The 106,654-nt window shown below is 40.9% G+C and overlaps 1 protein-coding gene and 2 long non-coding RNA genes across 6 annotated transcripts; 2 read left to right on the top strand and 1 right to left on the bottom strand.

Moving 5' to 3' along the window:
* The first annotated feature begins 1,565 nt into the window (after nucleotides 1-1,565).
* Nucleotides 1,566-14,570, top strand: LOC142050716 (uncharacterized). Its single transcript, XR_012658114.1, has 3 exons — nucleotides 1,566-1,707; nucleotides 1,887-2,025; nucleotides 14,491-14,570. It is a non-coding gene; the product is annotated as an uncharacterized LOC142050716 (long non-coding RNA).
* SLC44A1 (solute carrier family 44 member 1) lies at nucleotides 11,364-79,921 on the bottom strand. Of its 3 annotated transcripts, none has more exons than XM_075079754.1 (16): nucleotides 79,741-79,921; nucleotides 60,524-60,613; nucleotides 57,609-57,751; nucleotides 49,404-49,540; nucleotides 37,549-37,642; nucleotides 33,010-33,179; nucleotides 31,042-31,131; nucleotides 28,860-28,987; nucleotides 27,765-27,951; nucleotides 25,407-25,572; nucleotides 22,079-22,235; nucleotides 21,735-21,818; nucleotides 20,520-20,657; nucleotides 18,959-19,195; nucleotides 17,537-17,617; nucleotides 11,364-15,284 (listed from the first exon to the last, which is right to left on the bottom strand). In XM_075079754.1, exons 1-16 carry the CDS (start codon nucleotides 79,765-79,767, stop codon nucleotides 15,261-15,263), a joined length of 1,953 nt encoding a protein of 650 aa, XP_074935855.1. In that variant the 5' UTR covers nucleotides 79,768-79,921; the 3' UTR covers nucleotides 11,364-15,260. The 3 variants fall into 3 exon arrangements, with proteins under 3 accessions (XP_074935855.1, XP_074935853.1, XP_074935852.1); XM_075079752.1 differs by lacking the exon at nucleotides 11,364-15,284 and adding an exon at nucleotides 16,543-16,876; XM_075079751.1 differs by lacking the exon at nucleotides 11,364-15,284 and having other exon boundaries at nucleotides 16,883-17,617.
* LOC142050715 (uncharacterized) lies at nucleotides 79,423-81,655 on the top strand. Of its 2 annotated transcripts, none has more exons than XR_012658112.1 (3): nucleotides 79,423-79,598; nucleotides 80,887-81,049; nucleotides 81,500-81,655. It is a non-coding gene; the product is annotated as an uncharacterized LOC142050715 (long non-coding RNA). The 2 variants fall into 2 exon arrangements; XR_012658113.1 differs by having other exon boundaries at nucleotides 80,873-81,049.
* Nucleotides 81,656-106,654: the final 24,999 nt, after the last annotated feature.

Below are 106,654 nucleotides of genomic sequence, written 5' to 3'. Positions count from 1 at the left end.
TTACACATGCCAGGAACCTCCTAGTCTGTTTTCTCTCTGCTGTGTTGTTTTTCCAGCAGACTTCTGGTAAGTTGAAGTCCCCCATGAGAACTAGGGCTAGTGATTGGAAGACTTCTGCTGGCTGCTTGTAGAATGCTTCATCTACCTCTTCATCCTGGTTTGGTGGTCTATAACAGACAGACAGCATCCTTACCCATAAGCATTCAACCTTTTCATCACAATCACTAAGCTCTGTACAATCAAAACACTCCCTAACATACAGACCCACCCCACTGTCTCTCCTTCCTTGCCTATCTCTTCTGACGAGCTTTTAGCCATCCATTGCAGCACTCCTGTCATGAGAGTCATCCCACTGTGTCTCTGTGATGGCAACTAAGTTGTAGATATTCCACTGCACAATGGCTTCCAGCTCCTGTTTGTTGCCCAATGCTGCATGCATTGATGTAGGTGCACTTCAGCTGGGCTATCGATTTCACCCCTTTCAGCACTTCCTTCTGTCTTCTCAAAAGGAACACTTCAAATAAATTATAGTATTTAAATTATAGTATTTATATTTATATAATTTAGATGCTATAAAAAACAGTATTAAATTATAACTCGACCCAAGGCAAAACGCACTCTAAAACAAAGTTTTAGGATTGTTTAGATCTGAGTCTAGGCTCTCTCTCTGAACGAAATATAGATAGATCGCTGCTTGTATTTATGGCTGTGTTGCCATGCACAGAGTGCTGTGCCAATGAGGGACTCTGCATCTAGCACTTTCACTTAAATGCTACTTGAAGAATGAAGTTGAAAACCACCACGCAGAAGGCCTTTGGGTCCTTGTTCAAAACATTTTAGGGTGAGATGTTTAAAAGCACTTGAAAGTGCATTTCTGTTCTTCAGTCTGCTTGCAGTGCAGAGGCAGGACAGAGCCAAGTGCAATTGAAATTCTACCAGTAACATTTTGTATTGGAATGGGACCCCTGGTTTACCAAGCACTACACAATGGCCCACCTACACAGAGACAGTAACTGTAGCATGGATGTGCAAGGAGGTAGGAACACATCCGTGTTCTCTGTTCCAGCATTTAACTACAAAGCAAGGAGAGTAAAGCTTAAAATAGCAGTAGAACTGCATGTTTATCAACTGATCTTATAAAAGGCAGCGCAGAGATTTGAAGCTGTTGTCCATCTGCCTACCTTCACTGAAGCTGTCGGGGCAAGCCAAAGTTGCAAAGCAGAGACAGCTTCCATTTTCTTTCCCTGTGGGATGTTTAAACTGTAAGACAGACTAATTTGATATCTAGCTTGACAAAAGACAGATAGCAGGGGAAAGATGAGGAACATTGCCTCAGATTGCAGGAGTGAGAGTCAGGGTGAGCAGCCATGGCATTGTGACACCTCAGGTCTGAGCTGGAAGAGCAGAGAGGTGTTGTGGAAGGAAGATCTGGGTGGGAAAGATGTGGGGATCACACATGGTGTTCAAGGCTGGGACCAGGGGCTTGGTCTGGGAAAACCACAGACAGCAGCAGAGAATCAGAGGGAGGCACAACCAGGGCAATGTTTGGGTGAGAGTGTGGGGGAAGAGAAGGGGTGTAAGGCAGGTGAGGAAAAGGAAAGCGGCTGAGCATATGGATAGCAGAAGCACAGACTGAGATTCTACCTGTGGCATGAAGATCTCCTGCCTGTTCAAACAAAAGAAAAAAATAGGACTGCAGTGATTGAGGTGAGGTAAAAAAGGTGATTCAGGGGATTCGCGCCTCAAGGACAAGCAGAGAATTATAAGAAGGTTGAAAGTTATACTTCTGCACCCCTGTGAAGGCAGTGTTGTGTAAGTTTGTGTGGCCCCTTAGGAAAGCAGCAATGGATGATGGATCTGACCCCTTAACTTTCCGTTTCTTGCAGGGAAGCCTGGCTGCACAGCAAAACAAGATCGGCAGCAGGGAAAAACCACAGTATGGTTGGGCACGATGAGCCTTAACTCTCAGCACAAGAAGCTGGGGAAGAGTGAAACGAGTGTTCTAACCCTGTCCTACATTTACAGGTAACTGAAACATAAAGGGAGCAGATCACCTTTGCCCTGAAGGCTGATTTCCTGGTACCTTTTGTAGAGCAATAACCTCTCGTGCAGCACCCTGGGTCGCACTCTGATAAGCTAGCTGGAGGAGGCGAGGTCAGGCACCCACAATGCCAGTGCCTTGTGGACCATCTCCTGACTCTGGGCTGGGCCAGTCAAGAGGCAACATTCTTATCTGTCCGCGCTCCCCGTCGCACTCATAGGCTGGCTGCTTCCAGCACAGAAATCAGGCCAGGTGCCTGGACCACAGGCTGCAGGGGGACAAACGCTGACATAGGTCAGCCCCACCTTGGAGGATGAGGGAGGTGAGGGGTGGCACACCATTAACATCTGTCAAAAGGTCACTGAGCTGGCAACAGTCCTTCAGTTAAGAGGGTAGAAACAGGCAACAGGCACAGCAGTCCTGGCACAGCAGTGAGCCCACCCTCGGGGCAGGCTCAGAAGGCAGAGGGGGCACTGAGATAGCAGGTCACAGGAAGGGTGGTTTGAAGCCATGCCACTGAGCTGCAGCACCGCAGCTCATTTCAGAACAGGGCTGTCCTGAACTGGAGCTGGTCCAGGAGGTGCCTTTGAAGATTGGAAGGTTCATTGCACCAGGATTATTTTAGTGGTGAAAGATTTCATGCCATGGGCTCTCAGGAGACAAACTGCCCTTTGCTGTTTTGTTAGGGGCATAGAATAGATATAAAAAGAGCAGTTTGTTCTTACAGGAGAAACTAGAGGAGAAAAAAAAATGTTGCAATTTCCTTTCAGAGAGCCATGCTCAGTCTCCAGTTGGGCCAGTGGAAGCACCATTGCTGGGGGGCTTCCAAACCCAGGGAGCACCATGCATCCATGCACGCTGTGGGAAGCGGTTGCACATTGCCAGGGCATTAAATTAGATTCCCTAATGAGCTCTGAGCTGCTAGTGAGACCTGGCAGCCCCAGCAAACTCCGTTTTCTTCAAGCTCACTGAAATAGCCTGCAATGAAATAAGCATGGCTGTTTTGTGATTTGGTTTCCTGATCTTCACGCACAGGGGAAAGAGCAGGCCTACAGTGCCCCGGAGGAATAAATACGGCTCAACGCATGCCGGGTTCAACCGAACGGAGTTATTTTCGGAGGATATTGCAGAGCCGAGCCTGCAGGCGGGCGGCCGCGGCGCCTCCCCCGGCTGAGGTCCGTGAGGGGGAGCTGTGGGCAGCCTAAAACCTTCGCAGCTAGCGTTTGTAACCATGCACTCCTGGCTGTGCTTGGGGTAAGGGTACGACACAGAAAATTTGCTGGTCAGCACAGGTCGGAGCACAGCGTTCGGCAGAGAAATTCCTGCCGGTGACAGCCCGTGATAAAAATCACTTGCCGGCTTCTTTGTGACACAGCTTAATTGAACACACAAAGAGTTTCAGGGAATATGCGTTTCCTACGATGCTATTTTGGCGTCAAAATTACTCTATCATCAGCCTGTTTAAAATGGGGTTGTGATGAAACACCGATCTTATTAGCTAATTGTGCTTGCTAGTCTATGGGTGTTTATTTCATGGCCAAATTACAATGGTTGGCTGATGGGCTTTGCAGCCAGAACACTTTGAATTCCCCCTGGATTTCATTACTGTGACTGCAAAGGAAGGAAAAGAATAGCAGATGAAGCTGTTACTGTTTCAGCTCATGATCCTGCGGATGCCTTGTACTGAGCTGTGCCCTTAGGCTGAGCAAATTGGCAGGGCTCATCTACAAGAGTGAAAACACAAATTTTGTATTTTTTTAGTTTTTTTTTTTAAATAAATTTTAAAAGAAATTAATACTTTGGCTCAGGAGCAGCTGCTCTTTTTTTTCTAAAGAGTAGCCTGTACTTGAGTGTGAAGTGCTTATCATTTATAATAATTTCTACTAGGTAATCTACCACAAGCACACCACAGGTATAGCTGCATATATGAGACATGCTCAGTACCACTTGCCTGCTGTGTTACCACTTTCACAGCAAGATGCTGTGTCGCTGTGTGTCCTGGCCTGCACTGGTGCATCATTTCTTACCAGACCTTCTTAACAGTTTTTCCATCAAAACAGACAGGACAGCTTTGCCCCCCTGCAAAAGTAAGACACTCAAGGAAGGGCCTCTCCAGAAGCCGTTCTGCTGCAAATCCAATGATCCTCAGACTACAGGGGCTCATCTGTCTTCATATAGGTTTCCCAGGCACCTCCATGCAAATGCTTAATCCTAGCCAAAGAAGGCCTAATTCATTTTAATTGCCAGCAGCAGCAGTTGTATTCACGCAGGGTAGCTGTAATTGGTAGAGGCAAGCACAAATACCTACCCTGCAAAGAGATGCACTGCTTCCATCTCTACAGTAAGTGAGGCAGACATAATGGTCTTTGATACCCTCTGAGCTTTTCTGCAGCCCACTTCTGAGGAGAGTCTCTGTATTCTGGCGGCTCATTTACTGCTCACTGCCTTTACCATATTTTTTGCTTTTTCCATTGCGTTTTCCTTGCGTTGTGCCTTTCTAGCCTGATCCCTCCAGACAGGTTAGCTGGAAAACATCAGCAAGAGCTCAGTGGGGGAGGGCGTAGCTACAAGGTCCTATAAATACAAGGTGCTCCGCAGCCTGGACACTGAGCAAAGCTTTGACCTTGCTGGGATTTAACCCCTATTGACTTCCTCCCTCTGGCTTGGTGGGTCATCAGTCCATTCCCTCCTTCCTCCCACTCCCTTCACCGTGTCATGGCTGGGTCTCTTCTGGAGCCCAAGCACAGTTTGTGGCCACACACCAAATATTTGACTTGCTCTGAACAAGAGTTTCCTCACTCCCATGCCTCAGAAACTTGATGGACACTTTTTACTTGTTATGTGCTATTCTTAAAGTAAGTCCTAATTATGATTATGGGAAGGCTGGGGACCCTGGTCTATAAACACAATGACGTGAACATAACCATCAGGTTTGTGCGTAGTTCTCCTGCATCCTTCATTCAAGCTTTGCTCCATTATTATTTCTTTCTGAAGCTTAACAGCTTTGCAAGCAGCGCATCTTCTGCACGCTCTTGTGCTGGTTTTTTTTTGGGGAGCAAATTCTATTTTGATAAAGCTCTCAAGCTTCCTTTTCATCATAGACAGCATGAACTTCAGATGCTCTTCTGGCAGGCTGGTTTCCTGTTGTGATGCAATACAGGCCCTTCTGAGGTTTCTTGCCCTCATGAATGGATGCAACACCAGAGAGCTTTCAAAAGCAAGCTGAGGTACTTCTTGCTTGAAGGCAGCAGGACCTCAGTGCTCATAGGAATGAGGCAGTCCTCTGCAATCCTCCTACCAGGCTTTATGAAACAGGCAGCAAACTCGCGCTTTGAAATCACTTTACTTTCTCTAGCAATGTTCCAGTGTTAGGTATTCAAGTCAAGTTTTGTGTTGCCATTAGGGGTAGTGCAATTTGGAGAGGTTTGGAAGGGACCCAGCAGTGCCTTCCAGTGAGCAAATCTTTTGCAGGCTCTTGCTGTGGTGTTCCTGGCCTGGGATTTGAGACATCTTGTTTCAGTCCAGTTCTGCAACAGAGTGTTTGGTGCATGGTTTGTTTTCAGTTATCAGATGCTTAAAAACCAAAATAGACCCCTTGTTGTCTCAAGATATTATTCTGAGCCCTGCCCCCCCTTCCCTGGGATTGACATTGTTACTGTTTGTGCGGCTCCATCCTTCTGTTGATGAAAATTCAGGGCAATATCTCCCAACGCAGAAAAAGGGGATATTTAATCACATCCTGTGCCAGGAAAGCTTTCACTGAAACCAGAAGTGTTGGAAACAAGTCAGTAGAAAGGAAGTCAGGATGACTTCATGTATCTAATGACCTACCATGCTGCTACAGGACTGGAGAGGGTTTGCTAGTGGAGGATTAAGTGTTTAGATATTTAAGCATCAGAAGAGGGATGAAACTCAGGTGTTCATACCTGTATCATTTTCCTGATCTATGATAACCTGCTGGTTTCCCTCCTGCAGAGGTGCAGATCCCCCAAATTCCCTGTTCAGAACCATGTTCAAGCTTTGCAACTTCCACCTAATTTCAGTGCCCCTTGCAGCTGCAGAGAGGCGTTTTCACACCCCAACTTCTCTCACAGGCTTACCTGCTCCTATTTCACCCACTTGTCCCTCCTCCTGCAACACCTGAGTGCCTACTGACCCTTAATGTACTCACCTTCACAGCATCCCCATCCTTGAGGAAAGGGAGGCACAAAGACAGCAAGTGATATGCCCCAGGCTACAGAAGAGGTCTGTGGTGGAGCAGCACTGTGTTGGCTGCAGGCAGGTCTCCACACCTTTGAGCTGCCCCTTTCTCACCTGGAGGGAAGGTGGCCCCTGGAGCAAAGATGGGGGGATGTGGCAGGTCCCGCAATCAGGAGAGGCAGCCAGACCACCCTGCTCTGTCTGACATTTCAGATGCCTACTGAATGTTTTTTGCCCAAGGTTTTTGTATTCCTCCAGGACTTAATATTTAAAACTAGAATACAGCTGAGAGCTGTCAGAAAAGTAATTAAAATCAAGGGATGTCTTATCAGTATTTCTGGGATTGTGGCAGACACTTTTGTTTTGGTGGGCAGGGCACAGGGTTCAGGCCTGTGATTTCGTCTTCAAAACACTGCAGTGTGAAATACCTGCTCACACATTTATTTGTCTCCCACTTGATTACCGTCAGCTGAAGTGGCTAGATAAAACAATTCAGTAGCTTCTGTCACAGGCATTATTTCTAGCTTTGCTCTAGCAAGGGCCTCAGAAAATCCACCCTGGCACTGGATTTTCTTCCACTTGATTTTTCGTGTACCCAAGTTAATCAGGGACTGAGCATTAGATGGAGAGTATGGCAATAGATGTCAGAAAAAGAAAACCAGCTTTTTTAGGTGTTCTGTGAGCGGGAGTGCAAACTCCATCCATTTCACACATTCATAATTTAAATAGTAATTAGAATTTCTAAATTATCTCTCCCTGGGCACTACCTAATCTTCATTAAGCATCTAAATACCAGTGACTAAAACTGGGTCAGCTCCTCAGTGACCCCTCATGGGAGGAAGGAGGTTGCGCCAGACTTCAGCAGCACAGGATCTGGCCTCGCTGGCTGGGAGACGGTTTGCTGTACGCTAAGGGTTGCACCCAGAGGGCCCCATCCTCTGTGCAAAGCAGGAGAGCTCCTTCGACAGCCAGGGAGCTGAGCTGTCCTGCAAGCAAGGAGACTGGCCTTCCAGCTGTGGTGGGGTGCAGGGCGGCTCGGGGAGCAGGGAGCCGAGCCTAGCATTCACAGGTCCGTGCTCACTCCTGCAGAGCGTCTGGGCAGTGGGAACTGCTGCGTGGCCAAAGGACGAATCCCACTCTTGCAGCTCTAGTCCTCTGTCTCCAGGTCCCTGCTCTCCTGCCCGCTAATATCTTCCTGGATTTTCTTGCCCACTCTACCCCAGTGCCCTCAAGTTTTCCTTCCACTTCCAACTCCCATGTCCCATCCTGTTCTCCCAGCACATGCTTCTCACGAGCCCTCCCCTGCTCATCGTTAGCCCCTTCCTTTTTTTATGTCTTTTCCCTGGAAGCCACAAACAGATTTCAGAGCTGCGGGCATCATCATTGCTCTCCCCAGCCAATGCTTCAGTCCCTCACCACTGGCAAGGCTGAAGAGCCAAAGAGGTCCTGTTCTGCAGTTCTGACAGGGAAAACCCAGTGGAAACCAGATGGGGTTTTCATGACCTGTATGTGACGTGCCTTCTGTCCCTTACACCTCTACTGACGAAGGGCATCTCTGTAGTCTCTTTTGCTCCGTGCAGCTAAACCCACCTCGCCAAGCAGCTTCACCCTTAATAAACCATGAAAAAGATGCTCACAGTCATGGGGACACACCTTCAGAGGATGCAGTCAAAAATTTGCTGTGCCCATTGGAGGGAGAGAAGGGAAGGAATCTTGGGTTGCACGTGCCTCTGCCAGTAAGAGCATATAGGCGCTGTTATCAATGGCTTCTATTAACCACCCATCTTCAGCTACACAGGCTTTCTAGAACACCTCTGCAGAACAGGGCTCCTGCTTTGGGAGTAGGGAACCCGTACAGAGGAGCATGTACCAGGGGACCTTGCAAGAACAAGGAGGGGGCCCCACAAGAGGTGCTCTGCTGGGATGTGCAGTTTGCATAGTGCTCACAATGCAGTGAGATTTCCTTCACCCCCACCTACTCTGCATTCTCCCTAAGCTGTCCGTATAAGCGACCTTTGGACTGCAAAACCCCACTCACCCCACCCAGCCGAACAAAGCATCAGCATCATAACACTTTTTTTGTCACCAGCACAGTGGGAGCGCCAAGAAGGCATGGCCAGCACCACTGCAGCTACCCAGCTAAAGGGCAGGCACTACTGAAGCTTAAGCAAAGATATTGATGGGCTCTGCTTGCTCTCAGGGCTGTGAGACAGTATTACTAAGAGGACAAGCAGGGCTTAGCACCCCATACGGAAGACACAGGAACATCTTTCTTACTTAAAAAGAAAACTTTATTTTGATACATTAAAAAATCTATACATTTCTTAGACTAAAATACAGTTTTGCATCAGTATTCTGGCACAATGTCAGTTTACACAGAAAATCTAAGATTAGATCAGCAGTGTTAATTTCCCTTCTCTTCCTGCATTCACAGCTTGCAGTATAAAACGTTTCAAGTTCTCAGACAACAATAAACAGTGTCACATTTACTTTTCCCATTCCCAAAGGAGGTGGCATTCCACTGGAAAAAGGAGCACTTGTGAGTTGATCTTGATTCAATGTAAATCACTACACCAGTTCAGGGGTTTGACTGCCCTGTTAGAAGTATGAGTGAGAGAGGATGAAAAATTTGTTTCCAGATGAAGCTTTGATGGACAATGATAACATGAGTACTGTCAAACCTTTAAAATCTGTTCAGAAGATTTTCCTTTTTCCTTACAGCGGCTGCCATAATCAGCAACACAATCCACCATACAGAAATAATTCTTTTCTATAGGTATAGGATTCCACCTTCTTTCTTGCTCTGAATAACTCCAGAGCAAAATAAAAGCAGGGCACAGGGGATGTTGCTGTGAGATGTCTGTGAATTGGAATGTGAATTTTATTAACTACTGTGAAGATCCTGCGGAATATTTTCTACGTGTGAAATCCTGCTCTCTGTGGCTCCACCTAACTAACCTCTGGCAGCTGCTTTCTGGCCTGCATCAGGGACAAAACAACCTTCCTGTTTTCTCCTCCCTCGCTCCCCTAGGAGACACTACCTCACTGACTGCAGCACTGTTTTTCTAATGAAGAGATATTCTCCCTTTTCAGTTTGCCGCCGGGAGGGAGCCAACCAATACTAACACTGGAGCACACCTACTATTTATCTGAGAGTTAAAAAACATGACTTCAGTGGGAACTCCAGTCAGTGCCCAACTTCTGATGGGGTTCTAGAGCTATCAGCTTCCTAATCTCACAAATCCTTTCTGACATACTCCCTAGCCGCCCCTATTTCACTCAAGCCAGAGGAGAGTGGTGGTGCACTTGAGGAACAGTAGCCAGCTATGCTACCAGAACCTTCCATCACACACTTAGAGAAGCCAGAGCTGTTTTTAAAGTTACTGAAATTAGGCTAGTTCTGCTAAAGTCAGATGGTACTTTTGCTCCGAATTCTTGCAACTTTGGTTGTAAGGGGAGTCCCACGTTTCCACAGAAAAGTACCAAATGCTTAAACCACCAAATTCTGCTTGTCATATTCACACATCACTTGACCACTTCAGTGAGCAGGGGAATAGAATCTGATGGTGTTTGCTGGTTTTCTGCTAGTTCTGTTTTAACTCATCTCTGTCAAATGAATGCCAGGTAGTTTAGCCTCCAAATGGGTATTTTTAGATGGATTCATGCTACCTATTGTCCCTAGAAATATTTTCATATTCCTAATGTCTCTGAAGAGCTTTGCCTTGATTGCATCAGCTCGCAAACACTGCAAGACACATCACAGCTCCATCCCAGATCAGAAATTCTGCCTTTTATACATGACCCATATCACAAGAGACAAGTTTCATCTCTTCTCTCATTTCTCTAAATATAAAAGAAAAAAATACCTTGAGAACAGTATTCGCTACAGAACACAAGAAATACAAATTTACTAGTCTCCATAATCTCTTGTTATGTGATGGAAATAACAGCAGAGATTATATAGTTGAAAGAGCATTTTAAAATGAAATATTTAGAGTAAACTTCCATCATCCCAACAAACAAGCTGAGTGCAAGAAATGCTTCAAATAAGTCTGTTGCGTTTTGTTTTGGGAAACACGAGGGTTTTTTCCACAATGATGAACCAGGATTTCTGTGGTGATGTGACACACAAACTGTTCAAGAAACAATGGACTCGTGAGGTTTAGATTTAGTAAACAGTATCTGCACAGGCAAAGCCATGATTTAAAAAACAGGGATGCTCTTAGATATCTACTTGTAAATCTTAAGAGTGTTTCTTAAAATGACAGTGCCATGTTCAATACAGCATGTAATACGCACTCAGAACGAAATGTTCACTGGATGGTGATGATGAGTATATGTCTGCTACATGCATTTTATTTTGACTCTATAACATACATTCATAGAATACATCATAACCGCTCAGAGCAAACCCCTAAAGTACATGCTCTGAGGGCACATTAAGTATGTTGTCTCCAACACTGGCTGCTCAGTTGCCAGAACACTGATACAGAAAGGGCTCATTTCTGCTTTATATCCCCATTTTGTGCTGAAAGAGTAAGAGCTAGCATCCCCTGCTCCCTCCATGAAAGGGAGCACTGTGGAGCAGGCTAATTACCTGCTGCTGAAAAAGCCCTTTCAGAAAGAAGTAACCACCCTGAGAAGGTGCTGTACAGAAACGCAGGGAGTGAGTCTTGGAATAACTCTTGGGTAAGTGGACCTGTGCACTGGGTTAGGCTGGGATGGAGTTGATTTTCTTTCACAGCAGCCTGTATGGTGCTGCATTCTAGATTTGCAACCAAAACAGTGTTGATAACACAACAGTGTTTTTACCTGTTGCTGAGTAGTGCTTGCACAGGGTCAAGGCCTTCTCTGTTTCTCACTCTGCTGCCCCAGCAGAGTGGGCTGGGATTGGGCAAGAGGGGGGAGGGCACACAGCCAGGACGGCTGACCTGAACAGACTGAAGAAATAGTCCATACCACATAATGTCATGCTTAGCAATAAAATTGGAAGCAGGAAGGGAGTGAGGGAAGAAGGGAGGGACGAGGGTGAAGTTTCCCAAAGTAGCCATTGCTCGGAGACTGGCTGGGCATTGGCCTGCTGGTGGGAGGTGGTGAGTGATTGCCTTTGCACCACTTGGGGTTTTCTTTTTTTTTTTTTCTTTCTTTCCTTTATTTAATGAACTGCCTTTACCTTGACACATGAGTTTTCTTACTTTTGCCTTTCCAAAGCTTTCTCCCATCCTACTGGGGAAAGTGAGTAAGCAATAGAGTAGGGGATTACCTGCCAGTCAGGGTCAACCCACCACAACCTGTAACTGGGTTTTCCACTTTAAGTTCTCCCTTCTTGAACATGCTTTCCTAATGCAGAAAGTCCTTGGGTTACCATGTCAAGCTAAGGCCACATGTAAAACCCAATCCTGCTTTTGGCAGCAAGCTGAAGATGGAATTCTAAGCTAGCTATACCATATATTTACTCTAGCCGTGGAGCAGCACTGAAACTGTAGAAATGATGGGCTGCACTCCTAACCACAGCAAGCACAGTGATGGAGTGGTATCATACAGAAAAACCCACCTCAGAACTCCAGCTCAGCACCTACTCCCCCTCCCATTCAGTCCAGGTGATATCCTGAATCATTGCCTCAGGAAGGTGAGAAGGCATGTGCTAAGATCAGTGGGACAAAGGGGAGCTGACACTCTGCCACCTGGCACTCCTTTGCTGAAAAAGCAATACAGAAATGAGAGCTAAAATAACAAAAAAACATTCTCTAGGGCTGGAAGAAGCAAAAAAAAGATGACACACTGCTGCTCAGCCTCCAAACAGAACAGAGTAAAATGAAAAAAAAATTAACAATCTGAAGTATGGCATGCTTCTTTTTCCTTTGAAACCTAGCTGATCAGAGGCTATGATACAGACTGTCTGCAGAAACGAAATGCTGGGAACCAGTAACCCCACTGGCTTGGTTTTTAAACCCCAACTGTCCAGCCTGAACCTCCAGTCCTCAAGAACTGCTTGGTTCAGTGATTTCCAAGGATATGACTTCTCTAACTCAGCTGTCTCACCTGTTCCTCATGCAGTGTTATTTCTAGTGCATTATCACTCTCTAGTATAGTCTAGACTGCTTCCCACAAAGCAGTCTATATAGTGGCTTTAATAACCAGCTGGCAAAAAAAAAATAATTATCCCATCCCAACTGGCAGACCCCAGCACCTCTGCTGCCAACTGGGGATTTACATGGGAAGTGTTCTCCTTCTCCACTATCCCTACTAGGGAAGGAAAGCAGAGTCTAAATTTGCCCTGAAAAGTTGTATCTTCAGACGTCAGCCTTCTGCTTATCTCCTTGCACAAGACAGAGCTGGAAGAGGGCAGCTTGTAGTTTGGTTGCAAATGAAGTTCAAAGGACGTTCAAAACAGCCACTGGAAGCCTGTGTGTGGATGGAATGCCTCTTCGGCATGACTGAAAAGCTCTACATGCCAGATATACACTCAAGAATGGTGCACACAATTTTATTAAGAACTTTATAATTATATAGATTTGTCACTTAAACATTACAACTACCCATAGAAAAGTGTGGCATGTATCTTTCAAACACCATGTAATAAAACAAATTTATTTTTAAAACAGGATAAACTGCTATAAAAATGGTGCACAGTCAAGCCATACAAAAATACAAAATTTGTTTGCAACTGCAGTCCTAGTTGCAACTGCAGAGAAAAGCCCCCACTCAGGACTTCCAGTGAGCAGAGAACACACACTTGTGGAATTGGTCATGGCAGAAATTTGTTGTCAAAATGTGCAGAATCCAAGGCTTCAATCAAAGCACCTCCAGTAACTTCCAGGCAGGATGGAATTTAATTTCTCTGGAAGCAACTATGTCCATGATAAGTGTCTCAGCCTTGGAATCCAGTTTCTAGCATTTATCTGAGCCAGTTTTTAGATTTCTGTTGCTAAACCCCACTGATCTACACAAATATGGGTGTTCAGTGCCACTGCTGTCTTAGCCACTGGTACAGCAGGAATGCCTCCTCTCCACACACTTAAGGCTGCTCCAATGATGCTTCTAGATAGTCTGACCTCTAACTTGCACTGGGAGGCCTCACCAGTGCTCCAGTTTGAATCCCTAGCTTGAAGCTCTAGTCCAGTTAGCACCTACACAGATGTGTAACTTACAACTTCCACACTCGGAGTGCCCTCCTGACGTCAGTGTAGCTATCCACATGGCTCACTTAAACGTGTGTCTAAGTGCTTGCAGGATTGGGTAATTCTGTGTTCCTTTCTCCCCAGCAGATATAACTTATAAATGTATTTTTATTTTCATATCTTTCATATAGTTTGGATTCTGTGATATGAAAAGAGTAAATCCTCTTAGCTGGCTTACCAAAAGAAAACTAAACAGATTTATTAAATTACTTCTGGAAGCAAAAGTGAAATATTTCGCTATTGCCAAAAGGTAAGAGCACTGGTTAGCTACATGATACTACACATTTTCTTAAAACTTTTGACAGTAATTTAAAAGCCTGACCCTCTGGAAGGAAGCACAGAGAACTGCTTACTTATTAAACCTTGATAACATGAGCTGTGCATGTCTCTACCTAGACATACCTCCCCACTCCATTAAAAGGCTTCTGTAGAAGGGCTTTTCTCTTTCAAAAGATTTTCTTGAATGGAGTGATCAAACCATTGAGGCATTATTTATTTGTACAGAGCTTATATTTAGTGCAATAAGTTTAAAAAGTCTGCTCTGAAATACTAACTTTACATTAACAAAAATAGTTTTCTTAAAAAAATTGTAACAAAAGGAGTATATAGCATAGACAGGTTATGTATCCTTAACAAATACACTTTTAAGCTTTTACCATTACAATATGCTGGAGAATTGAATATTAGCATTCATATCTGGTGAACTTCCAGACTGAAAAGAAAGGTAAATACCTAAGAATAATAATAAAAAAGCATGTTCTCTTGTCGTTATTTGATAACTGTAGATAACTATCCTGGCAGTTACACATCCAAAGAAATGTTTCTCTGCCCTTTCCTGTTTTAGCCACCCACTACATACATACAAATATGGATGGAACAACAGGCATGGTCCCTTCCACCTCCCAAAGCTCTCCGGCATTAAATGAAATGAAGCATACAGTACTTTTTGTACAGTAGTACAGTTCATTTCTCTTCCCATCCTCAGCATCGTTACATCTAGTCATGAATTAATCATGAGTATGGCTAAGACTGAGCTTTAACAATCTGTTATTTCAATTGCTTATACAGAGAATCCATACCCTTCGAAGGAGCACTGCTGAAGTGTGAAGGTGGCTACAGAACTCAAGGGCAGGATAGTGGACAACAGGTAAGAGGGGTAAGTAGGGTAAAACAGGAAGTTAATTGCATATAAAAATTATCTGTCCCCATTTTCTAGTTTCTGTTTAATAGGAGATGCAAGGGCTCCCACACACCTGAATACCTGAGGAGTTGGTTATTGTGATATCTGATATTGATAAACAAAACTGTGCCCCAGTAGGGCTATAAAGTAAAATGACTGCTTACAAACCCATTCATACTGAATGAACTCTCACTGAAACCACCTTTTGAAAAACTAAATTTGAGACTTTCCTTGATTTGAAGATTTTCCCTTACATGTGACTGTCCTGAATTTAATGCAAATTTAAGCAAACTAAACAAGTAAGACTCTCAGCAGATTAGCAGTGTCATGGGAAATCTGTCTAAACCCAGTCATCATTTCAGATTATCTTTACAATGATACCTCATCCAGACTGTAAAATATCAAGCAGATAAGAATCAACTTTTCCATGACCACAATGAATAATTAAAAAAAATGGAACAATGATAAAGCTGCTTGTAAAAGCCACCCGTATGAAAAGAGTACATGTTTCACAAAAATAATTGTTAAAAAAAGTATTAAATCCCTGTTCCTTTTCTCTGATTTTGGCTGTTTATTTATATATATATATATATGTATGTATATATGTATATATATACTGTTTTGGAATGTCAATGGGTTCCAATATGGCTGGCTAGTTTCAAGATGAACTTGCTCCAGAGGCCTAGAAAACAAAGTCATACAGCACAGTCTTAGACAAATGCCAAAAGACAAGGAGAAACTGAGTCAAAGGGGTCACTGGAAACCATAAAGAAAGATGTGTGAAAAGGTTTTTTTTTTCCCCTTGTGTCTTGATACAAGATCAGAAGGTCCTAAATGCTTCCTCATCTTTGCTATTAATACCTATTTAAAATACAACTGTACTTAAGGCATTTAACTTTTAGAACTAGTTGTCATGTCTAAGAAATACCTGCATTTCAAGGAGACTAAAACAAAACAGTAAAGACTATTTTTTTAAAAAAGAAGCAAAAAAAAAATATCTAACTTTCAAACACCCCATTTGGAGACTACAGAGGCTACTAGTACAGTATTCTATACCATAGAATAGACTTTTGAATGACCCTATTCCAGATGTAACTGAGGCCTTTATCAATCCTTTGGGGAAAGGTATCAGAAATTTCACAGAGGTAACTGCTGTCTCCCATCCTTGTCAGGAAGTGAGATCCTCCTGTTTCAGAACCTATTGAACTGCAGCTGAACACCCCAAAATGAAAGACCATTTGAGAAAACAAGGTCCAGTGAGTTCCAAACAAGACTATCGCATGAGCAGCAGAACTGGGAGTAATTCAGCAGGTGACACTCAGGCTGAGCATCAAGTGCTCAGCATCTTCTCCAGCAGTCCTAGGACCTTCAGCCACTGCCAGGCTCAAGTGCCTCGAGTCAAGTTCCAAGAAGAACAAGACCACCCTTGACTTGCAAGTACTTGGTTTGCCCTTATACAAGGTGGGGATGAATACAGGTTTTAACATCCAAGCTTTAGGCAGTCAAGTACAAAAGTCTGACTAGCAGTCTGTGCTAGCACTGATGAGAGCATAAGGGGAAAACCACTTAGAGTAAACCAGTTGTTTGAATTAGACATTAACATAAGACATTTTTGGACTGGCATTTTTTGTATGTGTGACTAGAGGGTTTAAAAACCCAATTCTCAATCATTTTAATGGCAGCTTTACATTTACAGTGTTTAGACCACTCTCAAAATTCCAACATTAGTGTCTGCCTGAACAGCTAGAGTTACTCCCAGAAGAAAACAGTAAATGAGCATAGAATTAGTTTTTTAGATGTATAAACACAGCAGCATTTAGGCATAAGCAGATCTAGAAACTGGTATGCTATAATGAAATAGCAAAACACGCAAAGCTACACATCTATCCAGTCTACAGCAGAAACCCATTCCAGCTAGGTCAAAAAGTGCTCATGCAACATGGCTTCACATACATCATTTTAAAAAAATTCTACTGTTAGCATACACTTATTTAGGTTCCATCAGGTTGAAAAATTGTCCCCATGGTAAGGAACTGCATCAGGCCCCAAATACTCTAGGAAAGTAATGATGGAAAAATATTTTATTTCACAAAGTCATATTGCACGATGACAAGTCATACCTTGCCCAGCCTGGGTCTCCATCATATGCTCTCAGTTCTCCACCTTCCAAACTCATCCTCCTATCTGTTATCTGTACCATGTATAGCTGTTCCTTATTCCAGGCTACTCAGACATGCAATGCCTTCCTAACAGGCACACCATAAGTAAAACAGGCTGCAGAAGCATAAATGATGCATTGTTCACTGTCTGTGTATCTGACAGTGTGAGATGGAAAGAGCACACAAGAGACAAGCAACATAAGTAGTTGGCAATAAAAACAAACAACTGGGAGAAATGTCATTTGAGCAGGTTGAAAGGAATCACTGTATCCAATTCCTTGGCACTGTATAAAATAATTTGGTGAGAGCTTTAAATGCCTGGTTCTACTTTGCAACAATGGATGTGCTCAGTAGTGTTCTTCAGGCTTTTACGGTGAACGTAAGATGAACAAAATTTTTCAGTTCAGGACTGAAAAGTGGTTTAAAATCAGAATAGCCCAATGAATTCCAGAGTCATCTTATTTTGAGAGTATTCAGCAGCTGGGGCTGTCAGTGTATACCACATAGCATGCGTACTAACCCTAATGAAATGATACTCCATTTGTTTCATGTAACACAGTTCCTTTCATCTTACTTTTACAGGAGATGGTCTCAGCTGTGACAAAAACTCTGCCATCCAGGTGATAGGCAAGCTCACAAACAGAAAAAGCAGAACATCTTGAGTGATACAGAGAACAAAAACTTCTCCTGAAGAAGTGCAGTCAGTAAAGACAAAGAGGGAGAAGAAGTAAAAGTGAAACTCTTGGAGGATCGCCACCTCCTCATCTGCACCTACCATTGGTTTTAGCTCTCTGCCCTCAGCTCCACCTCCCCGGCCCGCTTCTTTCATAGATTTCCTACTATTCTCCACAAACTCCTGAAAAATAGTAATAAAGTAAAAAGTGCTTTCTTAGAACAGACTCCAAACACCAAATCTCAGTAGAAAACTTCAAGATGTAACTGCTCAAAATGTCAACACAACTTGCTCCTCCCACTTCTCTTGGTCAGACTTGTCTACAAAGTACCAAAAGAGCCCACCAAATAGCCACAAGGGTTTCCCTCATTTAATTCTGGAAGCCTACAGGTATTTGCCTTGTGTACTGTTACAACTTTCACATTTACCACACAATGCTGTCCTTTACAGGGAAGGAAGGTAGGAGGATGGATGTCAAAAACCCCAGAGATCCTAGTTATTACACCCTATCCTGTGAACTGTTTGTATTCTGTAGCAAATTTCAGTAAACTTTAACTGCTAGGGTTTTCTGATACTGACTGTTCACTAAAGAAACATACAATGCTTTTATGGTTCATCTGTGCTGTCTTCTGAGACAGCATGCTACGTTTTACTCTTATTCTGTGCTAAAAATCAACTCATCAGCTACTGTTTTATTTATTTTATACTCTAGATTCTGTAGTGTTTTACCAAAAATATAATGGTAAATTCTTGACATGTTTTTCAAACAAGCGATCATAAAAGAAAAATTATGCTAAGAAGTCATGAGAGTCTTCCTCTATCCTACACATGTGGGTACGTTTTACAGGGACATATTTCATCGTTGCCACTTCAAAATATTATCAAGAAAATTAGCTACTCAACAACAAACTAAATGGCTTGAAGAGCATAATGTTTACCTTGGTCTTGGGAATAAGGTGAAACAAGCAAATAATTGAATTGTGCAAAGGGCCTTGACATAGCATCTAGGCTCCAGGACAGAACATAATATCTGTTGCTTCTGTGCATAACAGACTGAGAAGCAAATTCTGGTTCCTGTCTATCTGAAAGAAGAAAAACTCCAGTGTGGTCACTATCTGTGTGTGTGGTAGAATACTCTGATACCTTTTCTATTCAATGTCCCAAGAAAGGTCCTTCTTAGGAAAATACAAAAACCAAGCCTTTCCTCCTTGTTTTGCTTCTTTCCATTCTGCAGTGTAACATTTACAAGAAATGATACCCAGAGGTATGATTCTGCAAGACAACTGCTCATCTCACAGCCAGAGCATAAAAGCCAATACCTGTGATGTCAAGGGAGGGAAGCATCGTTACTAACGTGATGCTTGTCAGACCACACTATTTGCTGATCAAGCCATGAACAAGACAGGAAGGTAACCCAGGTAAAAAAAATTACAGTATCAAACTCAGCTAGTGAGTTCACTCTACTCTCCAAATACCCATTTTATGAACCATACTCTTAGCCTTAGAGAGCAAGGGGAAACTTACCATGAGAACTTTATCCATGTAGAATTCCCTCCCAGGGCTCCCATCATTGTATTTTGTATCGATGGCAAAACATAAGAAAAGGACATCAACAACCATTTCATAAATGGAAAGGAAGCAGTGAGCAACCAGGAACGCAAAGAGGCAGACAATGATGAGTGGCAGCACCCAGATGGTGTAATCTTGTTGGTAATTCAGTAACATAATCCCAGCCAAACCTGTACTGCAGACAATCAGGGCCTGAAGAAGAAAACAGAATACAACTCTAATGGCAGAAGCCTTCTGATTTTTTTTGCTTTGTTTTCAACCTATGTGCTTCTTGCTCTGCCAGTGCTAGAACTAGGAGTTACAGATGCTAGTGGTAATGATACTTTATGTCCTGGATTCCCCACATCCCTGAGTGTAAATGACAAGGGGAGAGGGAGGGAGGAAGGCAGGTCTTTGTGGGGGTACAGTATGTTTTTCGTTTTGCTGGCAGAAACAACTTCCAAGCTCGTCTTACCTCTGCCTCGTCTCCGAGCAGGGAAAGTCGATCAGAATTCATGTGACGCACTTTATTGAAAAGTCTCCACAGAACTACACTATGTGTGACGCCCTAACAAGATATTTCACTGGGTACCAGTTTGGTCTTTGGGAATGACAACAGGACTAAAACAATTGTCGTGACCACTCAACATTTTTGACATTTCTGAATCTATTATTACGAACACTGCAGCTAAACATGAAACTGTAATATAGGTCAGCTTTACTGTGTTATGAAAAAATCGGGTTCCACTGATAGAGGAGACAGGCTGGCAGCCTGGCATTGTTTTAGCTGATACTGTTTTTCATATGCTGCACCGTTCATTTTAACATTTCTGTCACCTGTGCATTTCTCTAATAATTTGAAAGACATCTTTTCAGGGAGATGTCCCTTTCAGACATCTCTATAAAACCACACTATGTAATTTCATGGTCTCCCAAGCACCTATATCTTCATTATGTGTTAATTTCTTCTCACAACTTATTGACTTAATTACTGGATTAAAAGTTCAGCCCACTGTACTCTGACTTAATAAAAGTAGAGCAATGTAATAAGGAAGACAGTTCAGTTCAAGCTGGAAGTTCCTCATAGCAGGCTCCTATACTACCTTCCAGTCCAATTTTGTCACAAACGGTGATCAGTAATGTGCCAATCTTCAGCATAAACCTGGAGAGCCCTTACTGAACAGAATTTAGAGGAAATGCTTCCTGTCCTTACCTTTCTAGATTTTAACCACAAAACCAATCAAAAACTCAGAAGTTCTAATAATCATTTTTCCCTGGACTCCCTAAAAATAAATTAAAGCAGAAGGTGTCATCATCTTCAGCTATTCCTTTCTGATCCGTTTTACTTAACGTAAGGGAGCCATCTGTTTATCCTCCCTATCCTGGACAGTCCCGTCCTGATACGATGCAGCTAGATGTGATAAAGTGCATGCTAAGAAACATGAATTTGAAGGCATTTGGTATCTGGGGTGCAAGACATTGCTAAGGAAAGCTTCCTACTATGTAGGTCAGTAACAACTGTAAACAGCAGACATACCTTTCCTAGAAACAGCATAAAATCCCCAACTGTGTTTATGGCAGCCACTCGCAAAGCATTTTCCACTAGAATAACAAAGGCATCCTTTGCTGAGGTGCAGAAGTTGGTGCTGTTGATAGCTGTGGCTGTATATGCATTCTGGGAAAAGCAGATTGAAGATTTACTCATGGGATGATCAGATATTTCAGAGGGAGTGGGGGAAGAAGGGGGAGAAGATACGGCTTCTGAGTAAGTCACCTAAGTCATATGATGTTCATGAACACAGATTCCCTTAAGAGTTGTTGACTCAAGCAGCATGTACCAGCTCACAAAAGACTATATGAGGCAGAGAATTACTATTCTTCTCCTCCCTTGCTCATCACTTATGCACTAACAAGTTTATTCCAAAAATGTAATTAAACAGAATTTGCAATTTCTCTGCAGGAGGAGGTGACCAGTGGCATAACTACAGCAATTAAGCAGTTAGAAAAAATATTCTGGAAGTATGAAAGGGTTTGAGAGTCATACGAGTCCACCAAGATAATTCCTAGATACTTCACTAGACTACACTCAAAGTTAGGCAGGGCAATTTTGAAGGATTATACTGGTTTTGATTTTGTTCTGTTTGTTTTTTTTTTTTTTAAATGCCACCTTCTGCTTTTATTTCTGTATTTTCACAAGCGAAAAAATTAACAACAGTGAAAGGGATGTTAGAGAGATATTAAGACATGCATTTAACAGAGATGGAACCACAGGCCAATAAAATATCTTTTACAAAGGGGTCTGACCAGACATTGTGTTGCAACTTGCAACTCTCTTTCCACTTTGTAGATGATGATGACAATTTTTATGTTAAATACAGTTTTTCAATTGTATGAACCTTAAATATTACACCTAGAAAAGCTTCGTTCTTTTTTCACAAACATATTTTGAAACTCAGATGTAGTTAGATAGAGTAGACATAAGGAGGAACACCTCCAACTACTAAACAAATTGTTATGAAGTTGAGATACCTTATTCACAGAGATGAATACCAGCTATTTTTCACCTTTACAAGGTAAACAAAGACTAATGTAGTGATTTGCAGTGTAATTTCAGTAATGGAGACAAGACTGAAGTACTTTCACTGAAGTTCAGTTCCAAAGTATGATACCTTATGTGTCAGCCTCAGACTGCATTCTGGGAATCATATATATTATCAGCCCTTACATAAAACTTGACTATTGAAATCCTTACCTGATTCAAGTAGGTCAGGCACTTTTCTAGACACCAAAGGCAGCAGATGCAGGCTTTGAGCATACAGCGAGCACAAGCATTTTCCTAGGAAATCACAGAATGTGGGAAAACAAAGATAAAGAGTAATAACAACAGATCTTAAGAAAACAATATTCCTTTGTGTTTCAGTAACTGATACTCAGCTTGGTAACTTAAGCAGTCCCTCCCAGTCCCATGGTCCTTTACCAAAAGGTAGACCAAAAATTCCAAAACAAGACTTCCAGCCCCACACAGATTAAATTAAATTAGGTGTAAACATATCAGGCGTTGAGTTTCAGTAAGAAAATGAAATCTATTTCTCTTACTTTTCCTTTGAGTTGTGTATGAATATACATAAGAATCATTCGTGGTATCTTCACTAGCGTGATAATGAAAGACCCCTTTGCCACCGTTCCTAGGTGGTAGCAAACAAGGCGATTAACAGATGCCAGAATAGGCATGAATGGCAGATTCCTTTTCTCCCTGTTGAAAAAGAATAAAGTAGAGTATCAATATGTATTTAGTGTCATCTAGAAATACTACAAATTCTCAGTAAACTAATGCGCAAAAGGAATGTATTATCCTCATACTAGCTTTCAGTGTTCATCAGTTCACACTGATGGTGTGGGCAAGTCACAGTTTCGGCTCTAATGCAATAATAGGAAGAGGATAAGGAATTGGTATGTCTTAAGGGCAGTCCTACTAGCAGTTGGCTGCATTACCACTATCACCAAGTAGCAGTTTCCACAAAATTACATTTATTGGTGTACAATTTAAAGCCTTCCAAAAAAGTGAGAAACAAAGCTAGAATTTTTTTTCAGTTGGACTACTGATAACTTGCCTTCCCCGTCTCTCCTGTTCTGTTGGAGGTCTTTGTGGAGACTTTGGAGAGGACATTACTATTGTTATTTATTAGGCAAATTCTTTTCTCAGATGTTTTGCATTTCTGATTTAGCTATTATATCCTCAAGGAACAAAGTATTAAGCCTTAAAACAAGCTATTTTATTGCAACACGGCTAGAAAATTTTTGTTCTATCAGATGAACAGTCACCTTCCCAGTTTTGAAGCAATTCCCTCAAAATCTGTATTTCCCACCAAGGAAGCCACTTCTATTTCTCTCTCAAAGAACAGCTTTATTCAACATTTAAAGAATGGCTCTTCCTCTTTATTAGAAATATGAACGTAATACTAAGCATATTAAAGGAACAAATGCTAACATTCCAAACATAAAATTTCTCTCCAGCTTGGGAGAAAGCTATTTTAATGGAAGCTTCATTCAAAAAGATACAAAAAGTAGAGTCTTCATTCCATGAAAATAACATCTGCTTAACTTAATCCTGCAATGTTAATGATTAAAATAGTTTTACCCTACATTTTCTTCCAATTAACTTTCAGAACGCAGGTGGAAGAAGCCAAATTCTACTCCCTAAATCACCTAAAAAGTCTGAGCCTTACATCCACGCAACCCAACCGCAACCCAACCACAACCCAACGACCTCCTGCTTTTGAGGTAAATGTCACTGAGGGCACAGAGTCTGTAACGCAGAACACCTTGAGGTCTGTTATTGCCTGAGTTGAAAGGAATCCATCTGGCTAAGGCAAATGAACAGTGAACATATATAAAACATTTCTCCATAGATAACTTCACCTCATTTGCTGTGGAAAGCTGTTAATATGCAAAATAATGGGGAAGTCCAAGTTAATGCTCTTTTCTTTCTTACTAAGTCACTTTTCAGATTAGAATTGTACCTTAAAATGCAGAAAAGATTAACAGTAGGGACAGATGGGTACTTACTAACCTAAAGTAAAATTCCTGTTATAGAAAGATAGGGTACAGTTAAAAGAAAAATCACTCATCCTCAGGTCACAGAAAATACATAAACTTAGAGATGAAGTGAACGCATTGCTAAGTGATCTATTTCAATACAAAGTTATCCTCTCTCCTCTGTATTTCCGTAGTTTGTTACTCAATCTAGTTTAATTATTCACAAGATTACATCCCTGTAACGTCTTGCAATAACTTCACAGATGCATTTCATTGGTATACTGGAGGGCTTAATAATTAATAAAATAACATAATTTCTGTCAGCACAGTAAATTAATCCCTTGCCTTTGATTTTGTTTTAGAGACTAAGGCAGATAAGGAGTCAAATGTGATTCAGATAACAGTCTCAATTAAAAAGACAAACCAATTAAACATTTGTGATTTGAATCATGTACTTGAAAAATTTCTGCATGCAGTATTTAAAAACCCATTTTCTAAAAAACGAGACTCTTAAAAGCACATGGCAAGAATAGAGTGTGGCTGCTGGATACCACTAGAAATTTTTATAAACCATATTCTTCTGATGAAAGGCTAAAAACACATGCCAAAACCAACTAGCTGAACTACACGTGTATTTAGGATACTTCTTGTGGATGGCATCACTCCAACATCTTAGCTTTCCTTTCTTAAGTAAACCACCTTTGCTAAGTATCTTATCAACATCCTTTACTCATGCTGCTCTTGAGGAGGAGTAGGAGTTGTATTTATATTGTTTGGAAAAGACTTTGAGAACATCTGAAATAAAACTACTCATCTAGTTCTTGAACAATGATGTGGCACTTTAGAGGGGCGGCAAGTTGAAGAAATGTATCATGAACTACTAGATCTAGGATGACATGTGGAGAAGCTTCATGAAACTCTACTTTTATAAAACAGATATCAGTGTACTTACTTCTTTTCCTTACCAAAAATACTGCCATAGTTCTGCTCTACATACCAAAATGTAATCCTTCAGATCACTGAAGTACTATTTACTCTCATGAAACACTAACAAAACACCTGATACCATTTTTTTTCCTGAAAAACCTGGGTTCTAAATGGCTAAACACAGAACTTTCACTTTCACCTATTCAAGGTAAATTTTAAGCAATTGTAATTTCAGAAAAGTTTTAAAATACTAGAGACTAAAACCCCAAAGCTAAGTTTGTAGTTCTGAAATCAGTTTCTTATCTCTGTGAAGCAAAATTCTTGTGCCTGAAGGTTGGTAAAACGATTTCTTAATAATTAGTATTGCCTTCTTGAATATCTAGCAGAAAAGCCGGCGTAAAGTATGCCCTGATACACAACTTGGTACACAAATATAGCAATGCAATATGGAACTTTAATGCACACATATTTTGTATCACCTTTTAGTTGAAAAAGATCTGGTCAGAATTTATATGTAAATGATTAATAACACCTGAAGGAATCTTATGTAAGAAAGATTAACGAAGCACTGTAATAAATAAAGGGTACTGTTTTGCAATTCAAATAAAAATCAATTGCTTTCAATATTTTTTTATCTCTACCATGCTCATCAGCATTAATTATTAGCATTACAGATGATCATCCGTGTGCATTCTGCTTTGTAAGCAACCATCTGTGTCCATACAATGAGCACAGGTTACAAGGCAAACAAGACTTCAAGTCCTAAGTATCAAGAATACCATCTATATTCAGCAAAACAGACTATTTTAGGACTTGACATGATTTATAAAGGAGTCATTAAAATCCAACTGCTCTCCAGCTTTCAGGGTGGAAGCAAGAATTCTTCCCAAAAGCTGTGTCCCTTATTATTTCTGCTAATTCCATTTCTAGGCTGCTCACAGTAGAGCTAAGTTGTTCTTACCTTGTAAAATAGTATGTCACAACAGCCCCTGCTACTGTCATCTGCTGACAGGCTAGGATAAACTCACTGATCCAGACCAGGCCCACTACATGGTACCACCACATATATTTCAAAGGGCCTACCATCCGAAATTCAACAAATCCTTCTTCATTTGGGACAGGACTACCTAGGAAAAAATGAAGATAAAAAGGAAATGGTGCTTACAGCAACTCAGAAAGAAGGAAGCGTATGGTGTTAGCAGTTCATAACTGTCTACAGCAGAGCCCCTCTAGCCTCTACTAATACCACTAAATATCATGTTTAAGAAGATTGTTCGTATGAAAGATATAGCTTTTGAGACAATCAGTATAACGGCATTTGAAAAAAGCACTAAAAATACTTGGAGTGTTCTCAAAATCCCGCAACACCTTTTTATTTTTAGCCACATGGTGAAAATTTCCTAAACTAACCACCACCAAGTAGCAAAACCCCTTAAAACTGAACATTATAGAAGCCTGCCTTAGTCATTCTTAATTTCAGGCTGCTGCTCTGTTGATGGTATTCATACAGTCAGAATCAATATTACACTTCACAGCTCCTTACAGCTGGATGGCAACATTAACGATGGCTTTTGTTTTCCTTACAGTAAGTCTTTGTCCATGTACTTCAACAATATTGTAGCTTTAAAGGTATTTACAGACATAAGGAGCAGCTTTAGAGATTCTAAGCGCACAATTTCATACATTCAGAAATCCATTGACTCTCTGTCTCATCTGAATAGTGATAGCATGTGTTGAGACTGACAGTACATATGAGAACCTTCTTAGGAAAAGTTCTATTTCAATGTGTTAACCCACATTGAGATGTTTCATCTTATACAACAGTTATGTGAATGGCTGATGAGATTCAGGAAAATACTGAAAGTTAACATCATGTGTGTAAAATGCTTACCTTGAAAACCATTGTTTAGACTTAGCACGGATACCACTTTATCCAGCTTCTTACCTATGCATTTACGCTTATATAAAAAATTAGTGTTCTCATGTGAATAAATTCAACTATTGAAATAATTTTGGTTTTGTTGAACAAGCTCTTCATAAAAGTAGGCTGCTTCTCATACGCAGATAGCATACCCTTTTTCAGTTCCCCTGGTTTGGATTGAAAAGATCTGGCCCTATTCGCTCTAAGATTTTGTTTAACTGGTATCAGTGAAGATACTTAGTGCATATAAAGCCAAAAGCATACATTTGTCTTTGCATAATCAAAGCAAATTGAAGAGTTCTGTCAGAAAAATATAATATTTACCTAAATTCTGCTACAAATCTAGTGTGCAGTGGTCTTTAACTCACAGAGTGAAGCATGGGGCTGAGACTTAACTCACTTTCAGAGGCAAACACTTTCTGCACACAGCACAGCATGTAACAAGAACTAAAAATTTCAGCCGTAATGAGAACAAGAACATGAGAATTCTATCACCTCCATCCCTTGCTCAGAATTCAGGCTATGAAATAAAAAAAATATTTATCTTGTGTTATCCTGAAATAGCTCTGTGACCTGAAACACTGATACTTTTGTATCAGCAGTAAACAATAAACTTCAAAATCCTAAGGTTCTAATAATGAATTATGGTCTCTATTGTCTTCAACTTTCTGCAAAACAACAGTCATCTCCCATTTTAAAAAGCAGTTGCTAGGTTTCTGTGCTGAAGTAACTAAGATTTGAACCCACAGGACTAGTTCTAGAAGCTCTTGTCAGATCCTGAACACAAAGCAAGCTCTTTTCTTCTACACGCTTCACAGCGGGCCCAAATTAAAAGTACATTGGCTGCTCTCAGAATATGGTGTACAAACAGGAGAAAATTCTCCCTAATAATCCTGGAAAAGGCTGAAATTAATACTAGACACCTATGTTATGAATAACTGAACACTGCTTTGAGTATATTTACATTTTGGGAGACAGCAAATGTGTGTGACAGCCCTTTCATTACTGTGTCTTCATCTGCGTGAGTACTGGCTACAGTACAATCCTTAGGAGATTAGCTGTAAGATTAGCTGATTTTGACCTGTATATGTAAAATTAGAGGGCATTATTTGAAAAATTGTTATAGCAGTCTTATTTATGGAATTTTGTGGTTTGCAACATGGCAACTTGCAATAAATATAAAAGCTGGATGAAGGCACAAAGTAACATACTGGGAATGCAGACTCAAATGCACAACTTTCTTGAAACAACTCTTTTGAAGTCACTGAAGCAGACAACAGACGCATAATATATGGGGTTTTTTTCCTAGCGGTTTTCACATGCTTTTTAACCAACTCTGCCTGAAATAATCAAAAAATGAAGTGGTATTTATTTAAAGTAAACCTAGTGGCTGCTTACCTGTAGTACCAAGGAAAAGCAGGACTGTGATCCAGTATGTCCAAAAGAGGATAAGCACAAAAAATGTCCAAAATGGCTGGAAGACTAGCAGTGGCAGGTGAATGAAGACCTTGCCGGCCACGTGGAACAAGGCAATGGTGAGAGCTACTCGTTTGCGCATAACTAACATTATCAAGAACAGGATAACCTAGAGGGAGAAGTTTCCAAATCACATTTTAGAGAACTGAAAAATAAGCAAGCTATCATTTTGCACAGCAAGGATATTTAAACACAGCAAATTAACACATGCTCTGTCTCTAAGAACACCAGATCAAAATGTAAAACTTCTATCAGCTTCTTCTGGTGATAAATTATTTTCCACATTATACTTTCAGGGAATTCCAATCTCAAAATTATGTATTTGGAATCATCATCAGCCTCAGGCTCATGAGATTAGACCAGATTCTATCCTCAGCTACGTTTTATAAACCAGTGAAATCGGCAAGATTTAACAAAGAATACAATTTAGCATCTATATTTGGGCATGGTGTGGAGAACTTGTCATCTAAGTTAGTTAAACATTGCTGATTTTTAGTAGTAAAGTCAGTAACTCTGGAACATCTGGAGAAAATGTATGGAGAAACATCTCCAAAAGGTCTGAAGAAGATAAATTGGTACAGTAATAATTTTTAGTATTTTAGTTCACAATGATCCTTCTGTAAGTGGAAGAAGTTTGGGAACAATCGATTTCAGAAGTAGGAACAGTCTAAGGACTTTCAAACAAACTGAAATGATGAAGTACCTCTGAACTGGGAACATAGCAAAAATCTTGTAAGTGAAACTGGATTGGGAGTCCAATATTTCACCAATTCATGGGATTCCCTGTGAACATTTTAAGTAGAGGAGAGCAGCTGCAGGGTCAGTAACTCTCTCCTGATTCAAAAACAGATATTATAGAACAATGCTTGGAAGAAAAAAAGAAAAAAGAAAAAAAACACAGCTTGCAGTAGAAATAAGCTCTTCAAACATGTGCGCAATATAAACCTTTCACCTGAATAAATAGAAACAACCGGGGTGGCAGAACAAGAAAATAACATAGTCATTAGCAAAGCATACCATGAGGACTGTAGCTGAAATGGCATAGATCAGAAGGGCCTGAAGATTGTCTTTGGCTATTTGAGTCTCAGCAGCACTGGCAGATATTCGTTGCTTGGCATACAGCCACCACAGGACTCCTGTACCACCTATGTTTTAGAGAAAACATAAAAGGATAACTGAAAGATGCTCCTTCTATGTGACACAGTTATATTACCGACTACCAAAGAAACTAAACAGTTTATTCTTTTAAGTCTAGTCTTGTACAGAATACTCAAGGGCACTGATGGCTAACCCATCAGAAACTTCTGAGGATGGAGAAGTGCCTTCTTCTCAAGTAGACATACTCTTTTCAGTCCTAACCACTATGACCACTTAAGAGTCCTGCAGCTCTTTGACTCTATTTTAGGGTAAAGTGCTTGAGAGGACTAGTGAATGGGGAGCCCTAAAAATGAAGATCACCACTCCTATTAGACAGACAACAGAGTAACATAAAGAAGCATAAAGAGTTATATGGAAGGACATATGTATATATATGTATAATATGGTAGGGAGTAAGAATTTAAGGTGGGGAACAGAGAGGGACCTTTGGATTAGGATACCAAATAACAAGGGGAACAAAAGTAGGAGCCTACAACTCCTGAGAAGACTAACTGAGAAGAGAAGAAACAGCCCTGATACTGAAAACACCACCTCAGGTTAATGACACATCACTACACCTGCAACAGAGGTCTTTCGGGCACTGGAAGAAATACCAGTGAAAAGCTCAGGAGGCCAATATAGTGTGAGGTACTTTCTTCTAAGCCCTGTTATGAAATCCTAGCCTCATGGCCAGAATTTATTCTCATATTCTAGCTACCTTTCCAAGGTAGAACTTTTCTTAAATACAAGACTCCAGCCCCTCAGAGAGGCTTCTGAGTATCTCTTTTGAGTACCCTTCTCTGTTCTGCTGTTATTTCTGCATCAGCTGCATAAGCTTATCTACAGATCACAAGTTTTTGCTGAAGGTACTCCACTCAGGTCTAAAATGGAGGATGCTCTTTTGGTGTCTCCTAAACAAACAGCGAATACTGAATACGCAGTATGTCTCAGAATGGCATGTTCTTATTCAGTCTGTGTAATGGATGTGATTTTTTAGGACATAATAACAGACGGCAATAAGTCATTTAACTCTTTCACTCAACATAGTTGCTCAGCTCCTAAAGAGAACATAAATGAAAAAAAAAATTTTTTTCCCTTTTCTGTGATCAGTGATCCTGTGAACAGCAAGCAGAAAACCCAAGTGATCCTGAAAAGACAGTGATGGTCTGCCTATTTTTTTTCCATCCCTTGCAGTCATGCATTGCAAGAATTAAATGGCTAGTGCTTCCTAATTATTCTATCTTAGTTCCTTCCCTATGTTCATCTGCCCATACATTTTGGCTTTGCTACTATCAGTAGTAGAAAACTTCAGTTTTACAAATTTAAAAGTTAATGTGATAAAACAAGGCTGTCTTCATGCAAGCTAAATAATTTTGGATGAGACAATCTTTGGCCATTCCCAAGATGGCATGGCTGGTTGCATTCCATACATGATGTAGGTCACGCAGGACTTTGAGTCATATGGAAATACAAGGATTTAATTAGAAATGCTAGAGAAGCACCTTTGCTTCCTCTCCTCAAGAACAGATCTTAGATACACCTACAGAGCTACTAGTAGGACTGAAGGGGTTGATGAACCGGTCAGGGTTGTATGGACACATCTGCATCCTAAGGGTCCCCTGAGGCTGCATAAACAATAGTTGCCCTTTGATTCCTTCACGCTTAAATACACCCAGCGTGTGGGTACACCATTAGACATAACCAGGCTAGCTGTCTTGCTCACATGTTTGGAAGGCCAGTTAAGAAGGAGGCAACGTTTAGGGCTGCGCTAAAAGCGCTGTGAGGAATATCCCATATTGCCTACGTGGGCTCTAATGAGATAGGCTGACAGGAAGCTTGCCAACCAAGCAGGGAGTGCACCACATCTCTAAGGAGCAACATACTCTCTGGAAGAGGACTGCAACTACAAGGTGGCATTTTTCACATTTGTCTTGCAAGGGGCTTAAAGGAAAGCTGAAGAGAAATGCATGGTCCAAGACCTGTGCAGGATGTAGCTGGCCTGAGGACATGGATCACAAAGATTAGAACCAGGCACTCAGAAACTGGGAGATGAACGACTTACCGAGTGATCCCAGAATGACAAGAATTGTTAAAATCCAGACAAGTACTCTTGAAATGTACCTGATTATAACCATCAAAATCATGGATAACACTGCAAAAGAAGACAAATAAAATAAGTAGAGCAATTATTTCAGGTAGAAATAGCCTTCCTAATTCTCCCACTGCACTAAGATAACAGCCTTCTAACAGAATTTTTAGACAGAGATTTGAGGCTTACAAACTCGCTGCACAGATAGTTAAGGAAATAGGCACCTCTACACCTTCTGCTTTGATACTGTTGATTAAAACAAAGAGAGCATAAATACATTTACATGGTGCAGTAAATACAAGACATAATGCATACACACAGACAGATGTATTTAGACAATGGCAAAACAGACAGCAAGACATGATTATACTCCGAGCCTGGTAATACGAGCACACCTCCTGACGACCAGAGCAGAATTTGCACTCAAACACACTTGTTTGACAGTGCAGATAATGTGACACCTGTGTATTCCAAAATGTCATGCCAGTAAAAAGTAAGAAAAATTACTCCTTTATTTTCAACATTCAAAATGAGTTCTTTAAAAAGCTTTGTTCATACAGTTCTACTGCCATTCAGAAACTGCATGTTAATGTCATCTACAATCTCAGCCAACTAATGTATAGCGAGCGGTGTGTATAAGTGCATGCACATATTTTTGCATATCCTTATGTGTGTACCCCAGTTACATGAAAACCACTGGAACCTGGCTTTCTGAATCACACAATCTCACCCACTGTTTAAAAATAAATACGTTCTTTTTAACTATGAAGGCATGAAAAGTATTTTTTAATTAACTGTATGTAAAACTCTGTACTAACTTCTGACTCTAACCCAGCAGTAGCACTGCTAATCAGCCACTAGCTTTCAGATTTGGAACAGTCTTTCTACTATGATTATCAAATACTGCAGCTGTCAAGATAGAAGAATAAACAGCTTTCCAGTTATAGTTGAAGAGATACTCAATGGTCTTTTGTGTTTGGTGGGTTTTGGTTTTTGTTTGTTGGTTTGGTTTTGGTTTTTTTTAATGGTATCTAGCATCCTCACTCCACCCCACACCCCCTTTTTGTTTTTTATAAACCACAAAGGCAGACTGAAAACAAAGGAATTTTTATCTGGTACAGCTTTGCAGTGTTTCTTTTTAAACCACATACTGCTTATACAGATGGATAGTGTTGGTAAGAGTAAAATATATTAATTGGGAAAGTAGTTTATGTGGTTGAGTAGCATTCCACCTTAATTCACAATAATTTGTAAAAAAGAGCACTTCAGCATAGTGCAGTGTGTCCCTCTATAGGCCAGAGGCACCTCACAACTGTAGAAACAATTCAGCACTTCTATACTGCTGGGAATTTCCAGGTCTTTAGACAATGCTGGGATCTGCAAAGGTCTGAAGTTTTAACTTTGCAGGAAGGTGAAGAAGGGAGTAACATACAATACAACAAATGGGCACCTAACTGTCTTGTTTTCCCTCTGAAAGTTCTCATATCCCTGCACAAGTATGTTAAATGCAACAAACTAAACCCCACACTTAGCACAGTGTGCTATCATGCACTTCTCACCTTGTCTTTTTCATTTGGAAAGGGTTTATTTGGATTTGAGTTAGCAGAAGATGAATATTAGAAGAGGGAAAGGTGAGTTTTATAACAAAAATGAGGATAATGGGGATGCTCTGTTAACTATACCAAAACTAATGTTGGCTAATCAACTGCCACTCATCTGTATCTCATAATCAGTGGAAGAGGAGAAAAAACAGGAATGCATATGCATATTGCTTCTGAATAAGTTATCTAGCTGTCAAATAACATTTTAAAAAAGCATTCTGAAGCATTTTCTAAGGGCTCATTGCTATCATACATTCTTTTGCTCATACTGTGGTTAGAGGGTGTTAACAATCTCCTAATGCAGTACTAAGAAATAGCTAGTAATGAGAAAAACAATTACCTAGTGATAACAAGCAAAGTCCCATTATAATCTCTTTGCTGGTCATAACTCCACTAATCAGCCTGTGTAAGACACTACTGTCACTGACAAAGGTGATCAGGGCCTCTGCAAACTTGGCATAGCAGGAAATGTTCACAGGAGCACAGCGATGGAAGAATGGAATAGGTGCACTGGTGACACAAGAAAAAAAAATCAGAAAAAAAAATTACTCCTACTTAATATAAATGCCACATCAACACACAAATGAAAGGTGAATAGATGCAACCACTCCACCCTCATAACATCATAACCAGAAACCATGTGTTGAATGCACAAGTGCTGCTGGAATGAGGATGATCATAATGGGAAGTGATGCAGTTCTTACAAGTAACTCTGTGAGGCTGGAGTGCACAGTCCAATAAGAAATTATTACCCTCCCACCCTTAAACAGCAAGGCTCAGAAAATACACATTCCTATTTCCATTTAATGACTCTCACTCAAGTGTCAGGTGGAGAACCAGCAGCTGAAACAACACCTTTCACTCATGTTAGAATGGAATACTGGCCCATATTTGCAGCAAAAGATATCCCATAATGACAATACTCTTCTTGCAAGCATACATGTTATGCTAAAAGACATCAGCACTTACAGCTGCTGCCAAGAAAAAACAATGTATTTATTCTCAGTCTTTCCCCATACTAAGCTTGTTCTCGTATTGAAGATTACAATCACAGTGTTTACTTTCATTAACTTTGTTAAAATTATGTACCACATTCTTTGTGAAACGTGCAAAGATGCCTCTATTGTTTCACTATTCATGAACAGTTTTGGAAGCATCCTCCACAAAAATACTGACACTATACATTAAACTTTGCAGAATGCTCAGCATAACCTGTTATCAAGTCCACCAGAGAAAGATACAAGAGGGGAAAAACTTAACTTTAAAAGTGGGTAATTTTGTTTTCCAAATGTTTCCCATGAAATAGCTGCCTTTCTTGATCATAAACTATGTCAGATCTCAAAGTGGCCTATTACATCTTTTGATCAATCTTCCCAATTACACCTCAGACACGTGTTCCGAAGCACATGTTCATTTCTGTAATTGTATCCAATGAAAGAAATGTCTTTCACATTGTCAGCTTTTCTTCTAACCTTTAAATTTGTTTCACCCTCCACAATCTTCCTTACTTAAAAGATTTCAGTGGACTGTAGCAGCAATGCACATAGCCTTTTGCAGTTTCCCCATTTCAGCAATGACCTATAAATGAGCAATTTTCTGTACTCAATAACTATTTGTTAAGCCCAAGCATTTCTAAAATTCTGTCATCTTAAACACACAGTGAGTAAACCAGCTGCCTTAGGCACATCCTTTCTATGCATTATTTTTTTGGAAAAAAAAAAAAAAAAAAATCAGATGCTGAAAACCATTAGTGTGTAATTATTCCATACAGAATTTAGGAGAAATTATGATCACGTGCCATACCTAGGTAATTAATAGGTCCTAGCTTTTTGTTTGAAGTGACTGACAATTGTAAATTACATGGTTTTAAACTTACTGTGCTCAGTAAGTAAATGCATTTGGAGATGCTCGTATTGATGGTCTACTTTTAGGTAGTGATGAAGACAGCAGTTAAGTACAGCAAAGTAATTGTGATTTAGTCACAGTTGTTAAAAACCAAACTAAACCCATAATGATGGCTGCCCTATTTAAAAGGCGGCCAATGTATCCTCTCAGGCTCTTACAACACAGCCTATTTTTGAATATGCAGCATACTGCAGCTCATTATATGCAGTCATACTGGGAAATACTGAGATTCGAGAAGTTTATTTAATTGTTAACTGCTCCAACTTTGCAGAAAGCCTAGAGCATTTAGAAGTTGTCAATATCAAAAACAAAGTGCAAATTCTGAGCTGGGAGTATGCAGAAGACTGTCATTCCTGCATCCAAATACAAAAATACCCATTTTGAAAAGGGAAGTTAATGGGATTAAAATACTGTTCCACAATACATCCCAACAGAAGAAAAAAATGGTTTTTGCATACCAGAGTTTATATTACCCATCCAATGTCCGTTAAGCTATAACAATTTCACTACACATTTGAAGTTACCTATTTTTGTGCGCAACAATTAATTTCTAACTTTGTTGTAATTAATAACAAAATAAAAAAAACAAACAAAAAAACCCCAAAAATGTTAGTGGTTCCTACAAGCTTTCTTGAGTATATAGGATTCCTGAGAATCTACCTTTTGAGATCTACTGCTATGTCAGTGGTTCTGACTGAATCAGTGGGTGAGGTAAGGTATGGCTTGTTTAATAAAAAATACAATAATTGATCTATTCTCAGTGACCTGTGCTATTTATAAGGCCTCTTGATTATAACTTGGTATATTACATACCAAAATGGATTTACACGTTTCCGTGAATAACAACACGATACTTAATCATGAACAAGAGCTAGTGAAGTTCAAGCCAACAGATGATGATGTTAAAAATTGTATTTTAAAGCAATATTCAAATGAAAAGATCCATCTGACTGTTCAGGTACCAGATTTGAGAAATGAGCTTCTTTCTCTCACTACTACACCTGGGCATATACAGCAACCTGTGTGTGGGGAGCCTGGCTGGAGTGCCACTGCTACCTGCTCCTTATAACCTCTACAGAGCAGGCCCTTGGTGCAGCTCAGCACAACTGTTTCATAAACACTGCAGAGGAAAGCTGGATTGGTTTTAGTCTAGGGTCCTCCACTTCAAAACTAAACAGCAAACTCATGCGCTACTGAGACTGAGATGTGCTCAGCACAGTTTATGGAAACATGTATCACTGGCTGCATTGCTAGACTGCACTGCTGTTGTCAAAGTTGGACATTTTGCCTTGAAGGCAGAGGATCAGAGTCCATTTGAGGTGGAGTCTCAACTGAAGGCTGTGAAGAAGCCTGGTCATCAAACCAGAAACATTAAGGGACAGTCCTTATAGCATACTCTATCTCCATCCCATGGACATAATGGGAGTCAGATGATGGTTCATACCTCTGACAGATCAAATCTGAAAACTGGAGTGTTAGGTAAGTTCTCCCTGGATGCCTCAGCCTACAGGGTGTTGGGTTTTCATTTGCTTGTTGCCACAGGATTCCACTTCCCCTCCAAACTACACTAATTTACTCAAATAATTTAACTAAGAAAATCTGAAAAACAGAGTGGTTTACAGATACAATATTGTCCTTTCATGCTTTAGGACATTAAGTTCAGACTTTTCAATCTCAGAAAATACTAAAACTTATTAAGCATTTTATTCATATCACATAAAAAACGGGAAACACTCCACCTACACAATAGCTTTTCAAAAATAACTCTTGAGGTAGTTTTTGTGAGGAATTTACATAGTGCCATTAGAGCTCTGACACACTGTTCTATCCTCCTGTTTTCTTATTAAGCTATATTCATGCAGACTGAATGACATGGGAACACACAGTGAAAAAAGTCAATATAATTCTGGCAAAAATAAAGACTGACAAGCCTTTTCAGTATGCAAGCTGGCACTGAAGTTTTCATTTGTTTTTGTATTACAGCTATAACAGCTGGTTACCTGCATGGAATATTAATCTGCTGTGGGGAAAAGTAAAAAAAAAAGTTAATAATCCAGCTGCTACTTACTGTCACTATAATATAAAAAAAATTATTCACTGGAGAGGCTACCAGGCAGACAAGAGAGATTTAAAATCAAAGTTTTTAGAACTAACAAAATTATAACATTTAATAAAATCGTAACAGAAAACCATGCATAGGGCAAGACTGCAGTCACAACCCACTACTGAATATGTTTGAGAAGCTAAACTTTAAAAAAACACAACACAATTCTTCTTAAGTGAGTGGAATTACTGACAGAAGGGTGTGCACAACAGCAAACAGATCACTTTTCTCAGCAATGCTCATCTCCACAGTTCAAACCAGCATAGCTAGCAGAGTTTCTGGAGCTACAAACTTTCCTCTACTTCACAAAAAGCAGTCTAGTAAAACATTTTAAACAATAAAATTCAAATCGATCTGTTTATAAAATACAGCCCTCTTTTTGGTACTCGACCATCCTAATATTGGTCATTTGGGGACTGAAAGAATAAAAAATGAAGCAATTTGCTAAATCTGACTGCCTGACATAAGGTGTAAGAACCAAACACTGCAGAGAGCTGTGTGTCAATATACCCTTTTCCTCCCAAATATCTGAAGTGCTCCATAAATGTCTCTGACCTTCACTGCTGACAAGCAGCTGGCTATAGAGTGAAAGGCAGTAAAACAGCTGATACTCAGCACTGTCAGTTACATGAGACAGAAGAGAACTTGAAGTTACCAGCTCAATACTCTCAGGAACACATATGTGGACAGTTTGGGTTTTTCTTTAAGAGCTGCTTTCAAAATGTCTTTTAAAAATATGTGGGAACAATACACTAAAATATCCACCTGTAAGAGAGAATAAATTTGTGCGGAATATTTTCTGAAGAACTGTCATGAACAAAACAAATCTCTGCTCCCTCCACCCCCAATCAGACAAGATGTTAATATTACCTCTCTGGAACAGGATATTTAGGACATAACTTGGTGGCCCTTGGGTCTGTAGTGTACTCTGATGGCTGTAGTTCATAGCTACATAGAGCAGATCCTGTTGAGAGGAAAAAAATAGATTTATGGGGGAAAAAATAAAAAATCCAATATTCCTATTCTTTACAAATGGTATTAAAACTGATAGAGGTCCTCATTCTGCAGCTCCTTATGTTACTACTGCAAAGTTATGCTAGAGTTCCTCCTGTAATGGAACAGTGAATCAAGCCCAACAACAGGCTTCAATGTAACAAAATGACACTCTTCATCTAGGCTTTGGGTCTTCCAACATCTCTGTAATTGACGCAAAAAGGCTAATTCACAATGCAGTGTAAAAGAGAAGGACAGAAAGCAGAAAGCACTTTGAAGTCACCCCTCTCCTGCTGTCCACCATACTTTTAATCATTTTTAGTGCATGAATATTGCATAAGACAATGTTCATTATAGGAAAAAAAAATTTAAGTTTTTTTTTTTTCTGTGGTTTTTTTTTTTTTAGTATTTGCTAAACACTAAAAAGTCTATAGGCTTCAGGGAGAGGAACAAAGGAACCAAACAGTGAGGCTGGAAAGTTGTCTCAAAAATAGCACCGCATTAGATGTCCAAAGCTTTTAATGAAGCTGAACTCTCCCTGTAAACAAATTAGTACAGCACAATAAAGATCAAGTTGCCTACAACCAAATTCAGCCATAACTTAGTATGTGACACTTGCCTAATGCAAGTACATTACTCAGACAGATCTCTTCCCATTTGTCTGCAATCAAGATACTGAACATCTGAGCCAACACTTCTAGAATGCAGCAACTGCCAAACTAGATTGGAGCAGCAGTGTCTCAGGAAATGGAGGAAGAGGTAAGAAAGCCTCCAATGGTATAAGCTGCCTATCCAAAGAGGCGTTTCTTCCCAAGCTTGTTTGCTAACAGATTGCTTACTCCCCCGTGCAAGGGCTCAGGATAGATAAGCCTTTAGTGTTCTTTTTTCCTACATAATAACCTAAGGACATCTTGCACATCTCTCTAATTATTCAATTCTTCCCATTATGAAAGCCTCCTCTCCAGAAATAATTTGTAGCCGAGTTCTACAAATTGGATCTGGATAATACATACACACTTTCACCCAAATTAAACCAAGACTTTTGACAAACAGCCTTATCTTGCCCTGTGTGACACCAAACAGAAATATTATTTGTAGAAATTGTATAATATTATTTGCAGAGATCTTGTTTACCATTGTCACATTGCTACATCTATGAAGGGACACCTTCTATTTACAGACTGAAAGAGAAGACAGAGAGCAGCTGAGCAGGCTATCCCATGCACTCTCTGTAACACTACTTAAATACCACTTCTACAAATTAGCTTTTGGGGGCAGGTCCAAAACACCAAATACACCACTGAATAAAGTTAGATTTCCTGCAAAGAGAAGGTATCAGGTAAAACATCTGAATTCCATCTTCAAATATACTGTCTATATGAATCCTTATGCCTCTACTTGCTTATGTGGAAAACATGGCATCAGATAAACAGACATCAGACAAAACTACCTTTTTAAACTCATAGTTGTAAACGTAGTATCTAAAAGTAATTCCTATTCCTTTAGGACAAAAGGCTCTATACTGCTGCAAAAATTTTTAATCTATTCTTGTAGATATGAAAACTTCAGATCAAGTGTGGTTACAGACAACTCCCAAATTTCACGGAGGAGCAGCAGTGGAGTAAGTCACATGTTTATCTTAAAAACAGAAGGAAAAAGAAGATTGCAGACATTTACATTTATTTTATTTTGCTCTAAATACAGGTCAAAAGCTAAGTCACAAAGATGACTGGAATCAAAAGTCCTGCAGGAAGAAGTGGAGGGGCTGTGTATGGACGACTGTATACAGATTCATGATACAAAATGTTTGGTACCAGCTTGGCAATATCGCCATTCAACACTACCAGTACTGAACTACAGTTTAAGTATCTTATACAGAGGGCCCCACACCTAAATAAGTCTAAGGGACATGGTTGACCCGTGGATGCCCATGCTTCCTTGTGACTTCAGCATTTCAGGCAGAAGGGAAAAAGAGCAGGATTTGCCACGGCCAGGGAGGGACGATCTAGGTTCTTTGCACAATTGTGTATCTGAAGTCCTTCTTTCTGTATCATAAATGTAAGCCAAGCAAAACCAAATGCCATTCAAGTATGACCTGTAGACCAGGGTAACCCAACAAACCCCTGTGGAGGAAACTGGAGGCACCTTGCAAGGTCCTTCTGGAACCTAGCAGCACACTTCCTCCTGTCATGCAATGGAGCAGTGGATGACTGGCTGCCACTTTAACCTCTTGCGTCTCCTTTGGATCCCTTCCCTTCAGCTGTCCACCTCACATAGCATGCTTCTTTAAACTCACAGCCAAGCAGAAAAATATTTTCATGGAACTTGTCAGACAAGGGACATGGCAGCAGATAAACAGACATCAGACAAAACTACCTTTCTTAAATCATAGTTGTAAAGGTAGTATCTAAAAGTAATTCCTATTCCTTTAGGACAAAAGGCTCTATACTGCTGCAAAATTTTTTAATCTATTTTTATAGATCTAAACTGCATCTAAACAAACTACCAGTCCAATAGCTGAAACAATGCCCACAAGATTTGTCCTCTTGTCCTATAAAATTAGGCAGAATAAATTTTTACTATTCCCATAAATATTTATTTCTTTATATTTTGAAAATCTTCTGAATTCTCTAATACATACCATGTTGGAGAGATCTACAACCCAAGTGTGCGCTTGAGTAATATATCACTTTACATCAATCTTAAAGTGATTTCTGAGTCCCTGTGCATCAATAAATAAAAGTTTGAATTTCGTAAGGTGGGAGTGGGAGGAATGGACTGCTTTGCCAAACCTTCCACCCCCATACTAGTAAAGACTCTTAGCACAGCCAGTCTTATTATTGCTGTTTGAGTTTGCAAGGCCTGCAAAAGCTTAGAAGAACTCAAATCACCTACCTTGCTGAGATAATTAGTTTACCAAAGACATTACTATTACTCTGAATTTATTATCACTCATGTATCAAAAACATTATGGGTAGAATTGAGAGAACAAACTAAAAAAAATCATTAAAGTAATATATTATTTGCTTCCTACAGCAGTGCACATATTTGTACTGGAGAAACCATTAGGTGAACAACATCAAACTGTCCTACAGGGATTGGATTTGAGATCCCAACGTGTTGTAACCTTAAAGAAAAATACTTCTAAACTATGAAGAGCAACAGTTGCCAGGCTATTGGTAAGCACACAGAGCTTACTGGTCCCACAGGCTGTAGTTGGTGCTTTCATCTATGAAGTGGTATTCTGGAGACACAACACGGCTTTTGTTCCATGGTTTCTTTTCCATGAATAGAGTTGCTCCAGCCATTAGAATATTTGGGGGCCACAACTGGAGCAAAATATAGTGAAAGACAAACCTTCCTTTCAACCTTAACCTAGCCTTAGGAGTGAAAGGCACCACTTTCTTTTTTGTTTTTTTTGTGCTTGGATTAGTAAGGAGCTGAACAGCTATTATCGTTCTTAAAAACAACTACAATTAGCACAAATTATGTAAAGATGCTGTAGAAAGCCAGGACAAAGATGGGGGACCAAACTCTTCTGTCAAAGATTCTTTCCACCTGAGAAAGTAAATTATTACAGGTCTTGTGCACTTAGAGGACACCACACACAGAATGACAAGACAGCAGTACAGTATATGGGAAGCTCCATACTAGCCTGAAGTAGTCAGATAAAACTACTTTTAGAGACCAGAGCTCCAGTACAGCTTTCCTTTCTGTATTTGCTGTGTTGCAAACAAACACACAAAACCTCTGCCACATCAGCGTCACTATCAATATAAAAATTTACAGCTTGAGAAATGGTTAAGACTTCCTAAATCATCTGCTAAGAGGACGAGCCCACAGAGGAAACCACTGACATTAATACTGACCAAATGATAGTGGTAGAAAGCACACCAGGGGCTCTGGATCCCGTTCTGAGCTGCTCAGCAGCACCTACCCATCTCTCAGTGTTAGCAGGAACTAAAACAAGGGCTTCCAGATCCAAAAACATGGACACACACTCAAAGTCTAAGACTGAAACAGAAACATACAGGACTATATAGAGATACCTGGGATAGATTCAGCACCAGGATTGGAACACCAGGTGTGCCTTCTGTTTAAGCTATGCACAACTCCAAGCAGCTCCACATACCCCTTTTCACAGGCACGTGGCAAAGCACAGCCTGAGAGACTAGGAACCACAGCTTTGGTAAGGTAATTTATATGATCTTCCATGTATGGTTTCACTGTTCTGAATCTCACTGACGGTACGCACGTATTGTGCATGTATGTGACTTAACTGACTTCTGAAAGACCATATAATGAAGCAGAGATTATAGTTAAAAAACTGAACATCTTATTCCATTTTAAGCATTCTCTCTCCTTCTTAAGCAACAAGCCAGTAGTCCATCAGTAACATAAGCCCTCTAACACAGGAATCTAACTCAAGGTTTGATTACTCTGTAATCACAGATACAGAAAGGTGCAGAAATGTTAGCAGGAGCAAGGCTGTTTAAATCACAACTATTGGCCTCTGTACTTTCAGCCCAGTACTAATTCTTCTTGGGTTCTGGGTGTTTTATGAGAAACTGCTAAAACATAGCTAGTGTGAATCCATGACTCAGCTGATTATGCTTGACCAACCCACACAATAAAAGCTAAGAGGTATTGACAACTGGATATTGACAGAGGTGGAATTCACTGGTATTCAGGAAGGACAAGGCTCCCAGACCCTCACAAGGATGAAATTCTTAATGCTTCTCTACTTTCCTCACTCCAGAGCTTGACTCACACCTACCTGTTGAACTCTATCAACTCTGAACTGTTAATCTGAACCACATTACGAGTCTGAACCTTCAGGCAATGAGACAGCCCGGTGCACTATAATAATCATAACTGCATATTCTCTTCCCATATTAAGGACCAGCATCATGGCATAGAAAAGTGGAAGCTTAAGACACTGGCCTGTGTACCAGTAGGGAATTCTGCTGCAAATTCCACAGCCAAAAAAACACAGAAGAGGTAGGATGCCAAGCACTACTTCCACAGAAGGTGGTAAGTTACTATCTGTTGCCGAGTTCTGCCTGTAACAGAGAGCAATGTTGCATGACCTCAGAAAAAGCATGCCTATGGGGAGGAGTAGTAACAAGCCCCTCTCTTCACGAACTACTGCCAAGGGGAAGAAGGTTCACGCCATCATAAAGGAAATACACCAATGCTGACCAGACTTTCTTCATTCATTGTCTGCTAGGTATGCAACTGTAATTATATCCTGTCTACAACTACAGGAAGTAATTCTACTCAGAACACAAGCACTACAGATACATGAAGTTTAGGCTTTTACAAATTTCCTATTTGCCTATCCATTTTTTGAACAACAAAAACATTCCAGAAGCAGACAAGTTCACATTTGATGCTCCATTTAGGAATGAAGTAGCATTTAGCTGTGCACAGATTAGCATCAGAGCTGGAAATGAGTGAGAAAACCAGAACTCCCACTTCTTAGCCATTGATTTGAATACAGCCTGAAGTAGGAGTTAATGTGGAAGCACCAGAGGACTGCAGAGACATACCTAAACATTGAAGCTACGCCTTTTGCAAATGGTGTGGGAATAGAAGCAGAAGGCCAAACAACGGTAGAGCTGAATTTTAACACCTAAACCTAATTTCTGGGCCCTACTGGAGCCTAGAAAAATAGTAATGCCTTGAGAAGAGCAAGACAGCATAGGACAGACCACTTTGCAGTCAGGTCTTCTCAGATTAATGTGACTGATTTGTTCTCAGTGAGGAAAGCAAGTTTCATTCTCTAGATCTATCCACTGGTGCCTTCAAGATGAGTGTGTGTTTTAAAGGATGAGAAGTAAGGGCTGTATACATTTAAATTTCTAGTTGTTGCATAGAGACATACCATCACTTCTTTAAAACAATGAGCAGAGGGCAGCTTGCCTTTATAAATAAATGTGGAATTGAAGTGAAAGTAAGTATTCTCCAGTGCCTGCAAGAATGTTCCAAGAAAAAAATCTAATACAAAACCCCTCTATGTAGATCTTTAAATGTCTCCAGAATTGAAGACCACAAAGAGAACTACTGAGATAGCTAAGCACAGTTGCTGTGACAACTAACTGTATGTAAAAAAAACCAAAACAAACAAACAAACAAAAATTTTAAAAAATCCTAGAGTCAGAATTCATATACACATATTTAGAATTGTAACTGAAAAGCCCAGGCTATCCCCTTTTCTATTCCCTATTCCTATGAACAGTGCAGCAAGTTGAAAACAAATATTAATTTACCCGTTCTTCCCCTCATATTTCTTCCAGTACTAAACGAAAACAGCTATTCTGAAACCAAATTAAAAATCCATTTAGTCCAGTAGCAGATGTTTTCCCTACTGTATCTTTAGCTCTCCACCACTTACAGCTCAAGAATATCCTTGAGTACTGACCTCCCATTAAATAGCCAAACGCTATTATTCTAACAGTATATCTGTTGCTATCTGAAATATCCTCATGGCAATAAGTTTTGTAAATTAACCATAACCTGTGTGGAAAAAAATCTGGCTTTTTGATAACCAGTAATTTCACTTTTGACCTCTAGTTTCATATTACTCAGGTTACAAGATTAAAGAATAATACTTTTTTAACCTTCTCTAAGCTATCGCTGCTTTTAATGACCTTATTCTTCCTGATAGTTTTCTTTTTCAGGCAGAAGAATTATTGGTCATTTCTTGTGATCTTCCTTGTTTGGCTGGACACATACTGAGAAATACACATATATGCGTAAGTTTTAAAAAAAGTTAAGAAAACACTTTGTCAAGGAAGGACCAGAAAACAGCCTTTATGATGCCAACAGAGCATGAGTTTACACAAAATACAGTCCTTATTTTTTTCCCCCTTCACAATTAATAAACGTTACACTTTACGACAATGCTGTGCCTCCACCTAATCCTCCTGCTATTCTCAGTAGCTTCACAATCTCACAATCTCCTTCCCAAGTAGCAATAACCATTTTAAAGTAAAATGCTAAATGTATAACAGTGGTTGTTCCCCACTGCTTTGTTCTGTAGGTATTCCTTTGCAATTGCCATTTTATTCCACTGCAATTGATATCAGATTTTTTCATGTAATTCTAAATAATTCACTAGCCGCAGCAAGATTTATTACCTCACTGTTCCTCCCCCTTTCCAAATGGTTTATTAATGTAATCAATAACACAACACAATATTACTGGAGGACTCTACGTGCGGCCACTTTCTGTTGTGAAAACTATTTCATTCTGACTAGAGGATCCATTTCCAGCACAAGACAACCTTGAAAGGCAGTTCTAGTAACAAGGTGGAACGGAAGTCTGGTAGCAGTGGAAGACTCTGTATCTCAAAATCAGCCATAGTGTACTTTTATTCCAGCCAGCCAAAAAATGACATTCAAAATTAACATACCCAGGTTCCCAAAGACCTAGTGGTACAGAACCTCTTTAACCATAAGATGCCTACAACTAATATGGTACAACAGGCTTCAGGAAAATCACAACCAAAGTATTAAGTTTTAACCAACACACTTCCACTAAAAACAGTGTATGCAAGGGAATGGCAGCAGAATTAAAATGTCAAAAGCTGGCCACAGCTGATGTAACTGCTATTTCTAAGGCAGGTACCAATGGTAACTGCAAAGACATACTTTGATTAGTACTCATGAAGATGTCATCACCTTCAGACAAATGAAAACTCCTTTTAGTTTTCCCTGTGGTTCCTTCCCATAGCTCAGAGAGATGACCTGCTCTGACTCAGCCAGACGGATTTCCTTTATTGATTTCTTTCAGGTCACTCTCTGTTGCAGGCTTAATGTAGCTTTACCTCTGGCTCTAAGTCCACCCGGACCTCAACTAGCCTGGCCTAGCTACAGATTTCTGACAAGATGCCTGGTAACACACTGTAAAATAGAAATTTCATTTCATGTTCCTAATCCGCATCCAGTAATTTACACAACAGATTGGAATATTAATTCCCACAATGACCAGTCAGTATGGTTATCACTGAATTAAACATGACAGAAATCATGGCCACCTGTTTAGTGTTTCTTTTTCATAATGACATTTCATTATCCATTTGGCACAGTCATATATGAATTATATCTTCAAGGATATTTCAAAATGCTTTGGCAAGTCCTTGAAAAAAGCACTGCAATGTTTCATGGACATTAAGATTTGAAGCATCAGTCAGCTTCCTGGGAAAAACAGCTTTCAGTCATTACTCAAAAGACATCATTCTTTAAGTACCGAGACCAATAAGAGCATTGAATCACAAGTACTCCCTGCCTCAGGTGTTCTGCCTGGTGAGAAAATCCTGGGGAGAACAGCAGCAGTCAGTTCACAATATACAACATTCTCAGTTGTGTCCAAACCACACCTCTACAAACTCAAGTATCTGCATGGCTGTGAGACAACAGCATTAGAATCTGCTCTCAGCCAACACTGGATCTTCCTGCACCACCTCCAGGAGTTGCCCCAGAGCATTCTTGTACTTTACAGCTTGCACCTTGGCACAAGCTGAAGATCTGAGCAGGCAACTTCCCAGCTTTCTCCTTCCCTTTTTCCTCCTCTTGTAAAATGTCCCAACCGGTTTCACTGTTCTGGGTGTCAATTATTCTGAACACTTTCTTGTTTTCCTAAAATCAGACAGGCTTTGTGAAGGATGGGTTTCTCCTCTGCTCAGATGACACGGTACCACAAATGCAGGACCCGACTGTGGGAGAGCAAGTGGGAAAGGGGTGGCAGTCAAGTTACTGTCCTGAAATGGTGCACCATTATTGACCAAATCACTTCCTTTTCCCAAATTACAACAGAATAACAAGTGCATCATTACTAATTCAGGAAGCCGAAAGGCTGCTTTGCCATGAAATGATCTTCATGCCTCAAGCAAGCATTTTCCCTGCCCTAAATGCTCATTTATAATCTTGCTTACACAAAAATACCAGCCGTACTGCACAGAAAGAAAGAGCTCTATCATAATTGCTCTGAACCTTAGGGGCTGGCAATTCTGTCACATGCCTGTCCCACTTTGGGAAAGATACCATAAATGCTAAGCTAGCTGGCAGATCGTACCTGGTATTGATAAAATCATTAATCAATATAAGCATGTTGTAGTATATTTTGTGTAGTTAAATCTTTTGATAAAGATGTTTAGAGTAAAAAACTTACCGTACCACATCTTGACAGGCTGAGGCCCAACAGGATTTCTTTGGGATGGAAGGGTTCTTAAACAGTGAAAGAATGAAAGAATTCCAAGGTGCATGGGCAAGTGAGGTGATTTCAGGGATGGCATGTGAGCCAGGTGAAAATGGCTAACTTCAAATGCACATGCAACAATCTACACAGAGCCTATCTCCAGCACAATTGCTATCTTCAGGTTGCAGGAAGGGTTAAAGCTTTTACAAAGGCTCAGCAGAGCAAAATAGAGAGCTGACTGAATTCTCTGCTGATATATTTAAAACATTAAGGTGTTTATTTTTTGTTGAGTGTTAGAAGTTGCAAACCTGGGAAAATACAGCATTGATTATCACAAGAAACCAAACAAACGTCTTGCCCTTCTTCTTCAGAATTTAGAGCTGAACTCTAAATTCTAACTAGATATCACAAACAGAAATTGCCATTAAGCTCTGTGCAGCCATGTTCAAAGTCCTCGGATTTCCTTATTATCCTTTTTACAGTGCAGTCTATGGTCACTTGAAACAGACTGCCAAACATAATCCTAGTATTAATTTAAACCCACTATCATAGTTATAAAGTAGCTCTCAGAAAAATTATTCTGCTTACTGAGTACTATAGTTTGGTATTAGTTCACTGTTCTTGCTCTATTGCAAGACTAAATCATGTTTGAACTTTCACTATACATGTGCAACATTTAAGCTGATCAATACTTAAGCTCTTCATTTGCTGCAAACCATCACTTTGTGGAACCTGCACAGGCTGGTGAACATTTAAGCAGAATCATATCCCTGAGAATGACAATATTTCTCTGAACTGTGTGATTCCAGTCTTGCACAGAGTTCATCTACAAAAGGAAAGCTCGGTTTAATTTAGTACCTGGTTTTGATAAACCCAGTATCATATAATGAAAATTAGGAATTGAACTTATTAATGATTCTGTTCTGCTTTAATACCAGGTTTCATACTTTTGACCAAGCTTCTGTAAACTGAAACAATTGGCTGTGATATTAATTGGAAAAAAAAATTGTTTCTCTTTAGGTTCTAAAATATAAAACATTAAGGGAGGTACGGTTAAAATGGAGAACCATGAGGACAAGGCATAGCATGTTTTGGGAAGGGTGAGTTTTGGTGTACTTTAAATGTTGGTTATACTGAACATATTTCAGGCACAGTCAATAAGAGACTTTACTTATAAACATAGAAACAATGTTTGTGGTAAAACAGCACGGCTGCATTTCATTATTTCAAGATGTACTTAAGAAACTCCACTATTAATGACCTTGACTTCACACCAACGAATAACTGGCCTGGCATTAGTTAAGAAAAAGACAGCATGCTCAAACCAGGGGTAAAGAGTAAAAGCGTAGATAATGGCTAGTTTCACTGTGGGCTTGTATTTGACAACAGTGCACAGACACATGAGAAGCTCCCGTTCTCAGACCATCAGCTGCACTGTGCTGGCACAGCTGTTTGTGGAGCTCCACACATGCTGTAATGCCACCTGGTAGTTCAGCTCCCTGATTCAGGCTGGCAGACACCCAGGCATGCGGCCACAACGCAGTGGGAGACCCAAGGACACTAACAGTGTCCCAGGGCCCCTTCAACTCACTCTGCTTTCAAACAAGAAGTACTTACACAACCTGTATGAGAACAGAAATCAACACTTCATTTCCTTCTATGAAACGTATTCAGTTTCACTGCTTTGAACTTGGTCACCCAGACTGACTCATCATAGCCAAGTATCTCGCAAAGGAATCTTATCACAGCATTTTAAAAGATTAAGTAGGAAAGTTTAGGACAAAACGTTCCCACTTGAATAGCTAAAATCCCCTGCATTTTCCTCACATTAAGTTTTTGTCTTCACTTTTTTCCTGAAGGTCCAAAAATTGGTTACCTCTCATACATTTTATTCCATACAGTGTTAAAATATGAATTGAGCTAGTAATATCAGTATTATAACTACAGAGGAAAAGTACTGCTCTTAGGGGAGATGGGATACGGTATTTAATTTGTTAATATAATTAGTTTCCTTTCAATTTCTTTAAAAAAAGTGTAAGAAAACAAAAAAACAAAACAAAACAAAACCAAACAAACAAAACAAAAAAAACCTGCCAGAAACTACACTGTAGTTCTGAATGAAAGCAGGAATATTTTTACATCCACAGCCATATTCTGTGCAGCAAGAGCTGTTCAATAGCAGCATTGCTCTCACTAACTTCATATACATGAGAACATCTCAACAGCATTACTGTTGAGCAGCAACGTCAGAACATTTCCCTAGGAGTTAAGCACGCATCCTACAGTCAGACATTCCCTCAGTTTCTTGTTATGCTTTGTATTCCTGTTTTAACAATGACCTTTCAAAACGTGACAGAAGCACAACACTGTAAGATTTAGTAAAATTTTAGCTTAACAAAAATATCACATTATTTCTATTGATATTTCTTAATACGCATTTAATTTTTAGTTCAGGTAATGCACAGGTTTTTTTGTTTCATCCTATGAAAATATCTGGTACATGAATAAAAACAGACATGCATTTTGCATACCATTAGTTTCTGCAAATTTCTGAATATCAGCCAGAGTTTTTAGTTCCTTCCTTGGGCAAGCTGATACACACAAAGCAAGAGATTTGATCCTCTGATGTACTAGATCAATGTTGCATGGATCCAAGAAGAACACATACCTAGGGAAGAAAAAAAGGCAAATTACTTCTTTTTTAAGTAACAGTTACACTGAACAAAATAAATTTTGTTTCAGTCTAAAGGATTCAGCCAAGGCTAACCTTCAGTCTACCCAGAAACACAGGAAATTCGATATTATCATAATTATGTGGGTCAAAAGAATTCATGTACTCAGCATATGCACCACAAATACATGGATACTTATATACTTCTGGATCACACAGAAAGGATGTTTAACTCTACCAGATTCAAGTCCATTCAAATGGATCAATGTTCATAAAAACAGCAACACTTCTTCTGTGCCTCTTCACAGATATAATTCTAAACATTCATAAAGCTTCACTCCAACCTTAGACATGACTTCAAGAATTCCAACTTTTTCCAAAAAGACCCAACAAACTTCATAAGGTTATGCTTATGCTGCAAAAAGGATAAAGTCCGTGGCGGGACGATTCCATTTTAATGACTACAAATAATACCAGTAATTAAGAACAGCTTTTTAGTTTAGACTGATTTTTCACACCACTGATCCATATAACTGAGCGGATTAGCATTTATTTTGAAATAAAAATTGTTCAGATATTTCAAGTAGAACTATCTAATGTTTAAGTGCAATATTTTAAAGAGATTCTATTTGCTAAATTTCCATGCTGAGTTGCTGCCATTTAAAAACCCAATGTGTGTAGTACATATTATAGCTTCCTAGCTCACATCTTCTCCTGGCTATACATATTTCGTCACAAATGATAACCCTACAGTATTGTCCACTCGCGGTATAATCCAGATGCTGAATGTTCTTCTATTCTGGAGTTGAACAAGTCTTTCAAATTCCTACAATTCTGGTGATATACTATGCGTGGAAATATTCTCGTCTTATTATCTATCATCATCATAGGAAAACACCACCAAACCACCATATAAAATGCCATTTCTATTTCCTCATGATCAGAATTAATTCTGAAATCAGTAAAAATCCCTTCTGCTCCTAGAAAGCACTTAGGTCCTGCCTGAACACTTTCAGTCTATATACCAATTGCTGCCTAGCTTTCCCCAACAGAAAGACTGTTCTGTTATCCAGTCTCAGTATACAAGACACATCAGTACAGTCTTACTTCCTGAAAGACCATCAAAACCCATGTCATCTGTATCAGCTGTAACGTGGTAATAGATTACTCACATTTTTAAAACATCCTCTTTCCTTGCCCACACCTCCATGAAAATTATCCAGTGCTATTTCTGGTTTTTTACTTAATACATACCACGCATCTCAGGACTCCATAGATAGGTCATGAAAGTCTAAGAAGCAAGTGCAAACATGAAAACTTCCACCCTGCAGACAAAGCCAAAGTAACTGCAGGTGAGCAATAAGCCACTAATTCGGCAGTTGTTCTTTATTTCGAAGAAAATTCTCTTGTAGTGATACCAAGACATACAATACTTGTGTTAACCGGACACTCCTGTTACAGCTTCCTCTTCATGACAGCAAGTTCCTGCAGTTGCTCTTCCATACCGTAAGGGCACATGGGAGGAGAATGTCTGCCCCTTTGAGGGTACCTGGTCAAAGGAGCTACAATCAAGAAACTACACAATCAAACCCGACTGACCTGTAGTAAGGAAGGTTCTGACAGGTACAAACCTGGTTATTTACACCAATTGGTAAGGATAGATGGAGTGTGAGAATTATTCTCTTTCAGTAAGATTAGCTGGCTAAGCACCTTGCCAAATTGTGATGGTAAGGAAAAGGAGGCAGACACTCAGGCATAAAACTTGACCAATTAGAGTTAATGAAAACAATAACCAGAGACAAACCCGCTCCATCACAAAAATTAATGTGCTATCAAGAAACTGCAGGCAGGGACTGGTAAGGATGCAAACCTAAAGGTGCAGAATGCTGGAGGGGTCAGGGGGACTGCACTAGCTGCTGACAGAATGTGCATGGGACAACAAAGGGGTGGGGGGCAGATAGAAAGGGGTGTGAAAGGGGACAGTTGCACGTAAACTAATGTTGGTCAGTACATCGGCTGACCGAGCCTGGCATCTGATCAGTGCAATCTGTCCTATCCTTTCACTAAATCCCTTCTTAACTCTGCATAATTCCAGTCTCTATCCCACGTGCACATATGCTGCAAGTGCTGCAAGGACTGCAAGGACTAAGTGCCAGCGACTGGGGGGATTGGCGTGATGGATTTGGTGCCAGCAACTGGAGTCAGACCAGGGGTTTGGGTGCCCCAGGCCTGCGGTGTCAGATACCAAAGCGAGTGGGGTCTCAGTGCCAGCAACTGGGGCAGGGAGGTGTCTTGTTGCCACTCCAGCAGCTGGTGGCCAATGTGTGTCCCAAAAATACTAGCTGCAGAGGTGAATGGCTCAGTGTAGGTGGCTGGAGCAAGACCGTGGGTCACAGTCTGTGTGGTGCTGGCTGTTGGCAGGGGCTGAGTATCTGTACCTTCCCCAAAGTGGGTGTGTGCATGTGTAACTAACTCACCAGCAGATGCCAAGCTGTACCAGCTGGTGAGTAGGAGGCTCTGGGCCCAGGCAGAGGTATCAGGTGGGCAGAGGGACTGTGCTGGTATCTGGGGGGACCTGGGAGTGTGGGGTGCCTGTGGGATAAGCACGTGAGTGTTTGCTAGTGAGCACTGAGCTGGACCAGCTGCTGAGTAGGGGAGACCCACGGGCAGATAAGGGGGCCTGGGATCAGGGCAGGGTGTGGGGTGGGCAGAGGGGCTGTGGTGGTACTTGGGAGATCTGTAAGTGTGTGTGTGCTTGTGTATCTGGAGAGTGTCGTGTGCGCCTGCCCTAGGGACCTTCCATCTCTGCCAGCCCATGAGGAAGGATGTGGCTGCCTGTGCATGTGTTTATTTGAGTCCTGCACTGTGGGTGCTGTTGAAGGCAGTGCCTTGTCAGTGTTAGTCTGTGTAACCAGCTGTGTCAGTGTCGCATGTGCGTCTGTCCATCCACGCCCCTCAGCCCAGGCAGAGACCCTGAGTCCCAGGATTCAGTGGCCAGACACGAGGCTTCTCCAAATGTCCCTTAACATGTATTACTTAAGGAAAGCAAGTCACGAATGTCAGCATTAACAAGCTAGAATCCAGCTCATTTGTAAAGCGATATAAACTCAAGGGCCAAGCTATGATTTTAATGGCCAGAAGACATTAGAATATTTTGTGAAATAATCCCTACAATTTTAACTCAAGTCTGGAAATTCAGAAATACAGTGAACTATAGTGTATATGCAGTTTTGACAGAAGTATGCTGTGTTGCCATACCCTTAAACAGACACATGTAATGCAAACACTGCATTGCACGGTTCAGAGACAGTTCTGACAGCAATAAGGCAGATACAAAGCAAACTCCAAGCTATCAAATCTGTGGCTTCAATCCACGGTCTAGGAAGACAGAAGTAAGTTTTTTAATTTCTAGCAGCTAAAACAAGAATCAAGATGCTATGCACCAGCATTACAGAGGAAAAGGTATTTTGGTTTTTGTTTTTAAAGCTCACTTATTGAAAGTGATTTTACTGCAGAAAATTCCATACTGTGTCACCCACAGAACAGGTTTTGTTTCTCACTAGAAGAATCTACTTATATGCTTTGTGCTGCAAGAATGTATTACCTGGTTTGTTCTGCAGTTCCAATTATTTAGTATCAACAGTAGTCTAATTTGTTGATAAGAAAGTAACTTAGATCAGCAATTCAAAGACTGAAGTAAACAAAGTAATCACATTGTCAGAAATGTTTCAACACTGCAAATGAAAATTTGTTTGCTATAGGAAATTCAGCATATCAGATTTACAACCTAGGATGCATCTTTAACTATCTTTATGAAGCATCAGCCCTTCAGAGAAGAACTTGAGGGTACTGGTGGATGAAAAACTGGACATGAGCTGGCAATGTGCATTCGCAGCCCAGAAAGCCAACCATACCCTGTGCTGCATCAAAAGAAGAGTGCCCAGCAGGTTGAGGGAGGTGATTCTGCCCCTCTACTCCACTCTGGTGAGACCCCACCTGGAGTGCGGTGTCCAGCTCTGGAGCCCTCAGCACAGGAAGGACATGGAGCTGTTCCAGCGGGTGCAGAGGAGGGACACAAAAATGATCCGAGGGCTGGAGCACCTCTCCTGTGAGGACAGGCTGAGAGAGTTGGGGTTGTTCAGCCTGGAGAAGAGAAGGCTGCGGAGAGACTTATTGTGGCCTTTCAGTACTTAAATGGGGCTTGTAAGAAAAATGCCGAGACGCTTTTTACAGGACAAGGGGTAACAGTTTTAAACTAGAAGAGGGCACATTAGGTATAAGAAGAAATTCTTTACTGTGAGGGTGGTGAGACACTCGAACAGGTTGCCCAGAGAAGCTGTGGATGCCCCGTCCCTGGAAGAGTTCGAGGTCAGGTTGGACGGGGTTTTGAGCAACCTGATCTAGGGAAAGAGGTCCCTGCCCACGGCAAGGGGGTTGGACTAGATCATCTTTAAAGGTCCCTTCCAACCTAAACCATTCTATGGTTTTACAATTCTTTGATCTTTACAATCCACTTTTCTGAAAAAGTTTGTTAAAAAGTTTTTAACAACTTGATGAAAAAGTTACTTGAGTAAAAGTAACTGCGTGAAATTTTTAGTATGTCTACTTCCTGTTGCTACAATAAAAATTAGAAATTTTATGCTCATCTTTAAATTTAAGCTGGTTCCTGTAAGTAAAGGAAAATAAGGAAAGAGTTTATTTAACTTTTCAAAAGCTATGGTGTCTGAAAATAAGGTCAAGTTGTCCATCCTGATGTATGTACTGAAGTTCATTTTGAATTACAACTTTTCAAAATGCATCATAACTTTTTTTTTAACAGATCTATAAGATAACCTTCATTTTGCCTTTATTGCTCATAAGTAAAAATACTATTTCAAAATTACCAGAGGTTAAAAAAAGAAAAAAAAATAAAGGCATCAATAATTTTGGCTTCTGACTGGCAGCTTACTAGACAAGTGCCTGTTACCTACTCATGCCCATAAGAAATACAGCAGTCTCCTCTTCCTTTGCAAAACCAGGAAGCCAAAGCATCATAATTTTGTACACTACACCTTGATTCTAGAAGCACTGTGGCAAATCATATGAACAAGCCTCTTACCTTAAGTATTTTGTACACTCTTACATTTGCCAGTGTCATTGATTTTCTGTCAGCCCTCAAGGCATCTCTTTATAGGCAAATGAGTACTTTACAGAACAGCCCTTTGCTGTGATCTACAAGCATCTTATCACAATAATGGAGAAGTGAATTAAGTGATCACACCCACTCTGAACAAATTATGGGTAGGACATACACACTTTCACTCAACCAAATTCTCTGTATGCATGCTGCAAACTCTCCCCGGGTTTTCCCACTACCTAAACCCCGAGCATTTTCCTGAGTCAAAGGCATTTATTAAGGTAGAATGCCACCCTAACTCTTCCCTATAGCGGCACACACACATCTTCTCTTACTTGAGTGAACAGCACAAACTAAACTCTGCCCATGCAGCAAAATATTGCTGATCAAAAAATCAGACTGAACTAGCGTTTCAGGGAGTTATATTGGGCTGCCATGGTCACCATTTATTTGCAAATAAAAGGCTGGGTTTTGTCCCCCTTATAACTGCCAGAACTTGAAAGGCAAGGAGCTTATTTGAAGCAGAAAGGTTTAATGAGAATTCACTGCCAGGGCTAAACTATAATCACATGTCTGACTCTAAAGCTCAGCCTCTTAAAGCTGTACTGTGTTTTCTTTGTGAAAATAAAAAGATGCTCGATTCACTCTTTACTGAGGAGACCAGGCTCTAAAATCCTTCTTCCCAACATTCACCTCACTGGCTTCAGCATATCTGATGCACACGGATCAAATGATATCCCTGTGAGGACTCTGCTTTTCACCCCTACCACCCAGATTTCCATATGCACACAGACTACATCTATTTCTCTTCCTCATTACAGTGCCTATGGGTTGCTGTCATTTACAAGGCAGAAAATGTTATTTTTACAGATGATTTAGCTTTTCTGCCTTGGACTGGGAAATAAAAACAAAATTACCCTGCAAGCAGAATGAAATTAGAATAACTTTATGTTTCCAGAACCACATTTGTAGAGCTTAAAGCCCTTTCTTTCTCCACACAAACTGAAATGTACAGGCAGGAAGAAGAGCTTATTTTTACAGTCTATCTGAAAAGTACTTTTATAGAAGAGCATGAAATACTCCCATGAACTGCACCTCAGACACTGCAGGAACTTCATCTGCTAGATACAGATGCAAAGCAGATAGTTTCCTCTGAAAAATTGCCAAGCAAATTTAAAAAGCTATAGGGTGTGAGATTGGGAAGGATCACTTGCTTATAAAAGAATTGGCCTTTTACAAAGCTGGGTACCCTGGACTGTACCAGGCACTTAACTCTGAACATTTATAGAATAATCTGCCTTGGCAGAATGTTTTCTCTCACTCTCAAACAAAGAGAGATGATGATATCCCATACGAGCGTATCCATTCATTTGCTTAGGTCATGCCTCAAGCCATGATACGTTTACTAGAAAAACATAATCCTTCTGAACCTTAATAAGACTTTGACAAGCAACCATCTCTATTAACTGTGTTAAAAATAGCCTCTATTTTTATCTGCAGTCTTTTGGTCTTGCCTTTACAAGAGGAAATCACTTACCAGTGGTAGATGTTTCTCCTCATGATGGCCTGACTTCTGCCCTGATGTAGCAGACTACTACACTATTAATTGTTATATTTCAATAAGCTGTCTGACTTTCTTTGCCTTCACACAAATTCAGACTGCATTTCCTTCTAAAGGTCTGTTTAAAATTATAATTTTAAAATTTATATTTTCTCTCAAAAGAAAGACAATTCTGTACTGAATACACGTAATTTTAGAAAACACTAAAACATTTCTATAAAACAGTAGGAAAATTATGCTGTGTAAGTTTTAAGCCCTTCAACCCTCCTGGAAACCGTGATTAGATTAAGAAGTTTTTCTTTTGACAGAAGAATTTATAAAGAAAACTATAAAAAGTTTCAGGCTATTTTATTTAACTCAAATTCTTCTGGTAACACACCAATTACCTAGCCACACTAAATCTTAAATCAGATATTTAGAAATCTTTAGTATAGTAACTCAAAATAAACAGACCTTAGGAAAGCATCCTTCAAAATAACTCATGCAAATTATGGGTTTTCTGTTAGTCAAAGTAAAGTGTGAAGTAAAAGGCTATCATACTCAGAAAGTAAAGACTTTTTAGTTCTTTGAAGCAATAAACAGTGAAAGAAATCTTTGCTGACAGCTAAAACCACTGTCCTAAGGTTAGACTAAAGAGTTACGTTTCTGAAATCACCCAAGTCATACAGATGCACTTTGAGTACTGGCAGACAGATCTCAACACACATTCACAGGTTTTCATCCCATCAGTCCAGAATTCTTGTTACTCAGTTCCAGTACTACTACTGCAGTATTATGTTTTTTCTGCACAATAGATAGGAAATAGTTAAGAGGTCAGAACCAGCACATAATACAGGTATGTATTTTAACACGACTCTGCTTCATAAGAGCTATGTGCTGCTTAAAAGTTTTGTGCATTTTCTCCACAATCCACTTATATATATGCTGCTTACAGTTTAAATTTTGAAGTCTCATTTTAATGTGTTGGATACATCCCATCTCCCCCTAAACCAGGTGGCAGAAAATTAGCATACAACATCAAAAGTGAACCGTTTCTACATAGATATCAAAGGCCTGCTCCCAAATCTGAGAATAACTGTCATGGCTAAAACTCGAACAAACAAGATTCTTCAGTAGCATGATACAATCTCCTACATGAAGTGGATGCTAAAAAAGGGAAATTCCTCAGTGTCTTAGGTGTACTCATATTGCACATCTGCCTACATACACCCTCCAAGCACTGCTGCTGCTTGTTACAAAAGACTCTTCTCTAGGTGAGAAGAGTGGAGAAGTGCAAGTAGGAATGAGTAGCATAACCCTTTTCCCATTTTACTGAAAATCACTCTCAAAGGAAGAAAGGTTTTGCCTTTTCTAGTTTATAGAATGAAGCAATTGAATCACATACTCACTTCTTGTGTGTGAGGTCCAGACCACTGTTGACTATTCCCTCTACCTTGACATTTTTCTGTCCACAAATATTTCCATAACTGTCATATCCTGAAAGCAGTCTTGCAGCTGCTCCTGTAGCTATTGAAAAGCCACAGATAAAACCCTGAAGGAGAAAAAAAAACCCACAGTTTAGTAATACTCTGTTTGACAGCTGGGAAAATTCAGTTTAATTCATTTGTTTCTAAGCAAAGGTTCTTTAAAAATTCTTTCAGACTGAAAAAGGAAAGACAAGGACCATCCACAGAGAACTGCTGTACAATTATAAAACTGAATGCAAGCCATAAGAGGATTCAGACATCTAACACTGCACATTAACCAAGCATAGTTAAGAATCTTGTAGGTGTTTTTTTGAGAGTCGTATTGTCAGCAAGTGGTGCATGAAACAGAAGGGAGGCCAAGGGCAGGCAGTGAAGGAGAGCTACAAGCAGAGCTGGAGTTGTCAAGGGTTCGTATGCATCTTAGAGGATTCCAAACAGTCCAGACTTTCTTGCTTTAACATTGTTTTCCTTCAAATTATGGGCTTTCAAAGAGGAGCTAGAATGAAGAGGCCTAGCTGACCTAAGTACCTTTTAAGGAAATCCCCTAAAGCAGGTGACCAGGTCAAGCCTGCTGTTGTCCCAGGTGCTGGGTTCACATACAGGAAAGAAACAGTGATAGAGCAAGAGAATGCAGAATGGCTCAGAGACAGTATTGTGGAAAATGCCCAATGTCAGGCAGGTCTTGCTGTGAACTTTCAGAGATATCTCACTAGCAAAACCAAGACCAAGGCAGTCATCATGTGAACAGCAGACTGGCCCAAAAGCATCATTAGGTGTTTAGCAACACTGAGAGGGAGAAGTGAACGATTGGCTCGCTCCACTACCATCAGTGAACTGTTCTTACAGATGAGGCAAGATAAGATTTGAGAAGGGGAAGCAGAGCAAACAGCTGAGAAACACATGGAGCAACAGATGGCAGCGACAGGACCAGGTGAGAGCATGACAATAGGTAAAGTTGGCATGGAACAGTTTAAATATAGGTGATTTTAAAGATACGAAGATACAGGAGAGTTACTGTCTCTGACAGACAGGCTATCACTATAGAGAAATTCCAGGCAGGAAGATGGTCATTATCTTTCTCTTGCCAATGCACTAATGTACTTATAGACTTAATACTCAATTTCTCTTAATACTCACTTTCAATTTCTTGGATCCCTTACAGTTCTGTAATAAAAATACTAGCATGCATTTTACATACAATAGTACTCAGGTTCTTGGCTGGTTTAAGACTTTTTCCCCTATGCGCGGGATAAAGGAAATCATGCAACTCCTCCTCAATCTAAGCTAATTTACAACAGTGCAGGGATGCCCTCCTGACCCATCACGGTACCTGACCGTCAAGTGAAATCCCCTAGAACAGTAACTAACAGGGTATTTGGCCCAATAGGATAATTGCTTTGTGTACCATATTGCTTTGAAAATCTGGGACGCTCACCCACAGCAGACTAATTTATAATTAGTATAGACTGAGTTGTAGGGTGTGGGTGGTTACTGAGTTTGGGAGCTTCTTTTGTGGCTTTAGTGTTGTTTATGGTGTATTTGGGCAGCATGCTGGTGTTTTTTGTATATTCTGTGTCTCTGGCGGCTGACCTGTTTCCTGAGGTTTGTGGGATGGAGGTTATGGTAGTGGACTTATTTTGGTAGTTGTAGTTGGGGCTGTTGTTGGTGGTTTTGGTGAGGGTTGGAAGTTGGGGGTGGTTACTGTTGATAATGGGGGGATATTTTTAGTTTGGTTAGACTTTGGTGGGGTGGTGATATTTTATTCGTATGGGGTGGGGATGTTTGTGGTGGCCGGGTGAGGCTTGGTTACGTATAGACTGAGTAACATCAACTGGGTGGGGGGGGAGCAACCACAAAAAAGAGCTGCTTGTTTCAGGAAGTACTGTGTTTTTTACAATTTTAAGGTATTCATATTACAGTGACAATATAATTTGTACAACTTAAAACTTTATAAACTTTGCATTTGAAGCACAGCCAATGACAAACCCTTTGAGGAAAGAAGAAGAAAGTTTTCAATGGAATAATTCCGAAGACCAGAGACCAAGGGACAGTAGAAAAGAAAGCTGACAGCACAGAAGTCCCAAGCTCCTAAGGGCTACTGTGTGCAACACAGCAGTACAAGACAGTGACAGACATTCTCTGTTGAGGCAGAACAGCATATGTAGGTCCATGAAACAAAACAAGATGAGAATACATGTTTTTCTAGTTTTCACTAATCTGCAGCTCTTGGACATTCAGTTTTTTACTATAAAGTGCAGTGTTGCGAGGCTGTCTTGAGAAAGGTGACCGTTTCATCAGGCAGGACAAAGCTGGGGTAACTTGGAAAGATCTTATCAGTAATATGGCTGTTAATAGCAGCTGCTTCTACTAAGCATCCAAGAAAGAAAACAAAACCAACCAAACAAACAAAACCCAAACAAAAAGCAAACAGACAACTGTTTAATATTCAGAATCTTTGTTTCTCAGCAAAAAGTTTACCGTGATTCACAGAACCATTTACCAGACTCAAAGCTATTATTTCTGGGACATCCACAGTTCCAAAAGGAGCATGAGTCAAGTGATACTTCACCATGCTGAAAATCACTTACAAATGAAACTGGAGTATCAAGGGAAGAGGAGCTGCAGCAAGAACTGGCGCAAACAGTAAGTTATGGATCCTTAACAAAAGCCTTTGATATGTACATACTACCCATTCCTGTTCTATAGCTGATGGTTCCCATGCCAGTATACCCTGACCTTACCCAGTGACTAAGTTACTGGAGGGTTTTAAAACTTCTTTCTAATGAATGCAAACTCTTCAGCTATGTAACATTCACGGAATCCTGAGTTTTACTCACCATTCCTACGCAGAAGAGAATGAATAAGAGGAGCCATGGTACATCTGTGCAGCTGTGGTCCTCCAGAGGCTTCCACTCTCGCTTGGAGCTCTTGTGTGAGAAGAGAGAGATGAGGTTAACAACAGTTTTTTTAACTGTCTTCTGCTCACAATAGAAAAAGACAGAAAAATTCCAGGGCATTAGCATACAGCAGGAGCCATCTTTAAACTCTGATATAACTAAAGCAGTTTGGTCAAAAAAATTGAAGAGTAAGGCTCATGAAAGAAGCTTCAAAAAAAGTGCCTCCGCTGGATGCTAGATGGACTAAAGACTTATTTATCCAGAAATTTACCCAGAAATTCACAGGTATTTATATATAAAAAAGGTTATTTTCACTTATTTTTTTAATGAACAGAAAAGAGAAGCATGGAATCAACAATATCTGCTATTGCAGTCTTCCACAGCTACCTTTGAGCATCTGCTTTCCAAGAAGGATAAAAGGTTAAACTTTTCAAATGCTCGTAAGTTTTAAAACACTTGGCAGGTTTAACAAGTACAGTGCACATAGAAAAGAGGTAATAAATTGCTGTTAAAGGGACACACCTCTACCTGCCAAGAGGCAGCTGAGCTTAACATTTCAGCAAAGAAATCCCTAGTCAGTATTGCCCAGGTGCCAGAAAGGGAAGACATGTACTTAAAGGCTATAATACTCAATGATGGAGGCTCTACTGCAAAGTATAAAGAGGCAGTTGTAAGCAATTCAAATAGTCTGCTGCTCATGCGGTAAAATCTCTCAAGTGTGTATACATTGCTAAGGTAATTAAAGTCTGTTAAAAACACTCCTTTTGCCATTTAGGCAAAATGTTTCCCACCCACCCCCACCCCACCCCCACCCCCACCCCCCTGAGAAAGAGCGGTTTTTCGAGAAAGAGCGGTTTTTCGAGAAAGAGCGGTTTTTCGAGAAAGAGCGGTTTTTCGAGAAAGAGCGGTTTTTCGAGAAAGAGCGGTTTTTCGAGAAAGAGCGGTTTTTCGAGAAAGAGCGTTTTTTCGAGAAAGAGCGTTTTTTCGAGAAAGAGCGGTTTTTCGAGAAAGAGCGGTTTTTCGAGAAAGAGCGAGCATTGGCTAGTGTACAAAACTAACCACTGTATCAGAATTTATTATAAGAAAAATATTGATTACAGCTACTTTTAAAAAGTTATACACACAAGCTTTTTCAATTAGCTTCCAAATACTAACTGTTCACATATGTCTACTAAGACCCAAAAAATGTACACATTGTTTTCATACTTGAGGAAGAAGAGGGGATTGATATAGGGAGAATACAGAACAGCCCTCTTCAGAAACAGAGCAGAAAGGGTAACCTATTCAAATTTTTAATTCCTTTTTCCTCTCAAGACTCTGAAGCATCTTCAAGACTGTGTTGATGAGGCAGCAAATGTCACTGAATTAAAACAGAATGGTTGGATGAAACATCAACAGTTTTTATCTACAGTGTGTACTTTTGCAGATTTTTATTTAAAAAAAAAGCTATATTGTGTAACTCGTGATATTAGCAAGGTGGTGTTTTTGAATTCATGACCTTGGTTTTTACTAATTCACAAGCACAAAGCAACCCTTTCAAATACTACCACTGGAAAACTACAAACTGGGTACAATATAAATGAAATCCTGCATACACCGTGCTTCAAAAAGCACCGTTTTCTAAGTAGTCTGGCTTTGCATTAGAGAATTCCATGCTACTTTTGCAACCTTATATTAAGGAAGTTGCACCAGCAGATGTTATATTTATATTTTTAATTCAAATTGTGCAAATTCACTCTGAATTCTGAACAAACTTTTTTATTTTACCCAATAATGAGTAGTGAGAGGTGCTAAAAGGTTACATTATGCACTCTATAACACTCATTCAATAAAACTGTCTTCTGATCCTGGTGGTTCACACGTAAAACTAACACACTATTCAAACTTAACATTTACAACAAGGTTGTGACATTTATATTGTTATCATTAGCATAATCATAATTGCACAAAATAAGCAAAGCTTCATGCTTCCTATTCCTAAACCCACTCCAAGAACTCTGGATTCTATAGAGATTTACTTTTATTTACAAACAGCAGAGATAAATTTCAGCTACAACTTTACCTTAAGAGTAAGCTGCCCTTGACAAAAGAGGGAGCAGTAATATGCACCACAGTGTGGTTGGTTTGTTTTGTTGGGGTTTTTTTATCCTCTCTGTACCATCTGCAAACAAAATCTTTTAATAGGATTTTTAAAAGCCACTGGACATCCTCTGGAAGACCTCTGGCAAAGATTTAGGTGGTGCAACTAGTCACAGTTACCATAAGTAATCCATTTTATTTACTAAGTGGACTGCAATTTATATGTCAAAAAAACTTGAAATGCCATGGCACAGCACATAGTTAGGGGGCTACACAGAGGAATTAATTTTGTGTCCATAGCCTTTGCTGCAACACAAAATATAAAAAAAAAAAAGGGGGGGGAGATATTTTAAACAAAAAAATACCCTTGGAGGCAACTCAAAAGGCACTAGATACTTACCAACCTTCAGTTTAACCACTTAGCTTACTAACATGGTACGAAATTATACATCTTTAGAAGAATGCCCTTCTCCATTAGCCTGTCCAATCTTCCTTCTCCCCAGACCTTGCTACAGCCCAAGCTATCTGCCATTATCTATCTGCTATTTTCTTCTCAGTTGCTCCTTGTATTCTGGATTCCCACTGAATCTTCTTCCATAGCTTCACAGCCCTTCATCGTCACCATCAATGTTGGTGTCTATGTCTCTCTAGTGACTGCTCCCTGTCCACTCTACACCCTTACATGTTTACTCAGATTGTGATATCATGCTTCAGCAACACAAATTGATAATCCATGGTCAACATAAGGTCTAGCAAATGTTGTTTGTTCTGCAGTCTGGAAACTATGCTTTTTCTCTGTTGTAACTGAAATGCCATAAAATTTTAGCAGACATGCTTTGCCTGCAATGCTAAATCAGCACTTCTACTGATTTCAGCCTTTCCTCCAGATAGATAGATAGATAGTATTTGCTGATGCAAGAAACCTAGATAACCTAGAGGAAAAATAAGATTTTTTGGAAGTTATTTGATTAATTTTAAGTTTTCTCTTAAAACAGAGATTTCATAATTTATGATCTGCTCTCTATAAATATTCTTGCCCTTAACAAAGCATGGGACTACCTCCTCACTGTTACGACAGCACAGAGAATCAGAAGCACTATCAGTCAACAGTGGAAAGCAAGCAAAAAAGCCAGTCTTTCCAAGACAAACTCGCAGGCTGGGAACACTTTTCCTGCCCGTAACACCTCCTCTGTGGTGATTTTAAGACTTATTTACTCAAGAACCCAAATGAGTGGTTCAGAAGTTTACGTCTGTCTATTTTGCAGAAGACTTCAAAAACTCAGTGCTTCTCAAAAACAAATCAGAACTGTTGGATGCAGCACAATTTTACAATCACGTCTTAATTCCACACCTGGAAAGTCGGATGTCTAAAGTTAGGCTTTCTTTTGCAGAAGAGAAGTTGGAAGAATTCCAGCACTTTAGCTTTTGGCTTTTCTAGCTGAATTTAGAGCTACATGTTCTCAAGACAGCAAGTACTTGTATGCAAACACAAAAGAAAAATGGACTATTTTCTTGGTATTCATTGCAACCAATCACTTCAAACAAACATAGAACCCCGGCCTCCAAATTTTTTTCTCTCTGCCACTTCCAAAATACACCTCTGCAGCGCCAGATAGCACGTCTGAATTTACGTCTCTTCTGCATACTCTAATATACTTCTTTACAGGTATCAGCATAGCACAAAACCAATGGTTACCACTTTCATTATTAACTGTAATAGCTGTACTGGATGGTAACATACAAGCACTCACCTGCCCCAACCAGACTGCAACACATACATAAAAGCACAAAAACGTGTAAAAATGCAGCATATCAGCAGAGGACTAGAGACACAAGGAGTTAGAGGGAATTTATTTAAACACAAAACATCTCATGCAATGTACAATTTGGGAGTGAGGTGGTTGAAGCAAGAAGCCATCTGCAGTATTACAGATATGGATAATCAAGCTGTGGGTAAGCAGCAAAGATGTGAATAAGATCAGGATAAAGATGGAATTTGCTATCAACAGAGGATTTTGCAACATCACAAGAAAGGCAGCAGAAAGAAATCCTAAAATCTTGTGGTCATCATATTGTATGTTTCAGGAAGAAGTAAATGAAGCTACTGAGACAGATGGGCTGAATGAAGGACAACCCAGTGAATAACTGGCCTGATTAACATCCACTGGGTGAAAAGAAGATGGAGGGAGAGGTTAGACTCTACGCTTTACTCTAGCCACTGAGTTTAAGCTAGGAACTGGAGAGTATAGGACTACTCCAATTTGCACAGGAACACACAGGTTGTAAGAATACAGTCATAGCTTCATTCAGTTAGGTAAGGACAAAAAGTAAAACCAAACCAGAACAAAAAGATACAACCCTCATATTTTCAGCCCAAAACAAGTCTCAGAGGAGACCCTGGACGATGGATGTCCCATCAAAATCTTATGGGAAGATTCACTTGCTACTTATGAGGAAGAGCAGTCTCCAAACCATTCATCTAACTTCTGGACTATCATACGCACCATAAAGAAAGCCAAGAGAAGACAAAATTTTAAAGCTGGCCAGCAAAGCCAAACTGAGTTAAACTTAATGAGATACCAGTTACATGAGCTATGCCATTCTGGCTCAAGAGAAGGCTTCCAAATGCAGGTGCTCTGAACTCCTGGAAGGTCCACATCCAGGACAAATTGTTCATTACGCCTACTTGTTAGTAACGCTAGAAAAAAAACATACATGCAGATAAAACATAGTGACCCAATGTTCTTTTACTTCAGCATTTGGTTTAAATCAGTTCCACTTCAAGTCAAGAATAACAGAAAATAAGACAGAAGATGGTTTTTAAACAGAGATGAACACAAATAATTTTTATATCCCCTCTTAAAAAGCAATAAATTCTTTTGGTTTAGTTTCTTCTTCTCTTTCAACTTGGTTTTAACACAAGACACAGATGCTGCAAAACATCATTTTCCATTTGCAGGCATTGAGAATAAACTTTTGTATTTTCTGTGCTTAGAACTGGTCACTTTTTTGTCTATTGAATACTGAATACAAGACATGGCATTTTGATTCATCCACCTCAACAATCAGGCTTAGATTTACAATGTTTTTTCACATCCCAGCATACCCAGGCACCTCAGCATTTGGCCCATTCCCCTCCTTAGGAGCTCATACCATGCTTTAAGGATGTGACTTTTCAGAGCACTTACAATTTCTGAAACTTCTGTTGGTTCAGCTGGTGGGTTATAGTACTGCTAGACACAGACCAAGCGTATGGGAGCTTCACCACTGCTTTCATCATTTACATTCACTCATTATTTGACTTCTCCTTAAAGACTGGATAAATTAATAAAATAAATCCATCCATTACTCTCCCCTCACCAACAGACACTGAATTTTTAACCTCTTCTGGCCCTTAGTCTCCCTTCTACATTACATCCACCTTCCAAGTTTTTAATCTCTCATTCATGACAGCAACTGCATGCCCTTTAGAAAGGTTTCCTCCCTAAGACAATTTACAAAATTTAAGGAAATTTAAGATGCATCTTTCTTTCACAGAACCATTGCATTTGGTTGTCCATTACAAACACTAGTATGCATGAATATCTGAACTCCCGTTTGTTCCTCAAAATGTTGTCTGTGGCTATTCTTTTCAGTGGGACATAGGTTTGTTTCGGCATGTAAGCACAACACCCAGCTAAAAAACAAACCGATAGTTCTAGAAGCCATGGAACTAGTTAATATTGATTTCCTTTGGTCTTTCTGCACAGTACAATCAGATCCTCTGGTACCTAACAAAGTTCTGATCATAGTTCTTCCTGCAGTGGAAACAATTCCTGATATTTTTTTTTCCTTCTCATTTAGGCTTTCTGATATTTAAGAATCACTCAGCTTTTGTTACAACCCTTTTCTCTGTGGCAACAGTTTGACCTCCATCTTTCATTACGCTCACAGAAACGCAACTGCATCTTTGCATCAGCTATCAATGCTGAATTAGCTACCACTGCCAAGTTGGATCAATGATTTTTAAGAGTTACTGGGAGGGAAGAAGGGGGGGAGAAGTAGTTTCCTGAAGGAAAGAAATGTGTAATCTGTGCCGAAGATTTTTTTTTAAAAAACGTTAAGTTACCAGCAGTTTAAATTACTACAAAAGGACTACGAAAGTTAACTTTTTAAATAGCTTTAATTAATTCAGGGGTTTTTGCTCTGCAGAGAGTCACTGTAGAAAAACTTAGAATATTCATTGTTTTAATTTCTAACCAATTTCTGTAATGATAAGAAGATACTGAAATTTTGGGTTGCAAGTATTTCAGGCTTTTTTCTTTTTAAATAAGAGGTTTTCTTGTACTTTTATAAATTATCAGAGAGATTATTACTGAAGTGGCAGTTCAAGATCATTTGTTATAAAACTCCACTCTAAGAACCACATTCATTTAGCTACATCCCCTTTAATTCTCTGCTGTTTTATCACCTTTGAGTAATATCTGGATTCAGAGTACATGCAACTGCAGCTCAATAGAGGAGAATAAATGGAAAAGACTGCTGTTTATATATGTAAATCAGGAATTCAGAAGTGACTGCATAGCTATCTATCTACATGGGAGACAAACAGCCACAATGTGCATGTAGCATTAATAAACAACCCTTAGAGAAACAAAGATACTCATCCTGACCAGGATCTTTGGTGGGAAATTGCCACTGAGCCTGCAGAACCTACCTTTTCTAGAAGGTAGGCTGGTTCGATAAACTGTGAGAGATTCAACTGATTGTATGAATAGCATTCAGCTTATTCCAATAACACAGTGAGTTCAAAATAGTAATTTTATACCTACAATGCAAGTTCAATGCTTCAGAATTGGTGGGCCCATTTGCAATACTGTGCGCACCACAACTTGACATGTAAGGCATGGTCCACTCTTGAGTTCCCTGTGGGAAACGGGCAAGCCAGGTTAAAGAGGGTGCTACCAAGAAGTCATCCAGTCCAGAAGTCATCCTGCAAGCTAAGTTTAAAACTACAACTTCACATGCTATTGAAACATCCCCACATTGCCAAAGGAAAGGCAGTTCTTGAAACATTTGTCAGCACTTCCTATTGACTATTTAAGGAGCTGATTCTTTACTTGTTTCACATACCTTTACAAGCTAAAGAACAGTCCCAATCACATGCTGGCTTTACCATGAAGCATACCACGTATGAAAAAAGGAACCATAGTTTACTAGTTTATTAAAATGTTTCCAATGCAAGAATGTAATTCTGCAGTCTATCAGAAAGCATGGCATTTTTCTGTCAAAGACAAGGCACACCTTTCTACACTATGCAGCTCTTTAAGAAAAGAACCAGCAGCAACTGTATATTGTCCTACAGAAACTTCTTCCACCTCCGAACAGATCTTAATTCTAGAGCCTAAAGAGGCAGAGGAAGTGAGTCCTGACTCCGAACATTAATAGTTTAGGATGTTTCTAGATTGCTCAAACCTGAAGCCTAAAACCAAGATGTAAGTCCCCTATTCCATCAGCAGCTGCATCAAACAAAGTTACCAGCCATTCCTCTCCTTTCATTATGAATGTTAAACTGCAGTGAGTAAGATGACCAGTACACTGCATCTGAACTACATTTTGACCACAAAGTGGTCAAAATATATGTGATACCAATTACAGATGTAGATCAAGTGTGTCTCACTACAAACATGAGTATCATCATGAACTGCATCATGAAAAACAGAGCATTTCTCTGCATACACAGCCACCTTAGTAGATAATGATTGACCTGAACAAGTGTGTGAAACAACAATATAAAATTAAAATCTAGCAAGTTGTTTCATATTTTCAAATGAAAGTGTTAGGCAACTTTTTAACCTATTAAAGATGCTGCATAAAGGAATTCATACTGAGAGGGAGGGAAAAGACAGACATTTTCTAACACCTTCACAAATAAACAGGGCCTAGCGTCAACACCAATATGAAGGTCTGTGTTTGTTACCTCTAGGGAGAGTGAAGTCTATAATTATTCTAGGATCTCCTATTACTCTGAAGATTGGATGACACTGCTCCTAAAAAAAACAAAAAAAAAAATCTAACACACACACCCCCAAAAAAACCTCACTTCCCCACACAAGTACACTTCTGAGAACAAAATTAGCAACTCAAGTAAAAAAGCTCTCTATAGAAAAGCTTCATGTAAAGAATGCACACTGTTTAAGTGTCCAAAGCAAAGTCTTTTAAGTGTTAGTTATCTTCAGTTCATAACTTCATCAACTATCTTACAAATTTTTTATTGAAAAGCCCTTAATTTACTGCACCGTGAATCCTAAGAACACGGCACAAAGTTGCCTTAGTTAAAATGCACACCACTACCCACAGACTTCCTGTGCATGGCATGCAGGCATTCAGATAAAGGCACCAAGCAGTAGCTTACTGCAGTTTATCGCAAATTCAGATCATTCTCTCAGGTTCACAATATAACTGACCTATTATACAGCAAGTTATTGGCATACATCCATTACTAGAGGAAAAACATGCACCAGCAAACCCAGATTTTTACTCTACTAAACTACAGCAGTTCCCCAGAAGAATGAACCATGCTGTATCAATAAAAATATCTTCACAGGCACACCAAAAAAATTCTTAGTGTAGACTTGTTCTGGATCTACCTCTGCGGAAGGGTAGTGTTGCTCCTACCCCAGAGAGCCTGCCAATGACAGCGTTCTCCTGAGGGGCTTCCTCCAGACTTCCAGAACCTAAGCTAGGTCTCCCACTTCCAGGGAGAAGTGAGCTTATCACTGTAGTACTATCACAGCTACAAGTGGCAGTCTAGAGAAAGAAAGGAAAACAACACACACTGTTCCCTGCAAGTGCCCTCCATGACGACACTCTCCCCTGGATAACAAGCTGCAACGCCTCTGGGCAATTCCAAAAGGGACTGTGTTACAGAGCATGCAGATCATGGTGGTGCCTGCTGCCTGTTTTTGTGGAATTTATGCTTCAATCTCATTCCAGAACACTTTATTTTTCAATTTACTGCAAAGCAGACATTAGTCATGCTTTTGGTTTTTACTGAGAGCCACATGCCAGCACTTTACATATAAGCACCCATGTCCTTATTTACCTGATAACTCCACATCGCCAGTTGCTCTCGACGCCTTGTCCACTGAAAAGTTGCATCTGCTCTTTATTAGTATGAAACTCAGAGTTCCTGCTAGGAAAAGTTTTCTGACAGTGCAATACTGCTGTAAAGTTATCCACCAGAGGGTAATGAATTTATACTTTGCTTCTCTTCAGAGGCTAAGCATACCACCTATTCAATGTGCCCACACCTGCTACTTCACTCATGTTCTCATACCCTACACACAGTATTTATGAGTTTTCAACATAATGTAAACAAAATTGAGAGCACATAAGACAGCACTTACAACATTATTGATGGTATACTATAAAGATGTTTACCCTGAAAACTCATACATGGAGACTTCACTTACGAATATGATATATGCTGTGTTGTATATCATCTTCCACTCATCTTTTCAGTCAACTCATATTAAACATTGCTTCTAAAACTTCTTTATTACATGCTTCCACCTCAGTCTACAACTTAAATATTTATCTTGAAACATAACACAGCTGATTAAATAAAGAGCTGGCATGATCAGCACACCTGCTGAGGTTTTGAGGTTTAGAAATAAGGCCATCTGCAGACAAAAGCCCAGTTTTTAACCTTAGAAGTATTTAGTTACTGTTTCTTTTCTTATTACACATCTTTAAGTACTTATTCGAAAGCTGCAATAAATAAGGACACTTTACAAATATCACAGTAATATTGTTTAGGGGATTAAAACATACATTTCAATGCATGTTTGGTACTTGCACGGTTCTTAATCATTAATGAAAAGCAGTCATGAAAACACAAAAACAAACAAACACCAAACCCAAAAAACAAACCAACCCCACCAAACCAGAAAAACCCACCAACAGTTCACTTTTGAAGATATTTTGCACCTACCAAGTTACTTCATCACACCGAATTTTATACTTGCACATCAAACTCTTTAACAGATTCTCCTGCAAGTCCCAAATTACAAAATATTTTCAAACTTTGGACTAGTGAAACATGTCCAACTACAATATACACTTTGCTTCCAAATGTGTTAGCTATATCACAGTATGACATTAACAAAAGAAAAAAAAAAACCAGCAGAACTCCCCAATTAGTGGTCTCCACAAAAGGTAAAGGACATTCCATAGAAAATACTGTCCTGGTTCTTTGCACTCTTTGTGTGTGATGAGTAATTTTTCTGAAATAATTTTTTCACCCTTTTAATGTATCTAAGGCTAGAATTCAAGACCAAAACACCACAGCTCTTTAAGAGCTCGCGGCCTGCACAATACTGCTGTGAAAAATAATGATGTTGCCACTTACTAGACATTCATAGCTGTTTGCTAAGTAGTCTTTCAAAGTGCATCCTACATTCAAACGGGCTTGTCAACTGAAAAACAAAATTATGTGGTTTTGTACTCCATTTACGATCCTTGCAGAAGAACTGCCTACCTTTCAAAGGCAAAGGCCTACTTGGTGGAAGGTTCTGCAAGGTTAGAGGTTCATATTTGCATGCATCAATGCAAACGTGGTCCTTGTGGCACTACACTGAACACTATGAACTAACTACTGCCTACCCTGGCCACGTGCATTCTTTCATATCACTGTGTATGAAAGCTGAAAGACAGAGCTATGTTGGAAACTGAGAAGCCAACAGCCATACTCAGTTGCATTTAAAGGATGTCATCAACACCATAAAAACTTCTCAGAACCTTTCTTGCCCATTTCCTCTAACGAAGATCAGAAAAACTTTAAGCTTACTTTTTTTTTTTGGGGGGTAGGGGGGAAGCTTACACAGCTTCTTAAATACAAAATCTTGACTTATAGGTCCAAAATTCTGGCATAACATGATAGAAAGCCACTCAGGATAACAGTAAGAGGGCAGTGCTTTAACAGGAACCAAAGCTAAGAAGGCTCTATCTGATTTATAGAAGAAAAGGTGGGAGGAGAATGGAAAGGGAAATAATGTTTCAAGTCTCTAGCTTATTACATAAGCATACTTCCTTATACGCAGGCACTATTTTGCAGTTTTTTCATAGCAAACTAGGGGGAGTCTGACAAAGCATTCCCAGAACATGGTTAACATGACCTTGAACAAAATACTTTAATGGGTTTCCTGTTTTGTTTCTACAGATCTGTATACAACATTCAGAGGTCTCTTCCTCAAATAACATATCTGCAGAGCAGCAAGAGTGTTTTCCACTTAAAACAAAAACAAAACAGGACAGAGTTCATTTCTGCTGTCAACAGCTGCTTAACTACGTCACATTTATTAAGAGCATATCAGGCACAAGTCACCATGTTCTAACCACCATGACCCTCCACCATATTCTAGCAATATTACCAGTTAAAATAGCGACAGCTAGAAACTGGCATGTAAAAATGCAGTTTGGAATCTCAGCCTTCCTGTATACTGCAATCACGTCCTATTCTTGCAGTGCATTGCACACTGGATGTTGAAATCATATTAAAGCAGAGAAAATTGATCTTAGTACTGTAAAGCTGAACTTCAAAATGAAGTTGACTCTTCTCTCATCTTAAATATGTATACACATGTTATTGAGGCTGTTGTCATACAACTGTACACTTTTATTCCACATTAGAAATCTGTTTACCTAGAAGAGTAAAAAACAACAAACAAAAAAGGTACCTAGGGACAGGAGACCAATCAATGCAATTAAATTTATTTGCTTCATAAATCTGTGAAACTAAAGTGGCTGGAAGACCTAAAAGAACCCTATTACACATTCAGCAGCATAGACTTGTTCTCTAACATTTATCCACAAAAAAAGCTCTTAGTACAGTTTCATCAGATAGAAGTAAAAATTAGCAATCAGTTTAGTCAGTGGGTAGGAGTCACCTGGCAACACTCTGTGTAACTGTTTTTTAGAAGCAAAGCATAAGATTTACACAATTTTCCAACAGCTCCTTCAAGTGAGAAAGATGCAAATACAAAATAACAAAGACAGAGTTTCTGTCAAGCTGGTTTGCAAGTTTTGATTTTCACAAAAGAAACCTCTGAGATAAGTTCAAAGGAACAAAAATTATAGTAAACCCAAAGGAGAAAAAAGCACGAACAGCTAGCGCAAAGCTCCCCTTCAGAGTAAACAGCATAAAGGCAGCTGACAGCTTCACTACGTAACGAATGTTGTCATTTCTTCAGAATGAAAAATAAAAGCAGTCAGTTGCATGATACTCAATATACCCTCACAATTACTAATCTAAAAGTCTGATGGCATTTTAGATGCCAATTACATGACAATAACATACATTTTGGATTTAGCATGGATTTAGCATTTTAACAATGCAAGATAATCAATCTTTTCTGAACTGTTCTCATTTATGTCTTGTAAGGACGCAATGTCCCATGTTTGTGCTTAATCCAAACTAGCATTTCTTAAAGATTGAGGTTTTGGGGTTTTTTTAAGTGCTTCAAGTTACCTGACAGAGTAAAGGAAATAACATGCTACTCAGAAGTTTTAAGAAATTATACAACTGAAACATAGTCTAAACTTCAGAAGGAGCTAGCTCTCAGTGGGAAAAATTCAACAAATTTGAAAAAGTAATTACAAGTATCTATGTAGTTGAAATATTTCTTTCTACATTAAGATGAAGGGGGATTATTTGTGCAGGTTGTACAGTTGCTTGTGACAGCATTTGTGAAAGGACACCTCATGCTTCATAGGAAACAAAAAGAGCTCCCAGACCAGAAATACAGGAAACTGGTCAACAATTTCATGACATGCCTGACTCATTAGCACTGTTCTTGGACCCTGCTTGTATGTTTCCATCCCCCATGCTATATCTGCTTGCCATAGTCTAGAACAGAGCTTCATCTACTGTGAATGTGCTGAAAGGGACATCAAGTGTCCTCACTCCTGGAAGTAGAATTCACAATTCATTCTGTTTCTGCCCATCAACACTGCTACTCAGCTGGTCGTCTTCTGTGATCATACCCATGCCCACAGTGAAACAGGCATGTTTTGATGCCCCCTCCATTCAGACAATTGACTGCAAGAACCTCTGACAACTGAAGATATGGCTGAAGTATAATTAATGATCCGTATTGTCCATAACAGCTCAGAAGAGACATTTCATCAGAACTATGAAAGATTTTCAAAATTCAGGAACTCCAGATTCATTTTGTGTCGCTTTGACAGCAGATGCTTAAGGGAAGGCTGATAGATGATCTGTCTTCACCTCCTCTTATAATGGGAAGTTCTTTTAGTCTTGTAAAAACCAAGGCCATTACTTAAACCACAAACAATATCATGTGCTTTTTTTATCCCAGTGATGCCTGCAATTTCTAGCAAGATTTCAAGCTTCTCTCACACGTATCTTGGATTAAGCCACTAACATACAAAGCTGTAAGGATAAAATAAACACACAGAGTATTTGCTAGTCCTAACACAAAGACCTCAATAAATTGCCTTGTTTCTTATAACACCTTGCCAAAGCAAATGCCTGTTAACTACAACCAGCCATTTCTTCTTTAATGAAACTAAAGATCTGAAAGAAATTTCATTATTCTATCAATTCAGAGCCTAAGCGTCATTCACTCAAAAGATCCCAACATTTTGGAAGAGACTATCAATTCCAAATCAACACAAATAAAAAAACCTATCTGTATAAAAAATTAGCAAAAACTTCAAGCTTTGTTGCACAGCAGATCCATGATGAAAGAGATGCACCTAGACAGAATCACCTACATGATTGTGCTCATCTGTGTCTTCTCTATCGTGGGATACTAAGCCCTCATGATAGGCTTCTCTATCATGGCTTGAGAAGCTCATGATAAAGATACGGCAAGGGAGGATAGTGGGCTGAAACCATATGAAGGTATTGACAATCAACAGCACTGCAAGACAGGAAATACACAGATGTGATTTTTTTTCCCCTCCTGTCCTTCACAAGATTTTCACAGAATCATGGAATGTCCTGAGTTGGAAGGGACCCACAAGGATCATCAAGTCCAACTCCTGTCTCTGCATAGGACAACTGCAAATTCACACCATATCTCTGAGGGTGTTGTCCAAGTGCTTCTTGAATAGCATCAGGCTTGGTGCCGTGCCCACTTCCCGGGGCAGCCTGTTCCAGTCCTCCACCACCCTCTGGGTGAAGAACCTTTTCCTAATATCCAACCTAAACCTCCCCGGCACATCTACCTGCCATTCCCTTGGGTCCTATCATTGGTCACAAAAGACAAGAACTCAGTGCCTGCCCCTCCTCCTCCTCTTGTGAGGAAGCTGTAGACCATGATGAGGCATGCCCTCAGTTTCCTCCAGACTGAACAAACCAAGTTACTTCAGCCACTCCTCCTACATTTTCTCCTCTAAACCCTTCGCCAACTTCCTGGTCCTTCTCTGGACACTCTCTAGTAGCTTTATATCCTTAATGTACTGTGGCGCCCAAACCTGCACACAGTACTCAAGGTGAGGCCGCACCAGCGCAGAGTAGAGCAGGACAATCACTTCCCTCAACCAGCTGCAATGCAGGGCTTGATGCACCCCAGGACACAGTTGGCCCTCTTGGCTGCCAGGGCACACTGTTGGCTCATGTCCAGCCTGCCATTGACCAGAAGCCCCAGGTCCCTCTCCGCGGGACTCTGGTCTCCAGCCTCTCGCTCCCCAGCCTGTATGTACATCCAGGGTTGCTGTGCCCCAGGTGTAAAATCTGGCACTTGCTCTTCTTAAACTTCATATGGCTGGTGATTGCCCAGCTCTCCAGTCTGTCCAGAATATAGGTCATCTGTCATCTCATATAGGTCAGCACACTTTGGCCAAACAACTACAGTTCAAAGAAGCATTAAGAGGATCTGGTCATGATAACTGATAAAGAGTACACAGACTACCGTAAGACAACAACTCTAAGGTGCAGCTGACATTGCACAAGGTCTTCCCAACAAGCTCAAGCTTCAGGATGGTGAGACTTAAGAGACAGCAAGCACAAAAAAATACGGCAAAGACCACCTAAATAAGTAGAGAATAGCATGAGCCACTAGAGAAACACAGAGGATGACACAGTTGTAACACTGAAAAGGAAGAACAGGTAAACATGAACTCTGGTTGTGACAATAAAGAACAAGTGCAGATCACAGATACTACACCTGAGGAAGTGAAAGAACTTTGTGCGAGCATGGAATAAGACTTAAATGGGAAAAACCCCAACCAGACAAAAAAAACCCACCAAACCACTGGAAAGAAGTATTCCAGACTGAAGCACCTCAACAGGTGAAACAGCAGTGGAACAACAGGAAAGAATGAGCACACCTGGAAGAAAGCCTGGTGGTATGGTTGCATTAAGCTTAAGTTAACATCGCTTATAGCGGTTTAAGTTGAAAAAAATTGGTAGAATAGGAGATAAGTTAATGAAAGGGGGGAAAAAGACTGCAAGTACAAGCACAGACAGCAGTAGAGGAGAAGAAACAGTAATCAGAGAGCAGAAAGCAGTGAAGAATAACCAGAGGACAGTATTACAGAAGCCCAGAGAGAATAAGACATCAAGAGGTAGGGGATTATAGATAGTACCAAAAGCAGCAGAGATCAAGGAGGGTAAGAAAGGAGGGGAATCCTTGCAACTTGGCCAGAAGGAGCCTGTGGAGATCTTAATGAAGGCAATTCCAGCAGAGCACAGAACCTGGATTGGAAAGAATTTAGTACGAAGAGGAGAGAATGTATACAACAAAAGTAAATTGTTCTGTTCCAGGAGTTTGGAAAAGAAGGGAGGAAGACTGGAGTTGACTGTCAGCTTTAAGATGGAGGATAGTAACTCAGAATAAAATTAGAAAGAGACTAAGATGGCAGCAAGAAGTAAAAACCAGAAATTTGGAATTAAAACAGAAAAATTGAATGAATGAGCTGAGCAAAGGTAAACATGCCAATTCTAATCAGTTTTTCTTTGGAAACCTTTAGATTCTGTAGGGGAAGAGACACAGGGAAGAGCCTAAGGCAGAGCTCTAGACAGCCTGCAAAGCAAAGGAACTGAAAAATGCTTTTGGGTGGGGGCGAGGGGGGGTGGGGCGGGAAGGATAACTGAATATGAAAGAAGAGTTAGGACAAAGATGTCAAAGAAATCCACCTGGTTCAACAACCAGTCACAGGTAGGTGCATTATCATAAGTGAGATAAGGAGGTGGCAGTCATGAGAAAGTGACTTGGAGATGCAGTAATCAGATAAGATGGCTGGCAAAATCAAAACAAAAGTAAGCACTTCTCTCAGAAACAGAAATGGGGTCTAGCAGATGAAGATCAAATAGGCTAGAGAGCTGAAGAAAAAACTTAATGAGAAATCAACCTGAAAAACAAAGTCATAAGGAATAAGGGTGAGAAGTCCATGATAGGAGGAGACTGTTTGTCAAAGCCTAAGATGAAGCTATACAGGGAGAAGCAAGAAGTGAGGCAACATGAAGGAAAGTCTGATGGACTCCTGCTCAAGGAAAGCTTAAGAAGAAATAACAGAGGGGGAAGTACAAAGACAGTGGTAGAGGAGGAATACAACATTTATTTTTAATGATAAAAGGGAGGATAAGACAGACATTAGGCTCTAATATAATGCTGTAATATATATACACACCCTGTTTGTAGCAGGGTTTCGGCAATCGATCTACCAGACAAAACTGTTGCTGATAAAATATTCAGCAACTAGCCTTTGATTTGGATTTCCTGAGGAGACACACAATTGCTCATGGCTAAGGAAATAAATAAACAATGATTCAGTTACATATATAGCATACAAAGCTCAATTACTGTACTATGTCTTGCCACACGTAAGGAAAGCAAATGAAAGGTTCAGTAGCGTACCATCAGCATCACGCGCCTTAACAGCGGAATACAAATTTAACTGAAAAACAACATCAGTTAGTTGAAACCTATGAACAAGCCAGATATTTAAACCATCAGATCCTCTATTTCTTCTGCTTGTGGTATAATTTTACCCACAAATACACCTGCATTTTCATTTAAGAAAAGAACATAACAGCAAAAAGCAATTCAAATTCATAAAGAAGAGCTAGAAAGGACCTATTAAACACTTAAGAAAAACAATCTGGGTAGGAATCACAGAAAATAAGGTTGTGAAAGACTTCAAAACATTACTTCAAAACATCAACTTCACTCTCAGTGTTCCAAGTCTGTATCAGCTTTCCTCAAGCCACTCCTGACAGATGTTTATCTAACACGTTCTTTAGCAAACCTCAAAAAATACAGACTCCACAATCTCCCCTGGTGTTCTACTGCAGTGGCCGACCAATTTTAAAATCTTCCCCAAACATTTGGCATATATCTCCCACTCTGAAATTCAAACCATTTCTTCATGCACCATAAAGCTGATTGCCTTCCTCTTTGCAGCAAAATTTGCTGTACAGAACGGATGGTCCCTATCGCAACTGGACAGCTCTCTGCAGTGTTTTGCATTGGAAGGACAGAGCTCTTATTTTAAAAAAAAAAAAGTCTGCCTGAATGGATGAGCTACAAAAACTCATCTCTGTGATGAGTCATCTGGGACAGCAGAGACGGACTTTCCCACATAAGCAGTCTGCTGGAAGCTGGATTCAGGCACTGCAAGTGACACAGCCAAAGGAAACGAACATTCGAACATTTACACGCAAGAAAAGCACAGCCATAGCGTTAGTCACGATCCCTCATCCTACAGCCTTCAGAAAGGAGCCAAATGAAAAACAGTACAGCCCTGGTCGTGTTGTTCAAAGGGAAAGTTAAAATGGGAAGCAGAGCTGCAAACTGGAGCGCTGGGTGGAGCTCCCGATTGTGCCTTGCTTGGCAGCACCACTCTGGGGGAAAAAAAAGGAGTCAGTAAGGGCAAAGCAGAGCACTGGGGGAGAGGGAAGAAAGAAAAACCGAGCTCAGAAGTAAGAAATGTGCATGGGGCCAGTCACACACAGGGAGAAGGATGCAGGGAGGCACCTGAACACTTGGCCAAGGACTGGGGAACGGGGCTGGGATTAGGACCGTCTCCCTCTCCAGCGGCAGTGGACGTGTGGGAGGCCCTGCCATCGCAAGTTTCCTCCCATGAGATGGCTCCTCTCTCTGGGGTGGGGCAGTAGGGACCCCAAAGGAGAAGCTGCAGGGAAGGAGAGGGAGTGCAGAACTCCATAAGGGGGTGGTGCATCGAGGCATGGCTGAGGGGAGAAGGGAACGTGGAGCCATCGGACAGGGGTGCAAAGCAGTATGAGGATGGCAGGGGAGAGCTGCTGGTATGCAGCTGCAGCCATACCTCCAGGAGCATGGAGAAGGGTTTGGCAAAGATTGCAAAGCCATAGCAGGGCTGGGGTAAGAAGGGGCAAGATGATGCTGATCCACAGGGGAAGCAGTGCACAGAACAGTGTGCAGAGCAATGCAGAGGGTGGAAGTGCATAGCATGGTGGGAGCAAGGCTACAGGGGCTGAACAAGGGGGTGCACAGCCATAAGGGGGAAGAGAAGAGCTACAGGGGGGAGCAAAATGCTGCAGAGTTATGTGCTTCAAGGGGCGGGGGGGTAAGAATGTAAACGGGTTCACAGCCATGAGCAGGACTATGGGAGGGGAGAGCAAGGGGTTCACAGCCATGGGAGAGCAGAGCAGTTGGCAGGGCATGAGGGGGGAAGGGAAAGCAAGGGGTCCACAGCCACGGGAGGGTATGGTTACAGGTGTAGCAAGGGGAGGCGCAGCCACAGAAGAGCGGGGCTACAGGTGTAGCAAGGGGAGGCCCAGCCACAGGAGAGCGGGGCTACGGTAGCGGCAGGGAGCAAAGCAGTGCACAGCCATGGAGAGCGGGACTACGAGGGGTACAAAGGGCCGCACGGGCACCGGAGAGCACGGCTGCGGGAGAAACAAGCGGGTGCACGGCCACGGGACAGCGTAAGAGGCAGATTCGAGGTGAGGGTGGTGGGGAGGGGGGAACAGCCGTGGGGGACAGTGGGCCTGCAGGCGGGTGTCACGGGGGGCCCGGCAGCGGGGCCAAGGGAGGGAGGGGAGAGAAAGGGGCAGCGGAGCCCGACGGCGGGCGCGGGCCGCTCACCTGCGCGGCGGAGCTGCAGCAGCCCATGGCGCCCGCGGGTTTCTGCCCTGGCGGTGCCCGCTAGGCCCCAGGCGGCGGTGGCAGGCAGGCGCTGGGCATCCACTCGCCGCGACGGCCCGCCCCGGCGGCGAGGTGCGAGGTGTGCGAGGCGACGCGGAAGACCGCCGAGGGAGGGGAGGGCAGGGCCGGGCCGGGCCGGGCCGGGCCGGGCCGGGCCGGGCCGGGCCAGATCAGACGAGCGCGGCTGCGGCACCAGCCCCGCCGCGGCGCCCCCTCATCCTCCCCCCGCGGCGGCGGCGGCCGCGGCTGAGGGGAAGGGGCGGGGCCTCCGGAGGGCGGGGCATGGAGGCGGGGCCACCGGTACCGCAGCGCGGGGGGTACCTGTCTGGCCGGGAGGCACCGCCCCCGCTTTCGCCCCGCCCCGGCCTACGCGCCGCCGGGCGCTTCCGGGGGCGCAGCGGCTTTTGCCAGGTCGCCAAGGCGACGGCGGGGCTGATGGCGGGTAGCAGACCCGGCTCGGCCCCTCCCGTCTCCGCAGCCCTGGCTGCTGCTCTCCCGGGGCCGAGGTCGGCCAGGCGCTCCATCCTTTCCCCCCCGCCCCGACCACCCGGTGGCGGGGGCGCTGCCCAGCGCGGGGACGGCGTGGCGGGTGGCTGCGCGGGGGGGCCCGTGCTCCCCGCGGGGTGGTTTTCGAGTGGCCGGTGCTTCCCGAAAGCGTGAAGAGAGCTCCCTGCGGGGCCCTCCGGCGCTTGCAGGCCTGATGGGGCAATCTGTCCTTGCTGGTAGGAGTGCCCGAGGAGGTCCGCAGCCCCGCAGGCCTCTGTCTTACAGGGCCTTTAGCGTGGCTTATCCCATTCTCCAGACTGGCTCTGGTCACCGGTGTAATGTGCAGAGCACCCCATCCCCTGAAATGGTAGTCTCGAGTGATAGCAGAAGGTGTGACTCTATCCCCTGGATTCACAGCTGATTGCCATATTATTGCGGCCTGTTTTGGCGAGCTTTGTAGCCTTCCCAGAGACCCAAATGTGGGCTTCATTCTTTTGAGGTGTATGTATCAGTAACTGCAAAAAAAAACATGTTCATGAACTACATGAGGATGATGCTTCTGTGTAGTTAACTGATACATGTTCAGCCTTGGACCTGTAGGCTGGACCGTGTTCCTGAGCCGTGCAGTTAGCAACAAGTGCCTCAGAGCTTCTGAACTGGTGAAGTCACTACATGGCTACATGTGGTAGTTGTTAAAGACAACAAAGGCAACACCTTCTCTCAGAATGAGAGTCCTCTTTGGAAATTCATAGTCCCCCTTAAGGTAAGTTTAGTGGCCCAACAGTTGTGTTTGAACATGGTCTAAACATATTAAGCAATACTCTATAAGTTAAAATTTTCTTTTTGCTGACTCTTAACTATGTAGCAGGTTTAATTCTATCAATATACTAGAATATCCATGATTAAAAATAACATCGCAATGACTTAAGTTTAAAATGATCCTTTGACAGGCAGAATGAGGCAAAAGAGGCCTTGTGACTGGAGGAGGAGTCTCGTTAGGCTTCCAAATAGAACAAAAACTGACATGTGGGTGAATTGTGAATCACACTTTTTTATAGCTCTTCTCAGTTTAACAGCAACATTAACAACGCTTCTCAGAATTTTTTTATCTTCTAACACCTGGTTAAAATACCTTTTTATCACTTAATGTACATTGCTGTTATTTCTCATTGTTCCACCTCATTTTATCCAAATATTTATCTTGTATTCAAAGGTATGACCATAAAAGAACTGTCTTGCAGGAACACTCTCTAGAAGGCCTGTTTCTTTTGTGATTGACACAGGAATAGATAGTCAATTCTTGTGTAACTTTGGACACTTCAGTTTCTCTCTTAGTCGGTTTTGCCATTTATAAAATTGAGTTGTCCTATTGTCCTAGTGTTTGTCTCTTTTGTTTGCTTGGGTAACAACAGCATGATGTCTGCGCTGTAACTGTGATTTATAGAATCAAAGAATCATTAAGGTTGGAAAAGACCTCTAGGATCCTCAAGTCCAGCTGTCACCCCAACAGCACCATGACTCCTAAACCATGCCCTGAAGTGCCACATCAACATGTTTTTTTAACACCTCTAGGGGTGGGGACTCCACCAACTCTTTGGGCAGCCTCTTCCAATGCCTGACCATTCCTTCAGTTAATAGTTTTCCTAATATCCAAACTAAACCTCCCCTGACACAACTTGAGGCCATATTTAGTCAGTCTGTTAAATAGATGAAAATATATATTTTTAATAGCTCTTTCATTTAGGACTGTCATTTCAATAGTTTCAATTAGGAACTCAAAGTGTTGTCATGGTAATTAAATACTGCCTCCTGGTTTTTGCAAGTACACATTCAGCACCATTATCAGAAGATGGTAATGGATTAAAACACAGTCCCTTCCCCCCAGATCTGCAGACTCTTAAAACAAAAGGCATTCTAGCCACAGTCAAGAGCTTTGTGCAGTGCATAGTGGGAGCGGTAGCTTTATAGTGATTAAAAAATGCCAGACCTTTGTTGGCTGGGGGAGTCTTTATGGAAAAGCTTGTAAAGACATACCAGCTGTAGCACAGGTAACGTGTTTAGTCTAAGTATGTGACAACTGTAGAAAGTATTTGGACAAATTTAAGTGTGAGACATAATCTCCAGAGTAATTGCCCTCATCTCTGCTTCTGGCCTGAGGAAATTAGTTGCATTTTTGACAGGGATGTGGTACCAGCAGCAGCAGTCACTGTCTGGCTTTCATTAGTTTAACCATGCTTTTTTCGGCCAGTCACACAAAGAGGCAAAAAAGTTAAAAGGTTCTCATTTATTCATGATTGTTCTTGCTTTTGTATTTATTCAGATTAGTATTTTGGGAAGAAACTGGAAGGTATTTAAATGGGAATTGTTGAATCTTAATTCAGTAATACAGAAGTTGAACTTTAAGCATATGCCTATGTGCATTTTTTCAATTGTGCTATATGGATTCCTTTCTGAAGCTGATTGTAATCTGCTCTAAGGCATGGTTACATCACAAGCTGCTAAAGTTCAAATCCGACTGCCCAGGTTTAGCATTAATAAGAATCTAGCTTTTTTTCTATAACAGATTTGAGTCTGCCCTTCTCCACTCAGCCAAGAAGGATGAGCTTTATCTATATTTTAATTTCATTTCTAGACTTAGAATGACAGGTTAGAGTTTTTGAAGCACCATCTGATACTAAGAAAGGGAGACAGCAAGAGAGACAAGGCCCTAAAATGACAAAAATGCCTTTAGTACTTGAGTAAATTGTAGGTTGTATCTACACTGCTTCCACTCTGAGGACAAAAAAAAAAAAAAAAGATAAGGAAACATTCCAGAAAGCATGAATTGCATTATAACAGTTACCTTTTCTCACCAGTTGTAGGATCCTGACCTTAGGCACCAATAGTTAAACACCTAAGGATCTCCCAAGGTACAAAACAATCTATAGCTTTTGTCCCATATGACTGAGAGAAATGCCTTTGAAATAGCCATAGATAAAATTCAGGCCATTTGGATACATTCTTAAGTATGAGTTTTGGGATGGAGTTTTCAGACAGGCTCAGTACTGGGCTAACTGCTCAATCAAGAGGCAGTCCAAACCTGGCTTTGGTGTTAATGAAAGGGAAGAGTTGCATCATATAGGCTAAAAATTGAGTTTTGCACCAGCAAGGTGTTGTTGCAGTCCATGTGTTCACTGCCCTCTTCTAATAGACAACTTATTATCATTCTGCTGACTTCTTCCACCTAGCAATAAATCTGCATCTATGAATAATTCGCAACCACACTGCATTTTTAAAAATCCTACCCTGTGTGCTTAGACTCAATATTCTTGTTTTGGTTTGATTTGGTTTTTTAGGTTTATTTAAATAGAGAAACACACATATTCACTCCATAATGTACCCAGTGAACAAACTGTTAGTTTTTGTACACGTGTATCAGTGCAGGATTAGGAGTAGTTCTGCTGATTTCAGCAGAACTCTAATGAAAGTACAACACAAGAAGGCACTCCAGCAAACACATGGCAAAAGGGGTGTCAGCCTGTCTCTGTGAGCAATGTGGGGATAAAGGCCACTGAACCACTTGGAGCCTTGTGGCCCTGTTATCTTGTATATCTCAGAATCCACCTGAAACTGATCGACTTCATGAAAAGTCGAACCATACCACTGCACTTTTTTACTGCTGGGGAACTACAGCATGGGTACTCTTGTCAAGTTATAGAGGACACCAGTTACAAAGCAGACAAACTCCAGCTTGTACACCGAAGATCCTGTCAGTTATGAATTTTAGTCAGTCATGGCAAAAGAATTTGAGTGATCCTGCTTTGCAATTAGAATGGCAGGATTCTTGCAGGCTTTTTCATCTGAGTGAGAAAAGTTACATATTGCTCAGTAAGTCTGAGCTCTCACAAATTAAAGCTAAGATTTTCTTATTGCTGCCTGTCTGACCACAGAGGAACAGGCCAATTCAGTGAACTTGCTGGGCAAGTCAGAAAACCTGCTGTGATTCTGCTTTGTGCTGCAGCCTCATAAATTGGTCACATTAGGTCTGTTTCAATTTAAGAACTGGAGACTCCAAGGAAAGAGAAAGCAGCAGAGAGTTTTTCTAATGTATCAGGAAGGTAAAACCTTCTTTCCCCAGTTCTGAATCACAGTTTTGTCCATTGTACTCTTAGACAGCTTTTTGGTGAGAGGACAGAGGTGTATAGTGGAGGCCCTGTCCATTGGTGGCTATCAAAAGTGTTCAGACTCATTAGAAGAATAGTATCTCAGTGGGTTGAGAAAATGGCTTTCTAAGCATATGGGTTGTGTCTACATTAGTCCATTCATGCTGTAATTAAAGTAAAATAGATATCCTTTCTATATTAAAACATGTTGCTTTGCACTCTTTAATACCTGTTGGACTTCATTCTGATGTTGGACGCCTGTGCATGAAGAACTGTATGAATGGACCATTTCATGCAAGTGAAACACCTGTCACACATTTACATCGTTATCAGCCTGAGCCAGAATTGTGCTAGCAACTGCAGCTGAAATTTCCACATCCTATATCCAAACACCTGAGAAATCCACTCTTCAGAAAATGTTCTTTAAAATAGCCGGAACAGTGCCATTGCATGTAGGGTGGGGGGTTTCCAACCTACGTCATGGTAGCAACCAGAAAACTGTAATTTGTTTCAGCTTTGTAAGAAGGTTTTGTGTTGCCCAAAGGAGACACAGAAAGCAAAGTGCAATCGTTCCTGTAGAGACAGTATCATCACATTACATGATTAGCCATTATGGTCTCCTGTCATTTCACTCTAAGTGGATTATGGCTCTCACAGTGAGGATGTAAGACTACAGATGGAGGACTGCCTGCTACAAATCTCTTGTAAGGCTGCTGCAGTAAATCTCTTGGAGGAAACTCATTACCTAAAAAAAACTATGCTAAAGGGACCTGCCATTTGTTTTCTTAGGGAAGACAGGAAAAGGGGCTGTGTAGGAAGGTACTGTTCCATTTGACACTCCTTAAAGTTATGCAAGGAAGCATTCATCAAGGAAGATTCAGCTTTTTCTCAGAGTAAGACAAGAAAGGACACATGGCAATATTCGATGTGTTGTGTCACTCTGGCTTTCTGTGTAGTATTTTGTATGAGGAGGAAGGAGTAGAGACATCAGTCTCCAGAGGCAGACTTAGACTGTGATGGATTTTATAGCTTAGTTATAGTAATGGCCAACTAGATGTTGCTAGGTTGGAATAGGTCTGGGCTATTGGTTATGGAGAACGTCTACAGTGGGCTTAGAATTGGCATTCTACTCAGATGCAGACTTAAGACCAAACAGTGCTTTATCATGGAGACAAACTCTCACTGATACACTGAATGTAGGAGAACAGACACCGATGGTGCTGAAAATATTGATGGTAGCCTGTGCATGAGTCCTTGAAAATACTCTTTTGAAAGTTTTGAACCTGAGTTAAACCAGCAAGGTGGATGGAGAGATGGGACTGTCACAGGGCTCAGCATAATTCAGCTCCATACTGCGTTTGGCAGTATACATACAGCCAATGCAGCTGACAGCTAACAGGAGAAGATAGGAGGGGCTTGACGCTGAATTTCACCAGATGTTTCCTTCTAGTGTGGGTTTTAAAGGTCCCAGCCTCACTGTTTCGTTGTTCTTCTGTCATTCACGTTCACCTTTAAAATGAGGGTATTAAAAATTTGAAAAGCAATTTGTTTTTATATAACTCCCACCACTCCAATTACAAAAGTAAGTACATATATATAAACAGGCATCAAGACTTATGTGAAACTGAGGATCCCAATTTCCATGTTTCCCACACATGTAGCCATGCTTAACTTTAAACTCACGACAAGTCCTTTGCTTAATGAAAGCCTGTAATTGATCATAAGAATGTTTGAAAATCTGGTGTTATATTGATTTTTCTGGCTTGCAGAAAAGATTGAGACTTTCAGAAGTCCTGTGCATCTATCAGCTCCTGTTAATCTTGACTTTCTTTTTGAAAAAAAAACACATCACTTGTTTAAGGAAATAATTTAAACTTTGCAAGTGTTAGAGTTTGTGTGACACAGCTGGTCTGGTTGCGGGGTTTCCATCCTTACTGGACCTTTCCATCTGTCCTGGACAGCTGGATGGTACACTGCAAACAATGTATGTGCTCCAGTAGATGAAGGCTGCATCTGCTCAGCAGTATCAGACAGCAGGCTACCCATGTCCCTCGAACCAGCCTTCTGCTGGCTGACACAGTGTCATACTGACAGCTGTGGGGTCTAAGGCCACAAAAAGCTCAGGTGGGGAAAAAAAAAGTCCTTGCACATCTGCAGTATTCACTGTGGTATCAACACCCAAGAAGAAACATTGGCTGACAGTATTCTTGAGAAAAGCAAGTCTTATTAATTTCTTCAAGCATTTTTACTTGTCAGCATTTTATCTTTGATTACCAGGTCTTTGATTACCTGGAAGCTATGGCTTGCCTTCAGAATTTGCAGAGATACAGTTGCTTCTGATTGTTCATTCAAACTCAGAAGTATTTTACAGGAGCACAATCAGACAATGGTTTTTGAGATTTGTTCTGGCTATATCTGTTTCATTTGGCAAAGTATTCCCCTAAATACTGCATTAATATCCACCAAGTAAATTGTTTTATAATGTGTAGAAAGCCAGGATTTGTCTGCAGGATTGTTTGTTTCTCTGCCTTTCCCATAACCATTAACTTAACAATACTCCAGATTGTTCTGGTTGCTCTTTGCTTCTTCCTGATACTGTTCAAACTCCAGCCTCTAGTCACCTGCACCAGTTTTTCCTGGTATTAATGCTTCCGTCAACAGTTATTTTAAGTTCTCAGTACTTCCAAAATAAAAGCAGAAACAGTTTGCCTGTAGACAGGCTGACATACCAAACATGTTGTTGCTTCACTTGAATATACATCACTGTTGAGCTGATGACACTGAGAAATAGCTCTTTTGCTATGCCATCATCACAGCTGTGGCAGACAAGCAGAAGTGTTTAACTTCTGTTGCAGGACTAGTGACCTTGTGATTAATTACACAGAACGGAGATGAAGTTGGACTTTACCTGAAGCCCCTTTGGGTGAAGGGATGTAGGCAGCAGGCTAAGAACATGGGGGAAGGTGGGATGAGTGCTAATAACTGCCTGAAGAAGTTTTCTTTATTTCTCCTGTCACTGTCCTTGTTACCTCACTGATTAGATTCCAGAAACCTGACCAAGGCAGCTGGCTAGTCATGGACCACAGAACCTCTGACAGACCCTGTGTACAAACAGTGCATCTTTATAGGTTTCCATGGCATGCTAGAAAAACCCCAGGGCAGGATGCAGTGTCTGGTAGGGATGCTCTTGTAGCTATTTCTGGTAGGAGTGACTGGGGAAGGGTGTAAAGTGTGTTACTTTGAAATCCAAAGCATTTGGCGAGACAGTTTTCAAGCTGAAAGATGGAAAACATTTAAATATGGAAGGAGTGTTTTAACAGTACTGTGGGAATGTTGTAGAGAGAGATGGAGTCTATCCACCAAGTCTATCTAAGGTGGGTGCTTGTAATAGCTTATTACCAGAAAGCCTCTTGCAAATTTTAGAAGTAGATGGGGAAACCTCCCCCTTCTTGCTTCAGATTTTCATTATGTAGGGCCCAGAGCACATCCACCTTCCAGGAGTTTAGTTGGCTGAGTTAAGTTTAGGTGTCTGAGCCCAAGGTCAGCTCCTTCACTAGTAAGAACTGTTGTAGGAAGACCAGAGGTGAGGGCCTGCCCCTCCTCTACCTTGGGAGCTGCTCTTATGCTGAGGTTCTGCTGCTATGCAACATCACAGCTGTGTAAACAGATGCATCAGCACCTGGTCTTCACCTTGACCCAGACGCACTGGCTGGGCTGGCTGGCATGACCTCAAACGGCTTTGTCTCTGGTCTCTCTCACCCTGATCACTGTCTCTGGCCCTGATCCTTGATCCAAGAGCGGCTTGGCTGTGCTGCTCTGCATCCTGGCTACTTGTTAGTGAGCTCCTTGATCATGGTAGCCATAACAAGGCTCCCGGCTACAAGCTCACCTCTCGTGTAGAGCAGCTGCCCCCCTCACTGCTCCCTAATGCACTGTACGTTTCAGACAGGTTGAGGGTATGGCAAGTCTGTGTTTGCAAAACAGGAGCAATGAATGAATGAAAACAGTGAAAGGCAGGAAGATTTGTGAGTAGATACAAAACCCACAGATTCTCTGACTCTCAGATGGCTTACATTAGACATTGGACTTTACACAATAAAACCTTCTTATCAGTGGTAAGCAGTGACCATCCCACAAAAACAGACTTCAGTAGCTGTTTGTTCTGCATTATGAAAAAAAGCAATTGACTCCACATTTTTTTTCTTTTTAGAAAATAAAAAAGCTGGTTTTTGAGGTGATCAGCTAATCGCTAAGGTATTGCAGATGTTATTGGAAGTGTTGCCCTGCTGTTCACTCATTTTTCAAATGAATGCCCCACTCCTTGAAGAGTTGGTTACGTTTGGGTTAACGACCAAGGGTGGACTCCAGTATAGATCAGATGTAGTACTGCAGGTATCAAAATTCATTTCTGACAGATTTAGGGCGGGATTTTTGTATTGCCACAGGAAGTTTCTGTTTCAAAGAGCTTGCAGTTTTCAATGAGAAACTACTTAGTCAAAATACTTCTTAAGACAACAAGAGAACTCAATTTCAATAGAAGTGATGGTAAAGTAAAAGTCTCAAAGACTTCATTTATGATCGAGAGACCGGCCCTCCTTTTCAGGTTTTATTCCATCACATTTGTCAGACTGCTCAACCTCATAGGCTTTCTTAGAATAAATGTCATCCTACTGTGAAGCTTTTCTCTGATCAGAGCCACCAGTTCTGCAATGTCTCCAAAGCACACATTCTGCTGCTTAGCACTGGTGGCTGGGTACGGGAAGAGGGGACTTTTTTCACCCTCTAATGAGTGCATCTACCTTTTTTCAGTGAGGGGAGGCTAACCTATGGAAGAATTAGGAGAGCTGACTGCATTTGGTCCTTCTTTAGAACAACTCTTCTGTGGTAGTGGGTTGCCCATGACGTATCTTCCTGTAATATTTCTACATATTCTCAGGCTTGGAAGAATACATAACCTCCATCTCAGCTACTGAGCTTGCAGGAGGGACCATGTTTGTTTTATAGTTCAAAATCATTCTGTTGTGAGGAGGGTTTGTTCTGTGAGTCATCATGGAAGTCATTAAGCAGGTGTCAAACAGTGCCTGTGATACATTGGTAAAGGAGAGGCAGATGAGCTAAGCTCCTTCTAAGTAAAGAGAACATTGGCCCCTGCTGTTTTGTGTTTTTTTTTTACCTGGGTCTGACTAAATACCTCTTGCAGCAGTTGTTTCTCCCTGTGAGTTTCTAGTGGGCATGAAATATCAGTCATTAGCACTTGTTTTTTAGGGTAGTAGTTGTTTATATTGTAGCCATTTCAGTGATACTTCATGCAGAGCTAACTGTGACATCTGCAAAAAAGTGTTTTGTCCCCTTTCTATTGGGGAAAAAAAAAGAATTCTGGGAGAAAATAAACTTAAAATGTCACAGGAAGATACGTCATGGGCAACCTACTACCACAGAAGAGTTGTTCTAAAGAAGGACCAAATGCAGTCAGCTCTCCTAATTCTTCCATAGGTTAGCCTCCCCTCACTGAAAAAAGGTAGATGCACTCATTAGAGGGTGAAAAAAGTCCCCTCTTCCCGTACCCAGCCACCAGTGCTAAGCAGCAGAATGTGTGCTTTGGAGACATTGCAGAACTGGTGGCTCTGATCAGAGAAAAGCTTCACAGTAGGATGACATTTATTCTAGGAAAACCTCCATGTCTGTGTCTGTCTGTTCTAGTGCACCTCACTGCTCTGGAGTAGGAAAGTTGGACAGAGTCCTGAGCTGTGGCCTAGTGACTCTTCCGACATGTAAAGAACTACAAATGCTTTAACTGTGGTACTGATGCACAGAGAATGTCAAGCTGATTGTCTGCGTACAAGACTTTTCACTGTGTGCTTTCTAGAGGCATCTGTGCTTTGATTCACTCCTATAGAAAATGAACAACGACCACAGCCACCACCATGCACACACATGCAATACCTAGTATGAGCACTGAAAACCAGATCTCTTAATGGTACCTCAGGATGGAAAATCAAAATCGTGAGTCATTTAGGGATCATCTGCAGTAGAGATCCAGGAACATTCATGCAGGCTAACTGTGGAATTTTTGATCCTTCAGTTGGACACGTGGGACAGTCTGGTTCAAAAACCAAAAGCTGCATAACATTCATATCAGGAAACAGTATATACATATAATAGACATCTTAACCTGAGTTGAACCTTTTAGATGAACCACTTAAGAGATCTCTACACCCTGCTCCACTGTGCCCCTAAGAAAGATCTGCTGTCTTCAGTAACTTGTGCACCACTCAGTTCCTTAGAAGAAGATAAGAATCAAGATATTTTCTTGATGTCCTCTGGTATCCAGGTAACTTTCCACTTTTCCTTCACCATTATTTTCCAAGTCCAATTTGTTATTGAAACAAACACTGCCTTAGTGATTCTGCTTTCAAATAGTAGGTAGAATTTCCTGTTCCCCGAACAAAACAGGACAGGCTGAGAAACCAGATGGAGCTGGAAAATAAAATATATATACTATGGAACAAGAATCTGGCATCCTTCTCTCTCCTACCAGAATCTTGCTGTGTTTAGTTGTTCTAATACATGGTTTAATCACCCAGAATGTAGCATTTCTATTTTGCCTGACAATATGGAGAAGACAAACCAAAGTGGCTGTTGTTTTAAATATCTTTTACAGTATCACTGTGATAATCCCAGGTGCCTTGGATTCCATGTGGTAAATACATGCTGTACAAAAGGTGGGAATGCCTTCCAAAGATTTTAGAAATAGCTGCAGGACGCAAGGTCTGTCACTCATCAGAGAAAGTAAATACTTCTTGTTTTGCTTCCCCTTTTTTCCCACCTCACAGTTGAAAAGCTCAGCTTAAATGCTGTAGCTTCAACCAGGAAACCATCTAAAGCTCCATGTATACTGAAGTGCAACAGAAATGCCTTCCTGAATAACTACCTTTATTTTCCTGAGACAAGGCTGAATAGCTATATGAGATACAGAATTCTGAAGACACTGGACTGGTCTCTCCTCTCACCTTATTTTGGTACCAAGGATTCTGGTGAAATTTTTTGAGTTACAGATGTATAAGAACAAATCAGCTTCCTGAAACCAAAGCCCTGTAGCTAGTTTTAGTTCCAGTAGCTTTTTTTTATAGCAGTGTTACTAAGGATGTAAAACAGATGCACAGCTACCTAGGGACAAAGGATTTTCAAATAGGGCAAGGAAGATGGAGACAGCAAGCCTGTATTGCATTTTCAGCTCTGGCCCTGCCAAGTTTTTCATGATTAATTGCAGACTTTATTAATTAGTAATACAGGCCTGTAAGCAGCTCAACTTTTTGCACCTTTAGTCTTTCAGCTGTAGTTTTCTATCCATTTGCTATCGCCCTTTACAAAAGCGTCAATAGTGTTTTGCAGTAGGTAAGCCCTGACAAATGCAGCAGGTAGCAATGAGTTTACACCTGTCTAGCCCAGCAGTGCTTCCAAGAAAGACGTGTAGAAGGTAGATGTTTTAATCCACATGATTTTGCTCTGAAAACACATTTCTAAACACCATGCTATTTGCCATTTCCCTTAGTAACAGCAGGCACAGCAACCTTTCCACCCTAAATGGTTTATCTCCTCCTAGAACCTAGAAAATAAGGTCAGAAGATCCTGGGCAGGGAAGAACACATACATTTCCACTGAATGCAGATTATATCCTTTTCATGTATGGCTCAGCTCAGAGGACTCCCCATCTGACATTTAGGAAATTGCATTGAATCACTCCATGGCCATCACACTTCAGAGATGGAGAGTGCTGATTGCTGGGAGTTCATCTGGAGGACAGTGCTGTGAAGCTTCACTCTGAGCAGGTACTTTAAGGGCTCCCTGCGTGAATTCTGAACACAGGAAGGTCCTGCTGAGCTACCACTGATATGCTGGAGATTTGGAATCCAGATCAGCCTCACTGTCCGGTAAGCTGAAGGAGTGCCTGCTGCGTTCTCCTCTGCCAGTGTTGTACTTCTGTGCAGGCAATAGCTGAACCTACTTTCTGAGCTCTCTGAAGACAAGGTCTAAAGTCATCAGCAGTTCTGCTGTGTGCTCATGAATGAACCTTGACACTAAGCTTCTACATACTGGCTTGGTCATCCTTTTCATGGACTGCTGAGCAGCATACACTCATTCTTTATGCTTTTTATGCTCTGAGCATGCAGGCAGACTGCCTGGGTGACCATGGGTACGGATGGTGTTATGGTAGTGCCCATCGGCCAGGTGTGGCACAGTTGTAGCGGTCTGAGCCAATGCTCCCTCAGCACGTTCATAAACGGTAGGTTAATTTTCCTTGGTCACTAGGTGGCAGAATTGGCGTTATTAAACTATGCAGGATTTGTTTTCAGTGCTTACAAACTACTTCAGCTCTTCTCCTGTACATGAATTGCTACGTCCTGATAGAGGGAGCTGTGTGAAAGGAACAAGCAGGACTCCCTCTCAAGGATATGATCTGTCCTGCAGCTGATGGGTCATTTGCATTATGCTGTGTTCAAGACATGGGCAAATTTCACAGGTTCTCCTGTCAATGCAGTCTTTCAGGCTTTGATATGCTAGTCTGGTGTCAACAGAGGTTCAATCCTGATTCCAGGGTACTTTTCTATTTGCTGAACAATATTTGCACTTTTTCTCAAGAGGAATCTGTTTCTCAGACACGTCCTGTAGTGCTTTTAGCTAACACTAGTGGAAATCTAAGCTCACACTATATCACAAGGGATCATAGGGGATGTATTCTTTGATCTAAGCTAAAGCACTAGGAAAATTAAAGTTTGGAGAGCTTTTTCACTTCAACAGCTTTCTGCCAAAGTGTTTTAGGTTGATTTAAATCTTTAGGCCACACAACATAGGGAGAACTTTTAAATAATGTTTTTAATTCCAAGACCTTTCTGATAAATGGAGCACGTCCAGGAAACATGTATAACAAGAATGTAGTTCTACAGAGAAATTTTAAACTTACAAAATCTGGATATATTGCAGATACATGAAGCCGCTCCAGAACAAATCAGCCTTCTAGTCTGATAAATCAATCTTGAAGTTGCTGTATCTTCCGTGCTTGGCCATAGCAAGGTTTGGTCAAAAGAAGGAGCAAATGGGGAGAACAAAATCTCCCAATCTGGAATAAGACTGCTGTTTCCTGTCCTGGTAGATCTGGAAATACTGCTGGCTGAAGGAAAGGATAAAGAACTGTTCTGCTGTAGGGCTATCGTGCAGCATAGAGAAAAAAAAACCACTCTTGCCACCTTCCTTAATAGTGTAATTGGCATATTTTGCTGTCCTATACACTTTGGACAGAGAGACTCTTCTATAAGTCTCCCAAGAGAATGGAGGAGGGAGAAGTACAAATTGCTCATTCACTTAAGTATCTGGCTGTCCACAAGGAAGTATAATATTTCAGTATACAAATTGATGAAGGAATGTCTGTCTCACCTTGCATTTCATTCCAAATAAGCACCCATCTAACTAGTAGCAGCACTTGAGGAGAACTTGCTAGTATGAGAACTCCTTTCAAGTGTTCATGGAGGTTCAGTGAGATTTCAAGATTTTGGATTAAAATCTTTGGACCTTCAGGGGAATTCAACTGCAATAAAAACTTAGGGTATTAACTAGCTCCAGTTTTGCATTTCACAGGCTTTGTAATCTTCTGAATCATGTTCCCAGATCTCAGTGTCTTCAGACTTGAAACCTGATTCTAACTCTGTGCCTTGAGCCCACTGAGAGTTATTCTGCATGTACAATTCAATGCTTTTAACCTTCATCAGCTGTATTCCCCCTGGCTAGGAGTACTGAAGGCTGTGAAGGAAATTGGTCTGCTGTGGTGATTCAAGTAATTTTATATTTTTCTTCCTGCTTTTCTTGGATCTTTCTACTCAAATTTGTTGTTACCATTCTTCTCTAGTGCATTTTTTTTCTCATTTTTCTTAGCAAAATGAAAGGCAATTTATTATACATAAAAGTATAGGTACTTAATGCCTTCTTTGCCTCAGTCTTTAACAGTAAGACCAATTCTTCTTGGGGTATCCAGCCCCCTGAGCTGGAAGGCAGGGATGGGGAGCAGAATGAAGCCCCCACAATCCAAGGGGAAAGGGTTACTGACCTGCTACAGCACCTAGACACACACAGGTCTATGGGGCCAGATTGGATCCACCCAAGGGTACTAAGGGAGCTGGCAGAAGTGCTCACCAACGCACTTTCCATCACTGATCAGCAGTCCTGGCTAACTGGGGAGCTCCCAGTTGATTGGAGGTTTGCAAATGTAATGCCCACCTACCAGAAGGGCGAGAAGGAGGATCTGGGGAACTACAGGCCAGTCAGCCTGACCTCGGTGCTGGGGAAGGTTATGGAACAGATCATCCTAAGTGCTACCACATGGCATGTACAGGACAACCAGGTAACCAGGCCTAGCCAGCATAGGTTTATGAAAGGCAGGTCCTGCCTGACCAACCTGATCTTCTGCTATGACAAGGTGACCCACTTAGTAGTTGAGGGAAAGGATGCGGATGTTGTCTACCTAGACTTTAGTAAAGTCTTTAACACCATTTACCACAGCATTCTCCTGGAGAAACTGGCTGCTCATGGCTTGGATGGGTATATGCTTCGCTGGGTAAAAAAGTTGGCTGGATGGCCGGGCCCAAAGAGTTGTGGTAATAGAGTTAAATCCAGTTGGCAGCTGGTCACAAGTGGTGTTCCCCAGGGCTCAGTTTTGGGGCCAGTTCTATTTAATATCTTTACCAATGATCTGGATGAGGGGATTGAGTGCACCCTCAGGAAGTCTGCAGATGAAACCAAACTGAGCAGGGCTGTTGATCTTCTTAAAGGAAGGAAGGCTCTGCAGAGGCATCTGGACAGGCTGGATCAATGGGCCGAGGCCAATTGTATGAGATTCAACAAGGCCAAGTGCTGGGTCCTGCACTTGGGTCACGACAACCCCATGCAACTCTACAGACTTGGGGAAGAGTGGCTGGAGAGCTGCCTGGTGGCAAAGGACCTGGGGGTGCTGGTTGGCAGCCAGCTGAACATGAGACAGCAGCGTGCCCAGGTGGCCAAGAAGGCCAACAGCGTCCTGGCTTGTATCAGGAATAGTGTGGCCAGCAGGAGTAGGGAAGTGATCGTGCCCCTGTACTTGGCACTTGGCACTTGAATATTGTGTTCAGTTTTGGGTCCCTCAGTACAAGAAGGACATTGAGCTGCTGCAGCATGTCCAGAGAAGGGCAACGAAACTAGGGAAGGATCTGGAGAACAGGCCTTATGAGAAGCAGCTGAGGGAACTGGGGTTGTTTAGTCAGGAGAAGAGAAGGCTGAGGGGAGACCTCTCTACAACTCCCTGAAAGGAGGTTGTAGTGAGGTGGGTGTTGGTCTCTTCTCCCAAGTAACTAGTGACAGGACAAGAGAAGATGGCCTCAAGCTGTGCCAGAGGAGGTTTAGATTGGATATTGGGAAAAATTTCTTCACTGAAAGGGTTGTCAAGCATTGGAACAGGCTGCCAAGGGAAGTGGTTAGTTCACCATCCCTGGAGGTATTTAAAAGATGTGTAGCTGTGGTGCTTAGGGATATGGTTTGGTGGTGGACTTGGCAGTGCTAGGTTAGTGGTTGGACTTGATGATCCTAGAGGTCTTTTCCAACCTAAATGATTTTATGATTCTATTCTATGATTCTATGAAAGTGTCATCTTTGACAAATACTAAGAAAAGTCACAAGAAAAGCTTAGCATTGTTCCTCCCTCAAATTCAAAACATGCGTAGCAAAAGATGAAATCCAAACTCTAATCACACCAGACATCAGCTCTGCTTGCCTTCCACAGCCAGAAGCCTGAGGCTTGCATTGTCTCCCAATAGTCAGACTTCTATGTGTTCTGATCAAGGAGCCAAAGGCAGAGCTGCTGTGTTCAGATTCCTGGCCATCACTGCTGGATATTGGGAGGGATTAAGTGGTACAAAAAGAAAACCTGAGAGTAAGGAAAACCTCACAGCCTTTTAGTAAGTTTGCTCTTGTCTCCATCAATACAGGCAAGAATCTTTGTTCTTCAGGTCTTACTGTGATTGTGCCTGTAGTTAGGAATCAGGAATAGCATCTCCCTATACATTTGAAATGGAAGCAAGGTTTATTTTTGACTCTGACATATATGGAAGCTGCTGAAGACAAGTTGTTTGGCTGAAATACTGGAGGATCTAATTGTTCTATTTCCGCTGTCTATGGTAATAAGTGCATTTTATAAGTACTGTTGCTTAACATGAGAAAATGTCATTTCACTATTCAGATGTTAGAGTACTTTATTTTCAAGAGGTTGGAAGGGTCCCTTACAACACTGTGGTCAATGTATTTGTACAGTTTGTAAAAATATTACTTACCCTCATCTGGAATTTGCAGTGAAATGGCCGTCTTGCCATTTTGTACATTCAAAGTCCTGGTTTGCCACACAGCTGCACTAACTACTTATCTAATTTAGAATAAAGGAGTATGCTCATAGGCCTGGGATTCTGCTTTTTTTTCAGTGTCTAGCCTTAGAAATCAGACCTGTTCTGTGTTTGAAGAAGACAGAAGCTGTTTCTTTGTGAAATCCAGAATTCTGCACTAGAATGGAGATAGAAACTATTTTTAGCATCCAGCATTTGGATGTCAGCAGAAATGTTGCTAACTACTGTATTAAAAATAGTTTTGCAATTACAAAGTTTTCATATCCCAATATTTTGTCTGTTCTTGCAAGGCAGGAGGTTTTCCAGTTTAGGATATAGTGATACCAGACTGGGTTTGTTTCATTGCTGGGCTTTTGAAGACAGTGGGATACTTCAGAACTTTTGATGACTTTTCAGAGATGATCATTGCCAAAAATCAATGCCCACAGGCTTCTGGGGGTTTTTTCTCTCCACAGGTGGTGACTTTATCTAATATAAGTATCTAACACTTACCTAATAAGTACCCAATAAGTAACTTTAGGAGAAAGGCTTCCCACTATACCTTCCTGCAGGCCTGTCTGGCGTCTTAGTAGGAGAACTGCATCTCAGATCTTGGTGGATGTAAGGATCTGGTCTAGCAAAGCATTTTACACAGGCAGCGGATTTCAACCGTGTGTTTAATAGCTTGGCTGAATGATGATGAACTTCAAGCACATGTGTAATGTTAACTGTCTGCTTGGTGCATTGCTGACCTAGTACTTTGAGGACCTGCTGTGAGGCCTGAGCGCTGAGCTCAGGCTTCTGGGCCCAGTAGTTGTTTTTGAGTTGGAACATCCTGTCAAATAGATAATCTCAGAATGCATGAGTATAGTTGATACCATTCAGGACAAATGGAATTAACCATGTAATATCAGTGAAAGAGACAACTCAAGCCTGCCTTTCTTCAGGAGGGAATCTGTCTCTGGAAGGACCCTATTGCAGATAGCCACTGAACTCTTTGTCAGGGCTCCTGCTTCCTGCTGGTTGCTATTATTTTATCTGAAAATAATGCTGCTTAACATGACAGGACTGGAAGATGAGCGGTTCAGTAAGAGCTGTTTTACTGCACTATGAGCATCCAGTTGCCACACATATTAGTGTAGCTGTCACGGACAGGACTCATGGCTCTGCCTTCTCTGTCCAGTCAGCAAAATAACATTGTGTTTCCCCTCCTTCCTGTATTTTGCAATGCTTTTTCAAGTCAGCACATAGAAACTATTTGGATGTGTTTAGGTAAGTGGAGCAGTGCTGGACAGGGAAGGAGCTGGCATGCAGTTAGCAATGAAAATAATCTCCTCCTCTCCAAGCAGTCTCTTTATCTGCCGTGGTGGCATTGCTGAGCTACTGACCAAAGCATGTAAATGGACGACAATGTGCTAAAGAAAGAAGGCATGCCTCCAAGCCATTATGGCAGAAGAAAGCATCACTCCATACCCCCTGCATGAATACACCAGTTTGTATTTGCAGGTGGATTAAAAAGTGGGTGTTTTAAGTCGGTGACAGGTCTGCCCTTTCACAAAAAGGGACCACAGTATTTCTCTCCTCCCTGCCCTATTCTGTTATAGCATGAGGAGAGACATATTTGGTCAGACCCCATGTCTCTTTCTCCAGCATACACCAGAACACAGTGTTCAGGGAGAAGTTTAAGAACAGAGCAAGGATGTAATAACATTTTTAAATAACTCCCCAGATTCTACTGAGAGGACTTGATGTGGTCACTGGGATTTTTCTCCTACAGATCTTTAACTACTTTGTGTTTTCTGTGTGGCCTGACTTATTTCTGCTGTTGGGTAAAGCCAGCTTACAGCTTTTGCCTCATTCCAGCAGAGAAGAGAAAAAGCAGAAGTTAGGCTACCCGTTTTTCAAGGAGAGCAAGGAGGATGATGCTGTTGGGACTCAAAAACCTCCCTGAATTGGGGTGTGGTCCCTGTAGATGCTGAGAAAGGTCTTTCTGGAATGAATACCTTTGTTTTGAATGTAAAAGTATTTCTGGCCCTAATGGGAAAAAAAGAAAAACCTAAAAACTTAAAACTACAAGGCAGATGAATAGAACCAACACTTTTTAAGTGTCATGGTATTTGAGTCAAGTGTGGCTTTTAACATTTATTATTGGAACTAATGAACATTTGTGAAAGATTCCCATTATATGATAAATGTTGTAAAAACACCTACGCAGAGCATGATGGAGAAACAGTAACCTCTTTGCCTTTAACCTTGCAACCCATTTCCATGAGTAAGCTCTACCTTTTTGTCTGGAAGTATAATTTGGCACGGAAGTTTGGCACATTCAAAAAAAAATGTGAATATGTTCAAAAAGCCTGAAGAACACTCAAGCAGTAAAAGCTGGGAAGACGTACACGAAGGGTAACATTTCAAAGCCAAATCAATCCTTCAGGGATAGGTTTGCTGAATTTTACTATTTATACAAGCATACTCTCGAATTATGTTAGGATACCAGATTATAAACTACCCATTAAAAATGGACCAAATTATTGGCTATGGACAATACACTGTGATGGTGAAATGGGTTGTCAGTATGCAACAGACTCTCCTTGCCTTTGCTTTTGAAGTGTGGAGAGGGTCACTCCAGAAGTGAGCTAGCTCCACTGATGTCAGTAGATAGTCATGTATAGAATTTGCAGACATTTTTTAGGCCCAATTCTCCCATTTCACAGTACATGTAGCATTTACCTCTTGCAGAAATGAGCAGAGGTATTGAGGGCAGACTGTGTGAAAAAGAGGAGCACCAAAACCATCTTGTCTTTCCATTATTTCCTTCTGTGGGGGCTGCTGTGGGCAGGGTGTGCTTCTGAGAGTGTCACTGCTTCTGTACAGAGCAGATATGTGGGCTTGTGGTGCTCCTGGGGGCCATGACTGCAGGTCACTGAACTAGAGGCTTGGGGGAATTCCTCTCCTCCCTCCTTTCACTTGCCTGCCAATTGTGCAGGTCTTTCCTTAATGTATTCTGCTGATACAGCTCCTTGCCAGTGAGAGCGCTTGTGATACCTCCTGCCTCTGAAGTAATGCTGGAAGGATTCCAAAAGAGGGAAAGTGTTCCCCATCCTTTTGGTTACCCACTGGCTGTAAGTCTAAGAGTCTTGCAGCTTCTCAGAGTGCTACTTCCAATCCATCAGCATGTGACTGGTCCTTTTCAGCACAGAGGAACTTAGCCAGCACAACACTGCATTTAGTTCCTGATTTGGGGAAATTGTTTTGTAGGTCAGGATGTAGGGATTATTTGCATAGAATGATCAAAATAAAATTGCCTAAGCTGACCAAATTATAACAGATTCCATTGTGTTTTCACTCACTTTATTAGATGCAATTATTTCTGGCAAGTTCTGTCAGAGATTATTTCATCAGTGAAAGCTGAGGATTGGGTGTATGATTCTTTTTTCAGGCAACACTCTGGCTTTCCTGTCATGTTATTTGGACTGAAGATTATCTGTTACTGGATTTTCTATCTTCTGATAAATCTGATTCTAATCACACAACAATCCACAAAGAATACAAAACTGCATAGTGGCTGTGAAGAAGATTGGCAGTTCAGAAATGTGCTTCTCCTCTCCCCACTCCCAATCTTTTCTTTTCCTTGATCTTGACTATTAACTCTATGGTAAAGGAAATGTTTTTACATGATGCTTGGCACTTGGTGCAGACAAGGTCTCCAGAGGCAGTTGCAGCAGAATATATATATTTCAGCAGCTCAGACTTTGAGATTTTTTTCATACTTTAATCTCTTGTTTCCATTGCTTAAAGTTGACATTAAGGCTAACTCAGTAGGACAGATTTGACTTTGTTGTTATTACACTGATTTCAAAAAGTCATCAATCAATTTGACTCATTGAAGAGGTGACTGTGTGGAGTTAGGAGAGATCTTAGAATTTAACTTTCCTTGAGAGCTTTGCTCAATATTTTGTGCTGTTTGTTTCAGACAAAAAAGCATTATTTCTCAGCAATATTATTAATATTTATTATTAAATGATCCAGCTTTATTTCCCCTGTTTTTGTAGCCACTTTTTTGTCTTCTGGCCACATGCCACCAAACTCATTTGTACAGTGAGGACAAAGACCTTATCACCTCACCTGCCTATCGCTGAAATGCTACTTGCATAATATTCACCTGAGATGAAATCTGTGTCATTCAGAAAGATCTGCTCTGTACCAAACAATGTCTTTAGCTGTACAAATGTAGCTCTGATCAAATCAAGGACTTCCCTAACAGATGGCTCAATATACAGTCTTCGCTGTTCACTGGTAAACTAAGAAGCCAACAAAATACTAAGAAGAAGCCATTTTGCAATAGTTGATGGAAAGCTCCAGTGAAAGCAAAGTAGGAATGCCTCAGTTAGATTGTCATGACGGCTATTCTGTGACCTACTGTTCAATTTTTTGGAATATAGTGTTTTTATAGCTAGGTTATTCTAGCTGGTTGTCAGCATATTATAGCAATGTAAAAGTGATTTGTTGCCCATAACAGTAAAGTGTTTTGCAGTCCCTGGATGAACAAGATCCCAAAAGTGTCAACAGCATTTTTTTACTAGTGTAGGCATGAAAACAAATGAGGGAGAATCTTGAGTGCCAGGTGACAGTGCCACTCAGGACCTCAATAGACAAGTATGTGAGCTATGCCTCATTGGCAGGCCTTTGTAATCTGAACAGCACATGTAACTACTCCTCCTGCTTTGAAGCACTATGAAACTTCAAATAACATCAAAGCTATAGGGAACCAGTGCCAAGCATTATAATATTTACTTTCTCCCATCTTGAATGAGTTCATGCATCAGTGCCATGAAAACAATGTTAGGCCCTGCTTAAGATTCATGATTCAAAGTTCTTGATGAAGAGAAGAATGCAACACAGATCTGCATGTGACAGCCTACTTTTAACTTTATTGTCTCTGGGTGTTTTGGCTTATTGTTCTTTTCCCTAGTTCACTTTGCTGGCATTTAGACCAAGACTGAATGTTCACTTTATCGAAACAGAAGCATATCCTGCTCACTGCACAGTTTCAAAAACAATGAGACAAGAAGGCCAGCAAAGCATTCATAACCTTGTATTGAAAAGTCTGACATGCAGTTGGCAGTGCAGAGCTGAAGGAGGAAATTAATAGGAAGATATAAAGGGCTGGTCATAGCACTGCAAAGAAAGAATTGCAAACCGTTCCCAGGGAGATAGTAGAGAGACATTTGCCTTGGCTTGGGGTTGCAATACTGAAAGTAAAATCAGGCTTGCGCTTGAGTGTATAATTCTGGCTTTTAATCTGCAACAGGTAGGTGGCAAATTAATTACTTATGGTCCATGAAGTCAAGGGATGGACTATGACCAACAGCTGGGTTTGACTGGCCAATATCAGATGGCCAGACTGCAGAAAATATTAGTTGTTTCAGAGATGTTGATCAGCTCTGTGGATTCAGACAGCAGGAAAAGAAGAAGTACCACAAAAAAGAGACTTTTTTTTTCTTTTTTGCCTCAAGTCATACTTGACTGCTTTGTTTTACTTGGCCATAAAGCTCTGCATAGAATAATGTGGCATAACACAGCTGAAGGCCTCTTGTGCCCTGTCCAGTGCCTTAATGAAAGTGAAGAAACAAGGCACCTGACTCTTCTGTAAAGTTTCCGTTAGACGGTGGGCACCTGGGAAGAGAATGCAGCCACTAAGACCTGTCCAAGAGATGGATTAGAACATCCATCTAGACATTTTGTTTTTAGAAGCATCCACCTCCAGTTGCTTTCCCAGTCTTTTCAAAGCAATGTGTGCCTATAATTGACCAATTACTTTGTGGTGATACTTGCTGATTGGAGAGTTAGTAGGACAGCATTTCTTCCAGATGGCCAAAGGAGACATGTCCATGCCTGGGGTGGCTGTTTCCATGTTTCCTTTTTCTACCTATTTCTACTTGCTTCTACCTGTTTCTACCACAGTCTTCGGCTGTATCAAGTATTGTCATTATGAATTCAGAAGGAATGTCTATGAGGTGTATCCTTAAAAGTAGTGAATCTCATTGTATCTCATGAAGCTCAAACATTTGGATTTGTATGTAACAGCGCCACCCTGTAACATCTTCTACAGCCTGAAAATGCCAGTTATTACATCTTTTCATTTATGCCTAGTCTTGGCTGTAGACATAAAAATCTACTTCAGAACTAACTTTGACGAGCACTTGTAAGCTTCTACTTGTGCCAAATATGCCCAGTTGCCCACTGAGTCAACACACTCTTGCACAAATAGCTTTTCTTTTGCAGTCATCAGAGGTGAAATCTGGCTGCTCTGAATCCCGCTTTCTCTGCATTGCTTAATGGTAGCAGTGTTCAAAAAGAAAGCTTTGGCTTTCCAACTGTACACTCAAATGGAAAGCAGGCAAAGCAGGTCATTCTCAGAAGGTATCCCTGTTGAAATGAACCAAGCAATATATACCTTTTTAGTGGCAGTTGCCATTTTATCCTGCAGATATGTGTCTGCCACTGAATGCCTCACAATTTGTCCAGTATTGTTTGCCATTCCCAGTTCAGACAGTGTGAGTGCTCACCTGAATTGTGCATCCTCCCTCCCATATGCATACCTGTGGGATTCTGCCAAGCCCACTTGTCAGTAGTCAATCAAATATTACTGTGTGTATAATATCTGTTAGTGTTTTTCTCTCATCCCACCACATTAGAGATAAATGTGCACATGTTTTCTTCATGTCCAAAACTTTTACATTTCATTACATATTCAGCTGGAGCAAATAATTTAGTACATGAAGTACTCTGAAATTTTGGAAGAAAGAGTCTTTGAGAAATGCCCTCACAGAGTAGGAATTAGCTCTATGTTCAGGACCAGAGTACCAAATTATGACAGTAAGAGCACAACAACAGCAACGACTGTCACCTCTTGCCATAGCAAAAACATATAGCTTAGTCTAGCAGAGAAGGAGGAATGGAAACTGTCTCCTAAAAGAACGGAATTGAAAGTCACCAGGGCATTACATCATGCTGGTTTTGTTGAGGTCACTGATCTGAGAGATAACAGAACAAGTTTAGTCTCAAGTCAGAGAATCATTTGATAGTCTTGTCCCTGCATTTCTCATAGGACCATAATGGTTCCTAATAGTACCAAGTCCCCACTCATTTCCTAAAAAACTTTTTATTCAAAACAATATACATTAACTCAAGAAGACAGCAAAGGAAACCTTTCTGAGACCATATTTGTAAAAGAAAGCATCCAAGACCTACTGTCATTTGTACTTTCAAGGAAGAGATAATTCCTGAATCTGGGAAGTCTCTATAAAATAAATTCTCCTTAGACTACACCGAGGAATGCCACTGCAAGCCAGCAGTTTTTCTGTACAGGGACCTTTATGCACTGGACAAGATTTACCTAACAAGTTTAATACACGTAACACTGGCTGGCAGGTACAGCACAACTTCACAGTTGTTTTAGTTCTTGCCTTTGAGTAAATATAAACATGTGCAGTTAAAGGCCCAAAGCGCAGGGACTTGCAGTTGGAGAACAGCTTGTTTTTGGGAGCTGCAAGCTATGTAACAAACCACAGTGAGTGGAAAAGTCACGAATCCAGGTCACCTGAAGAATGATCAATGTCCAGTAGCAGAGTTGCTACTAAAGAAACAACTAGCCAATCAACTTTTTGTCATGTTATTAAATATCACACTGGGGAGCTGTAAATCTCATTTATCCTTCTTCGTGTTCCCAGGATACTGTTATAATGACAACTTCGTTAGATAAGAGAATTTCACAGGAGAATGTTTCACAGAACATGTTTGTCTGTAAAGTTGAACGTAGCACTACATCTGTGAACAGGCAACAACCATACAGTGTTACTTGAAAGTTAGGCTAAATTTCACAGGTATCATTTTTTTCCCTTCTTATTGTGCTGGTTCTTTTTCTAGTCACTGTCCTATTTGTCTAGACATTGCCCTTGATTATATGAGGCAAATACAGACAAGCTCCAAGGCAAAAAGGTAAGCAGCTTTGGGCTTCAGTCTCTGTGTTTCGACTTGTAACTCTAATTTTGATTTTGCTGCCTTTGCCTGTTTCACGTTCCAGTCATTTTTCCAAGAAAGCTTAGATGCAGAATAAAGTGACATGAATAAGAACGCTATGTGTGATAAGTGCAGAATGAGTGATGAGATCTTTGTTGGCCATTAGAGAGGGAGATTACTTACTAGTCTTATCTCACTACATCTGAGTTTTGTGACCATGCTGTGATACTGTGAGCATGGCTTGAGAGTGGAGGGACTTACACCTGCTTCTCAGAAGCAGACAAGGAAATGAGAGACAGGATCAAAGTGTGCAAGTGATTGTAAAGCTTCAAAATGTCTGTGTTCTAAGAAAATTCTCAATTTCCAGAACCCATGCTTACCTCCTAGGGAGTGGCATGGATGTCTGTGTGCAAGTATGGCCAATGCTGATGTACTGTGATAACAAAAAGAAGCAGATGCCTTCTAGACTACTAGATTGAAGATTTTGTCAGGCATTTCTCAAGCAGCTTCTGGTCTTGGCTGAGTGAAAGCCAATGGGAGGTGCCATTTTTTACTTTTGCAGGCAGGGTCCTCTAGCTCTAGAATAAATTTCACAGGGAGAATGGTGTTGTCTCTGTATGCTCTGCAGAACCGTTTCTACTCACTTCAATCACCTGCAGTGTTGCTTTGAATTGAGACTGGTTTGCTACAGCTGAGGTCAGAATTAATTGAGATTAAGCTGAGGGACTCGTGTGAAGATGTGCAGAACATGGAGGGTGCTGAGAATAAACAATCCAGACTCCAAATTCACCTGAATGTAACAAGAGAGGACATTGTCTTGTAAACGTCCATGTGCAGCTCATAACCCTGCCTCATGCTGAGGTTTAGGAAATCAAAGTCAGAGAGTGAATTCCAAGTTTACTCAACTTACTCTGTGGATGCATTTCTGAAGTGTAAGATGAAGTAATTCCTTTCTGATAAGTTAAGTTGCTTTACCCATTTAAGTGAAATGACAATTGAACACACTTAAGTCACTATTATAAGAAATAAGGATCATGTGAAGATGAGTAATAATCTCAGAGCTCCTTGCCGTTTACAACAGGAATTGGGAGCATGGTTCTTTTCTGTATCTCTACCCTGCCTGTTCCCTTCAAATTCACATTCATGTAGTTTTATCTCAGTTCATCTAGAGCTCCAGGAAACTCTTTACGACTCAGGCCTAAGTCAGAAACCAGATTTTTAAATAAAGATCATTTTTCCTTCCACTACTTGAATTTTTGGTCTTTATAGGATATCAGTAGGCCTCATACATTAATAGGAGGAACTTCAGCAAATTGTAGACATTGAGCTTTGCCTGTAATTATCTCATGGCAACAATGAGGCTATTTTTGAATGAGGATCCAAAAGATTTAGCACATATGTCAGTTTTTTCTGGCCAGTGAACAGCTATCTTGCATATATCCATTTTCTATGTCACTGTCAGTTCCTGTCTTTCTGTAAAGCTGAAAGTAAAATTCGTATGATGCTGGGTGCTTCAGGAACACTATGCATGTGTATCAGTGGCAAATCTTTCACTTGTAGAATTTGTCTTGAATACTTTAATCCCTATTCAGCAAGGCATTTATGCATGTGCTTCACTCTAGGCACATAAGTAATCTTTTTTACTTCAGCTGGATTATCCGTAATACTTGTAACCAGATTTCAAGCTTGCTCAAACTCTCTTAGTTTTCTAAATAGGAGCCTCAGAATATAAAACACAGCCAGCTAAATATATCCCAGATGAGTTAGAGGAGACGTATGATACTCTAGAGCTGTCTAGGTCTCTAATCC

This window comes from Phalacrocorax aristotelis, chromosome Z (genome assembly GCF_949628215.1).
Source record: "Phalacrocorax aristotelis chromosome Z, bGulAri2.1, whole genome shotgun sequence".
In the NCBI taxonomy this organism is placed as follows: Eukaryota; Metazoa; Chordata; class Aves; order Suliformes; family Phalacrocoracidae; genus Phalacrocorax; species Phalacrocorax aristotelis.
Note: the sequence above shows the minus strand (reverse complement) of the source record. Positions and strands in the feature narration are given on the sequence as shown.

Excerpts from the sequence above, each read along its gene's own strand:
- SLC44A1 (XM_075079751.1), bottom strand. The coding sequence starts at position 79,767 with ATGGGCTGCTGCAGCTCCGCCGCGCAG. Across the intron at positions 49,541-57,608 it reads CTGGACCTCACACACAAGAA|GTATGTGTTCTTCTTGGATC; the intron begins GTGAGTATGTGA and ends TTTCTTCCCTAG. Across the intron at positions 22,236-25,406 it reads GTGACATACTATTTTACAAG|GGAGAAAAGGAATCTGCCAT; the intron begins GTAAGAACAACT and ends CTTTTTCAACAG.